This window comes from Salvia hispanica, chromosome 1, assembly GCF_029641045.1.
Source record: "Salvia hispanica isolate PSC_SH4W2 chromosome 1, Shi_PSC_v1, whole genome shotgun sequence".
NCBI classification, from domain to species: domain Eukaryota; kingdom Viridiplantae; phylum Streptophyta; class Magnoliopsida; order Lamiales; family Lamiaceae; genus Salvia; species Salvia hispanica.
This window is the reverse complement of record NC_142692.1, coordinates 53,403,766-53,509,354: the sequence shown is the minus strand read 5'-3', so window position 1 is coordinate 53,509,354 and position 105,589 is coordinate 53,403,766. Positions and strand designations below refer to the sequence as shown.

At 38.2% G+C, this 105,589-nt stretch overlaps 5 protein-coding genes, 1 long non-coding RNA gene, 2 other non-coding genes and 2 pseudogenes across 14 annotated transcripts; 3 read left to right on the top strand and 7 right to left on the bottom strand.

Moving 5' to 3' along the window:
* Positions 1 to 1,888: 1,888 nt before the first annotated feature.
* LOC148934139 (small nucleolar RNA R71) lies at positions 1,889 to 1,995 on the bottom strand. Its single transcript, XR_016134796.1, has one exon. It is a non-coding gene; the product is annotated as a small nucleolar RNA R71 (small nucleolar RNA).
* Positions 1,996 to 12,602: 10,607 nt separating this feature from the next.
* On the top strand, positions 12,603 to 14,300 carry LOC125218560 (Ankyrin repeat family protein). Its single transcript, XM_048120248.2, has 2 exons — positions 12,603 to 12,849; positions 13,461 to 14,300. The coding sequence occupies exons 1-2, from the start codon at positions 12,701 to 12,703 to the stop codon at positions 14,071 to 14,073; spliced, it is 762 nt and encodes a 253-aa protein (XP_047976205.1). The 5' UTR covers positions 12,603 to 12,700; the 3' UTR covers positions 14,074 to 14,300.
* A 31,992-nt stretch (positions 14,301 to 46,292) lies between these two features.
* LOC125185803 (small nucleolar RNA snoR143) lies at positions 46,293 to 46,466 on the bottom strand. The gene has a single exon (XR_007170300.1). It is a non-coding gene; the product is annotated as a small nucleolar RNA snoR143 (small nucleolar RNA).
* A 2,164-nt stretch (positions 46,467 to 48,630) lies between these two features.
* LOC125222848 (uncharacterized) lies at positions 48,631 to 53,394 on the top strand. Its single transcript, XM_048125687.2, has 5 exons — positions 48,631 to 49,045; positions 49,666 to 49,796; positions 50,732 to 50,854; positions 51,024 to 51,151; positions 52,595 to 53,394. The coding sequence occupies exons 1-5, from the start codon at positions 48,817 to 48,819 to the stop codon at positions 52,881 to 52,883; spliced, it is 900 nt and encodes a 299-aa protein (XP_047981644.1). The 5' UTR covers positions 48,631 to 48,816; the 3' UTR covers positions 52,884 to 53,394.
* A 495-nt stretch (positions 53,395 to 53,889) lies between these two features.
* Positions 53,890 to 56,968, bottom strand: LOC125222847 (protein CYCLOPS-like). The gene is made up of 10 exons (XM_048125685.2): positions 56,508 to 56,968; positions 56,371 to 56,426; positions 56,104 to 56,272; positions 55,969 to 56,021; positions 55,258 to 55,883; positions 55,136 to 55,179; positions 54,988 to 55,033; positions 54,572 to 54,620; positions 54,241 to 54,369; positions 53,890 to 54,100 (listed from the first exon to the last, which is right to left on the bottom strand). The coding sequence occupies exons 1-10, from the start codon at positions 56,697 to 56,699 to the stop codon at positions 53,977 to 53,979; spliced, it is 1,488 nt and encodes a 495-aa protein (XP_047981642.1). The 5' UTR covers positions 56,700 to 56,968; the 3' UTR covers positions 53,890 to 53,976.
* Positions 56,969 to 61,536: 4,568 nt separating this feature from the next.
* LOC125224154 (G-type lectin S-receptor-like serine/threonine-protein kinase At1g11410) lies at positions 61,537 to 63,520 on the bottom strand (annotated as a pseudogene). The gene is made up of 5 exons (XR_016137330.1): positions 62,904 to 63,520; positions 62,622 to 62,832; positions 62,314 to 62,542; positions 62,090 to 62,237; positions 61,537 to 62,002 (listed from the first exon to the last, which is right to left on the bottom strand). The product of XR_016137330.1 is annotated as a G-type lectin S-receptor-like serine/threonine-protein kinase At1g11410 (transcript).
* A 19,029-nt stretch (positions 63,521 to 82,549) lies between these two features.
* On the bottom strand, positions 82,550 to 85,804 carry LOC125222014 (growth-regulating factor 4-like; annotated as a pseudogene). The gene is made up of 5 exons (XR_016135832.1): positions 85,624 to 85,804; positions 84,879 to 85,140; positions 84,191 to 84,539; positions 82,847 to 83,264; positions 82,550 to 82,764 (listed from the first exon to the last, which is right to left on the bottom strand). The product of XR_016135832.1 is annotated as a growth-regulating factor 4-like (transcript).
* Positions 85,805 to 92,190: 6,386 nt separating this feature from the next.
* On the bottom strand, positions 92,191 to 94,882 carry LOC125222015 (growth-regulating factor 4-like). Of its 5 annotated transcripts, XM_048124393.2 has the most exons (6): positions 94,729 to 94,867; positions 94,517 to 94,639; positions 93,979 to 94,259; positions 93,127 to 93,466; positions 92,562 to 92,938; positions 92,191 to 92,488 (listed from the first exon to the last, which is right to left on the bottom strand). In XM_048124393.2, the coding sequence occupies exons 3-6, from the start codon at positions 94,190 to 94,192 to the stop codon at positions 92,481 to 92,483; spliced, it is 939 nt and encodes a 312-aa protein (XP_047980350.1). In that variant the 5' UTR covers positions 94,193 to 94,259; positions 94,517 to 94,639; positions 94,729 to 94,867; the 3' UTR covers positions 92,191 to 92,480. The 5 variants fall into 5 exon arrangements, with proteins under 5 accessions (XP_047980350.1, XP_047980349.1, XP_047980352.1 ...); XM_048124392.2 differs by lacking the exon at positions 94,517 to 94,639 and having other exon boundaries at positions 94,729 to 94,882; XM_048124395.2 differs by lacking the exon at positions 94,517 to 94,639 and having other exon boundaries at positions 93,979 to 94,222; positions 94,729 to 94,869.
* A 3,603-nt stretch (positions 94,883 to 98,485) lies between these two features.
* On the bottom strand, positions 98,486 to 101,701 carry LOC125218821 (uncharacterized). Its single transcript, XM_048120597.2, has 10 exons — positions 101,361 to 101,701; positions 101,042 to 101,107; positions 100,627 to 100,807; positions 100,249 to 100,445; positions 100,074 to 100,124; positions 99,851 to 99,942; positions 99,616 to 99,674; positions 99,142 to 99,230; positions 98,947 to 99,051; positions 98,486 to 98,862 (listed from the first exon to the last, which is right to left on the bottom strand). Exons 1-10 carry the CDS (start codon positions 101,619 to 101,621, stop codon positions 98,725 to 98,727), a joined length of 1,239 nt encoding a protein of 412 aa, XP_047976554.1. The 5' UTR covers positions 101,622 to 101,701; the 3' UTR covers positions 98,486 to 98,724.
* Positions 101,702 to 102,980: 1,279 nt separating this feature from the next.
* Positions 102,981 to 105,226, top strand: LOC125219087 (uncharacterized). Its single transcript, XR_007176080.2, has 2 exons — positions 102,981 to 103,074; positions 104,710 to 105,226. It is a non-coding gene; the product is annotated as an uncharacterized LOC125219087 (long non-coding RNA).
* Positions 105,227 to 105,589: the final 363 nt, after the last annotated feature.

Sequence of the window (105,589 nt, the reverse complement as noted above, 5' to 3'; positions counted from 1 at the left end):
GGTCAGAGCTATGTGGCGGCCCGCCTCGGAAATTTACACTAGGAGAAGAGTCTCGCCCGGCGACCGCCGGAGGACATGTGGCGGTCCGCCACCGAAGGGTCAGAGTCTTTGGACTCCAACGCGGCGACCGCCGGCCAAGGTGCGGCGGCCCGCCGGAGAAAGGCGGCGAATCCGACCAGCCCTAGATTTGCTCCAAGATTTACCAAACTTTGAAGATCTTTTCCTTCTATGATGAGGAATAATCTTCCCCTATAAATAGGACCTCAAGCTTCATCAAAAGGAGTTTCACACAACAAGAACACATTCATAGAGAAAGAGAGTGACTACTTGCAACATTCATAGAGATCAAAAGCTAGAGTACTTCAATTGTGCAAGGAGTTGGAGAAGGATTTCAAGAACATCAAGAACGACAAGGATTCAACCTACGGGTTTTATTTGCTTTAGTTTTATGTTCAAATTGTTTTCCCTTCAATCTATGTTTTTAGTTTATTCAGTCATGTGTAACTAAACTCATAGGATTCTAGGGATGTGTTAGTAGCAACTTTGGTTATACAATTCCGTTTTCTATTTAATATCCGTTTTGTTTTTACTTTGTTTCTTCCCTAAGTTAATCATGATGCTTCATAATTGAGTGACACAATCGTGTATGATTTAATATAACTTGCTTCATAACTGTGACAGAGTTCTAGCGAGTTAGATTCACTTAGTAGACACTACAGTTAGCTTCCTTTAAAACGGCACTGTTAATTGAGAGTGAAGACTTTTCAAGGGTCTTAGGAGCTTTTTGGAGTTACGTATTAGGATTGACAACCCTAATGTTAGTAATCAACGTTTGTATCGCATGAGCATAAGCTAGGTGACTCGTCCTTTCAAAGTATTAACTGTGCTAGGGTATTGTAGTTTGGAATTTGTATAACCATAAAAGTGAAAGCACATCCCTGGAATTCCCCTTATCTCTATACTTTTCTCTCCGTGATTTGCTTGCATTTAGTTGTTTACTATTTTTAATATTTACTGTTTTCAAAAGTTTCCAAAAATTCTTGTTTCTCCAGATAGTAATTGAGTTCTAGTAGAAGATAGACACTTTGTGTACATCTTCCCCGTGTTCGATACCCGGTACTAACCTTTTGCTATACTATACCTACTCTGTATACTTGCAGGTATTTATAGTGCAAATAAAAAGTGCATCAAGTTTTTGGCGCCGTTGCCGGGGAAGACAATTCACTTTGAAGTGATATCTTCAAACGATAATTTTACTACTTTGGATTTTTATTGCTTTTTGTTTTAATTTTTTTTTGTTTTCGAGTCTTGCAGGTTTTGTATGCGAACGCGTTCTGGGAAGTACATCTTAGAGCCGCTTGATTTAGAACTTGAAAGAACTCGTAGAATAATAAGAAGTGAAAAAGGATCAGGAACAATGGGTGACCGAACAGATATTGAGAAGCTACAGGAGATGGTGAAGTTGCTGATGGATGAGAGAGATGCGGAGAGAGCAGCCCGAGAAGCCATGGAAAAGAAGAACAGAGAAACATTACCTGTGATGAACATGTTCAATCATGGGAATATGATCACTTTTCCTAACGGCCCTCGTATTGATGCTAACAATTTTGAGTTACGCATGCCCCTTATCCAAAGGGTCGAGCAAACTCCTTTTGCAGGTAGGGCGACTGAAGATGCTAACCGCCATCTCTCCAAATTCGTGGAAATCGCAAAAACTCTGAAATTAAATGGTGTCGACGACGATGCCATACGGGTAAGACTTTTTCCATTCTCATTGATTGATTCTGCTAAGGAGTGGTTTGAGTGTATGCCACCAGAAAAGGTCTCCACATGGAAGGACATCGTAGCTACCTTCCTCGACAAATACTACCCGCCAGGCACTATTTTGAAGCTCAAAAGTGAGATCTTTCAGTTCACACAAGGCCATGACGAGCCCCTCTATGAGGCATTTGCTCGTTTCAAAGCTCTTCTTCGAAAGTGCCCAAACCATGGTTTTTCCATAGACCATCAGGTAGGAATCCTCTATAATGGATTTAATGAGAAAATATGTGCTATGCTTGATTCAGGGGCAAATGGAGGATTTCTAAGAAAGACAGGAGAGGATGCCATGGCGGTGATCGAGGAGTTCGCCACCAACAGTCGGGGGTGGTCGAAGGAAAGGCATGCCACGAGAAGAGTAGCAGCCATAGAAGAGGCCGAAGAAAGTTCTTTTGCTAAGGAGTTAGCAGAACTTAGAGTCAGGATTGATCAAATGGACATCTCGAGGAAGGAAGATCCAATTCCGGCAACTTCCATAGTGGCGGTCAAGGCACCCGAAACTGCCATATCAACTGTGGAAGAAATCAACTACGTGCAAGGAGGCGGTCCCAGAAACTACAATAACAATTATCGCCCTAATCAGGGGGGGCGGTAATTTCAATAATTATAATGGGAACCGTCCGCACCCAAATCTTTCTTATTCTAACAATAATTACTTGCAACCCCCTGCAGGATTTAATGTTAGCAAAGGAGGAGTGGTTGAGCCGATGAAGAAGGAAGACAAGTATGAACAAGGAATCACGAAGATTTTGGAGGTAATTACGCAAGATAGGAAGATTAATGACACCAAGATCGGAGTGGTCGAAGCAAGGATAAACAACCTCGAGCAAGGAATGATCACAATCTCGGCAGCTATAACCAATATTACCACTCAAATTGAGCAAATTCAGAAGAAGTTAGATGAGGATAGAGCAAAGGCAGCAGCAAGAGTGGATGATATTAACAAGAAGTGGGTGGCAAAGCAGAAATCTGGGGACTGCCCAGTCGCCGGCGGACCGCCGAACACCCCGCAGCGGCCCGCCACTGAGACGGCAGAGTCAACCACGCAGGACTGCCTAGTCGCCGGCGGACCGCCGCACACCCCGCAGCGGCCCGCCACTGAGAAGGCAGAATCGTCCACTAAGCAGGAGCTTGTGCGGCACAACGGGATTGTACTCCCTTTTCAGCCAAAGAGGAAGTTCAAGCTTGAAGAGCAGTTCAAGCAATTCCTTAACATGTTTTGCAAAGTCCATACTAACATTCCACTTGTTGAATCGTTGCAGGAGATACCAAAGTATGCGAAGCTACTAAGGGAGGCGGTAATGAGGAAAAAAAAGCCGACTAAAGCCGACCTTAAGCTACCGCATCATTGCAGCGAGATCATCCAAAAGGAAAGGGGAGTGAAGCAAAGAGATCCGGGCCAGTTCATCATTAGGTGCCGAATTGGAGAAGGGAAGGTTGACAAAGCACTGTGCGACTTAGGATCGTCCATCAATCTCATGCCACTGAAGTACTACGAAAAGCTCAACATCGGGCCACTCAAATCTTCAGATGTAACACTCAGGTTGGCCGATAACTCGTCCATCAAGACTGTAGGTATGATTGAGGATGTCTTAGTTAAAGTTGATGATTTTATTTTTCCTGCCGACTTTATTGTGCTTGACATGAAAGTAGACAAGAACGTCCCTCTAATCTTAGGGAGAGATTTTCTTGCCACTTGCAAAGCTTTGATTGATGTAGGTCGTGGCGAGATCACAATCAGTGATAATCATGGTCAATCCACCTATAAGATCGAGAGCGAGATGCTAAAGTTTGAGGAGGCAAGGCGGGCAAAAATGGAACAACAGTGCAGAGCAGTCATGGCTACCGACTTGACCAAGTCCAAAGATCCCTTTGAAGCGGAGGATCCTTCTACCTCCACTATCTACATTGTCAAAGAGGTAAGACACTCTTCTAAAAAGGGTGATGCTAATTCTTCTACATCTGCTCCACAGAAGAAGAAACAGAAGAGAAAGAAAACACCCAAAGAGGACCCCGAGATATACGTCATCAAAACGAAAGAGGGGAAGTACAAGTGGTGGAAGAAGCTAGGGACCAAAATGCTCCCTATACCAATTTTCAACACTCGAGTTATTGATCCGCCCAACTAGTGGGCCACTTCAAGTCGAGCTAACGACTTTAACAAAAGCGCTTATTGGGAGGCAACCCAATTTTCTTTTACTTTTTTTATTTTCTCGTTTTTTTTTATGTTCTGTTAAAAAAAAAAAAAAAAAAAAAATTGGTGGCGGTCGCCACACGTGTGTTAACATGTGCAGGAAGGATCGGGCCTAGGGCAGGCTTAGGGCGGGCCAGAGTAACCGCTGCACGGGCCGCGGCGGCCCGCCAGGATTGCTGTTTACGAAGGCCCGTGTGGCGGCCCGCCACGAGAGACGCGGCGGTCGCCACACGCAGTCCAGAGACGGGATTTCCACCATAAAAGGATAATGGGATCAAAAGGGAAACCGGAGAATGCAAAGAACTTTGGCATTAGCCTTGCCACGGAAGAGCAAAAGGCTATGTGGAAGAAAGTGTCGGCCCGAGAAACGGCACCTTCTAGATATCCCCACGATTTCCCTCTCCAAACTTTGGGGATCATGGAGGATTTTTGGAAGTTGTGCGACGTGGGTGATGGGAATGGCCTCGTCTACATGTTCCAAAGGAAGTGGCCATCGTTTCGAAAGTATACTCTCGAGTTCCTCAGCTCGCTAAAGGTTACTAAGGATCGCCGCCAAAATTTTCCACTTAGCATCGATTTCCGCCTAGGGAACCGTTGGCACTCGCTCACCATGGAAGAGCTTAGTGGGATCTTCCATTGCTTCGACCCCAACCCCGAAGAGGACAATGAATATGAATTTTCCGAGGTTTGGGGGGCGATGACAAATGAGCAAGAGCATGCAGCGGGCTATGCCAAGTCTTCATCAATTCGCAACCCCGTCTTGAGGTACCTCCATCGTGCTATGACTCAGCTTATGTTTGCTCGTATCGATGGGGGAAGTGTCTCCCAAACGGAGCTCAACGTGATGTGGTGCCTACTCAACAAGAAGGGAATCGATTATGGGACCCTCTTTACTTACTATGTGGATAGGATCACGAAGAAAGACGGGGGCGTCATTTGTTGTGGGGGATTGATTACGGAAATTGGCGAACATTTGGGGGTCTCTTTTGCCGGTATGACGGAGGATGGTGGAGAAAAGTTTATCACTTATGAGGTGCTATTTTCGGTGGGGCTTTTGAAGACCGATCATTGGGGTCAAGGGTATTTTATGCAAGTAGCGGGGGATCACTTTCCCGTTCCACTCCCGCAATTGACCAAGGTCGATGTTTGGGCAAACCAAGCCAATTGGAAGCTCGACACACCCGCCCACCGGAGAGCTATCGAGGCTAACCCCGTCAATGGGGAATTTAGAAAGAGGAACATTCCCTCTCGCATTCCTCAATTTGAGCCCGATGAGGATTCCGCATTTGATGCCATTGATAACTATGAAGAAGGCGCGGAGCATTCACAAGCTCAAAGGAGTGAAGCACCGCCACCACCGCAATCCCAACCACGACGAGAAGAGGAAGAAGAAGAAGAGGAAGTGGAAGGACATCGCCGCCGGACAAGAGCGAACCGCCGCCGCGGGAGGCCAAATCCGGAAGAGGAGTTTCAAGTCAACACCTCCGCCCAATTAGGAGAAATTTTCTCCTATATGCAAAACATGTCTAACGCTTGGGACAATCGATGGGCGGAGCAACAAGCGGAGAATGCCTACAACCGCCAAGGGTGGACGGCTCAAGGCGATTGGCGCACGGCGGAGCAAGAATTTTGGGAGCAACAACGTTTGGAAGACGTTCATCGACGTCAACAATATGAAGAGCTCCGAAGGATGGCCGCCGAAGCTAGAGAGGAACGAGAGACAATGAGGAGTGATATCACGTACCTCGTTGGAGCTTTCGAGGATCTTAGCGCCCGTTTCCCTCCACCTCCTCAAGATTGAAGAAGTCAAGCTCGATGACTTTAAATGAGCATTTGTACCATGTTTTTGGATATTTTTGAGACGATTTATTTCCTTGTTTTAACAATTTTTGCTTTAATTTTAAGTATTTTTGGTTTTGGTTTAATTTTGTGCTTTGCAAAAATTTTCGCAGGTTCTGACCTCTCCGTGGCGACCGCCGCAAGCTCTGCGGCGGTCCGCCACCTGAACGCTGGAAAGCATCTTTGACGTGCGGCGACCGCCGAACAGCTGCGGCGGACCGCCACCTGGGCACAATTTTCCAGCGCGATTTTTCGAAATTCTTCGAATTTTCGCCCCGCTCAACCTCTACGCGAAATTTTTCAGGGTACGTTTTTGTTTTCAGTAGTATACTCACGAACCTACCGACTCTACAAACTTATTTTACACTTTGTTGTAAATAAGTTTGGGGGGATGAAGTGGTGGACCGTGAGTTTAGGGTTTTCTTTTTGTTGTTAGTTTGTTTTTGCTTTAATTTTCCAAAAACCCGTAGGAGATTTTTGTGTTCTAAAAATGTTTTCTTGAATCCATGTCATGAACATAACATGAAGAACTTAGAAACACGCATGCTTAGGGACACATTAGACCGAGTTGCCAATGATATTATATTCCATCTATGTTTAAGTGTGGCTTAACGTTTTGATATGATGGTTGGGTGAAAAGGTGCATAATTAGTGAATTGCTTGTTCGCCTTGAATCGTGCTTTTACCTTGTGAGATTTGAGCCTTAAATTCTTTCTTGTGTGATTTATCTGTATGCATGTATATGTTTCTAGAACTTGCTCCTAGTCTGCCTAAGTTTACATAGTGTTTAAGTTGATTTAGGAGGATGTTAGGCCGTCTTTTCTTAGCTACTTTTATATCCAAAATTTTCGACCCTCTCAAATTTTTCCTTTGGAGCCAATTTTGAGCCTTTGAGCCTTTTCTTTGGAAGCCAAAATAAATGGGGGGACAATTCCTTGGGTTAGTATAGTTTTTGTTATCTTCTTTTGTAAAGGAATTGGAGAAAAAAAAAATGTGTGAAAGGTTGTGAAAAGAAAATAAAATCAAAGGATTGAAAGTAAATTGAAGGAGAAAAATAAAGTGTTAGAAGTGCCTTAAGTTTTAGAAAAGTGGAGTCATCTTAACTCTACTTGGGATATTTTTATATTTGAGTCACTTTTTAGCCAAATATTCCTCACCTACCAAAGAGCCTACGTTACAACCGAAAAGAAAGACCTTTCGGACTCTTGATGCTTAATCACATTGAGTAGAGGAGGGATTATACTTTGAGCAAGCCTATGGTAAACTTTGCATGATGCATGATTTGAGTGATTTACACTTTACCTTTATACACTTTGAGAGTGAGAGAAAGAACACTTCCCATCTTTGGAAGTTTGCCACATGTGAGTGCTTGAATTCAAGGTGTTCCACGAGTTAGTAATGAAAGTGCACTATTAAGCCTTGCTTGATTTGATTGTGTTAATCCATGCTTAATCTATTCTTTCATCTTTTGAGGCAATTATGACGTCTAGTCCTTGTGCATTCCGTGCGTCTATTCTTGTGTCTTTAGTGTTTTGTTCGAGGACAAACAAAAATGTAAGTTTGGGGGAGTTGATACACCCGGATTTTGCACTGTTTTAAGGCCATTATTTGGTCCGTTTTTGTTATCAAAATCACTCTACATGTCCATTATTTGCATATTCTATACATTTTGGTATTTTGACGTGTTTTGTGAGAAATGTGCATATTTGAGCCGAAAAGGGGAGTAAAAACGCATAGTCTGGAAATCTGGAGTCAGACGGCGACCAGCGACCGCCGCGAAGTTGTACGGCGACCGCCGGCGCCCGGCGGTCAGAGCTATGTGGCGGCCCGCCTCGGAAATTTACGCTAGGAGAAGAGTCTCGCCCGGCGACCGCCGGAGGACATGTGGCGGTCCGCCACCGAAGGGTCAGAGTCTCTGGACTCCAACGCGGCGACCGCCGGCCAAGGTGCGGCGGCCCGCCGGAGAAAGGCGGCGAATCCGACCAGCCCTAGATTTGCTCCAAGATTTACCAAACTTTGAAGATCTTTTCCTTCTATGATGAGGAATAATCTTCCCCTATAAATAGGACCTCAAGCTTCATCAAAAGGAGTTTCACACAACAAGAACACATTCATAGAGAAAGAGAGTGACTACTTGCAACATTCATAGAGATCAAAAGCTAGAGTACTTCAATTGTGCAAGGAGTTGGAGAAGGATTTCAAGAACATCAAGAACGACAAGGATTCAACCTACGGGTTTTATTTGCTTTAGTTTTATGTTCAAATTGTTTTCCCTTCAATCTATGTTTTTAGTTTATTCAGTCATGTGTAACTAAACTCATAGGATTCTAGGGATGTGTTAGTAGCAACTTTGGTTATACAATTCCGTTTTCTATTTAATATCCGTTTTGTTTTTACTTTGTTTCTTCCCTAAGTTAATCATGATGCTTCATAATTGAGTGACACAATCGTGTATGATTTAATATAACTTGCTTCATAACTGTGACAGAGTTCTAGCGAGTTAGATTCACTTAGTAGACACTACAGTTAGCTTCCTTTAAAACGGCACTGTTAATTGAGAGTGAAGACTTTTCAAGGGTCTTAGGAGCTTTTTGGAGTTACGTATTAGGATTGACAACCCTAATGTTAGTAATCAACGTTTGTATCGCATGAGCATAAGCTAGGTGACTCGTCCTTTCAAAGTATTAACTGTGCTAGGGTATTGTAGTTTGGAATTTGTATAACCATAAAAGTGAAAGCACATCCCTGGAATTCCCCTTATCTCTATACTTTTCTCTCTGTGATTTGCTTGCATTTAGTTGTTTACTATTTTTAATATTTACTGTTTTCAAAAGTTTCCAAAAATTCTTGTTTCTCCAGATAGTAATTGAGTTCTAGTAGAAGATAGACACTTTGTGTACATCTTCCCCGTGTTCGATACCCGGTACTAACCTTTTGCTATACTATACCTACTCTGTATACTTGCAGGTATTTATAGTGCAAATAAAAAGTGCATCAGTGCGCGCACACACACACTACACACATTCACACACGCGCGCACACACACACACACATTCACACACACTGCAAACATTCACACACATGCACACTGCACACATTCAATTTTTCCAATTCAATTCCATATCAATAATTTCATTTTGCTAAACAAAGAATCAATTCCTTCCAATCCAATTCCATAGAATTCCAATTCCAATTCCAATTCCAATTCCAATTTCGCGTACCAAACGGACCCTTATGGTATTTTCAAATATCACCCATACAATAAAGAGAAGACTAAAGTCCAATTTTAGTCTCTTACATTTGCCCTAAAATTCTTTTTGGTCCCATACATTAAGTTCGTGACCTTTTGGTCTATATCATATTGTTTTGCTACTTTTTGGTCCCAATCATATTGTTTTGGTCCAAAATAATCATTTTCTTGTAAAATTAATAGTCAAAATATTTGATCAAGTTAGTAACTTAATTATAATCTAGGACTAAAGTCCAATTTTATCCCATACTCTTTGCATAAAAAAATTTCGGGTCCCATACATTAAGTTTGTGACCTTATTTGGGATCAAAGTGTACCAAAACAATATGTTAGGGACCAAAAGATCACAAACTTAATATATGAGACCAAAAAGAATTTTAGGGCAAATGTAAGGTCTAAAGAGAATCAGAGACTACATTTAAGTTAACATGCTTAATTAAGAAACAAAAAAATAAAAAAAATTAAAGAAATTTGGACTAATATTTATCAAATACTATGAGACAACTAAGTAAGAAATAAGTTAAATAAATTTATAGTAATAACAGTGTCAGCCTCCCACATTATTAAAGAGTTAACAAGGCATTAATGCTTGAAAATTTTCAAAATTAAGATTTTTTAGTATCAACGATTTAATTTAAGAAATTTTTAGAGTTCAGCTGAATTGGTTTTGAGAGATTTGAACCGGTGCTGTCCGTTCCGGTTCTGATCCCGAATGAAATTATGATTTGGATTTAACTATTAACTAGAGTAAGTTACGCCCATATTTTAGGGAGATTTAGTTAGCAGCCCGGTTGAACAGTGGTCCATGGGCCGAAAATGTTGAAACCAGTAGACAGGCTAGTTGTCCATTTCGGTTTTGATTTCCAAACCAGCGTTTACTGCTCCGGCCGAGCCATCAGTTGGTTTAACGATGTTATTAATGAATTAATACCAAACATTAAACTTAATAATAGCAAAATGACTTAAAAGGAGAGCGGTGAGAGAGCACGACTTACCTTTACCTGCAACCAACGGTTGGCGGTGGCAGGTGCTGGGGCGGACGATGGCTCACTGGAGCTGTTTTTTTATATTGCTTTTCTTTGGTATAATCTTTGCGTTAGTAACATTAATTTTAAAACGGTAGTGTACTTATATAGAGATAATTAAAGTTTAAGGTTGGCGGAATGAACAAGAAATTTATAGGACAGTAGCGACCGGCAACTAAGCCATCAACATTAATTAATCAGAGCATGATTAGACCTTAATCATATTTTACTGAATTGGATTGGTACAAAAAAACAATTTTTTTTTTCATTTGATGTGTGACCATGGTTTACTTGTAATCTTGCTGGTATCAGACATATAGGTGCAGCTATTAATATTAGTATGAATTTACTATCATAGCTTCACGTCCCGCTTTAGCATCTTAAGATATATGCTGGATTATGCTGGATTATGTGTGGAAGAGCTATCATCTTAAGATAATTTAATAGAAAAACACATTTTAAGAGTCAACAATTAGGTGTGTAAGAGAAATCAGCTTGGTTGGTTGTGTTAATTACTCCCTCCGTCCCGCTTTAGCAGTCTCATTGACTTTTCTGCCATCCTTTTGTAAAAATGATAAAAAATAGTTAAAGTGGGGAAATGGTAAAGTAAGAGAAACAATAATATAGAGAAGAGTCTTATCTATATTATTGTTTCTCTTAATTTACCATTTCCCCACTTTAACTATTTTTTAATCATTTTTACAAAAAGAGGCTAGAAAAGTCAATGAGACTGCTAAAGCGGGACAGAGGGAGTACTAGATGCTCGGCGTTGACAAACCCATTGCCAAAACCTATCCAGGATTTTCTGTAGCGGGCCGGGTTATGGGCCATATGGCAGAGTTGGGCCTTCTTAGTGGGCCGTCGATAAAGCCCAATTTTTTATGGACAGCAGCAACATACTATTCTGGGCTGCCATTTTGTTGGGCTTTTAGCCTAATTTAGAGGCTACAGATACGATAGAGAGACGTGTGATGATGATATCTGGGTGAGCTCGCTGGGAAGCAAGTGGTAAGCTGCGATTCGCGATGAAGAAGAAGATGATTGGGAGGCGGCGCATAGATAATTTTAGGGTTTAGGGTTCGAAATGGCCCAACTCGATTCGAGATGAAGGAATAAAGACGATTGGGGTACACTTCATGCATTTATAAGTTTAAGACCGTTGGACGTTGGTCATAATAATTTTAATTAGGATGGGGATTACCGGCCTTATTTGAGCATTGAATTATGGCCCATCAACTACACCATTCTAAATTGGACTATGCTAACTCCACTTTAATTAGGGGTTGTTGAAATTCAAATGTGCGTGTATGTCCCTAATTGTTCGACAATGCCCAAAAGAAATTGTTTTTAATAAATTTATTTGCCTTCTGTCCATTAACCGAAATGCCTTTCTGATTTATGGACAATGAACATGTATTTGCGTTGTGTGTATATTTTTGACTTGACATTATAGTATCGAACTAGGTAAACAATTTTTATATTCGTTTTGTCTATAGTCATGATTATTTGTGTCTATTTTTAGGCCAGTGGTTGTCAGTGTTAATAGATGGCTGGCGACGTGGTGGCAAGGAACCATCAACATTGGCGGTTGTTTTCTGAAAAATCGAAACCCTACAGACGCCAGGGGTCGGGTTTTCTATAGCGGGTCTGGGTTAGTGAACTGGCCTGTTGTCAAGTTGGGCCATCTTGGTGGGCCATAGATTAAGCCTATTTATGATAATAGATAAATGGGCCAATAATTATGCCACCTTTGGGCTACTCATATACTTCAGGTTTGGGCCGATATTTTTGTGGGGCTTCAGTTTTTAGATTCAAATTTGCATAACTTTAGCTTTACAAAATAGCCTAGTGAAAGTGTTTAATTATTACAAAAACTTAAGATATATATATTCATTATGTCCTAATCTGATTCCATTTCATCATGACTTAGTTACAATCAACTATTGGTTCACCTATTTATCTCAATTTTAAGTAATTGCATCCGTTTTCTCTCATTTTGTTCAACTTAGGTTAGCAGTTGAGTTTAGTATAATTTCATTTTCGTTTGAAAAAAAATATGAACTAAAAATATTATTATTTCATTTTTATTGTACAATCTTAAATAGCGATGTCAAAAATAGTAGAGTAGTCTAAATAAAATTAATACCACTACCTCGTCTTATAATAAAAGTCATATTTAGCACAAATTTTTAGAAATACATAAAAAAGTGGTTTGAATAGATTAGTATAATTTCAGTTATATATATTAATTTTATTACTAATTTCAGTTATACATATTAATTTAATTTTATAATAAAATGTAAATGGAATAAGTTGGTATAATGTAATAACTACTTATTATTTATGATAAAAGTAAAATAAAATTTCTATTAATAACAAAATATTACTCTTGCTTGGGATGGAAGTAACAGTAACTAAAAACGTATGGAAAAAAAGTGGAGTAATTGAAAAGGGTTGGATTAGAATATACTCGTACAAAATAAAATGGCGATTCAAACTACAAATTCGCTCCTCATTTCACTTGAAACCCACAAACCAGACCTCTGAATAATCTCCAATTGGAAAGGGGAAATCATGGGGAAAAAGCCTTCGGCGGCGATTGCTGGTTCCATTGATGAAGAGCTGCACGCGGCTGCGCGATCGGGGGACCTCAAGGCGGTGCAGGCGATATGCAGCACCAATCCTCTCGCTGTCAACTCGCGCGATAGGCACTCCCGTACGCCGTATCCTCATCTATTTTCACTCCTATTTCTCTTCATTTTGTTTTCCCCCAATTTTTCACCGCCATTATTAATGCTACTTAGCTTTAATTTCACATTGGAGCTGGAAAGAGTTTTCCTCAGGGTTTAGGGTTTAGGTTAGATGGATTCACGTTAGTATACTGTATTTAAATTTTATGGTAGTGGTGCAAATTGACTGCAATTGGAACATGAAATTGTGAAAAAAATCTGTGTTTGGTGTAGATTGCGTAAGTGGACAGGACAGCTGAAGCCTGAAACTAACATGAATGCAAGATTATTTTGTTCTCGTATCTGGAATTAGGCATCTTCATGTTACTGCATTCTGCAATTCTTGTGTTGATTGGACACGGGTTCTTCAAAAAGTTTATGGATAGCATCATGCAAAACTTACATATAAGCTTCTGATGTTACATCAAGAGTTAAAAAGAAATCAATATTGCGTCATTCTAAGAGCATGAGTAATATAGAATCTATACATACAGCAGCATATAAGATCTTGTCCCCATTTAGTTCATGGAGTATGTGTCAAGGTACTTTATAGTTGATGCTGCTTTCTTTTGATCTTCTGTTTCCTTAAATGCCATTGAACCTAGACTACACCTAGCGGCATGGGCTGGGCATTCTGAAGTTGTGAACTATCTCTGTAAGAACAAGGCCGATGTGGGTGCTGCTGCGATGGATGACATGGGTGCAATTCACTTTGCCGCACAGAAGGGTCATCTCGACGTTGTCAAGATTCTGCTGGCATCGGGAGTATCTGTCAAGTCTTGTAACCGGAAGGGCATGACCGCTCTTCACTATGCTGCTCAGGGCTCCAACACAGAATTTGTTAATTACTTGCTGAAGAAAGGTGCAAACAAGAATAATAAGAACAAGGCTGGAAAAACTGCTGTTGATCTTGCAAGCAGTGAAGAAATCCGCAAATTGTTACTTGAATATGAGCCTTCTTCTCAAAGACTGGTCAGCAGTGGTAATGAAAAGGATGAAACGAAAACTGCTTCTGTTGCGGAGGGGTCTGATGGTGGGACTGCTGCTGTGCAAGGAGATGAAGGTAATGAAGAGGAGAAAGATGAGAGTCTGAAGAGGAAAAATGGAGACAGTAATGAGGAAAACCGACAGGGAACTAAGAAGACTAAAGTAGCTCTGGGCCATCTTCTAGCTGAGGATGATATGCTGGAAGAGGAGGAAGAAGAAGAAGAAGATTAATGAACCTTTTGGGGAGGGAAAATCTTTTCTTATAGTTTCTCCACATCAGGTAGTGTTTATGATTGAATTTTAGTGTTATAGATAGATAGTTGTGTGAGGACAATTGTTGTTGCTGTAGAAGCTCAATGGTGTATTACTCTCCCCTTTTTAGCACTTAATTTGGAAATGATGGAATTGATTAAAGATGATGGAAATCTTATAATTTCACCATTTTTCCTTTTTAATAATCGTACTGTAGGGTGGCTATATTCTTTCATTTTCATTACAGTTCATAATATTATTATACTATTGATGTGAAACATTTACTCCCACCCAATATGGGATAAAAAAATGTGGACACTATTAAAATGTGTTTCATTTTTTCTTTTTCTTGTCTTAGTTTGGTAGCTATGATAATTATAGATTAGATTATTTAATCTACTGATCATTTGATAGCATAGATTATTTATTTCTAAAGCCTATGATTAATGACGGCATGATATAATAAACTTTCACGTTATAGATAACCTATTTGGTCTCCATGGCCTGATTATTTATCTGCATCAATTTTAAAAGTTGACAAATCTTTTTTACACAGATACCCTTATATCAAACTTTTTTTTACACAAATATCGTTTCTTTTTATTTCTCTATGTCCGTTCCATCATTCACAAAAAGAACTAAATCTATGAGATCTCCTAATAAGATAATTACCGATTTTAATTCTAAGAAAATAATAATCTCAAATCTAACTAAATTCTAACAAATACCTAATCCTAAACTATAATAATAATACATCTGCAATCAAAATGAGATAACAACTCGGCACTCTCTCCATATCTCCATTCTTCACAAACTTATATTCTCTTTTCTCTTTTATTTCATGTGTATCTTCTCATTTGCAATTACACTGCAGCAATACAACCCAATGAAGAATGGAGAAATTAAACAGAAATAAACTGAATTGAAAATACAATCATCAAAAATTATAAACCGTAGATGTAATTTGTTAGCCGAGTCGAGGAGTCCTCTTTCTGCAAGACGAGATACATCCCCGGTAGTGCTCTCGGATTGGTGTGTCGTCCCCAAAGATAAAACGGCTCCTTCTTGTTCATTGCAACATCGCAAACAGAACAAGCTCTGGCAAACTAGATGATGGCGAGAGCAGATCTTCGACGGAAGACTATGCAGAGAGAGGGAGAGAGCTTGCAATGCTATGCTTGGTGTAGAGTGTGGTATGCAATGTATGGAGTGACTGCCTATTTATAGGCCAAGTCCACTCATTGGGCATTGATGAAGTCAACGGTCATTATGTGTGCCATGATGGCTTGACTATAACCGCCGGGGGTTACTAGCCATTACGGGAGCTGGAGAGACATGATGCATTCTGGACACATTACACGACGAGATTCATCATGGACCTTTTGGCACACGATGCGTCGGGGATCGAGGACCTTTTGTCACCTGCTATGCGTCGGGGTCCATTGTGGACCATTTGGGACCCACTATATGCCAGGGTCCGTCGTGGACCTTTTAGCACCCGCTATGCGTCGGGTCCATCGTGCACTTTTGACACATGGGACCCGGCAGACGGGTCACGCGTCACGGGTCACGGGACATGGTGCACTGAGCACAGGTCACAACATGGTGCACGGAGTGTGCCTCACGGCTCGCGGCTCATCTTAGTCCACAATAATTATTACAAGTAATAGTTCATCTTATTAAATATATGTTTAATAAGGTTCTCTCCACCAATGTAGGATAATTAACACTTTTAATTAATCCATTGGTTTTATCTCATTGCTCCTTTATAGCTTACAACTGTGACAAACTTTAATTCATAATTCTCACTCACCAGGAATTGATTTAGTGAAAATGAATATACCACGATCATCTACTCCAAAAGTAGATCGTCGCTATTGCATTTAATTTTGTTAAATTATGTCTCATCACATTTATTATTGGTCAAAGCCCATTAACCAAACACGATTCCAACAATCCCCCACATGAGTGAAAATTGTCAAATGCATATGTATGCAGACACAAACTCAACCCTCAATAGGTATATAAGCATAAGGATAGGTAGTTGTTGGCTTTGAACCATCCATAGTCAACACCATCGGATACACAGACGACCTAGTAGCGCGATGCTTTGAACTATTCCTCCACAGCGTGCACCGAGACAATAATGTTAACACTTAAACACCTAAAGTTTATCCGTTCTCACGTTTTGTGTCCATTACGGCCTTGGACACCACTTTGGATTCATAAGTGTGTTATATGAAGTGGTTACAATTCACACTTACATAAGTGATTCCTTGTCGAGTATCTTGTCATACTCGGTCTCATTTGAGAACTCAATCTCCTCGAGATCCTTTAGGAATCATTAAAAGTCATACACTTAACCTCACCACTAGACTAGTTTTTCAACACTCAATTGCTCTCTAGGGAATAGATGTGGATGAGTGTTTCACACGAACTCTCATAGCTTAGTTTTCTCATTGATCCAAGTTCTTGGGATCTCCAGTAGACCTGCCCACGGTTCATGAACCGGCGGTTTCGGTTCGGAACCGCCGGTTCCGGTTTTGGAAAATATGGAACCGGAACCGAACCGTGAGGCTATTTCACGGTTTCGGTTTCGGTTCGAAAACCGGCGGTTTCGGTTTCGGTTCCAAACCGTCGGTTTTTGGACGGTTCGTAGCGGTTTAGGTTCGGTTTCGCGGTTTATTTTCCTTTTTTTTTTGCCATGTAGTTTGAAATTATAAAATAAATTGAAACAAGAAAATAGATAGTTTAAATAGAAACAAATGAGAAATATGAGGCAAATAGAGAGAATTGAGAGATTGAAGAGAGAAATTCTTGAACAAGAATGGGGTGAATGTGAGTGAGAATAGAGGGGAGTATTTATAGATAAAAATGGAGGGAAATGAGATCCAGTTTGAATTTAAAATCAGCATTTAAATAATAAATAAATAAAATTAAAAAAATAGTGTTTTGTGCAATCATTTTTGAAGAGTGCAACCATCACCCACCACCAACCAATGAACCTATCAATTTTAAAGAATGCATATTCATATTTTGAAAACTACATAATCATACGTTAAAAAATGGTGAGATTGCATTAACTAAATTAATTGAATTTAATTGATCTTTATGAACTAAAACTAAATCATGTATGATCAACAATGCCAATGAACCAATCAATTTTGAAGAATGTATATTCATATTTTGAATACTACATAATCATACTTAAAAAACGGCGAGATTGCATATATAATGCTTTTATATACGAAAATAGTGCAACATTAATGCTACTTTTGATAATTACAAATTTTGATCTCATTTTGGTTTCTGCGACATTTTGTGCATTATTGCAACAAAGCACCCCTTTTCAATTTTTAGCAAAATAGATGTGGAATAACTATCAAAATGTATTAAAATGTGATTAATTATTTTGAATGATTTTAGTCATTTTGAATCCATTCCAATGAATAGTTATTCCTATATGTAATTAAATTATAATTGTGAGAGAGAAAAGTAATATGATATACAGAAACAACTATAAATATTCACACAAGTCTAATATTCACATTTAAAAGTTCAAATATAAACCATGTTCCCTTCTTAATTTTGGTAGAAATCAAATCAATATTAATTCATGTTGGAACCGTGAAACCGCTGGTTAACTGACGGTTCGGAACCATTCGGAACCGACGGTTCGGTCGCGGTTTCGGTTCAAAAAATTTGGAACCTGAACCGAACCACGGGTCTAAAATTCACGGTTTCGGTTCGGAATATTTCTCGCGGTTTCGGTTCGGAACCGTAACCGGCAGTTACGGTTTCGGTTTTAACCGCCGGTTCGATAAACCTTGGGCAGCTCTAATCTCCAACATCATGGTTGGGTTGCCACTATGACAATTCTTTAGTTTGTGGATTTTAAACTCATTCCCTCTAGCAATTTATTCATTTTTTCACGGTTTAACCCTTTGGTTAGCGGATCCGCTAGATAATCTATTGACTTCTCATAGTTAAATGTTATCACCTCTATTGTGATCAAATGTCTCACGGTATTATGTCGTTGACGAGTCTGTCGAGACTTAACGTAGTACGAGCCATTGTTTGTCAATCCTAGAGCAGCTTAGCTATCACAGTGAATTAACGCTGGAGGCACTGGCTTAGACTAACATGGAATATCTTCAAGGAAGATCTTAAGCCACTCTCGGCTTCTTCACTAGCTTTATCTAAAGCTATGAATTTTGATTCCATGGTTGAACGGGCTATACATGTTTGTTTCATGGATTTCCACGAGACAACACCACCCCCAATAGTAAAGACATTTCCACTTGTTTAAAGTGAGTCTTTGTTATCGGATATCCAGTTCGCATTACATTACCCTTCAAGTATCGGGGGGTATCTCGAAAATTGTAGCCCATGATTTTGATTATACTTCAAGCACCTCAAAACTCTTACAAGAGCTTTCCAATGCTCCTTGCTTGGATTGCTCGTGTAACCCAAGCAAAATTGAACAGTTTCCCTTTGAACAATTTCTCCTCAATGCAGCCTGTCTGGGCCAGCAAAGACTACTTTTGTTGATGATACGCTCAGATTTGGGCCAGCAAAGACGGCGACCGGCGACCGCCGCGGATGTGTGCGGCGCCCGGCGGCGGGCAGATCAACGCAGCGGTCCGCCGGCCAAGGTGCGGCGGCCGCCGAAGAAAGGCGGCGAATCCGAGAAGCCCTAGATTTGCGCCCAGATTTACCATATTTTGGAGATATTTTCCTTCTACAACAAGGAATGGCTTTCCCCTATAAATAAGACCTCAAGCTTCATCAAAAAAATGAGAGAACTTCTACTTGCAAAATACTTCATAGAGATCAAGACCTATAGTACTTCATTGGTGCAAGGAGTTGGAGAAGGATTTCAAGAACATCAAGAACGACAAGGATTCAACCCACGGGTTTTATTTGCTTTAGTTTTATGTTCAAATTGTCTTCCCTTCAATCTATGTCTTTAGCTTATTCAATTATGTGTAACTAAACTCATAGGATTCTAGGGATGTGTTAGTAACGACTTTGGTTTACAAATTCCTTTTTCTATCTAATATCCGTTTTGTTTTTACTTTGTTTCTTCCCTAAGTAGTTTTGATGCTGCATGATTGAGTGACACAATCGTGTATGATTTAATATAACTTGCTTCATAACTGTGACAGAGTTCTAGCGAGTTAGATTCACTTAGTAGACACTACAGTTAGCTTCCCTTAAAACGACACTATTAATTGAGAGTGAGGACTTTTCAAGGGTCTTAGGAGCTTTTTGGAGTTACGTGTTAGGATTGACAACCCTAATCTTGTAATCAATATTTGTATCGCATGAGCAAAAGCTAGGTGACTCGTCCTTTCAAAGTATAAACTGTGCTAGGGTATTATAGTTGGAATTTTGTGTAACCATAACTGTGAACACACATCCCTGGGATTCCCTTATCTCTATCGTCTTTCTCTGTGTTTTATTCGCTTTTTAGTTGGTCTATGCTTTCTTTTGTTTTTAGTTTTTCAAAAGTTTTCAAAACCCAAATGTATTTCCAGATAGTATTTGAGTCTTAGTAGAGGATAGACACTTTGTGTTCGTCTTCCCCGTGTTCGATATCCGGTACTAACCTTTAGCTATACTATATGTACTCTGTATACTTGTAGGTTTATTTAGTGCTAATAAAAAGTGCATCAAGTTTTTGGCGCCGTTGCCGGGGAAGACAATTCACTTCGGAGTGATATCTTCAAACGGATAATTTTGCTACTTTGGACTTTAATTTCCTTCAGTTTTTAATTTTAGTTTTTAATTCGTTTTTGTTTTTGGATCTTGCAGGTTTTGTATGCGAACGCGCTCTGGGAAGGACAGCCTAGAACTGCTCGATTTAGAACTTGAGAGAAATCGTAGGAAAATAAGAAGTGAAAAAGGATCAGGAACAATGGGTGACCGAACGGACATCGAGAAACTGCAGGAAATGGTGAAGCTACTGATGGATGAGAGAGATGCGGAAAGGGCGGCCCGAGTGGCTCTGGAAAAAAAGAATCAGGAGATACAACCCGCGATGAACATGTTCAATCATGGGAATATGATTACCTTTCCCGAAGGACCTTGTATTGACGCTAATAATTTTGAGTTACGCATGCCCCTTATTCAAAGGGTCGAGCAAACTCCTTTTGCTGGTAGGGCTACAGAGGATGCTAACCGCCATCTCTCCAAATTTGTGGAGATCGCAAACACTCTCAAACTGTTTTGAATGTATGCCCAGAGAAAAGGTCTCCACATGGAAGGACATTGTAGCTGCCTTCCTCGACAAGTATTATCCGCCGGGAATAATTTTGAAGCTCAAAAGCGAGATCTTCCAATTCATCCAAGGCCAGGACGAACCCCTCTATGAGGCGTTTGCTCGTTTCAAAGCCCTTCTCCGAAAGTTCCCTAACCATGGTTTCACCGTGGACCACCAGGTATGGATTCTCTATAATGGGTTTAACGAGAAAATTTGTGCTATGCTTGATTCAGGTGCAAATGGAGGGTTCTTAAGGAAGTCAGGTGAGGAAGCCATGGCAGTGATAGAGGAATTCGCCACCAACAGCAGGGGGTGGTCGAAAGAAAGGCATAGCCTAAAAAGGATAGTTGCAGTTGAAGAAGCCGAGGAAAGCTCCTTTGCAAAGGAATTGGCCGAGCTTCGAGTTAGGGTGGACCAAATGGATTCATCAAGAAAGGAGGACCCGATTCCACCAACCTCCATTATAGCAGTCTCTAAGCCTGAAACTCCTACCCCGACAGTGGAAGAAATCAACTACATGCAAGGAGGCGGCCCCAATAGAAATTACAACAACAACTATCGCCCTAACCAAGGGGGCGGTAATTTCAATAATTATAATGGAAACCGACCTCACTCTAATCTCTCTTATTCCTAACAATAATTACTTGCAACCTCCAGTAGGATTTAATATTAGCAAGGGAGGAGTAGTTGAGACACTCAAGAAGAAGGAAAAGTATGAACAAGGGATCACAAGGATCTTGGAGGTAATCGTGCAAGACAGGAAGATTAATGACACCAAGATCGGAGTGGTTGAAGCCAGAATAAACAACCTCGAGCAGGGAATGAACACGATCTCGACTGCCATAACCAACATCAACACGCAGATGGAGCAAATCCAAAAGAAGTTAGATGAGGACAGGGCAAAGGCAGCCGCACTAGTGGACGACGTCAACAAAAAGTGGGTGGCAAAGCAGAAAACTGGGGACTGCCCAGACACCCGCGAACCTCCGCACACCACGCGGCGGACCACCACTGAAGCCCAGAATGGAGTCTGCCCAGCCGCCGGCGGACCGCCGCACACTATGCGGCGGGCCGCCACAGAGAAGGCAGAAGCACCCGCTCAGCAGGGACTCGTGCGACATAATGGGGTTGTGCTACCTTTCCAGCCAAAGAGGAAGTTTAAGCTCGAAGAGCAGTTCAAACACTTTTTGAACATGTTTTGTAAAGTTCATACTAACATTCCTCTAGTTGAATCATTGCAAGAAATACCTAAATATGCGAAGCTACTAAGGGAGGCAGTGATGAGAAAGAGAAAGCCGACAAAAGCCGACCTTAAGCTACCACATCATTGCAGCGAGATCATCCAAAAGGAGAAGGCAGTGAAGCAGAGAGATCCGGGCCAATTCATTATCCGATGCCGGATTGGAGAGGGAAAGGTTGACAAGGCCCTATGCGATCTAGGATCTTCCATCAATCTCATGCCGCTGAAGTACTACGAAAAGCTCAACATTGGGCCACTCAAAACTTCAGACATAACACTCACGTTGGCCGATAACTCGACCATAAAAACTTTTGGTATGATTGAGGATGTCTTAGTGAAAATAGATGATTTCATTTTTCCCGCCGATTTTATTGTGCTTGACATGAAAGTAGACAAGAATGTCCCTCTAATCTTAGGGAGAGATTTTCTCGCTACTTGCAATGCTTTGATTGATGTAGGTCGTGGCGAGATCACAATTAGCGATAACCATAGTCAATCCACCTATAAGATCGAAAGCGAGATGCTCAAGTTTAAGGAAGCAAAGCAAACAAAGATAGATAGGAAGTGTAGGGCAATCATGGTCACGGATTTGACCAAACCTCAAGACCCCTTTGAAGTGAAGAATCCTACTACCTCCACTATCTACATTGTCAACGAGGTAAGACGTTCTCCCAAAAAGGACGATACTAACCCCTCCACCTCTATCCCGCAGAAAAAGAAGCAAAAGAGGAAGAAGGCAACCAAGGAGGACCCTTAGATTTATGTTATCAAAACAAATAAGGGGAAATACAAGTGGTAGAAGAAGCTAGGGACCAAGTTGCTCCCTATGCCCATTTTCAACACTAGGGTCGCTGATCCGCCCAATTAGTGGGCCACTTCAAGTCGAGCTAACGACTAAAAACAAAAGCGCTTGTTGGGAGGCAACCCAATTTTTCGTTGATTTGGTTTTTTTCTTTTTTTCTTTTTCATTTTCGTTTAAAAAAATATAAAAAAATAAAAATAAATAAAAAAAATTAATTCAACGCGTGGCGGTCGCCACACTTAACACGGCGGTCGCCACACGTATTTTCACATGTGCAGGATAGGACGGGCTTAGGGCGGGCCGGATGAACCGCTGAATGGGCCGCGGCGGCCCGCCAGAAATCGCTGTTTTAGAACGCCCATGCGGCGGCCCGCCGCGCAGCATGCGGCGACTGCCGCGCGCAGTCCAAAAGACGGGAATGCAGTTTAAAAGGTAAGTTTTCCATTCTTTTTCTCATTCCTTCTCAAATTCCTTCCTTGCACACAACCCCCACCTTTATAAATCACCAATTTCACACACCCACACCATAATTCTCTCAATTCTCTTCAAGTTTAGAGTTCCTCATCTCCAATTCTCAATCAACACAAGGTATGCATCCTAACTAAATTTCTGAGTTTTGTTCTACTTCTTCCATAGATTTAAGCATGTTTTGGATGAATTGTTCGGTGAAAACTCTTATTTTATGATGGAGGATGATTGTGTATGCTTATTTATGGATTTCCATGGTGATATTGTGTTTTGGTGATAAGTTTTGAAGCTTTGTGAATAGTGATTCCTTCTTGTTTCTACTTGTTTTTATGTTGCAATCATGTTCATAGCATTATGAGGCTATTATTACTTCCATAAATTGCAATACTTTAGTATCCTATAGAGATTGTTGATACGTATTGATCTACTGTTGATACGTCTCTGCATGGGGGATGGATTTGTGTTTCCTAGTTTGGATGATTTTGTGCTATATGTTTCCACGATACCATCTAAGAAGTTTTATACACCTAAGCTTGCACTTACATATCTTACATGTTGATCCATTGGTATTGATTGAAAAAAAAAAGTGCAAGTTTGGGGGAACCGTTGAATTTCCAATTATTGATATATTTTCTAATTGTTGTACTTCTCATTTGTAGAAATATGGGATCAAAGGGAAAACCCGAGAACGCGAAGAATACGGCGTTAGCCTTGCCTCGGACGAGCAAAAGGCTATGTGGAAGAAGTTGTCGGCGCGAGAGACGACGCCTTCGCGGTACCCCCACGATTTCCCTCTTCAAACTTGGGGGATCGCGGAGGACTTTTGGGCATTATGTGATGTAGGTGACGGGAACGGCCTCCGGTACATGTTTGAGAGGAAGTGGCCGTCGTTTAGGAAGTATACTCTCGAGTTCTTAAGCTCGTTGAAGGTCACAAAGGATCGCTGGCAATACATCCCGCTTAGCATCGATTTCCGCCTAGGCAACTGATGGCACTCGCTCACCATGGAGGATCTTTGCGGAATCTTCCATTGCTTCGACCCCTACCCCGAGACCGATAATGACTACGACTTTGATGAGGTTTGGGGTGCGATGACGAATGAGCACGAGCATGCCGCGGGCTACGCCAAGTCTTCCTCAATCCGCAACCCGGTTTTGCGGTACCTCCACCGAGCCATGACCCAACTTATGTTTGCTAGGGACGACGGGGGAAGTGTCTCCCAAACGGAGTTAAATGTGATTTGGTGCCTCCTCAACAAGAAGGGATTCGACTATGGAACCCTTTTTAATATCTATGTGGATCGGATCACGAAGAAAGATGGCGGTGTCATATGTTGTGGTGGTTTGATCACGGCAATCGCCGAGCATTTGGAGGTGTCTTTTGCGGGTTTGACGGAAGATGGCGGGTAGCGCTTCATCACTTATGAGGTGCTATTTTCAGTGGGGCTCTTAAAGACCGATTATTGGGGGCAAGGATTTTTTCTACAAATGGCGGGGGATCACTTCCCCGTTCCCATCCCGCAATTGACTAAGGTCGACGTTTGGGCGAACCAAACCAATTGGAAGCTCAACACCCCGGCGCACCGGAGAGACATTGAGGCTAACCCCGTCAATGGGGAATTTAGGAAGAGGAACATCCCGGCTCGCATCCCCATCTTCGAGGCCGATGAGAACTCCGCATTCGATGCTATCGATCATTACACCGAAGAAGGGGAGCACTCGCACGCCCAAGAGAATCAAGTGCCGCCGCCATCGCCGCCAAGAAGAAGAAGAAGAGGAGGAAGTCGAGGGACATCGCCGCCGCGGAAGGCCGAACCCCGATGAGGAGTTTCAAGCAAACACCTCCGCCCAACTAGGAGATATCTACTCCTACATGCAAAACGTGTCCAACACTTGGGACACCCGATGGGCGGAGCAACAAAGGGAGAACGCCTACAACCGCCAAGGATGGACTGCTCAAGGCGATTGGCGCACGGTGGAACACCAATTTTGGGAGCAACAAAGGCTAGAAGACGTGCATCGCCGTCAACAAATCGAAGAGCTTCAAAGGATGGCCGCCGAGGCTCGACAAGAATGCCAAACAATGAGAGGTGATATCGCCTATCTTATTGGCGCATTTGACGACCTCAATGCCCGTTTCCCCCCTCCTCCTCAAGATTGAAGAAGTCAAGCTCAATGACTATAAAGGAGCATTTGTATCATACTTTTGGATGTTTCAAGACAATTTCTTTTCTTGTTTTTGACAATTTTTGCTTTAAGTTAAGTGTTTTTGGTGTTAGTTCTGATTTTTGTGCGTTGAAATTTTTTCGCAGGTTCTGACCTCTCTGCGGCGACCGCCGCATGTGCTGCGGCGGTCCGCCACATACTCGCTGGAACATTCTGTTGTCGCGTGGCGACCGCCAGACAGTCTGCGGCGGGCCGCCCCCTGGGCGTATTTTTCCAGCATGATTTTTCCGAAGTTTCTCAACTTTCGCCCGGTCAAGCCTCAACGCGAGAATTTTCAAGGTACGCTTTTTTCAGTAGTTCACTCACGTCCCTACCAACTCTGCAAACTTATTTTACACTTTATTGTAGATAAGTTTGGGGGGATGAAGTAGTGGACCATGAGTTTAGTTTTTCCTTTTATTTTCAAAAAAACCCCGTAGGTGAATTTTGTGTTCTAAAAATGTTTTCTTGAATCCATGTCGTGAACTCAACATGAAGAACTTAGAAACACGCATGCTTAGGGACATACTTTAGATCGAGTTGCCGATGATATTACATTCCATCTAATGTTTAAGTGTGGCTTAACGTTTTGATTTGATGGTTCGGTAAAAAGGTGCATAATTAGTGAATTGCTTGTTCGCCTTGAATCATGCTTATACCTTGTGAGGATTTGAGCCAAAAATTTATTCTTGTGTGATTTATCTGCATGCATGTATATTTTTCTAGAACTTGCTCCTAGTCTTGCCTAAGTTTACATAGTGTTTAAGTCGATTTAGGAGGATGATTGGCCATCTTTTCTTAGCCTACTTTTATCTAAAAACCATGACCCTCTAAAAAATTTTATATTCAAAATTTTTCCCTTCGGAGCCAAGTTTGAGCCTTTAAGCCCTTTCTTTTGAAGCCAAAATTATGGGGACAAGTCCTTGGGTTAGTTAGTAATTACTATCTTATTTTGTAAAGGAATTGGAGAGATAAGGGGGAAATATAAAAGTAGTGTGCTTAATGTAAAGAAAGTAGAAGTTGTGAAGTTGAGAAAAATTCCAAGTATGTGCTTGATCTTAGAAAAGAAAAGAAATGATGTGTAAGAAAGAAAAAGAAAAAAAAAAGAAAAAGTGTGAAAGGTTGTGAAAAGAAGAAGAAAATCAAAGGATTGGAAATTGAGTTGAAGGAGAAAAATAAATGAAGTGTTAAAAGTGTCTTGGGTTTAGAAAAGTGGAGTTATCTTTACTCTACTTGGGATATTTTTATTTTTAGTCACTTTTGAGCCAAATATTCCTCACCTACCAAAGAGCCTACATTACAACCAAAGATAAAGACCTTTCGGACTTTTGAAGCTTAATCACATTTAGTAGAGGAGGGAGTAGACTTTGAGCAAGCCTATGGTAAATTTTGCATGATGCATGATTTGAGTGTTTATGTACACATTACCCTTATACACTTTGAGAGTGAGAGAACACTTCCCATCTTTGGAAGTTTGCCACATGTGAGGGCTTGAATTCAAGGTGTTCCACGAGTTAGTAATGAAAGTGCACTAATAAGTCATGCTTGATTTGATTGCGTTAATACATGTTTAAATTGTTCTTCCATCTTTTGAGGCAATTATAACGTCTAGTCCTTGTGCATTCCGTGCGTCTATTTGGCATCTTTATTGTTTTGTTTGAGGAAAAACAAAAATGTAAGTTTGGGGGAGTTGATACGCTCAGATTTGGCACTGTTTTAAGGCCATTATTTGGTCCGTTTTTGATGTCAAAGTCACTCTACACGTCCATTATTTGCATATATTGTCTATTTTGGTATTTTGACGTGTTTTGTGAAAAATGTGCATAATTGAGCCAAAAAAGGGAGCCAAAATGCCAAGTTTGGAAATCTGGAGTCATACGGCGACTGGCGACCGTCGCGGATGTGTGCGGCGACCGCCGGCGCCCGGTGGGCAGATCAACGCAGCGGTCCGCCTCGGAAAAATGTGCTTGGAAGAGAAGTCTCGTCCGGCGACCGCCGGAAGATGTGCGGCGGTCCGCCGCCGAGGGAACAGACTCTCTGGAATCCAACGCGGCGACCCGCCGGAGAAAGGCGGCGAATCCGAGAAGCCCTAGATTTGCGCCCAGATTTACCATATTTTGGAGATCTTTTCCTTCTACAACAAGGAATGGCTTTCCCCTATAAATAAGACCTCAAGCTTCATCAAAAAAAGGAGAGAACTTCTACTTGCAAAATACTTCATAGAGATCAAGACCTAGAGTACTTTATTGGTGCAAGGAGTTGGAGAAGGATTTCAAGAACATCAAGAACGACCAGGATTCAACCCACGGGTTTTATTTGCTTTAGTTTTATGTTCAAATTGTCTTCCCTTCAATCTATGTTTTTAGCTTATTCAATTATGTGTAACTAAACTCATAGGATTCTAGGGATGTGTTAGTAACGACTTTGGTTGTACAAATCCTTTTTCTATCTAATATCCGTTTTGTTTTTACTTTGTTTCTTCCCTAAGTAGTTTTGATGCTGCATGATTGAGTGACACAATCGTGTATGATTTAATATAACTTGCTTCATAACTGTGACAGAGTTCTAGCGAGTTAGATTCACTTAGTAGACACTACAGTTAGCTTCCCTTAAAACGACACTATTAATTGAGAGTGAGGACTTTTCAAGGGTCTTAGGAGCTTTTTGGAGTTACGTGTTAGGATTGACAACCCTAATCTTGTAATCAACATTTGTATCGCATGAGTATAAGCTAGGTGACTCGTCCTTTCAAAGTATAAACTGTGCTAGGGTATTGTAGTTGGAATTTTGTGTAACCATAACTGTGAACACACATCCCTGGGATTCCCTTATCTCTATCGTCTTTCTCTGTGTTTTATTCGCTTTTTAGTTGGTCTATGCTTTCTATTGTTTTTAGTTTTTCAAAAGTTTTCAAAACCCAATTGTTTTTCCAGATAGTATTTGAGTCTTAGTAGAGGATAAACACTTTGTGTTCGTCTTTCCCGTGTTCGATATCCGGTACTAAACTTTAGCTATACTATATATACTCTGTATACTTGCAGGTTATTTAGTGCTAATAAAAGTGCATCAGTCGACATTGGTTCTTCATCCAACATAAAAGCAATGTAGTCATGACCAGAAGGCTTTGCTGTTCTGACCCTACTACCACGTCTTAGTACTGTATCCTTTGGATCGGGCCTTTTTCGCTTGAGCGATTTTGGCTCTTCATCCATTGATTTAAAACTAGTGGTTTCATTCTCAATTCTCTTCTCAGAATTAGATACAATATTTTATTTTCTTTGCGAGGAAATATATTTTCAAGAAATATGTCATTCCTTGACTCGATTGTTGTTCCTATGGCCACAGTCGGTATTTCAGACTTGTAGACAACATATCGATATGCACCACTATTAAGTGCATACCCAATAAAGATGCAATCAACCATTTCAGGACTGATTGTAACTTCTTTCGGAGGAGGAACCATCACCTTAGCCAAATATCCCTCACACTTTGAGGTATTTGTATGATGACTTCCTTCCCTTCCATAACTCATAAGGAGTGACATCCTTATTTTTAGTGGAATTTTGTTTAGGATGTAGTTGGCTGTATAGCCAGTTTCCCCCACATGTTTTAGGGCATCCTAGAACTTATCAGCAACGCATTCATCATTTCTTTAAAAGTTCGATTTTTTCGCGTTTTGCAACACCATTAGATTGTGGTGAATATTGAGCAGTCGTTTGATTAATTATATCACTTTCGTTGCATAAAGAGGCTATGTATTCTCCTTCTCTAACACTTGGAATCATTTTGATTTTACATCTTGATTCTTGACTTCGTTCATTTTGAACGCTTCAATTGCTTCATCTTTACTTCTTAAAAGATAGCAATATCTTTTGCAATCATCTATAAACGTGATAAAGTACTTTTTATCACCTCTGGTCTGCAAAAACTTTAAATCACATACATTGGTGTGAATTAATTCAAGGGATTTCGTGTTCCGTTCAACAAAATGAAACGGTAAATTAGTCATTTTTGGCTCAAGAAAAATCTCACATTTGTTTGGGTATTGACTTCATTTATCTTTAGCAAATCCAAGTTTACTAACTATTTTATATCATTAGGACTCACGTGTCCTAATCTATAATGCCACAAATTTGAACACTCAGTCAAATAGGAGGAAGTAGTAACATTTTCATTACTAACCAATGGCTTTTCAACACTGCGAATAGCCGATACACTTAGTTTAAAAAGACCCTTGGTTACGTAATATTTCCCGATGGGTTTTCCAAACTTATACACAAAGAACTAATTAGACTCAAATACAAGTTTACTTATTTACAAGTACTAATCCAAAAACTAGTTTCTTGTGTATGTCCGGGACATGTAGCACTTCCTTCAAAGTAATTGTCACGTCGGATGTTATCTTGAGGACCACATCTCCAACGTCGACAACTTCCGACGAGGCTTTGTTCCCCATGTTGAGCTTCCTCCCCTCAACAGTCTTGTGAGTATAAAACTTACTTCCATCGGCACACACGTGGGCAGTGACGCTCCTGTCGATATACCAACCATCTTTGTTCTCGACATGGTTGACTTTCTCAGTTACCACGAAGGCTATGTTGCCTATGGCATGTTTGATAAAGTTGTCTCCACCAAGCTTTTTGGTTGATGGCTTCATCTTTGACTCATCTTTCTCTCGACATATGGACGTGTGCCAAATGTCTCCTGCATCTACCAGGAGACGGACGTGTGTAGAATATCTCCCGATATCTCCCATGGAATGGGCGGGTACCAAATGTCTCCCGACATTTCCCAAGACACAATGAGTGTCAAATGTCTCCCGACATTTTTCCAAGACACGAACGGGAGCCAAATGTCTCCTAATGAACGGGAGACCGACGTGTGCCAAATGTTTCCGGCTCATTTCCGTTTTCTTCGATGAATTTTGGGGCTAATTTTTCGATGAATTGATTCTTCTTCTCATTTTGAATTAGACATTTTTATATTGCTTTTAAGAATATGTCGTTTTGAATTAGACATGCTTCTTGATTTGCCTACATCAGTTTTCTTGGTGGTGATCAAGATAATTCAAAGAATTGGATATGTCGATTTACAAATTACGTATGCGACACTATGTCTAGTTAGTAGCTAAGAGGTTTGGAGTTTGATGATGCTTCTTGTTTCAGCGGGTACGAAAACTGTTGTGGATATAGAGGTGATAATGGACTCCTTTACAATGGACATACAAGTGGAGAGGTGTTCGGCCCGACTTTCACAACTAGTGACACTGTTGGTGCTGGCATCAATTACGGAACAAATCATTTCTTTTTCACGTAAGATTTTACGTTGGAAGTTTTCAATTCATGATTAAATAGATGTTTATTTTCTCCATTTGATTTGTTTTGCATTTTCTTGCCTTGTACCAAGCTTAATGGAGTCATGGTAGGCTTATTCAACAAGAATTTGAAGGGTCCACTATTCCATATTGTATCCGCCCATAGCCAATATGAGGAGTATGTACCATATTAAATTATTAGTTTGTATTCATTTTACTTGTTATTCAATGTGGTTTGTTTTGTTTTTCAGAGTTTATGTGAACTTTGGACAAAACAAATTTATCTTTGATCTTGAAGTAAGTTAGCTTTAACATAACATAGTAATATACCTACTATATATTTTCTTATTCATTCTGTTTCATTTTCTCTTGGTTTGTTCATCTTTCAAAGCAATCTGTTGCACATACCATGTCAAAAGACAAGGATAAGGAGACGAAGGTCGTCGAGGATCTCAATCCAAAGTTCAATATAGAATTCATGTGAGAGGAGATTGGTCGCATTGTGCGCGAGGAACTACAAAAGGCCAATAAAGAAACTCCAATTACTCGTGATGGAGCAGCCGGGTGTCCCGCATGGCGAGACCCGGTACGCGAGAAAAGAGACGGCGACAGAGACGGCCGAGAGGGTCGTGGAGTCAGCCGAGGGGGATGGCATATTCAGCAAGTTCAGAATTACGACGAGTTTTCCCAGCCTAGAGAAGGCTCGTTTCGGGTCCGTTGACCGTATCCTGGGCACGTGAATCTCATTCTGTAACGAGGCTCACATCAAGTGGCCTGATGTGAGCTCCGGTGGTCTTGGAGTTTCATGTTCCAAGATATGGTCTGTTGCTCGTTGGAAATTTGACTCGCCGAGGATGTTGGAACGCGACATGACTGTCAAATGTCCGAGGCGCCTATGCGGACTAAGTTCAGCAGCTTCTATACCTTCGAGAGCTGATCGTTCGAAGCGTTGGCGTGATGGAAGTTGGCAGGGAGTAACCATATGAGTCAAGCAATTCATCAAAAATTTGGCAGCTTCAATCATGAATTATGTATAATTCAATTTACAGACTTTGTGGTGGAATTGAGAGGTCGTAATTTGTGGACAATGGTGGAACGAATGACGCCACAATCGAATATGAACGCTTAGATTGATAAGTCGATAACTATTCGAAAATGAACACTTTGCTACAAGAATTCGAATAGGAAAAATCAAGAGATAAACTCCAGAAACTGAATTTTCAATACTCAAAATCAAATGTGTTCCATCACTTCAATGCAGCCTTATATAGTCGATAGAATAACTACAAAGGAGAAAATTTAGCTAATCATAATCTAAACCTATCTTTAATCACAAGAAACTAATATAATATTGCTAACCAAAAATAATATATTAACACAAATCTGAGTCCATCCCTTTTGCAACTGGCGGGGAATATACTCCTTCAATTCTTGTTCCAAAAATCTCAGTTAATCACACAACAAACGGGTTGCAAGCTTTCCTCATATTCACGTGTGTTACACATCCTATACAGGAGCCCTTGTACAACTTCTCGAAATAGCTGGGCTTGTCGACGTGTAATGGGCCCCTCGGCCATTTGGAGCTCACCCGACTCTAAAGTTGTATCTTCACCGCTTTGATTCACATCAACTAACGAAGATAGACATTGACATGCTGCACTATTCTGTTGCTTGAATAAGAATTGAAGACATTGGAATAACTTATGCGTAAATGGGTTCTTTCTCATAGAAGTACGCACCCACAAAGGAGTTCATCTGCATGCAATAATAAGTTGAAGCCTTGGGTATGAGGGGTAAGTTTAGACCTTTTAACAACTACAAAGGATATAATACTCCTTCAGCATATTATCCCATGATTCATCCGGTGCCACGACCGATTTCGTTGGGTGGTCCCAGTACGCACCTTAGATGCAGAGAACTGCTTAGAACATGTAGTACCGCTTTCGCAAAAGGTCTACCCGATCTTTAAGCTCAAGCTCAAAAAATATGACACTTGCTTTGTTCTTGATCCAATCCGCGGCCGCAAGTAGGAACCATGAAAGGAAGATGGTCTTCAACCAATGCGTCTCCTTGATAAGGCTCGTTTCATGGATTGGTTATTGGAGTGAATTTACGTGCTTATAGGAGAGATAATGCACAAATTTTGAGTTTAAGTGTGCAGGCTACTGCTAGGTCCAGTAGATCGTGTAGATTGACCGAGCAGACGCAGATTGAGCAGAAATGGAGTGAAAATGCTGAAAAGCCACCTAATTGACCAAGGGGAATTATCAGAAGGATCAGGTAGTGCAAGGAGTGGGACAGAGGAGAGAGAACTCGAAGACACCCTTATTTTAAGGGAACAAATGTCAAATGATGGAGGACATACCCTAGGGATTGTAGCCTCAAGCCTCACCATTTCAAAGAGTAGTTCTTAGAGAGAGTTCTTAGCTAAAATCCCACTTAACTCCAGTTTCCAGCTCTCTTCCTCCTAGTTCATAAGGGAGAGAACCTCAGTTCCGGCCGTTTCAATCGTGTCATCATAGTTCCACCGCTCTACGGAGCGAAGAATCAATCATTTACATTCTGTTTTGCATCTTTTTACTTCTGTTTTCGCAAGTATGTTAGTGCTTTGACATCTTAGCTTGAGAATCTCATTGTTATTTCGTTGTTGAAGTTGAATCTCGTTTTGAAAGTTGGATTTGATCTTATTTATGAAGTTATGAAGTTTTCTTTGATGTTTTTGTGGGATCTTGTCTTGTTGAGCTTTGTTTATGTTTTTGTTGGGTGCTTTTCGCAAATGATAGTTGTTTAGGACCTCTAGATGTAGTTTATGTTGAAGTTTTTGGTTGGATTTTGAGATGTTGAGTTCATTTACGTACATGTTGGATGCTTTTCGCAATTGGTAGTTGTAGGATGTTTAGATCTAGCTTGTTAACGTTTGATTTCGTTGATCCATGCTTGTTGATGTCTAATTTAAGTAGATCCATGTTAGATTAGTGTTTAATTTCGTAGATTTAGTTTGCACTGTTTTAAATCTGCATGATTATGGTCTATTTCCGTTCGTTGGTCGTTCTGGTTGGTCAGTTAGCTTAGATCCAGTCGTTCGTAGCTTAAATTCTCGTTTACATCTTGTTCGAAGCATGCTCTATTTTTCTATGTGTTGATTCATCATATTCTCTGTTTTTACTCTGTTTTTAGTTGATTACATGAAGAAGATGAAGTAGAGGTAGTTAGAAACTCAGATATGCAATTTACTTTTACTTTTGCTTTTGCTTTTCATAGCTTTTTCTGCCGACCCACCAGTTTAGGAAATATGGTCCCCACTCTCTTTTGCAAATTGTCTGCCTATTTTAAGAATGTTTTCGGCATGCTCTTTTAGTTGCAGGTGTTTTTAGTTGTTTTAGTTTAAATTTAAATGTTTGCTTTATGTTTAGTCGTTCATGCATGTTTATGTACAACACTGTCAAGTTGATCAGTTAGGTAGAGTACCTTGTTAGTCTTCCGAGTCCAGTAGATACTTAACCCACTTAGCTGCATGGCAATAGCCCAAACCTCCCAAAATATCTAGAACACATGTTTTTCGCCTCCATCCTTATGGGATTTTACCCTTACTTACCTATACTAATTAATAGTATTTGTGGGTTAAGGGTTTGAAAGTAGCCTCGTACGCGTCCGACGATACGCCAATAGGTCTAGCGAATCTGCCTGACCAGTTTGGTCCAGTCAGTCTACTTGATCAGTTTGCTATTTTACGTGTTTATCTTACAGCACGCGTAAAGAGCTAGTTGCACTCCTCCTTCGGCATGATGAGGCAGTTCAATAACCCACCGTCGCATGCCAGAGACCATTTGCCTTTATAGAAGAAATCTGACTGTGAAGGGATGACCATCTTTGTGTTTAGACTCCATGTTGGACTAGAACATATTTTAAGAAACCCAACATGCCGAACTATCCCCTGATGAGTTTTAGTCTAGGGTTCATTATCTATGTTAGCTCTGTACTCCAAGTTAAAGAGACATTGAAGTTAAGGCCATTACCGAATTAAGTTTCCTAGAAAAACTAAATACGGATTTAAAAGCACATAGACAAGAACCAAAACATGGACATCAATCAAAACACAATCATGGATTCATATTTACAAGCTTCCCTAACTAACTAGGAGTAATCCCTAAAATATAGCCACTCATAGTGGGCAACAATACAAGAAAACAAGTAAATGCTACCATATAGACAAGATTAGGGAAGAATTAGCCTCAAGCTTCTTCTTCTTCTTCTTCTTCTTCTTCTTCTTCTTCTTCTTCTTCTTCTTCCCAAAAATGGACTCCAAGCCTCTTTCTCTCTCTAAAAATTACCTGCAGTGCCAAAAGATCTATTGGAAGTCGTGCCCTAGCTATTGAAATAGTTAGGGCTGAAAAAACAGGCCCAATAACATTTGCCCGGTCAGGCGATCTGCGTAGTGCAAAACGCCCGGTCGGGCGTTTTGTCTGACTCTCGACACAGTCGCGCATTTAAACACATGCGATCAGATACAATCATATATCTACATCATCATTATTGATTAGTGAAGGACTAGTTTTTCATAGAGTAACCATCATATGATACAATCAGTAGCAAATATTGTGCGGCCAGATACAAATAGTTCGATTAAAAATAGTTTAATATGTCTTCCAAGTCACTTCTTTCCCAAGATGTAAGTCATTCATCTATTATTCCACGTGTTGAGTGCTAGACTATCTCTGAACCGAGTCCATTCGGAAGATGGCTTGACACAATCAACATACTCCCCACCAACGCTATCCTCCTCTATGTTGGTCGTGTTCATATTTGTGTCTAGTTCAGCTTCCACCGGATCCACCTCCATTTCACGTCGAATGAAATTATGGAGTAAGAAACATGTCATGATTAGACGGATTTGCATTTTTATAGGATAAAATGAAGCGCTCCTTAGAATCCCCCACCACATTTTTAAAACTCTAAAGGCACATTCGATCACATTACGAGCTTTGGTATGCCGCATGTTGAATATTTCCTTCGGGTTTTGGGGAGTCTCAGTGTCGGGACCCCACTCTTTGAGATGATAGCGCACTCCCTTAAATGGCGTGAGGAACCCATTGCAATTTGCATAAGCATTATCTTAAAGGTAATAACAACCTATAAACCATAAGATGGAAAGTGGTTTAAGTTACAAATATGAAGAGATAAACTAAATATATGAAAAATGGTTGAAATATAAATGCTACCTTGAGGTACTTTGATCCAACCGACATGTGAAACTGCGTCTCGGAGTACGTGGGAGTCTCTTGCAGAGCCTTCCCAACCAGGGAGCAAGTGCACGAGCTGCATCTGAAGGTCACACACAACAAGAACATTAGTTGCTATATGGCCTTTCCTCGTTCTATAACGTGGTTTGTCATCGTTGCGGATTAAGACATTATATGGGTGTCGTCTAGCGCACCGAGACAGCGCTGAGTTCAACAAATCAAACAATTTATACATGTGCATTTGGAAAGCAAAAATCATATAACCAAACTGGATATTACATCAAAATAGGCACTTGTATTTGTAATACCTTAAACCATTTCCAGCGGTGATCGGTGCAATCATCCGGAACAGGTACCGGCTTGGAAAGGAGAAGAGGATACACGCAAAAGTACAGCAGCAAGTACTTTGTTCACATAATACGATACAGTTCCACCCAAACGCCAAAAATTAGTCCCAACAACTTGATTCTTTGTATGGTGTGCCAATACAGACACAAATATAGTCGTATGCTCCTCGACACCGATGCACTTTCCTACTATCAGCCCAACCTTCTCAAAAAGTAAACGACACAATCTACCAAACGTGTTATGATCCATGCGCTGATTGGATACACAGGCAGAATTTGTCAAGTGCAATAGCCGGTCTAAGTACTTCAACTGGACTAGGATTTTTGCCCGCACGCTGTGCCGCCGACCTTGCTCAACAATCTGGCACCTCTGACGTCTAGATCGGGCACTGATGTAACGATGTAATAGTGTTGTGGTTTCTATACGATAGAGGAGCATAATGTCCTCGAGCAACAAGCATAGTCGCGTATATTTTGTAGACAAATGACTCATCGACGGATTTGGCTATTGGTTCTAATCTATATAACAAGTTAAGAGCAAAATGTATGTATGTCAACGCATTAACATAATACAATGGCACCCAAAATAAAGATAATCGGGATTCATGGAAGAATCGACATACACATTCTGAAATTTTACATATACTAGTATTAACACCTGTGTATAGCACAGGACATAAGAATTTCAAATAATGAATACAATATATAATAAATTTATAGAAAATATAAATTCAAATCAATATGAAGATTTAAAAGAATTTATCTTGTTTAACTCTAAATGAAGAATTTACTACTTCATAATGAATGGAATATCAATATAATTTTTATTTATAATCTAAGTGAAATAAAAATAATAAAAATTAATAACAAAAAAAAGATGTGTAATAGTTTAACTATATTAAAAAAGTATGACTTAATTAGAATAAGATATACAAATATTATTTCTATGTAACAGTATTACTATTACTATTACTAATATGTCAAAGTTGACTTTTATGTTTTCATTTTCTATTATTTTCTTAATATTCTCAATCCTTAACGTCTAAAATTTTAGAAAAACTGATATGAATATTATTCAATGATTTTTCCTTTTTCAAAACATATATTAATTACGCAACACTAAATAATTGTTCATTTTTATTCAGAAAATAAAAACAGTTATCATGTTTTCTTATAGAAAATATTCAAACCAAAGGAAAAATATTTATACAGGGAATAAAATGATAAAACAAAACAATTTTGTCATGATAAAAGAAAACTCTAAACTCTAAACTATTATTATCTTTTATTTTTAAAAAAGAAATTTTTTTATCACGAAGCTAATGAATTCAGAATTTTATAAAATTTCTTACAAAAGAAAAATTTATAATTTTTTCAATAATTAGTTACTAAATAAAATTAATATTACATCCCCAGGGCCTGAATTAGGTTTTACAAAATGGGCTTGACCCAATTCTTTAAAAAAGTACAAATGCAAAATCCGCCTCCCTCTCCTCCCGTCTTCTCCTTCACGCCGCCGCCGCCATCCCTGCCCGGCCTACACCACCTCGTCGCTGCCGTGTAGGATAGCTGCGAGGCTGCACTGCTCGTCTGCCTCCCTCTCTCCTATCTTCTTTTTATGCCCAGCACTGTCCTCTCTCACGTCCACCTCCCTCGCTCTTCTCTCTTCACGCCCGTCGTCACCCTCCTGCAAAGCTGCATCGCCGCCTCCTACTCCTCATCTCCGGCATCTCTCTCGCCGTCTCACCCAGCGCACCATTGTCCTGTCCCGGCTGTGCCGTACAGCCGCGATTCTCTCTTTCTCCTTCTCACCTTTCTCTCTCATTATCACACCACAGCCGCTGCCGCCGCCCGCCGCCGCTCCGGCGATGCTTGGGGGTCTTCCTCGATGCACACTTTCTCCTTCCTCTTTCTTCTTCTCCCCCTTATCTTTTCATTTTGCAGATTCAATGTTAGGAGTAGTTTATAATTGTTCTAAATATTGATTGGGAAGCTATCATTTGATTGAACCAATTTTCTATCCAATAGTTGTCATTTCTCAAAATGACTAAAAGGGTAAACAAAATAGCTTCATATTTTCCCTCCAAAAAGGATAAAATTGTCTTTTCACCAAACTGTCACTTTAGATTAGTAAGATGTGGCAAAAAGAAGATAATAACCGAGCAAATAGAGTACTATAGTTGTTGGTATACAACTCATGAAATGTATAAAAACCTCCGTACCTAGGGTTACAGGGAATGAGATGCACGATGACGATGTTGAGCCCTACAGTTTGTACCTTTTTCGATTCTTGTTCCTGAGCTATGTCCCAAAAAAAACACAAAATATGTGGTTGGTGTTCAACTCAATTCGAGCAAATTATCCGGGTGCATAGTGTCAAAGGAATAGCTAGAACCAACTCAAATTCAATTCAGTCCATTACAATGGGCTTACTTACGCAAATCTTAGTTGGAGAACACTCGCCGACCGCACCTCCGGTATACCCGTGGTGATGGGGGTAAGTAAAATGACGACAACGAAAATTTCAGTAGACTCGGGAAATTAGACCTGGGCCTCGCGGATGAATTGATGGTCTAAATCAAGGAACAAATCTAGGGTTTGGTAGACATTTTTTTTATCGGAGAAAATGAGGATAGCCCTCTCCATTTTGGGGGTGATTCAAAAATCACAGGGGAAAAATGGTAATCTTCACTTCATTTTATGGATCCGAAATTCAAGGCAGGAAATGAAAAGTACCTCATGCAACCGCTTTGAATTAGGCGTATTTCACACTCAAACAGTGTGGGCCCATATTTATCCTCGGGCTTTACTGAGTTAAATGTTGTAACTTAAATTACACCCATATCTACTCATATCATGTAACTTGAATTGATATGGGCATAATTCAAGTTACAACATTTAACTCAGTCAAACCCATATTTATCATCGGGTGTTAAGAACACAACAGAATTGAAGAGAAAACAAATGTAGAATTTCTTTTATTCAATCAGCAGTGCCGCCCAAGCCCCCAGGCTTTTCCTTTCATACAATCAGTTATCCCCTTCAATAATTATCTCCTAAACTATTAATAGGGAAATAGTACTAATAATAATAACTGACCTCCCCCCCAACAGGCGCATCATAACCGCCCTTTATTCTATTTACAAGATACACACTTCTATTTACAAGATACACACTATTTACAATATTTACACTAATTACACAGCCCACGAATGTAGACTCAATCCCGATCCTCACGCTTCTTCCTCCTTTGATACACGATCAAGGGCTTTCCCTGGTTGTCACCCTTTCGCTTCATATCAATTCCATCCCCCTTAGAATCGACCTTGTCCTCAAGGTCAAAATCTGGAAATTGCCCCATAAAATGTTGCAAGTCGATCCAAGTAGCACCATCTTCACCCTCGCCTTTCCATTTCACCAATAGTTCCTCAACTTCACGTTCCCCCATTGGAATCACCCGCAATGCCAAGATTTGTTCTGGCTCGAGCATTGGCAAGACCGGCAATTCTATAGATTCAGGAAATTCAGTTGTAACTTCATGATTCCCCACCACCTTCTTTAGTTGAGAGATATGAAACACCGGATGTACATTGCTGCCTTCCGGAAGATGCAGCTTGTATGCTCTTTTCCCCACCCGAGCAAGAACTTCGAAAGGCCCATAAAACTTAGCCGACAGCTTATGATCCTTACCATCCCGCAACGAGGCGCGCCGAAACGGTCGAACCTTCAGAAACACCTTATCACCAACCATAAACTCTACGTCTCGACGGTGCTTGTTGGCCTGAATGCTCATCTCCTGCTGCGCCTGCATTAGATTTCCCCGAAGCCGTTGCAAAACTTCATCTCGGCTGGCCAAGGTTTCGACCACTGCCGGTATATTACACTCCCCTGGCAGAAAACGGCGAAGAGTTGGAGCCGGGCGACCGTATACCACCTCGAAGGGAGTCATTCGCGCCGCGGTTTGATATGAAGTATTGTACCAGAATTCTGCCCATGCCAACCATCTCACCCATTGCTTGGGCTGCTCGCTAGTGAAACAACGGAGGTACGTCTCCAACACCCGATTCGTCACCTCCATTTGACCATCCGTTTCAGGATGGTAGGCTGTGGAGAACTTGAGGCGAGTACCGGACTGCTCGAATAATTCTCTCCAAAAAGCACTTACGAACATGGAATCACGATCGCTAACAATGGAGTTGGGAATTCCATGCAAGCGGACCACTTCTTTCATGAAGATTTCCGCCACCGAGCGAGCAGTGATCGGAGGCTTTAATGGTAAGAAATGAGCATACTTAGATAGCCTATCAACCACCACCAATATCACAGAAAATCCCTTCGACTTAGGCAAGCATGTGATGAAATCCATAGAAATATCTTCCCAAACTTGTTGCGGAATAGGCAACGGCTGTAGTAGCCCGGCCGGCGACATTGCCTCGTATTTCATCTTTTGACAAATCAAACATTTAGCAACATATTCTTTAACAGTACGGAACATACCTTTCCAATAAACGTTGGCTGCGATCCGTCGATATGTTCGCAATACCCCTGCGTGTCCCCCAGACGGGGTATCATGGAACTCATGAAGAAGTTCGGGAATCCATCGCGATGCTACCGGTAGCGTGATGCGATCGTGAAAGAATAATTTCGTTCCCACAAGCCGAAAACACGGCCTACTGTCCGGCTGCCGCTGAATTGATTCGATGATGGCTTTGAGATACTTGTCACTCTGTTGCTCGCTCTCGATCCCCTCGAAGCCCAGCCACTCCGCCTTACTTAACACTGACAACTCGGCATCACCGTCCCGTCGTGAGAGAGCGTCTGCCGCAGCATTAGAAATTCCGGTTTTATACTCAATATCAAAGTCATATCCCATCAACTTAGCAATCCAAACTTGCTGCGCGGGAGTAACAATCTTTTGATATAGTAAATGCTTCAAGCTCCGGTGATCGGTTCGCACCACAAACTTCCTTCCCAGCAGATAAGGTCGCCAATGTTGAACGGCTAAAGCGAGGCCCATCATTTCCCGTTCATACGCTGATTTTGTCAAGGTACGATCAACCAAAGATTTGCTGAAATAGGCAATCGGCCGACGCTCCTGCATTAGTACTGCCCCTATGCCCGTTCCGGAAGCATCGCATTCGATAACAAAGGGTCGATCAAATTGGGGCAATGCCAGCACCGGCGCCTCCGTAAGAGCCCTCTTCAAGTGACAGAAGGCCTCTTCCACTTTAGCAGTCCACTCAAAGCCTTTGGGAGCGTCTTTCTTTAATAACATCGTTAATGGCCTCGCAATCAAGCCATACTCCCGGACAAAACGGCGGTAGTACCCAGTCAAACCCAAGAATCCACGTACCTCGCGTATATTCGAAGGTCTCGGCCACTCTAGCACAGCCTTAATTTTATCCGGATCCATTGCTACTCCATCCTTCGAAATTATGTGACCCAAGTATTCAACTTGCCGGCAACCAAATGTACACTTCTTGTGATTTGCCAAAAACTGATTTTCTTGTAAAATCCGAAGCACTGTTTCCAAATGCACTCGATGCTGCTCCCACGAACGGCTGTAGACGAGTATGTCGTCGAAGAATACTAACACAAACTTCCGCAAATAGGGCCTGAACATGTCATTCATAGTGGATTGGAAAGTCGCCGGTGCATTCGTGAGGCCGAAAGGCATGACCAAGAATTCATAGTGACCACTGTGAGTTCGGAATGCAGTTTTGGGTACGTCTGCGGCTGCCACTCGGATTTGGTGATATCCGGATCGAAGATCAATTTTGGAGAAAACGACCGCCCCAGCCAGCTCGTCGAGCATCTCTTGAATCACCGGAATGGGGTATTTATCCGGTACCGTCACCTTATTTAATTCTCGATAATCGACACAAAATCGCCAACTCCCGTCTTTCTTTTTAACCAACAATACTGGGCATGAGAAGGCGCTAGAACTCGGTCTTATAATCCCTGCCAATAACATGTCCTTCACCAATCGTTCAATCTCGTCCTTCTGGTGATGCCCATAACGATATGGTCGCACAGAAACTGGTCGAGTACCATCTTCCAAGGTAATGCGATGGTCTGTCACTCGCTCAGGTGGTAAGGATTTCGGGTCCCCAAATACTTCGTGAAATTGTTGCAGCACTTCTTGTACCCCTTCTTGCTCGTGTATCTCAGCGTCGCCCTTTTCTTCTAGTACTATCGCCCACACTTGTGCATCGCGAGAGTTTATTAATGATTTCAACACGATAGGTCCCCGGCACAATTGAGGATCGCCCCGCAGCTCGACGCAACGACCGCCCTTTTCGAACTTCATTAACATTTTGTCGTAATAGTGCTTCACTTCTCCCAAGGTCGAAAGCCATGTCATACCCAAGATCATATCTACACCACCCAGCGGAAACACAAAAAAATCCAATAGGAACTGACATCCTGCCAATGTTATCTCAATTTTCCGGCATGCACCCTCCACTTCTTGGCGTAAACCGTTTCCCAAGAGAACGCTGAATCGCTCCTCTCGATCGGGTTGTAGTTGCAGCCGGTCCACGAGCACCCTCGATATAAAATTGTGGCTTGCTCCACTATCTATAAGAACTATGATAGTGTGTTCTCCCAACCTTGCGTGCAGGCGCATAGTCCGAGCGGTATCAATGCCCGCCATTGAATATAATGGCAATTCAACGTCTCCTTCGCCAGACTCTTCATGCTCCTCGTTCACCTCCTCGAGTCCCGTTGGCTGATAAAATTCATACTGCTGCAGGTCCACCTTCTCTCCTTCTTCGGCGATCATCACTCGCAACTGTTTGAGGCGACACTCATGCCCCGGAGAATAAGGCTTTCGACACCGGAAGCACAGCCCTTTAGCCTTTAATTCCGCCAATTCTTGCGAAGAGATCCTCGTAAAACGAGGCCGTTGTGGAGGCTGCATCGCTTCGCTGGCCCTTGACATAAAAGATTTCTCACCCGGACGTGAGTTACTACTAGTGAAATTCTGACTTGGCGTTGAATTATTCCAATTCAAATTTGTACGTCCTCCTCCCTGGATAGCCAAATTATCTTCTACATCACGTGCTAATTCCATCGCCGATTCCAGTTCAGTCGGCCTGAATAGGCGTAGAAATCCTCGTATTGGGTCCTTAAGACCCTTCATGAAGTAGCCAAGATAATGAGCGTCGGTTAAGCCCGGTACTTGACTTGAGAGTTGAACAAACAAATTGACGTAATCCTCGACTCCCTTAGTTTGTTTAATATCAGCCAATCTCTCAAATGCGTCCCCTTGGAAACGAGTATCGAACCGAGATACCAATGCTTCCGAAAATTCCTTCCATGTGAGGGAGGGCTTACGAGAACGCAGCCAGGTCATCCAATACAAAGCTGGTCCCTCCATTGCCACCACCGCCGCTACCACTCGGGATTCCGTCGCAGTTCCGGCTATCTCGAACTGTTGGTTGGCACGGGCTAGCCAACCGATGGGGTCCGTTCCGTCGAACGACGGCAGCTGCAGAGCCCCTTTGTTCTTTCCCTGGTCGGGGTTCTCGCCCGTGTCGCTACCTTCCTCTGATTTATTACCTTCGTCGTTGTTGGACCCTCCTCCGCCGGAGTGAGATTCCGACTTAGTTTTGATGGCGACCGATAATTCGGTGAGGGTAGCAGTAATTGTCTCCAAACTTTCTTTCATCGCTCTCTGATCCTCTCGAATCTCTTGCTGCTCTTTTTCCAGCGCTTCCATCCTTTCCGTTTGCGATCTCGTCATCTTCACGTGAGGACGGGATCCGGCAGGTAACACAACAGAATTGAAGAGAAAACAAATGTAGAATTTCTTTTATTCAATCAGCAGTGCCGCCCAAGCCCCCAGGCTTTTCCTTTCATACAATCAGTTATCCCCTTCAATAATTATCTCCTAAACTATTAATAGGGAAATAGTACTAATAATAATAACTGACCTCCCCCCCAACAGGCGCATCATAACCGCCCTTTATTCTATTTACAAGATACACACTTCTATTTACAAGATACACACTATTTACAATATTTACACTAATTACACAGCCCACGAATGTAGACTCAATCCCGATCCTCACGCTTCTTCCTCCTTTGATACACGATCAAGGGCTTTCCCTGGTTGTCACCCTTTCGCTTCATATCATCGGGCTTGACTAACTTAATTGGCATGAATTAGAACTCATTTTAATACATTTTTTAGATAAACAATGGACTCATTTTGATATATTGTATGACAAAACACCGAACAGAAAGAGCGGATAAAGGAAAAAATATCTAAACCCTAAATTTGAACAGCAATCAACCCTCTAAGATTAATTCAAATGCTTACTATGCGTCTTGTAGGGGTGATAGGTTAGTGAGTATAGCCTAGGAGACGTGATCAGCCTATCCTAGGTGTACAATTCCTTGATCAGTGATCGGCTGCAAGCAAGTGTAAATCAACACGATTCCTAAAAGCATTGGAAAAATAATTAAGAAATACAAGTTATCTGAAAAAGCAACCCGAACCAAAGTAGTGTTTTTAAGAAGGGAAAAACTATGTGGCCACATTATGGCCAGCCATAAACTGGTTTACTAGAAAAAAAAAACCGGCTAGTATATAAGTTTTGGTTCAACCCAAATTATTCTTACTTTGATGCCCTTATAATATTTGGCTGGATAAAATGCACTCTCAATTTATAAGTTCTGGTTCAACTCAAAGTATTACTACGTACTACTATAATACGCCTTCTTAAAAGACTGTCCAGTACTTGTATAATCATACTAGTGAATTGGGCATTTAATATAAAACTCATTAATTGTGGTCTGCTTTGATTCAAATTCCAACTTGAGACTACTAAATACGTGCATCTTTAATTCAAAATTTGAAACATATCAATTCTCTCCTTCACCGGCGAAACAAGATAAAGGGAATTAGAAAAACAAAATATAATCAAGGATGTATTTGTAATTTTCATATATCCACTAACTCTAACTAATTTTTTATTTGATAACTAACATTTAAATTTACTAATTTAGCCTTATATTATGTGGCAGACATATTGGCCATTTAGAATCACTCTTTAGGAAATTAAAACTTATTTTGTGATCTTTAATCAATTATTTATGAATTTAGTACTCCCTCCGCCCACTGAAGATGAATCACTTTCCTTTTTGATTTGTCCCAACCAAGATGACTCATTACTAAAAATTGAAACACATTTCTCTATAATTTATTCCATCTCTCTTACTTTACTTTCTCCACTTCACACACAAAATAAAGTTGCATAAATTCTCATGTCGTTCAAGGAAGGGGTCATCTTCCTTGGGACGGAGGGTGTACGCTTGTAACCTTACCTAATCATATATTCTTTGTCACATCCTTGGTTTGACTTACAAGATTGTTGGATATTTTTTAATAGTCGCTTCGCACATTTTTTTTTCGCCTTGAGGAGACACAGGCCTTTGACATGATAGAGTCCAACAATCACAATTTGCAATCATATCCGTTCACACACCGGACTACGACGACAATTTAGAGGAAAAAGATGTATTAAGCCTTCTACAAATAAACCAGATGCACATGCACTTGTTAAGTAGTCAATCCGTCCAAGACATTTTTCTTTTTGAGTGTCCAGGCATAATAAAATCAAGTGCCAAGCATTTGCACGGATTATCAAGGAAACTCGTTTTTTAATTGACATAGAAAAATTAGAAGAGAATTTGAGATGGATTTAAAGCATCCACTATAGGAGGGCCGCGGCCCCCTATATGGAATTCCGGCCGGGGGGGGGGAGAGGGTGCCCAGGAGGGAGCTACACCGGCGGGCTCGGTCGCGGCGCTTGGGCAAGGGCCGCAGCGCCTGCCTGGTTGGATTTTTTTTTTTTCAATTTTGTGCCGGCCCCTGCCTGGTTGGAATTTATTTTTTTTTCCAATGGGTGGAGAGAGAGAGAGAGAGAGAGGGTTTTCAAAAAATAATTAATTTGACATTAATTTAGGAACTAAATTATCTCTAAATCTCAAATAAAATTGGTCAACTTTTTAATTAAGGATGGTGATTTCAATTCACACCCTAATTACGAAAATAATTAAAATTCAAATTTTCAATAAATATATTTACTTGTAATTGTCAATTTTTTTTAATTAATTCATATTTTTGTTTATAATTATTATAGTCCGATAATTTTCATTCTTGTTAAATTAAAATATAAAAAAATGAAAAAAATAATTAATTTGGTGACTTAGCCTGTCCACTATAGTGTGAACAAGTTTTTTGGTAGCCCGGCCAAGTTTTGTGGCATAGGCCAAGTTTTGTGGTTTGGCTCAGGGCCACGGGCTTAATTATTGTGGATGCTCTTAGTAGACAAGCGCGGTGGACACGGCGGCACTCATCTGTTGATCCATCTCAACGGTCGTCTGGCCGCCGCCGAGCTCGATTTAACATTTCATTTTTGCACACTTGCTCCAAGACTGCACCATTTGTCATTCTTTTGGAAGCCTTTCAAGCGGAGTGCAATTCCTAATTAAAATACAAAATTCCATAAAAGAAAGTTAATACGGCGCTATGTTGGTGGAAAATGAATATGAAGAGTTGAAAGGTATGGTTGGGTTTAAATTAATACGGCACATTTCATTAGAGCTAGATTTTCTTATTTTATTTTAATGCTATAATCAAATCACTTTAATTGCTCATCATTTTAAACTATAGTAAAAAATATTACTACTCCTTTCCTATAGACCTGGTGGCCAAAAATTTGGCGTTGGAGATTGTTAAAAATTAAATATAAACAATATCATATAAACTAAAACAAAATATGGAGTACTACTGTAAAAGATAAAAGGTTAAATAAAATTACATCATAATATTCTCCTTCTACTTTCATTTTTTTAAATCATTGGATAAAAATTTCATTAATAACATTCCCAAACACATCCATTTTTAAAATAAGGACTTGCAATTATTTAATCATTGATCTCCCGTCCTTTTGCTTAGAGCACTTTTTTATTGCTGAAAAATTTTCTATAGGCAGTGACAACCGATAATATCGTTGATACAATTTAACCAATAAAACACCAATGGAAAAACTTCATGTTTTCTTGTAAAAACTATATTTTATAAGCAATTCCTCCAATCCCTAATATTTGAGATAAATATTTCATCTATGTGAACATTGAAAATAAAGGTCTTAAATTGACTTTCAAGTACCAAACAACTTAAAATTCTGATTGATAATACCTTGAAACGTAAATCAGCTTTTTCAGTTCAAATGCTAAAAACAAATTCTGGTATCGAGACATGCCATGAATGGAAGTAAACCTATATTGACTTCATAATAACATTGATTCAACTCTTGATCTTCGATGTAAATCACATAACCAAAAATTGAATTCGATAATGGTGGTTATTCTTCATTTTCTCAGTTCTACATTTTCTTCTTCCTCGAGCTACAAACTCATATTTCATGTCAAATAAAATTATTCCAGATTCTGCAAATGTATGTATGTCAACTTAACAATGACTAGATCGTATTTTTAGCATTTGAAAAAGTTCGTAATATTTGCTTCCACAAAATATAAACTCAAAATAATTATAATTTCTTTTGTCAAAAACCAATACGACTTTATCTTTGTAATCTTGAATCGGTCTAATATGCTTGATGAAATGTGATAATGAAATGAATTATGAAATGAGAATGTTCCAACGTGTATTGATATAATAAAATTTGAGAAAAGAATGATCCATTGACTGGAGATCCGAGTCGCTCTTCTTGCATCCCGGCTACCTTTTCGAAAGAGAAAGGGAATCATGTTTGTCATAAAAAATATTTTAGTTTGCTAATTTGACTGTCAATATAAATATGCATATTGTACCTATTTTTAAGATGTTTAGGTGTGGATGTGGTCAAAGAAAGCCAACTAGAAAGAACACCATGTTTGACGTTGATTTCTGTTACTCATTTTCAATAATCGGTATGCAATCATAGATGCGGAGTACTCCCTCCGTCCAATTAAAGATGATTCATTTTTCTTTTTAGCTTCTCTCAACTAAGATGATTCATTATTTAAAATGGAAACACCTTTATCTCGACTTTATTTTCTCTCTCTTACTTTACTCTCTCCTCTCAACACACAAAATAAATTTGCATAAAATCTCGTGCCGCCCAAGAAAGGAGTCATCTTCCTTAAGACGACGGAGGAAGTACTAAATAGAGAAACTAAATTACTTTTATATATTTATCTATGTTGTTTGTCTCCACTTTAGCATTTGTGTGATGATACTATGATAGTATGAGTCCGATAGAATGGAAATATAGAAAAAAATCCGACTTAATAAATAAATAAATCTCTTGCCAAACTTGCAAACTAAATCAATACTGGAGTACTTTTTTTTGTAGCATATGATATGACCACTATTATGGATTCCAAATGCTCCCCGTATAAGGATTTTTAACATGACATGAGTTTCAGTGTTAAAATATAAGAGAAATAGAAAAATAATTGAAATAGTATTAATAAATAATGAAATTTACTTTATTAATAATGTACAGTAAAAATATTTTAAAATATAAAATACACTAATTTTATAGATCGAACTAAAATAATAAAACAGCTAAATTTATTTTCAAACTATGATTCTTTAATCCATTGAAATGACAAAATGACATTTTAGAATTCAAATAGAGAGTATTTTATTGAAATGCGAGGCGTTTGGATTTGGATGAAACAAAGCATTTTTTGCGCTCTCAAAATAAATAACGGAGCACAACTACCTTCTACTGAAACTCCGATCACCGGATGAATTCCCGGTGACCGGAAATCCGCCTTAGCGACAAACGCGAAACTTATTTGGACATATTCGAACCCCCATGGGTTCTCCGGAGAATAGCGAGGAAGAGCTGAGGGATTGCGACGACGACGACGACGGCGGCACCACTCTCCGTCGCTCGTTTCTCCGTTCCTGCTTCGCCGTCGCTTTCGCTTTCCTAATCATTCTTCTGCTTTCATTTTCGGTTCTGTACTTTGCTGTTTTGATCGCGAATTTATCAATTTGGAGCCCGATTTCGGTTCAGTCTCGCTGCAGAATAGTTTCCAGCAGTAAGCGCTAAGTGATCCGTTTTTGAATGGATGGATTGTAGTATGTTTTTTTTTATCATGCGCTGCTGCTATTTCTGTGTGGAATGAATTTGAGCGTATGCAGCTCCGGCTTAGTTAATGATGATTTACCGTCTTACCGAGAAGTTAGGGGAATCAGAATAGTTTCTTTTTTTCAGAGTGTTGAATGCTTTCACGGCTTCGTTTTCTCGCGTGTGGTTGTTGGACATTTTTGTCAGGAATCTATTTAGCTTTTTTGCTAATTTGCATCGTAGTCAATGGCCTGCTTTCCAAATTGTTATGATTATTAAGATTTGGAGGCAGATCATGATGTTATCGAGTTCATAAAATTAGATAACTGCAAAATACGTGTGTGTGATGTAGTGGGTTAATTTGAGGAATTTGACATTTTGTAAGTTCATTGTATAATAATTCTGTTTACATTCATTATTAAGTTACCTGGAATGTTTATATCGTTTCTGATGTTAATGTGAATCGTAAGTCTTATTTCGGTAGTAAATTTTGTTTCTGAGTTCGATGTGCAACGCTGGGTTTTTGTTGTTTGTGCACGGTCGTATCTATCTTTTATCTATCTCAAATCAGTAGTGTTGATATCTATGCAGGTGTGGATCTGAGGTCATCAAAGGTCTGTGAATTAGGTCTTTTTAACTATAAAGCTAAACATGTTTTTTACCCTTTTGAACGGAAAAAGTACCGGTGCCATTATGACTACTACTGGGCTTCTGTTTTTGAGGTAATTGTTTCTTGAATGTTGAAACAATTTCTCTTGCTATTTTTGAAAAATACTTCCTGTTAGATTGCTCATATCTGTGTTATTTATGTATATAATGTTTACAGCATAAGGCTACTCTCAAGAACATCTATAATGCTCTAGGATGTAACCTTTTTAGGTCATTGTGGCTTGCTTACTTGCAAAAACTTGGTCCTAGTGAAATATGAAAGATATTTGAGGATATAAAGCTACTTAATATTTGAAGTTCGAGAACTCCTACCACTTAACATCATATATAACTAGTTCTGCTGGACACTGTATATTCTTACATGGAATACTTTTTCTGGTCCTTGATAGCTCAAATAGCCAATCCAGCAGTTTTAATGCTGCGAGCTTCTGAGACCACCTTTTCATGCTGATAAAGTTCAGTATCAGCTAGTATAACTTTAACGGTGGTGATATGCCTATGCATGTCACCACTAACAGTGTCCCATTACCTGGATAGCTATTACAAAATTACAGAAAAATAGGGAGCCACTGACGTTGTTTCTATTTGATACCAAGATGTATCTTACATACCCACTTGATAGTATTTGCATGGAAACAAGTATCTAGTTCTGATCTCTGCCACATAAGAAGATCAATAAATACTTTCTGGTACTTGTTTTAGCATGTTTGATAATACTAATATGAGGTAACATAAACACTTGGGCCCGGTTTCCATATCAGTGACATGGGTAAGCTTCCTAATAATTTCTCTGTAGTGTTTTTGTATAAATGATCCCTTATACAAGTATGCATTCCATTTATTGAATATCCCAGCATGCGAGTATGCTTTATGGAGAAATTCAATTGATTTAAAAGAGTACAATTTCTGGTGTGCCTCTTTTGTCATTTGTTTCCTAATGCATCTCTCTAGTTCTTTAATTTTCAATACATTCTGTTATGTATCACAGGTTGAATACATAGATCATTCAGGACAAGCAAGGTTTGCCTCTGCAGAAGCCCCAAAAGAAGCTCTTCCATACAAGTGTAGACCCAATTTTGGTGCTGCCTGGTTGACCAAGGATAAATTTAAGGTGAACATTTGAGACCCAGCCTTTGGAATGATGTTCTAAATTTGAAGGATCTCTAGCTTTTGAGAGTTTGATCCCTTCATCTCCTGGATTCCAAGAGGCATGTAGTTACCTCATTATAAATTAAAATTTCATTGGTATGTGATTACATACTGTCACATTGATTTTTCAGGTAAATGAAACATATGAGTGCTGGTATACTCTGGGTGTTTCTAAGGTTAATATAAATAATGAAGGTTTATTCAATTGCCAAGCTGAGGATCTTTCTACTGTCGAGATGCTTAAACGATATTCTATACTGTAAGTAAATATTATGCCCATGAATAGTTTTGGAGTTGTAGGTTTCTCATCTAGATCTTTTACATTTACATGATACTCATATTTTCACTTGAAGATTCTGTATATCATAGATAACTTAAAACATCATAAGGAAATTCTCTATTTGTCATTAGGGGTGGCAAATCGTGCGTGTTGTGTCGTTATCGTGTCGACACGATAACGACACGACACGATAACAACAAACACGAACACGACCTGTTAAGAAAACTCCAAACATGAACACGAACACGACCCGCTATCCTTAGACACGAACACGACACGAACCACTTCGGGTCAACACGACACGATAACAACACATATATGACACGACACAATAACGACACTATAATAATGATATTATAATATATAAATATTATTTCTAATATTAAATATTAAATTTTAATTTTAAAATTTTAAAATTTTAAAATAAATAAATTAATAATATTATTATAATATTAATATTATTTCTTAACGTGTAACACGAACACGACACGAAGTTTTCGTGTCCTTATCGTGTCGACACGATAAGGACATGAACCCAATAAGCTTTGACGCATGCCCATTAATTTCGTGCGGGTTCGTGTCGTGTTATCGTGTCGTGTCAAAAATTGCCAGTCCTATTTGTCATACTAATTAGTCATGAGAGCAGTCTTATATTGATTGGATCAGTTGCAATTAAGAAGGTAGGTTTTAAGCTGAGCTTCTCTGTCTGCTGATCGTTTCTGCAAGTGTGTTTTATGTAAAATACATGGCTCCACATGCTGCTTCAGAGCTTTGAGATTTAGCAATTTAAACACTTTAATCTATCCACTTTTGCATACCCATACCCCATTCAATTAGCTTAGGCAGCCGTTTCTTAAAGTCTGATAGCTAGAGTTCCATTGAGAAGATTTATTTTGGTGGAGGTCCTTAGGTTTGTATCCAGTTTTCAGGAACCAAAATTGGAATGTGGCTCAGTTACTTGTTAATTTGAATTGATTTCGAAAAAATAGCTGCCAGTTTGCTGCAGATATTTATGCCAATTATGTTTTCTCTAGATAAATGAATGTAACTTGAAACAAGGCACTTGTTAGTCAGCTAATGTTCATATTAAGGAAGTGAAGTTTGCTTTAAATTACGTGTATGCATCTGGTTGATCTTTCCGGATGCTTTTGATATCTATGATCCCAGTTGAAATAATTTTATGCAAATGCCCGAGTGATGATTTAGTATCCTATTATATTCTTTATTGGCTCAAGAACCATGTTTTCAATTCTTTGTTTCTACCAGCATGTCATATTCTGTCTTATATTGGTCTTATGCATTGAAGATTCTTGGATGCTTATGTGATTGTAAATATGTCTATAAAAGTTAGTACCTTTTTCTGTAACTTCATATCATCCCTTTGTCATTTTTGGTCCATATAAGTTGCTCATATCATCTCAGGTTTACAAGGTTACTGAAGTCATGGGTTTCTGGTGTGGGATCAATACACCTATGGAGATGGGATCTAATAGCTGGAGCTATTTCCGGCTTTATAATGTCCTTGCTATCCGTTACCTTGATTGGAGTTCTCTACCCTTTGCTAGCCATCATTCGCCGACTATTTGCATCATGGACGTTCACACGTCACCCAAGTACTATTTTATTAAAGCGAGTTTGTTTCTTTGCAGTGTATTTTTCCTTCATGAGTTGGGTCACCGTTCAATACGTGCAAAGGCTCAGCCTGTCATAGACGTATATATGCTTACATTAGAAAGGCACTCAATTTTCCAGTAGTGCTGTTGACAAGTCTGAAACCTGCATCTCTAAGGCATGAAATATTTTAACAGTTTTGTAACAGAGACAAAAATAGCAATTTCAGCAGTTAGTCCTCTAGTTCTGCTGTAGACAGGGGCGGAGCCAGAAATTTATAGGGAGAGGGGCAAATTTATCTATGAAGAAATATTAAGAATTTGAGGAGGGGCATTTTAGTGAGAGATTGCAAGAAATAAAATTTATATTGTATAATATATATATATATATATATGTGTGTGTGTGTGTGTGTGTGTGTGTGTAGAACAATATGAGGAGGGGCAAATGCCCCACCATCCCATAAGGTAGATCCGCCACTGGCTGTAGATAGTAGTACACTTGCCTATATACCAGGACCATGAATGTATAGTTTTTTTTTTCTTGTAAAATTGTTGTATCATATTAATCATGAAAATTTCAAAAAAAGAAAGTTCAGCCTTTCCCTATTTCTATTACGAATTTTCTATGCTATCTCGGTGTTTATGATTCGTATAGGTTTTATGCTCTTACATATTTGTGGTTTTGGTGGTTGAATAGTTTGTTATTGATTTGTTATCTTCTAATTTTACATACTATGGTTATAATATTATCTCCATTACGATTACGATTGGATCTTATTTCTCATGTGATCTGTATAGTTTTTATGCTTTTACAAATTTGTATTTGTTAGTTGCGTAGTTTGTTAGTGATTTGTTAGTTATTAAGGTTGTGAATGTTATTGTACCTTTTTAGAGTTTCAACTCACACATGTCTGAACGAGGCGACTCAAACCTCTGACCGATTGATTAGAAGGATCCGTACTAGCTAAGTTGAGTTTCTTTGTCATTTGATTAGAACGGTGGTATTTTACATGCAATATTCAGAATTTTGGTATACATGTGCGCGTATCATATACTAGCATACACAGGAAGTATTGTGAATCTTTGTCCGCATTCTTGGAAAGCCAATAGCATAAATTGAAGATTTATAAAGATAGGAACATTTAGATAGTTGTTGTGAAAAAATAGAAAAGTTTAGGTTGGTAGTAAAAATAGTTAGATATTGGCAGTTTCTGAAATGATCCTCTCAATCTCTTCAAGTAGTCTCTCCTTTTCATCTCCCAGATCTTGATTCTGTTTCTGAAGCTCTTCAATTTGTTTAGTCTGCTCTGAATCCTTTCTGCCAAATAATTTTTTTGTTAGGGAAAAAGCTAGTTGAATTTTGTCAGCATTTACTTTTCATGATACACAATTGAATAATTTTATCTTCTACTACTACTGTTTGATGTATGAATCACGCAAGTATATATGTAAGTTCACCTGTTCATAAAGGCCAAGTTGAGTTTAAGTGAACGCACTTCCTTCTCAAGATTCTCACATCGTTTCAAGATGGATTGCATGTCCGATGGCACGGGTGGCGTCGAACTTTTCTCCTTCGCCTCCGCCATCCTTCAAAACACATAAACAATCACTTTTCAAGTTGATATAATTTCATGTGATAAAATTGATAAGTTTCAAAGAATTGCTAGGATAACTAAAGATTCAGATATAATTGATAACACTACAAGATTATGATAGAATAGATAAAAAAAAAAAAATCATTAATAATCGAAATAAATTTTGTCACCAGCCTCATAAAGTAAGTACGTACTTGCGTGACCGCTCCACCCTGCGTTTTTTTGTGGGATCTCCTTTGTCAACTGCATAACATACAAAATTGATATCTTAATATCAATGTTAAATTTAGTTTGATCAATGTTCTAAATATCTGATCAATGAGTGAACTGATGAAGCTATTGGTTTACGGTTTAGCCAATCGATTTAACCACTGATGAAGCTGGATACTGTAGCATATATGCATATAGAGAATTGATGTGTTGAGCGACATTTGTGTGCACACACTATTTCATAGTTTAGAGATTAGAGACATGATTAGATGACTCGACTCGGATATAATCTCCCCATTACTACTATTTATTTCAAAATCAATTTGGACACCCCTATATATTCCCCAACAAAATGTAAATACTTTTGCAAGAATGCTTATAAAAAGTACTCAGTTCTTACCTGAACCAGTTGATTTTATAGATCCATATCGAACTAAACCTTCTTGCTGCAAATTGACAGAAAAAAAAAAAGGCAAGAAAAAGTTGGGATCAGTTTTTTGTTTATATCAGGAAACACCATTCTTATACAAGATTTATGCAGTAAGTACCTTTTGATCTTCTCTTGAGCTATCATATACACGTTCTCTAAAATCTACAGCTCAAGAAGTGCAAATCAACATTAAAAAGAGGCCTAAATGTTAAAAAAATCAAGTGAAAAAGTTATGAATACCTCTGTTCCTTGAGCAATCTTCAGGGCTTCTTCGCATCCCCATTTGATGCCTTGAGCTCTCACAAACACTAGGAGCTTGTGCGGAGATGCAAGGATCTTCGTAGACGTCGACACCACTTGAAGCCATGGGTGCAGCAGCAGAGGACTCACTCTGAGATGGCTCCCTTGACAGTGTGCTCATCTGGTTGAGGGGTCCCAAAATGCCCTCCATCAACGACTCCTCTATTGTATGCAGCGCCCTCGTCTCATCAGCTCCGAGCACAGAAATATCCCCGAAAGTCCCTTGATTCTCAAACGTGTCGCCTAAACCTTGTCCACCATTATTATCATAGTAGGTGGCAGTGGCATCAACGGCTCCTCTCTCGATTTTCTTGCGCTCTAGAGTGCCCTTGAGCATGCTGACAACAGACGAGATCTTGTCCTCGTATCCCATTTGAGGGTTGTTGAACGTGGATGAGGATGAATTGGATGGGGACATGAATGATGTTGCGTTGAAATGAGTTGGATTCTCATAGATTGTTGACATGTTGTTGTTCAAGTGTGTGTGTTGCTGCTGTTGTTGTTGTTGAATCATGGCCTCAATGCCTATTGGTGTTTGTGAGTTTTGCATTGCAACATATCTCCGCCTTGAAGAAATTACATAATCGATTAGGCCTCTGCTCGGTTTTTGAGTGAGTTCGTTAGCTGCAGAAGATGTACGTATGTACGTACCTCAGTTCAGATGATCTACTCCTAGTCATAGGCTGAGAACTGTGGAACCACGCCTGCGTTACACAGCACAGCAACGGCTGAGATTGAAACCCCGAGATTTATATCTTGAATGAGTTTTTTTGGGAAGTTTAGTACCTTCGCCAGAAACAGATTGCTAGCCTGCTGCACCCCTTTGAACTCTTCTGACCTCGTTGATTCAAGATCAGCAGCAGCCACGTAACTGGTTTGTGGAAACGTATCTTCGTTGTTTACCTTGTTCTGCCTCGCGTTTTGATTGCTCAAACCAGCTAGTTCTGTGGAGATCCTGCTTTTTATTACTTGAGAAACGTCATCAACATACATGGTTGAATTGAACGAATATTTGTTTCTGAACCGTATATAGATAGGTATGACAAAACTGACCTTCTTGATGCCTGTCGAGGGCGATGCCCAACGCCTGCTGAATGGCAGCCACCGTTCTGCTAATAGAAAACGACACCAGACTTCAGTATTTTTCAGTCCAAACACAAGTAGAGAATAGTCATAAAATAGGTGCTTGCCTCTCCATTTGTGAGCCAGCTCTTGAAGAGCTCCTCGCTGTCTGTTCGAAAACTCTGCGTGAGGTTCTTGAATCCCAGCATCTCCATTGTCGGAGCTGGTAGTCCAACGGGGCTCTCCATCATCGTCTTGATGAACATCTCTTCGCTCGTGTTCCTGTAAAACTCTGAGTAGCCTCTCCCTTCCATCTCCATGAAACTATTCTATTCTATAATCAATAAAACACCTTGTTTTGATCAAGTTTTGCATATCACTAACTCTCCATTTTTTGCACCTTTTGAACTAAGGAAAAAATCATCACAACTTCATATTTTCCCTCCCACATACACTTGCTACATGTACAGCCTTGTTCTCTTGCCAAAAATCCTACTTCAAATCTCAAGAAAAGATAATGTGACTTCTATATATGATCAAGAAAAACTATTCAGAGAGCCCTTATTATTGAACTATACTAAATCGATTTTTAATCATCTCAATTCTTTCACTATCAGGAATAGGATGTCATATTTTCCCACAAGTTGAACAATAAACAAACATATAGGATGAGATCAACTTCAATTATAAAATGTGTGTTTTAGGAATCAAGCAGCATAATCTTGTGAATTATTCCAGTCAACTAAATTCGTCCTTTTCTGCTCATTTTAAGTGAAAGTGTGAAACAGTGGTGAAAAAGAATAAATCCATCCTAAATTGCTTGTAGCCTATTCATTTAAATTTGGACAAATTGCTTATAAAGTCGTGAACTGTTAAAATAGTTTGGTTTTTCCCGTGAACTTTAAATGTTGCATGAAAAGTCATGAACTTTATCGGAATGTGTAAATTTTCCATGCGACCCAACCCGACATATTTCCTACACAATTACTTATCCTATGTGGCCCGTTGGAGGCGTGACTTGGCAAAATTCCTCTAATTTTGATTGTTTATCTTCTATCTTTGCAATCTCTGACTCTGGACTTATCACAAACATACAAGTAGCACAAATGAAAACATAAAAATCGAATTCAGTATACAAATCGACATAAACGTACAAATCGAATTCAGCATAAGAGTAGCATTAATGCCCCAAGTCACTCCTTCGGCGCGCCACGTAGGATAAGTTTGTGTCAGAAATTTATCGGGTCGGGTCGGATGAGAAATTTAACATTCCAGTAAAGTTCATGACTTTTCATGCAACATTTAAAGTTCACGGGAAAAACCTGTAAAAGTTCATGACTTTATAGACAATTTGCCCTTTTAAATAGTACTCACTCCGTCTGCCATTAGAAGCCCCATTCATGGGCGGTACGGGTTTTAAGAAATGTTAAGAAAAGTGGATGGAAAAAAGTTAGTGAAAAAGAGGTCTCACTTATATATATTAGTTTTAAATGAAATGTGAGTGAATGAGTTAGTAGAAGGTGAGACTCTATTACCATTTATGGTAAAAGTGAACCAGGACTCTTATTCGCGGACGGACTAAAATGGAAAAACGGAACTCCTATTCGCGGACGGAGGGAGTAATTACTATTTAATGTGGTATTGGCAGCTTATAGCTTGATTTTCTTAACAAAGACGATGGCTTGCTTAATACAACCTAATCCATCATCTAAATTCAAAATATGAAGTCTACCTAATCCATCACTAAACTAAATGCTAAAAAATTTCACAACGATAGTCACTAGGATAATAATTTATTGTAGAGAATAGTCACATTCTCTGACGGTGTGTAACATTTACTTTTGTAGGTCGAAAATGTAATTACATGTATTTTCTGAGTACTAAAATGTTAAAACATGTGACATTTTCTGATAAATTTCTCAAACATCAATGTCACATAATCTTTTCCATTTTCTCTTTGCCTTCCTCTATGTGTTTATCGTGCCAGCTACGTTTTTCGAGAGGAATACAAACACAAATAACGGATTTTGATTTGATTTAGTGAGATTTAATTCTATATTTTAGAATTGACTTTAATTTGATTGCAAATTTAGATGCATATACAGGCAGAGCGGCAAGACTATTTCTTTAACATAATTCCTCATGTCTACATCAATTACTTTTTGCAATAAAACTAGGACAACGACTTAGAGTTATTTAATTTGTATTCTTTTTGTTTATTTCGAATCATCGATCTACTATTTGAAGGAAAAACGTTGCTTCTAGCAAAACCTCTTCTCCTAGTAAACATGAAAATTTAATATAAAACCAAAATCCAACACTTCATCAGTATTCAGTAGTATAGTTTATTTTCAAAATTATTTTCAAGCACACATAATGATATGAGATTCTTTACATCTATAAATTGACGAAGAAAATATACAATTAAATTTAATTAAATACATTAGACATAAGACATGAAAGACTCTTTATTATTTTGTGTTTAAAAAACCAGAGCCGGCGGCTTTCAAACTCGAAATTTTGGCCGGTTGATTTTCAATGGCAAGTCGCATTCAATACAAAATTCATGTTGACTATATTAATGTATTTTAGTCATATTTTTATACAGAGGTGATTCATCCCAAAAGTGCATTCTCGACTTCTTGTGGGGAATTTCTACTTTAAAGTATCTCAATGTACAATTATTGGCTATATTGTATTAGCAACACAATAGTTACATTTGACCATCTTAAAATATTTTTTCAGAGAAAATATAGTAGTTTCTCATATGAGGCAGATTTGGGCATTAAGTAATGGAGGTGGTTGTTATACATCAATCAATCTATTCAAAAAAAATATTGCCATTAAACCCTTACCATTCAACATAATCACAAATGAGATTTTTTGGTCTAAAATACCCCTAGTTTTGCCATCTTCTGCATAATATTGTCAAATTTAAACGCGTACTTCGTATGTTATTTCAAATTTACATGGATACTTCGTATGTGATTTCGTAATAAGATTTGGTACTTCACATGAGATTAAAGTTTTATTATGTACAACAATAATGATGTGTGGGATATTAACGACGACAACTTCCAGCTTCGATCCAAACTCGCATCTTCCCATCAACTAGCATCAATAAATACACTCGCTTTATATAGACGACAACTTCCATCTTCAAACCAAACTCTCATCCTCCAAATCTTCAATTTCAAATATTCAATGCAAAATAATTGATGGAATGTTCTATGCATAAACGATTTTGAGAATTTCCAGTTTTCATTGTTCACGTAACTGCCCTCCAAATGACAACCACACATCCCATTCGAAAAATGACATCCACCCATCTTGCCCTTATTTTCATACACAAAGTAAAACATTTCATACGTTTTACGTCGTGGATCTGCCACTATTTTAATTGATGTTCTTTCTTGACACCAGCAAAAATATTTGTACACGAACTTTAATCACCAACAACCTTTGCAACCATTCGAACCTCATGTAGTAGAAGAAGTGGCCGACATTTTTATGGATTTGCAGATACAAGTAAAACATGGAATACAAAAGAAGTGGAATACTTATAGATAATTTAATAAACCAAGCCAGAACTATTCGGATTCAACAGTCATTGGCTCGCATTGTAACTTTATAAATGAAAGGGAAAAAAAAAATACTCAATGAAATGTAGGTAGTATTTTTATATATTGATTTTTATACCCCATTGGTCTCTAAAAAGTAACTATTTTCTTTTTAGTCAGGCCCTGAAAAGTACTCCCTACGTTTGCCATTATAAATTCCGGTTTATCATTTTAGTCTGTCCGCCATTAGAAATTTTGGTTCATTATAACTATAAATGGTAGGTATAGATCTCACTTTTCACTAACTCATTTCACTCATATTCTATTATACTCCCTCCGTATTCAAAAAATAGAAACATTTGAAACGGCACGAATTTTAATGCACAATTAGTAAAGTAAGTGAGAAGAATTGGTAAAGTAAGAGAGAAAAAGAAAAATGAGTAAAGTCCGAGAGAAGAAGAGAAAAAATAGTGAAAGTAAAGTTAGTGGATTGTGGAGTCCATGTTCTAAAATAGAAAGATTCTAAAGTTTCTATTTTTAAGGAACGGCCAAAAATAGAAATAGTTGCTATTTTTAAAAACAAAGGGAGTATAAAATTGAACCACACATTCCACTATCTTTTCCACTCATTTTCTTTTACATTTTTTAAAACCAGTGCCGAACTCAAATACGATTTCTAATGGCAGACAGAGGGAGTAATAAAATGGAGCAAAATCAAAAGTCGTGACATTTACTGTATGTATATATATAGAGTTGTGATATAGCACAACTCAATCTTATTGCAGAACCATAAAACCATACCACTAGGTCATTTTTAGACAATATGAAGGTCATTCTTAGTCTGTTTTAGGTGATGATAGTAAGCATGACATAAAATGATCTAAAAATGGCATCCGTACTTTATAAAATGACCTAAAATAAACTAGAAATGTATTATAATGACCTAAAACAAGCTAACAATGACGGGTTCAGCAGTTCGACAATAAAAATTAGTTCGACATTGATTATAACCCTAATTGACCATATATACTCTCTCCATCCTACTATAAGTAAGGAGTTTATTTTGGGTATGTTTTTAAGAAAATGATATTTATTGAATTAACTGGAGAGAAAAAAGTATGAGAAAAGAAAAATGAGGAGAGATGAGGGAATAAAGTAAGAAAAAGAGAATAAAGTACTCCATCCGTCCCATTCAAGATGTTCATCTTTCCCTTTTAGTTTGTCTCACACAAGATGTCCACTTTCCATATTTGGAAACAAATTTCTGTCTCGTCTATCCTCATTAATATATTCTATCACTTTTTTCACTCTAGTTTTTCATACTCCCTCCGTCCCAAGGTAGATGTCACACTTTGGAGATGACCCAGGATTTTAGGAGATGTTATTTTGTATGTTAAGTGGCGAGAGAAAATATAATTTTATAATTGATGTGAGGGAGAACTTTTTTCAAAAGATGAAATGTGACATCTTTTGTTGAACAAACTAAAAATGAAAATGTGACATCTACTATGGGACGGAGGGAGTACTTAACTACTCTACCTAAAATCCTGTGTCATTGAGAATGTAGACATCTTGAATGGGATAAAGGAGTAAGAGATTGAAAAAGTGTAGCTTTTTGCCATAAAAGTAAATCAGTCCACTATAGTGGGACAACCTAAAATGGAAAGTTGATCTACGGGGTGTCGGAGGGATTATATCACTTGAATACAAATATTATCAAGGGTTAAGGGATAGTCTAAAGTTCCAACTGATAGTAAACAACATATGAATGTATGGTCATCTTGGCTCAATAGTTGAAACAGTTAAGCCATTAATAGAATGATTTACCTCTAATGAGGTAGTGGAAGTTTTTGCACTTGCAGCAGAAAATGCAGGTTTGTTAGGTGGTGGAAGAGCTGCACTCTCACTGCTAAGCATGGACACCACACTAGCCATGTTTGGCCTATCATTAGGATTTTCTTGCACACACAACAGTCCCATATTGATATACCTCAATGCCACCACCGCCGCCGGAGATCCATCCACCACTTCCACTCCTCTGCCTGAGTCCACAGATCCCATGTCTGCAACACATTCAATCACCCAACCACATTTATCACAGAGTTTCCAAGAAGATATAGGAAATTAAATATGTTCTGTTTCTTGCTTACATGTCCAAGAAGATTGAGAGAGTGAGTTTGGTAGAAGCCAGTGTTCTTCTTGCCACTTATAATCTCAAGAACCAACACTCCAAAGCTGAAAACATCAGACTTTATGGAGAATAGGCCTTCCAATGCATACTCAGGAGCCATGTAGCCACTAACATTTCCAGACAACCAAATCCACATCAGTTTTCTTGCAATGGCTACATATATAGTTGTAAGAGTTTTCTTACTATGTTCCCACAATCTTATTTGTTTGAGTCCGCGAATCATTCCCTCCAAATATACGGGCCAGGCCAAAATCCGCAATCTTGGGGACCATCTCACCATCTAGGAGAATGTTACTCGCCTTCAAATCTCTATGGATGACATGAACCCTTGAGTGCTCATGGAGATAGAGTAGCCCTTGAGCAATCCCTTCGATAATGCCAACGCGTGTTTCCCAATCTAGTTTTATTAATCCTGTTAACATTGGATTACTAGCCATTATAGTGGAGTAGTAAGATGTGTATTAATGAAGTGGTATATACTATATACTAACCAAAAAGGAACAAGTCTAGGCTTTTATTAGGCATGTACTCATAGATGAGTATGCTCTCATCTGGGGCAATGCAGCAGCCTAAGAGGCGAACGAGGTTTCTATGCTGGAGTTTTGCGATTAGCAAGATCTCATTTCTGAATTCCTCGAAGCCTTGTCCGGATGTCTTTGAGAGCCTCTTTAGGGCCACTTCTAGTCCATTCAGTAATTTGCCCTGTTTGAAAATAATTGGACAGTTACATGTAAGTTTAGGCTCTAAAGTGTATTGAGTAATCAAAGATGAACCTTGTAAACTGGTCCAAATCCTCCCTCTCCAAGCTCTTTTTCTGGTGAGAAGTTATTAGTTGATGCAGAAACACTTGAATAAGTAAACATGGGCAGATCAAATTGTGTGTTGTTTTCCCTTGTTGCACCATAGGATGGCTGGTGCTCCATATTTAGGTCGAAATCGTATGACAAAAGATCATCTCCATGTTCATTGCTTTCTGTTCAATAAGCCCAACATTGCAAAAGTGACAAAAAAAAAACACTATCAAGAGTCTTCACTACCACAAGCAAATCCATGCGCCGCCAAATACACCCGTCCCTGCGCCGCCTCGATTTTTCTGAAACTGACCTCGGCCCTTCGGCTGGAGAGGCTTCGGTTGGTCTTCTTCTTCTTCTTCTTCATGGATTTGACTCTGACTTAGCCGATGCAGGTAACTTTGGGGGAGGAGGGCTCGGGGTTGTCGAGGCGTTTCTTGAGGAGGAAAGGGGAGGCCTTGTTAGGGCTAAGGCGGTGGTCGGGGCTGAGGATTGATTTGGAGAGTTCCATGGAGGAGGAAGAGGAGGGGAAGATGAAGAGCTCGCTGCTATTTTTGCGGAAATGGGCTCTCTCTCTCTCCATTTCCTACTACTAATTCTTGTTTGTTACTGTGTTGATTTTGGCTCTTACTATCCGACACCGTATGGCGGCGGAGGAGAGGGGACCGGCTCCAGCAGTGTAACTTTTAACTTGATATTAACTTAATTATTAATTTAATCCGATCAAAATTCAATTAATATTCGTTGACTGTTAAATTTAACATTTCCGTCCAATTCGGACTAAATATGACCCGATTTTATTTATGAAGGACCAAATAATTCAAAAAAAAATGTTTTGGACCAAAATCATAAAATATACATATTTAGAACAAAAAAGGGCCTTTAGTCTTGATTTTATTTAGTAAGCTAAAACAATTCGGTAGGTGCAAGCAAGATCGGATGTTGTTTAATTCAAATTTGTGTTGGACTAAACTACCGAGTCAACCTCTGTTACTTTCAGGTTGACCGAGTCAACTCGACTTTAGATTTGATCTGACAGCCAGCCCCCTTACATGTCCCGTGACAAAAATAGTGACAAGGAGAAGGATGGAAACGTCTTACGAGTGCTCCCTCCGTCCATCATTAGACTATGTTTATCAGCAACCACCCAACCCAACCCAACCAACCACTTTTTCAATATTTAATTCATCTATATCTCCTCCACATCATCAATATTCATCCAACCCAACCACCCACATTTTCATGGTTTATCAATGACCGCCCCAACCACCCAACCACACTATTATATATTTATTTTTATATTATTTTTTAATAATATTATTAATACATGAAATACTTATTATTGTAAATTTATAGAAAAACTTAATAAATGACAAACTAAAAATTATAAAAAAAAACAAAAAATATACATTACAGTAATTGAAATATGAAATTTAAAATACATAATTGGTGCTCATACATAAGATGAAAACTAGACATTCAATTGCAATTGCCGAATTTTGCCCATATATGCTCAACCAAATCGTCTCGCAGAGCTTTGTGAGCTTCTCTGTTTTGAAGTTGGGCTTTGTTTTTCATGTAAGAAGCTAGACTCGCAATCCTATTCGTAGAATATATGAAATCATTATTCGCATCTCTATCTTCATTCTCACGACTACTTTGTCCAAGTCGATCTTGAATAAATTCTGCTGGATCACAATAGTTCGAATATGTGCTTCTTTCATCTTCCACTATCATATTGTGCAAGATTATGCAAGCAATCATTATTTTCCCCATAATATCACGATCCCAAATAAGACATGGACATTTGATAAAAGCAAAACGAGCTTGCAAAACACCAAAAGCTCGCTCAACATCTTTTCGCGTAGACTCTTGATGTGGAGCAAACAACTTGTGCCTCATCGTTTGTGGACCTGGTATAGATTTGACAAATGCCGCCCATTGAGGATATATGCCGTCAGTGAGATAATATCCCATATTTTTTTCATGGCCATTTACTATGTAATTGACCTTCGGTGCTCGACCTTCCAAAATATCATCAAAAACAGGAGATTGATCAAGCACATTAATATCATTTCTCGAACCTGGAGTTCCAAAAAAAGCATGCCATATCCACAAATCTTGAGATGCTACTGCTTCCAAGATGATTGTCGGATTCCCGCTTCTTCCGGCATATTGTCCAGCCCATGTAGTGGGACAATTCTTCCATTCTCAATGCATGCAGTCAATACTACCCAACATGCCTGGAAACCCACGTTGTTCTCCAATATGCAGAAGTCTTGCCAAGTCTTCTTCGTTGGGCTTTCGCAAGTACTCATCGCCGAAGTTAGAGATTACACCTTCAACGAACTTGATGAGAGATTTGCGAATGAGTTGTGCGCTCATTCTCAAATATTCGTCGTGCAAGTCGGCCGCCGCCCCGTAGCCCAACATCCTCATCGCTGCTGTACATTTCTGAATTGCAGACATACCAAGTCAACCGGTAGCATCACGCTTCTGCACAAAAAGTTGTCGGTGTCGACGAGCTTGTTCATTATTTTTTCGAACAAAGGTTTTCGCATGCGATACCTTGTTCGAAAAATATCTGGAGGATAGATTGGATCTTCAGCAAAGTACTGCTCGAAAATAGTATCATGACCCTCTTCGCGTTTCCTTTCAATGTATCTCCTTTTAGCTCTAGCCGTCTGGGTTGTAGGTTGTGAAGGCAAGGTTGTTGGCCAAATAGCTATATCCTCGATTAGTTGATCGAGTTGCTGATTTTGTTCAACAATTTTTTCTTCCCATTCATTGTCTTCAAGAAGATTGAAAGCTTCAAAATTAGAACTTGATGACATTTTTTAGGGAGAGTTGGCTCAATAATCGTAAGAGGATTTGTGTATAATTTTCTTAAAGCATATAAGTAAATATATAGAAGTAATTTGTTGAGCATAGGATTCCACTACTATCATTTGTGATCACATGGGATATCCTTGGATTCCACCACCACTTGTGATAGAAAATGACTTGTCATGTAGTCATACTTTGATTTTCGTGATCACATGGGTTGTCATTGGATTCCACCACCACTTGACAGAAAATGACTTGTCATATAGTCATACTTTGATTTTCGTGATCACATGGGTTATCATTGGATTCCACCACCACTTGTGATAGAAATGACTTGTCATGTAATCATACTTTGATTTTATTGATCACATGGGATGTCATTGGATTCCACCCCCACTTGTGATGTCATGTAGTCATACTTTGATTGAAGGCCTTATCACATAAACTGGAAGTTACATAAGCAACAGAAATTAAAGATTACATACTAAGCAACAGAAATTGAAGATTACACACTAAGCAACAGAAGTTGAAATTTGCATAATAAGAAACATACATTGAAAACAGATAAACTATGATCAATTCCCAAAAAGTATACGGATCGATTTGAGCATGGCCACTGGGGAGAAGGTCTCATCGTAATCGATGCCTTCCTTTTGGGTATACCCCTTAGCCACTAGTCTTGCCTTAAAGACTTTAACTCGTCCATCGGGTCCACGTTTACGTTTGTATATCCATTTACTCCCAATGGCAGTACAGCCTTCGGGTAGGACAGACAAATCGTAGACGTCTTTGTCTACCATTGATTGTAGTTCCGAATCCATTGCTTTCACCCATTCGCAATGATCGACATCTGCCTGCGCTTCTGCAAAGTTCCAGGGATCAAGTACATTGTTGTCCGAGGAGTGATCCATGCACTCACCCAAACCAATGTATCTATCGGGCTCATGAGAGACCCTCCCACTGCAGCGCGGCACTACAATATCTGGTGTATTAGTTGAAATTTCTGGAGTTGTTGTTACACTAGGTAATTGTTCTTGGTTAATGGAAGTTGTAACTTGAGTGAGCTCATCAAGAGCTATCTCACTGCTGGGCTTATGATTCATTACATAGTCTTCCTCTAAGAATGTGGCATGAGTGCTCACAATCACTTTCTGATCTCTGAGACTATAGAATTCATAAGCTTTCGTTCCTCTAGGGTATCCTATAAACACACAAACCTCCGTCCTAGATTCCAGCTTAGTTGGATCCTTTTCCAATACATGAGCCGGACACCCCCATACTCTGAGATGCTCTAGATTGGGCTTTCGCCCATTCCACAACTCATATGGGGTAGTAGGAACTGATTTAGAAGGTAAGTGGTCTAAGAGATAGGTTGCGGAAAGCAACGCATGCCCCCAAAACGAAGTAGGTAACCGTGCATAACTCATCATCGATCGGACCATGTTTAATAAGGTCTTATTCCTTCTTTCAGCTACGCCATTCTGCTGGGGTGTGCCCGGCGCAGTCGTTTGGGATTGTATTCCCGCCACTGATAAGTAGTCCAAAAACTCGGCACTTAGGTATTCGCCTCCGCGATCAGATCGCAGGCATTTGATAGTCTTACCATGACGCGTCTCTACTTTAGCCTTAAACTCTTTGAACTTGTCAAAAGTTTCAGACTTGTAGCGCATCAAATAGACATATCCAACTTTCGAGAAGTCATCTATAAAGGTGACGAAGTATCGATAGCCACCCCTTGCCTCGGTTGACATTGGTCCACACACATCAGTATGAATGAGCTCAAGTACTTCCTTGGCCCTATTTCCCTTTGACCTAAAAGGTCTCTTAGTCATCTTGCCTTCGAGACAGGATTCACACTTCGAAAATGGTTCCTTCTCAAGACCTTTGATGAGATCTTGATCAACCATCGCATGAATCCTTCTTTCGTTGGCATGACCAAGTCTAAGGTGCCATAAGTACGTGTCATTCATTGAACTTGAAGGTTCTTTTCTTTTCTTAGAAATTTTCGATGTATTATTGAGTTCTGATTTACGTTGATTAAATTGTGTAGAAGTGATTGTGTACAGATTGCTTTCCATGATACCACGACAGATATAAGAACCATCTTTCTTAATAACGCAATTGTCATTAAAAGAAATCGAATATCCATCAAAAGACAATTTGGAAACTGAAATTAAATTTCTTCTAAAAGAAGGTATCAACAAAACATTCTTCAAAATCAAAAATCTATCACTAGAAAAACGTAAATAAACGTCTCCCACTGCAACGGCCGCCACTTTCGTAGCGTCGCCCAGCTGGACTTCGATCTCACGATCATGTAGCCGTCTTGTCACCTGCATTAAGTCAGGATCAAAACATATATGATCAGTTGCTCCAGTATCAATAACCCAAGTATGAGTAGATGTCGAAGCCAAACATGACTCGACTACTAGAGCATGGTGCATACCTGTAGCCTTGCCTTTTTAGGACAGTCTGGCTTCCAATGACCTTTCTCTCCACATTTGAAGCACTTTCCAGTTTGCTTCTTGTCACCCCGCTGTTTCTTCTTTCCCTTAGCATTCTTAGCTGCCACTGGGTTCGGTGCCTTTTTCTTTCCTTTTCTAGGCTTAGAGCCAGAGGAATTAGGCACCAAACTCAACATGGCCACCTTAGCTTGAACCATAAGGTCCTCCGCCGACTGAAGTTCAGTCAGCAGCTCTGCCAAAGTGTAATTCCGCTTGTTCATCTCGAAGTTGAGCTTGAACTGCTGGAAGCTAGGGGGAAGACTCTGAAGGATTATAGTAACCTGGGACTCGGGATCTATTGTCCCTCCCAACACCTCAATCTGGTTGAGGTGACTCATCATCTCGAGGACGTGTTGCCTCACTGACGAGCCTTCCTTCATAGACTTCGTCATGATACTCCGAAAGGCTTGAGACTTAGCCGTTCGATTCTGAGTACCAAAAAGATTTGCGAGATTTGTCATGATCTCGGCGGCAGTTTCCATGGCTGAATGTTGATGCTTGAGTACTGATGACATAGAAGCCAACATATAGCACTTAGCCATCTCATTCGCCTTATGCCACCGTCTATGCGCATCTCGCAATGCTTGCGCAGCATTAGCTGCCGGCACAGCTGGGCGTGGAGTAGTGAGCACGAACTTGTACTCTTCGGCTGTGAGAACGATATCCAAGTTTTGTTTCCATTCGATGTAATTTTGGCCTTCGAGTTTGTTTTCTTTGAGAATGGCAGAAAGAGGATTAAAAGACATCTTGACGGATTTTATTGCACTGCAAACAGAAGATTTTACTATTTGTCATAAACTTATGTAAGGAAATTGAGTAGATTAACCATAGAACTTTTCAAAATCTTACAACAGCAAAATTAATAAATTGTATCCTCCTTTGGAGGTTAATACGCATCAAAAACTTTACAATTTTACTGGTCACAACACCGACGCATCAATATCTTCCTCCTTTGGAGGTCAACACGCCTAATGTTGCCTAAGCACGACCATCAGATTTAGCATTACAGAATTTTATTTCTACAATACTCCCATAACAATGTTCATGTGCTGATAACAAAATCAAGCTATCTCATAAATTCTGATTGAACCCTGAAACTTGCAGTTCCTTAGGATTATTGTCCCCACTTTGCAGATGGCAATAATATTGGGAACCACTTTCTAGTTCATTCTATTTATTATGTGAGAAGTCCGCCCTTATGAACTTACCGTTTTCGTAGGATTATTGTCCCTACTTTGTAGGTGGCGATAATATTAGAAAATCAGCTTCACAAAGTTTGGCAGTCCAACCGATGGAGACCATATATAAACCTTAAGTTCATAATTATCGCTTAGACATTTTAGTTATGGTTTTTCATTAATTATCCTTTAGCCTTAAGGCAGATTAAGACTAATTAAATTCTGTTGGTATTTAATTGACTGGATAATTAAATCTTTTATAATCTTTAAAGTCTTAGTTTTAGGAATTATAAATCTAGAAATTAATTCTTATTCATGTCATACTATAAGATATATCTAAAATAAAATACATTATTTATAATCTTAATTAGACATGAAAAATTAAATTCATATAATATCCAAGTTCAAGATTTAGGAAGAATATTAAATTATATTATTTAATGTAATCTTATATATCTATCTTATTATAGATTCTAGATATATTATATTTAGGAAACTATTAAATTATTCTCATCTATATCATCTAGGATATAAAATATTCATAGATATAGAAAATAATCCAAATATTCCTAAAATCTAGGGAAATCTTCCCAAAATATTTTATTTCATTAAATAATATTATTTTTAATGATTTCTATTAATTAAGGAATTAAATAATCATCAAAATAATCTTTCGTAAATATCTTGCGATTCGAGGTTGGCACGAATCTACACGACGAAGATTTGAAGACATCCTCCGGAGACGCTCGCCGGGGCGACGAATTCGCCGCCCGACCGTCGCCGGTAGGCCGCGCCCGAAGGCGCGCGCTTCCTCCTCACTCCTTCCCGGCGTATGACCGCCGCGATATCCCTCCGTCGCACGTCAGCCAGAAACGCGGCCGAAGCCGCGCCTTTTCAGGCGATCTCCCACTGCCCCGGCGACTCACGCGAGAACCAGCAGCTGCCTCGAGAGGCATGGCTGCTCTCGGTCCGGCGATGTCAGGGCTAGGCGACTAGGGTTAGGGTTAGGGTTTGCTATTTTCGGTGACCTCTCGGCACCTCGGCAGCTCTCGGACGAGCCGCCGCACCTGGTCTCCTCCGCGCGACTTGCAGCAGACTCCGGCTCGGGGTCGCGGTCTCGACCGGCGGCGCGCACGAGCCCATGCTCGTCGCCGCGTCGCCGCGAGATCATCGCCCCTCGGCTCCCACTTTTACGTCGGCGATAGTCGAGCTTTGATCGGGGCCGGCTAGGGTTTGGCGGGTTCGGCCGGTAGCGCGCGCGAATCCAATCTCGCCGGCGCGTCGCCCCTTGCCCGTGACCCTCGGCTCCCACTCAATTCGACAACCCTACTCCGATCGCATGTAGTGCGATTCATCCCGGCGTAAACGCCGACGAATCGCACATCTCGTGCGTTCTAATAATTCAAGTTCTATGATTCGAATGTTCTTGAGTTCAACATGCATAAACAAAAATAACAAAAACACAAGAACATGCTTCGTAATCAAATAAGACATGCATACATGAATTTCGCGAAATTTAAATCCAAATAATCAGAGCCAAAGACTGGCTCTGATACCAATTGAAGGTGCTGGCAGCGGAAGCGTGCGAGAATAAATCAATCACATAATAATCAGATCTATTTAGCAGATTATTTAGACAAAAGCTATTCGCGTAATTATCACATGTATCATGCTCATAACTTGAATCAATCATGCTTTAAGAATATTGAAACCTAAAACATGTTTTTCTACGGAGCAGAAAAATACCTAATTAATTCTCCAAAGAATTGAAGATGGCTAGCTTCTTCTCCACGTGATGCTTTGAGTACTAAACCACAAATCTTCTCTCTGGTTCCCGAACTGTATCCCAATATCAGTGTGGGCTGATCTTACTAGAATACTAGGACTTAAATAAAGAAGACAGAAGAAATCCTTTTCGGAATAGGAGAGGAATTCGAAAATCTCCTCAACTGGAGAAGGGATTTTCGAAAATTACAATGATGAGAAAATTGTTGTTTTCTGTCCCCTTTATTCTCCTATTTATATTAAGTTCCTTTTGGGCCCAGACAGGGATCTATGGAAGGTTTTGGATATGGGCTCATCCAATTTACTTTTTACTAATTAAATTGAACCCACAATTTAATATAAGTTATAATTGGAATATTACGAGCAGCCACTACAGAAGTAATATTGAACTCTCCCCATCCAAATCCGAAATTACAAGTAATCCGGGTTTCCGTTTAACTTTCATTTCCCGTGCTTAAGATTAAAATGTCCATTAATTAATTAATGTCTGCTATTGACTTAATTAATTAACTTCTTATTAATTCCAAGAGTGGACTTAGCATGAAACGCTTATTTATTATTCATAGAGTAATCACACTCCAACTAGCTAGGTTCCGAATAATAAAACCTCGTTTCGCGCTCCTCTTGAGGACATTATCAAGCGAGACTCAGCTCGCGCACGATTCAATATAATAGCAATCCTAGCACCGCTAGATATCGATCACCACTGCCCAATATATCAGGATAATTGGGTTACAAAAACCCGCACCATTTGATAAGTCAAAGCAGTGCATAATCAATACCGTATGCTCAATGCTAACCTACATTGATTAAGAAATAAATATTTATCAAGACCTCGCCTTTCAGTAGATAGCCTAAGGCAAGTCTTGCTGTTAGATCCCTTCAGTGCTATACCACACCAATGTCATCTTATTTCAGTAAGGCTTAGAAATATGCGGACTGACATTGCAACCTTTCTCGATGGGTAGTCAAATTCCATCTAGGTTGTGAAATTCATCTTTTTCTTTGTTTAGAACTGACCGTGTTACCTTAAAGTGGACGACGCCCACAACCGGTCTACTAAAACAAAGACTTAGACTTTGTTAAGTTAACTTATATATTTAAACATGCATTAACATCCATTAAATGTAAAACATAACAACATTATGACAAAAATAATCTGTTTTATTTATTGGAAAATAAAATAAGAGTTTTACAGTATTCAATCACTCGAAACGTGATTTCTAGTATACAAACTCTAACACCAATCCACTTTGTGACATTTGTGTTGAGTTGTTTGTAGCGTTGTCTCAATGACTCTAAACTTCTTTGTTGGCACATTGAAAGTACGTTGTGTGTGTTCACGGTGCGCACAGAAGGAAATAAACAGGTTCCCTTGGTCCAGCAAATCCACTAGATCACGCGGTCTAGGAACTCGTTGGTCGTAGGAAATCCTGGTCGTCGGACACACAGAGTACTTCTTTCAAAAACCCTCAACCACTTTACTAAACCTAGTATAGGGAAGTAGGGATCGATCCCACAGAGAAGGATGTGTAATAATCATGTTCAAGGATTTGGACTTGTTTTTGGTGTTGGCTGCTGCCACGCATTTTTCTTGGGTTGAGGAAACAAATTAAACTTGACTTGGGAATCTTAAAACTCCTATGCTAATAGCTATACTTAGGCGAAATAACAAGAGAACGTTGCAAGAAAATTAACTGCTCAATCACCATATCTAAGAAAACTACTCTAATTACGTAGACCTAGGAAACAAAATGACTGTGGGGACCATGACTGAAAAAGCAGGGTACGGACGAAAAGCTGGCAGAATAACTAACTCGGGTTCTAACTAACAGCGACATCATCTTGTTCAACCAAATTGCGTAAAAAAAACTCATAAGAAAAACAACATGAACGAAATCAGAGCAGAGCAAACTAAATCTAAATCAAATTGATGCATAACAATGAAGAACTGAACGGATCTACAGATGCTAGACGAAGTAAAACAGGAAACAAGCAGAAAACTCAAATCTATCTAACAACTTCCTTTTCTCACTTCGGATCCAACCTCAGACGCTAAATCCACTCCGGATCCAAGCGTCCGACACAAACTCCTCCCAACAGAAACACTTCATCACTTCAGATTTAAACAACAACCTCCAATCAGTCAATAAACACAGATCTATCACCAAATTCCCAGATCGAGGACCACAACATCAAAATAAAACAGAGATCGACATAATACTTGTTAAAATAAACTCTCAGCAGCAAGATCTACGTAAATCAACTCAAAATATCACAACTAAACGCAAACCAACAGAAGCGAAAAGATAACAAGTAACATTAACAGCCAAATCGACTCCCGAAAGTGAAGTTCGACCGCAAAAATACAAAACAACTGAAATTAAAAGAGATTGTATCTTCGTCCACACGCGGACGGTGTTGCAACTGAGACTTTCTAAAGAAATGAACCCTTCGTAACCCCGAACTACCCCAGATCTCCCATTCCCAAGTGTGTGTTATGTGTGTGAGCTAAAAGAGAGTGAAAAAGTGATATCGTTGTGCGTTGCATGCTCTTCTATTTATAGGCGTTGGAGCGGGGCCCAGCGAGGCATAGATAGACTTTGTTGCCCTCAGCTACTGACTTCCTCCGTCACGCCTTCTTTCCTTTGAATTCTGCTCACTTCACTTCATTCCTTTGCTAGACCCTTTCCTTCAGCATTTCCTCGATCTAGCGATTTTTTTCACACACCTGGCTTAGGAAACGTGTTAGACCCAGAAAATTATAACGCTTTTCACCATATATCCGATGCATGAAATTAGCCTTATCACCCATTCCTAGATTTTCTTTTCTTGCTTCCTCATATTGATCAAGAACCTTTTGCCATAGATGGGCATTAGTTTGGTTGGTGCCAACAACTGCATCCCTGCTCACGAAACAATAAGCAGACATTAATGACATGTCTTCTTGCTCACTCCAATCATGTGGAGTGTTTGAAGCACTCGAGTTGGTTGGTGATATGACTTGGCTTGAATGTTGGTTTTGAAATGAATTTTGAAATTGATCAGAATTTGGAAAATCATCAAAACTAGGGAAATAATCTTAAGAAGGATTAAAATTTTGGGAAGGGTTGTAGTTTTGGGAAGGATAGAAATTTGGGGAATCGGAGAATATATTATTCTCATCATCCTCCATAGTTAGCAACAAAGTAAACTAAAAAATATGAAATTTTATCAAACAAGAAGGATTATAGGAAGAGGAAAGAGATATTTTTTTTTGTATGCAAACTATAGCAAATGTGGTCCTATTTATAGAGGAAGAAAAATTATGAATTTTGATATAATTTTTATAATTTTATAATATTTTATATTAAAGATATATTAATTTAAAAGTATATATATCAATCAATGAGATTGTGCCATTTGGCACAATCTCATTGGATGATGGAATGGAGACCGCCTGGTTGGTGTTTGTGTGGAGAGAGACCGCGGTCTACTTGGGATTGAGGCAATTTAATTCATTTTTTTTTTTAAACGTGGGGTGAGGTGGCGGTCGACCCACCCCACCGATAAACATAGTCTTAATTCAAATTTGTGTTGGACTAAACTACCGAGTCAACCTCTGTTACTTTCAGGTTGACCGAGTCAACTCGACTTTAGATTTGATCTGACAGCCAGTCCCCTTACATGTCCCGTGACCAAAATAGTGACAAGGAGAAGGATGAAAACGTCTTACGAGTGCTCCCTCCGTCCATTATTAGGAATTTTAATTCTTTGTGGTACGAGTTTTAAGAAAAATAGATAGAAAAAGATAAAAAGTTAGTGAAAAATGAGTCTTATTTGTATATGTTGGTGTTAAATAAAATGTGAGTAGAATATATTTATTCAATGTGAGACTATATTACTATTTATAATTAAACTGAATTCGGACTCCTATTCGCGGGTGGTGAGAGTATATATTAATAAAACAAATAAAATAATCCAAATGTAACTTTCACTAAAATAAAATTTAATGGGTCTATTAAACTAGCAAACAAACCTATTGACCTTAGTTTGCAAAAAATCAAAAGGAATTTTGATAAATTTTCAAAGATAGAGATGGGTGTTCAATATTTGAGACTTGGTAATATTCAAAATGAGTCCAAAATTGCATTCTCACATACTAGAGGCTAAAAACAACCCAAAAAAGATGAAAATGCATTCATAAATGGTTTTTACTCGTTAGCGAGTCGCTGGTTTCAAACCTATCGACTCAATCGGACTATTTAGGAGCCATGTCTGAGCCAGCGGGTCACTGGGTGCGCACCGCTGGTTTGGCACTGCTCTGTGCAGTCTCTATAAAACGGCCATATCTCTCTCACTTGGACTCCAATTGGGATGTGCAGTGGCGGAGGCAGGTGGGGTCGGCCGACCCCACCGTCGACCCGGAGAACCGCCGGAAAATGCCTTCCTTCAGCTGCCGACCACACGACGTTAGAGCTTCTGCCCCATCCCCATCTACTTTCACAACAGACGAAACTTTGGAAGAGAAAAGAAATGGGAGAGAGTCGCACGACGGCAGCGGACGCTGTCGAAGGAGATGACTGTGTTTTCTTTTCGCACTAGGAGGGACTATGCTTTACATAAAGATAAGGAAGAGGAGCCGGGAAGAGGCGTGTCCAACTAGATCATACTTAATTCTTGGAAATAGGAGCAGAATATAAATTTACCCTCTACTTTGACCTATTGAATTACCCATTCTCAAGCTAAATCAAAATAATTTAAAATTTTAATTTATCTCTAATTATTTTAAATGTTTATCTATTAAAAAGGTTTAGTCATAATTTATTATAATCTTAGTAATTTAAAAAACTAGCTTAGTTTTTAAAAAAAGGTTAAATCTTGTTATTATATACTAAATTCTCAATTTTTCTTAAACTAAACGTTACATAATATTTTTCCCATCTAATGAACAAAAATGCCCATATGATCTTTTAAATGATTTAGTCTTGCATAATTATTTTTTCAAGGAAACCTATATTTGACATAGTCTTGTAATTAGTGAAAATTAATGGACAAAATTAGAAAAACAAATGAAATATTAAGGATGACTGGTTGAATTATATTTTGATAGTATACAGTGAGAGAAATTTACTTCCTCTGTCTCTAGGAGATAACCCCTTCTTTGGACGATATAAAATTTTATGATCTTATTTTATGGAGTATGTTAAGTAGAGAAAGTAAAGTATGAGAGAAGCAATAAAGTAGAGATGTTTCTAATTTTAGTATGAGTCATCTTGATTGACTCGAGTAAAAAAGGAAAGTGTGTCATCTTTGATGAGACCGGTGGAGTATTATATTATTTCAAATAAAAAAATTTGAGTCGTTTTCATCGCGCGCAACAAAAGATTGTAGTAAATTCCTTATCTCGTCCGGCCCCACGTTGATCAGTTCCTGGATCCGCCATTGGGGACGTGAAAGATACTCACCCGAAGTTTTTCAAAAATGAAGACAATGGTAGTCTTCGTAAAGAATTTGGACATCATCTTAATAGACAGATTACTTTGAATCAGTTTCTAGCTTGACTTCTTGTTATGTTTTCACTTTCTTATTGGACCTCCATCAACCTTTGACCCTTGATGATATTGTATTATAAAATGTTGAACATCTAGATTCGCATTAAAATTTCTGTTAAAATTTGACATGTGAATTCTAAGTGATTTCTTTAAGTATTGTTTTCTTTCTTATGAGGTTCTATTAGATGTTTATTTGTTCTGTATTAGAGGTTCGATTTCAAACATATTCTAGTCTATAATATATAAATATATAAAGTCACTGCATTTTCCCGCCCATGTTGATGATATTTTTCACCAAATCATGTTATAATATAAAGAACCAAGTGAAGCCAATATTATTCAGCTTTAGCCAAGCTTTGTGGTAATAAATCTGTGATTGACAAGCCTCAAAAGTTTGACTGACGGCTGAAAAGCCTGTGGAATGATGGAAATGTAAAGCTACTAAAAAGCTGATTTTAATCTTGGCTAATTAAAAGACAGATTTTAATCTTGGCTAATTAAATGAAATCGAACGTGCATAGCACGTTCCCTATACTATATGTATGTCTATACTTTTTAATTAAATACATAAATAAATTACTTTTTTTCTTAAATAAATCAATTTTTGGTTGTACAAGATTTGGTTGCATAGACTTATTGTAATTAAAATGGCCATCTTTAAACAATAAATCTATGTGACCAAATTTTGTACAACCAAATTCTTATTTATTTGACAAAAAAATAAGTTTATTTATGAATTTAATTAAAATATTAGATACATATATAGTACATGGAAAGTGCATAATATTGTGGTTATATATTTATGATTTTTTATAATTTTTTTATTTTTTTAGAATTATATATGTCACTAGTGCCTACTTTAATTCAAATTTTAAAAATAATAGAAAGAAAATTCAAATATAAATATAAAAAATGAGATTAAAGGCTAATAAGTCTTTTTAACTTATCCACTTACTATATTTATAATTTTAATATATAACTAATACATCAAATTATTAATATAACTTTATTTTGGTCGTACAAAATTTGATTGTTTATCATTGCTCATCTCTGAAACCAACAAAGCTTCGTGGTAATAAATCTGTGATTGACAAGCCTCAAAAGTTTGACTGACGGCTGAAAAGCCTGTGGAATGATGGAAATGTAAAGCTAGTAAAAAACTGATTTTAATCTTGGTTAATTAAAATGGCCATCTTTAAAACCAACAGTCAATCAATAGCATTTGATTACTAAAGTTTATTTTATCAAACAATCCCCTCTGGGATAGGTTACGCCAACTTGCAATTTGTTTTAGGTTGCAGAATTTCCGTCATCTTGAGAGAGGGTTTTTAGTTCTTTTTATTTTTATTTTGGGGTTATTCTAATTGATTAAAGTTGTCAAGCTTGATTGCAATTGTTGCCAACATATTTACCCAAGAAGTATTTGTGGAAATCAATCTTATCATATTTTTTTATAGTACTTCCTTTTCATTAAAAGTTGATTAGGACAATTTTTTTTAAGGCATGAAATTTTAAAAATTGTATATTAAATGTTAAAAAAGAAAGAGTAAAAGAATGAGAAAGGAAAATAGAGTAAAGTACTCCTATAAAAGAAGATAAAATATTTGCCACAAAAGAATAGACTAAACTATCTTGAGACAACTCAAAATGAAATACGATTCGACTATCTTGGAGTGGAGAGAGTATAATTTATAAAGTTTATTGAAATTAAAGCCGAGTAAAATATGAGATTGTCCAATAAATATCCTCTAAATTAATTTTTTCCTATATATCAATATGCAAAGGATGTAAACATAAATACATTCTTAAATTAAGCTAAAAAAACGAATAGAAAATATACACACAAATATTAATGGACATTCTATCTCAAATCAATATAGCTTTGAAAAGATGTGAGAAAATTATTATATTCTTAAATGAGTATAGAAAAATAGAAAATATTAGGAAATACAAAAATTATTACTCCAAATTTCACAACCAAATTCCCTACCGTCAAATCCCCATTCAATTTTAACTATTTCCTCCTATTTCCATTCATTCATTAAATGTCTAATATTTGCAAGTTTTAAGAAATTGTTTAACTTATAAAGGAAACTAAGTAAAAAAAATAGTGGAATATGAAACCCATGTTTATATGCTTCCTCCATTCCAGTTAAGTTGAGTCAAAACTTCTCGGCACGGAGATTAAGAAATTGTGTTGAAAAAAGAATAAAGTAGGAAAAAATTAAGGGAGAGGGAGTTTTATAATAGTTGTTAGTAGAATGAGTCAGTGGAATATAAAGTTCACTTATTAGAAGTAGTGAAAAAATTTAAGATATTTATTTGAGACGGTCTAAATAAAAAAATATCTGGCATTTAATCAAAACCGAAGTGGGTATGTTTTTAATTTTTATTTTAGAAATCCCCCATCCCAAACTCAACTCCAATTTGACAATTTTTATACAGCTTTATATACCAATTTCAGTGGCAAAATTTTAGTTGGCTCCAATATGAGTATGCACTATATTTGTGTTAATAAAAAAAAAAGTTACTAATTTAGTTGAATCAATCTTATCCTGTTCAAAAGTAGCTGCAGGCAAAACAGAGGAATACATAAATTTAGGTAATGCTTCTCTCTGTAATTTTTATATTTCTCTACTTTTCATGTATGGTTAGAATTCATCTTTATTCATAAATATTTCTTTTTTGTTTGGTATACATATATTCACTTTACTATAAATCAAACTTTTTTTATTGATTTCTTTTGCAGAAAGTGGAGGTGGAGGAGGAAGAGGAGGTTCCAGATTCTGGCAATCTACAGAGACAAGCAAATAAAATCATGAAGACATTCAAGAGATGAAGAGAACGAAACAATAGACAAATCGAGAAGCTGATATTGAAATTCTAAAATTAAAAGTGAATCGACAAATCAACATGCAATAATGTTGTTGTAATGGATCAATTTCATTTTTGCCGTGGTTAAGGTCATCTCCAATCATTTATACCATATTTAAAATTTACATCATTTTTAGATATTTGTCTCATAAAAATTTTGTAGTAACTCTATATTTGGTGTTAATCCATTGAAAAGTCCAAAAATGGGTTTGAATTTAGTGCATGATTGGAGAAATTGTCTACATCAAAAATGAGTTTTGGTGTATGATTGGAGATGGTCTAATTACTCTATAGCCTTTTATGTACAATTGTTATATTTGTATAAATATATTGTTAAAATATCAAGAAACTATCTATATTAAAGAAAAATAAAGCTCATTGGTTATGGATCTACATTTTGTTTATCATTATGTGTCAATAAGAAAAAAAATTGCGAATACAAAGTAAAAATTAAATCGTTTTTGTATGCCATATACATATTACTCACAAATTGTGATATTTTTTTTTATATTTTAAAATTTATCTACGTATTTATATTTTCATAATTTCAATTAAATCATTTAAACAAAATATATTACTCATAAATTCATTTTCAGATTAGATAAATTACAACTGGTCAACATATCATCATATTATAAAAGGAAAAACAATATTCTATAAATTAGTACTCCGTATTAAACAATTATTTGAAGTCCGTGCCACACCAAATGTGACTTCTATTGTGAGACGAAGAGAGTACTATGTACTCCATCCGTTCTAATTAACACATTTGCTAAAATGAAAATATCAAATGTCATTACTTCCATTTTATATTCTCCCTTTATTTTTTTTTTCTCAACTCATAAAATAAAAATATAGTACGTAAAAAATTTCGTGGCGAATAGACTATGCTCCATTTAAGGTTCGGTGGAATAATTACATATTTTTTAAAGTGTACATAATGATATTAGTTCCTTTTTTTTAATTATTTAGAATTCGTAGTATTTATATTAAGTGAATATTATATGGCCTGTGCATAGCACGGGTGATGATACTAGTATCATATCAAAGGGGAAACTAAATTTGAGGAATTAGGAAATGACTCAGATTTTGATGCTGCATCGAACTCAATGATGGATGCTTCTAGGCGGGAATGGATCCCCTGCTGTGCTCCCACCACAGTAGGGTGTGTTGTGCACTCACAACATAATATTAAAATGTAATATACTTAGTATTTTAATATTTGATTTTATAAATATAATAATGAGCTGTGAGTGCACAGCACACCCTGCTGTGGTGGGAGCACAGCAGGGGATCCATTCCCCTTCTAGGCCATAGGCATATTTGAGGCCTAGCTAGTGCTAGCTGAAATTCTCTTTTTATATACCACTTCCATTAAAAGTGAATCGTATTCCTTCGTAGATTATCCTATTAAAAATAAAATATTTCCTAAAATATAAATAAAATCATCTCTATTTTTTCTTTTCTCTTACTTTATTCTCTTTATTAACTAACAATACAACCCTACATAAAATCTCGCGCCAAAAAATAAATATTTCATATTTAATGGGACGAATAGAGTAAAGATTCTTAGAGCATTCACAACCGTGCTCTTATTTAAGGCATACCACCCCCAACCATGATATTCTCCAAGTGCATGTTCTTCACTATTTATGGGTCTCACTATTCTATTATTCAATTTAAAAACTATATTTACTAAAAACATTTCATTAATAATAAAATTTAATTAAAAAATCTGAAAGTGACATCGCAAATTCCTAAATGATTAAAAATTGTTAATTTAAATCCTAAAAATTTAAGAGTACATAATTTAAATCCTAAAAATTGAAAATCACATTAAAAAGTACATACTTGCAAATCATTGTAAAATACATAAAAATTACTCTTTCGGCGGCAATGGTGAGGAGTGCAATTGTTTGTTGATGTGTCGCTCATTCTGACAGCGACATACAGGAAGTGTCGGAAGTTGTAGCGACGTGCAACATTCCAAATAAAATAGTAGTAGAAGAATCAGGGGTCGTTTGGTTTGGCTCGTCTCGTCCCTCTTCCTCTAGACATACTTGAATTAAGAAAAATGTTTGAGAGATAATTTGGTTTGAAGTAAAATATTGGGTGATGAATGAAGGTATTTTATAGATGATTTGGATGAGTTTGTATAAAAAAAGTAAAAAAATAAAAAGGGTCATAAACGGTTCTATTTTGAGAAGTGGGGAAAAAAATTTAAAAAATTTTGAATTCGAACTTTTTTATGATTTTTTTTTTTTAAATGAAATAATATTAAATCGACGCCCAACCCACGTCGCGTGGACTGGCGCATGGTCCTCCGCAGAGAGCGCGCAAGAGCACGTCCGTGCCGTCGGCAAGAACACAATGGTGAGCAGTCGCTCTACTAGCAGGTGAGCAGTCGCTCTACTGTGCTAGCGGCACGGCCGTGCTCTTGTGCTATTGTGCAAGGCAGCGTTGTGGATGCTCTTAGTCGTTACGTAATTTATTTATGATTATATCCATACTTTTGTTGATCTTAATCATGTTATTATGTTATCCTGATGATTTAAATTGAAGCTTAATCCATTGAGTAATAAAGGCGAACAAAACCAAATCGAAATTGAGTAAACTGAATTTAACCATTGACTAATAGTGAACAAAACCAAATCGAAATTGAGTTGATCAAATTTAACCATTGAAATTCAATCTTGTTTTTTTACCATTGATTATGGGTAAAAATATAAACTATATACTTATTAGTATCTCCCCGTAATGCATAAACTTTCCAATTTCAAAATATTTAAACAATACATTACTCTACACGTCATTTTATTTTCAACTTATTACATTACGCTACTAATGATATGGAGCTCACTCTGTACTAACACTATTACACTACCATTTTTCTTTCTCTTACTTTACCAATTATACATTAAAATCCATGTCGAACCAAATATTCATACTTTTCAGGAGGGATAACTCAAAATTTGGCAGGTGTATGGCAGCAAAAAGCATTATGAGTACAATACGAACAATACAACCAGTCAACTTGAAGCTGAATCAGATGATACAGAGTGTACTTGAGATACAGCACGAGCAAGTAGAAGCAGCACAAATGATTTGCCTCTCGTATCTCTCGTCATCAACCTTCACGCATCTGCCAGCAACAAAACCGAAAGTTAAGTAATCTTCACTAATTGTTAGGAAAAAACAAACAAAGAAAAGAACTCAGGGCTCACCATTTGTAGTGTAAGCAGTTCCTAAAGCAAAATCAGAGGATGCCCTAGGGATTGACATCGACAGCTGAGTAGAGGTGAAGGTGCTTTGGCTGGAACCGTCGTTATCGAGATTGGACCACGATTCCTTAGTTGTGGGCCACTCACTGAAGAAGAGATGCTCCTGCTTCAATGTTGACGGTGAACTGAAATCACTCCCAAATAAGCCGTGCTGCTGCTGTTTTGGCAAGCTAGCATTATGGGCTCGAAGGCATGAGTCATATATTGTTGAGCAGAAGAAGTGGCTAGATATCGAGAATCGGATCCTTGTTTGAACAAGGAGCTAGAAGAAACATGAGAAGGCGTGAGAGCCCACGTGCCGCTGCCTGCACTAGGACCTAAATCCACACCTCCCGCCCTTCCAGAAGCTTCATGTGAGAAACTATGCTCACCGACATCATCACAAGAGGCATACGAGAGATTAGAAAGAGTATACTTTCCCAAATTGATTATCAATACTCTTATCAATTTTATGGAAAATAATAAGTGTGAATTTTTCATCATATAACAGCACAAAGTGCATGTAAAACCTAACACACCAATCTCATTGATTTTACATGTTTCTTTTAACATAAGTCATAACATAAGATCCTTTCTGTCAACAACTTTCACACCGTCCGAACCCAATCCCAGCTAGCCCCATGAAAAGAAAACACCCCACCAAGCAAATCAGTGAAGCCCAACTAGCAGAAATATTAGCTTCCTCAACACAAGAAGAATATCAAATGAGTTGCATTGATCAACACAGGCAATTGTGTGTGACGAGGCAACTCTTGAATAATCCCATTGCATGCGAATTAGAAGGAACTTGGTTACTGTTCACCTTAGAGAACTGTGTATCCCATTATTCCCATTCATATTGTAATCCCAGTAGCTTCTACTAACTTAACTACAGTACCTAAAGTTGATGGCTACAGAGTTCACCAGATTATATCATATTCCCTCCATCCGTCGTTACTTGTCCCAATTTGTCATTTCCCGTGAATATAATCTCATTTGTTTTTCCTACTTTTGGTAATGGACTCCACATTCCACTAATTTTATCTCACTCACATTTTATTATAAAACTAAAGGACCCATCTTCCACTAATTTTTTCCACCCACTTTCCATTGAGCCAAGTCAAAGTAGGAATCTTATTGGCGGACGGAGGGAGTATAGGAAACCATAGGACAGACTTTGCTATGATTAGATTAACAATTCACTTCAGGCAGTAGGATGAGATGAGTGCAATGATGTTACTTCATCATACGAACAAAATTTACTTATAGCAGCAAGATCAAACTAAACTATCAAGCATCAATAAGTACCTGAATTCCCTGCCACTAATCCCATATGGTCCCATATGCAGCTTTGATGCATTGCTCCCAACAAACAATCCTTTGGAATTAGCACCAGAGTACAATGGCACCTGTTGAGAGCTTCCACGGTCGGTACCTCCCCCATTAGATGAGCGGGGTACTGCAGTCAACAAGGACTGTGATGTTGGTTGAGATTCCACATGCTTTCTTGAACGGTTGCGACCACGGTGCATGTGTCGCTCACAATACTTCGAGTCTGGATGTGCATCTTTAGAGCACCTCCACTTCTTCCCATCTGTTCTCCGGCATCTCCCCGGCTCGGGATCAAACTTCTTGCCATAGTAGGAACAATAGTTCACTGCCATGAAAATGACTAAAAAAGTTAGATGGCATAACAAATTGAAGCATATCAGCCTTAATTTCAATCCATTTAGCATCCTCAATAATATCATGGCCTATAATCCAAAATTGCATCTTACAACCAGCAAACAAATCCAATTCTCAATGAATGATACAATAAAGTTGTAAATAGTTAGTTGCATTTCTTGTCCAAACAAGAAAACATTTACTCGGATTTTTGCAACAAAAAGCTCACTAACTTTACAGAAGCCTGCACAGATACTCCTAATTACCATCTCTTTTTTGCAAAGGTGCATATAAGAAAGCTCAATGTACAGACATCAAAAAGGCATATTACAGGGGGGATGGTTGAAGACATGGGCGGGCAGTCCATCGAAGCTGTGGCGGAACAGCCTAACGAGGTCTGGTGGCAGCGGCAGGCCAGCCACCAAGTACTTGTACACTATGGCTTGCTGCTCCAGCTCCTTGAGCTGCACTTGAGTGAATGGTGGGGTCCTATAACCACCATACCCCAGCTCTGCCGTCGTCATCGCTTTCTCGCTCATCACACACCTATAAAATCTCTCTATTCACCCCACAACACGAGTGAATACAGGAATCTGCAAAAGTAGTTGACAAGATTGCATTAAGCAAGGAGTACATAATAACCAAACACTGCACACAATCAAGGGAATGCTTCCTAGTTTTCATGCTCTTCATTTTCCAACTTTCAATTTTATCCCCTTTTTTAGGGTTGAAATTAGGGTTGAAATTTTTTTCGATTTTCATAAAAGCTGCTACCTTTTGCAGCAGAAACACACGCGTGCAGAAATTATTGGCAAGATGCACCGGAAAATGAAGAGCAGGGACAAAAACAAGGTGTCGATCTAGGGTTTGGGGAAAACATGGAAGAACAATCAGAGAGCAGAAATTGGGCATTAAAAGGTGAGATAATAAGTGAAGATGTTGGGGAGGAAGGAGAAATTGATGATGATTTGCAGTTTATGGATTAAAGTGGGGCAAATTCCTGGTTGAAAAGGATAGATCGAGAGAATTTAATGAGGAAGGTAGAAGGGGGTGAGAATAGAGGGGGCAAGTGCAACCTCAAACCTACGATTGGGTGAGAGTGGGGGTGGCCGTCGAAGTGCAATTAAGGTGGGTGGCGGTGGAGATGGAGATTGAGCTGCGGTGGTCCACTGTCGTTTAACTTGTTGCTTGATTGCTTCTCTTTGATAGTAACATTGCATCAACTCCCAATCTTTGTCGTTTTCTGCCTACATTTAACCGCTCCGATCACATAATGTATTCCCTAATTCATCTCTTACTCCACTCTTCACATGAGAGTGGACCCCGCTATGTTTATGAGGGGTGAGGTAGGAGATGAATTAGAAAATGGATTAGGTGATCCGGATTGACATTTAACACAGTTTTCATTTTGCCTTTCTTCAAAACATAGACTAAAATACCTTTAGTTATAAAATTTACATTTTTAATTTATTCAAATTAATACATGTGAATTCATGATTCGCAATTTTATAATTTAACTAAAATTTACATTTTTAATTTATTCGAATTAATACATGTGAATTCATGATTCGCAATTTTATAATTTAAAACAAACTTATAGCATTATTCTTCAAGAGTCAATAGTATATAGGAAACAGATCAAATGACAATGTTGACAATCCATTCACATATTATCTTCAAAAAAATAGGTTACTTTTATTGTTCTGAAATTATGTGGAACATAAGTATTAGTAATAGGAAATATTTTAAAAAACATATAAAAAGATCTAGAAGATTTGATTAAAATTGGATAATGAGTTTCACAATTTTATTTCATTATTCTCTAGGATCATATAAAATTAGAATTTTATTATATGATATTTATTTTCATAGTATGATTATTAGGATTTGATTTGATAATATTTACTCCTATTTTATACTATTATCTAATTTTTAATAATAAATCTAGAAGATTTTGTTTAAAATTATTTTTATTTATAATTTTTATTGTTAGAATTTGACTTATTTTTCTTAAGATATCTTTTGTCGTTATATTGTTTGGTCACAATAATAAAGAAATAAAATTGTAAAATTTGTACTCTAATATTAAAAAATTCTTCTAATTTTTTTTTATATTCCCTCCGTCGAGAAAAAAATAATTACATCTTTCAATTTTTTATTCACCAAAATTAGTCTTATAAAATAAAAAAATTACTCTCAATTTATTACTCAGTTTACCTTTATCCATATTTTTCTCTCTCATATTTTACCGACTTGATCTCTTTCTCTTTCATGTTATACTATCAATTTTGCATTAAAACTCATGTTATTTACCCATAGTCTATTTTTTTGGCTACGGGTAGTATCTTTACATATTTCCTACAAAGCAATATCATATTCTAAGAAATATAAAATTTCACAATTCTACTCCTAAACTTTTTTTTCATATACTCTATTATTTTATCTTATTAAATATTTCATCCAAACTAATACTCTCTCCATCTCAACGAAGATTACCCGATTTCCTTCTTGGTTTGTCTCAATCAAGATGACTCATTTCTAAAAATATAAACAACTTTATCTCTACTTTATTCTCCATGTTACTTTATTCTCTCTTCATTTAACACACAAAATAATGCTCCCTTCATCCCACTCTAAATTGAGCATTTCTAATTTGGCACGAGATTTACGTAGTGTTGTTTTGTGAGTTAATTGGAGAGAGGATAAAGTAAGAGAAAGAGAAGAGAGAGTGACAACCCAAAAAATGTATCACTTAGAATGGGATGGAGGGAGTACGGCATAAACTCTCGTGATATTCTCAATGCTGACATGATATGCATGTTGGCCCAGTCGGGGGTTGTAGATGTTGCCATAAAGAACATAGATGGAGCCTATGAATATGAGGTGATAGTGACCACCTCTTTCGCGTGTTGCTACGCTCCAATTATGGCGAAGTAGGGGTTTCCCGGGCCTCTTAGACGACATCACCTTCGAATATAGATGTCCTCTTGTCCAAAGAGTGGAAGTGTTTGACGAGGTAGTGTAAGGCATCACCTTTGAAGAGAGATGTCTTCTAAACTGTAGTATTTTCATGAGTTACGATTAAATTCCTTGTTCGTGCAATATGTGCGTTCTTGTATGCAATTAATTGTGTAACATGTGAATCAATTAATCTCATAATCAGTCGAATATATCAGTTCATCTTATTTATTCGTTTTTGCAAGTGTTCCATTGTGCATGGGTCATCATAACCGCAACACTTAGAGCATCTCCAACGGCGGATGTCGCGGTAGGACGTCGCGGAAGTCTGACCGGACGTCCGCCGTAGTGAGCAAAATGGTAGGACACGGACGTCCCGTGCTCCCGTCGGATGGGCTCGGATATCCGACCCACGGGCGGGCGGACGTCCGACAAAAAATTATTTTTTGTTTTTTTTTAAACTATATAAATAGGGCTTCTTGAACTTCATTTCATTCACACCACTTGTGTTGACAAGTTTCTCTTTCTAAACCTACAAGTTTCATTTCTACTAAAATGGAGTACAATAGGAACTCCCCCACCACGAGCGGAGGAAACACACCCACGCTTCCCACCGGAACGGAAGGAAACTTTGCGAGGATGAATCCCCAAATGGCAGGGATGAATCCCCAAATGGGGGGGATGAATCCCCAAATGGCAGGGATGGCGGGGATTACTCCCCAAATGTTCTACAATATGTACAATTGGATGAGTCAGATGGATGGGATGATGCCCGGGGCAGCGGGGATGGGGAGTATGCCGCCAAATATGGCGGGGATGGGGAGTATGACTCCGGGGATGAGTGGGACGATGCAGCACAGGAGCCCGAGGACGCCTAGAGAATCTGTCTATCGCTCATATATAGATTTGTTGTCCGACGATTCCCCTAGTACTGTTCCGGAGACTCCGTACGCCGGCATCGAGACTTTCTCTTTTGAGGAGTTGGGGCTATCGTCGATACGTGAGACTCCCGATGAGGCGGAGCCTGCTGCAAGGGGTAGGGGCAAAGGCAAGGGCAAGGCCAGGGCGGGCGGGGTAGGGGCACGGGCAAACCCCCGGGCTCTTCCTCGCAAACGGGGGCAGAGGAAGAGGAGGGTGAGGAGGAGCGGGGGAAGAGATCGATCTGGACCGTGTGGGAAAATGCCGCGCTTGCGAAGGCCTGGGTCGGTGTAGTCAAGGATCCCTATGTCGGGGCGAACCAGTATATTGACCGATTGTGGCATCGCATTAGTCAGGCCTACCTCACACTCAAACCGGCTGGGGCGAAGCCTCGCACTCCCGAGCAATGCCGGAAATAGTGGGATCGGTTGAGGCCTAAGCTCAGTCGTTTTGCCGGCCTCTACCAAAACAACCTGCGCATGGCAACCAACGGCATGTCTGAGGAGGATGTGAAGAACCGGGCCTTGTCCCAGTACCCCGACAACGAATTGAAGTTCAAAGAGTTTGACCAATGGGAGGCCATTCTCGTGGTCAGGAGTTCGCACAAGTTTTGTGCGGGTGTCGACTCGGGCTGGAAGCGGACGAAGATCAACTCTTCCGGTGAGTACAGCAGCAGTGCTGGTTCGCACGAGCTCCTCGAAGCCGAGGATGTGTCCCCGCTACCACGATCAGACTCTCGTCGTCGTCGTTGCCCGATGGGGCAAAAGGCTGCGCAATGGATGGCGAGGGGAAGCGGCGGCCGCAACGGGTCCTTCGAGGTCCAATCGGAGGCCCCTGAAGCCCCAGATGAGTACGACCGTCTCACCCGCGCGCAGCTAACGAAGACCCCGAGTCAGAATATGCATAGTTGGTTTAGCACGCACGATCCTGTGTACAAAAGGATGTGCAAGGATGTGATCGACGCATGTCGGCGCGATTTAGAAATGCCACCCGTTGATGATTATGGCGTCGAGATTGGGGGCGGGGACGTCGGAGGCGGCAGCGGCACGGGCGACGGGGACGAGGACGAGGAGGAGTGAGAGCCGAGGGTTGTATTTCTCGAGTTTTTATGATTATGTAATTTTTAAGTATTATGTAATCTTTTTTAAAGTATTATGTAATTTTTTTTTAAGTATTATGTAATTTTTTTTAAAGAAGTATTCGAATTTTCCCGTATTCCGTGTCGACATTTTAATTCCGTAAATTGAATAATTGTGAATTTAATTTTATTGCGGGAAGTCCTAGTGAAGTCTTAGTGCAGCGGAAGTCCTAGTGATGTGACAGTGAAATGGGAAGTCCTAGTGATGATGTGGCAGGAAGTTTTTGTGGGAAATCCTAGTGGGAAGGGCGCCACCGGAGATGCTTTTAAGTTTGCATGTCGTAGAGGGGGTGGGGATTAATCCACCCTTGTCTTCGTCAAATGCCAAAATAACCTCGGATTTGTAGATCGTAGTCGGATAGATAATCCACCCTAAGGGCTTCCCGCGGATTAAAGTTAGTTAGTACTCCTATTTGATAATAATCAATGCAAAGAAATGAATGGGGTTTAGACACTTAAATTAGAATATAAATTAAATGAGGTCAGATATGTAAAGCGGAAATTGGATTATAAAATTATGTAAATCTCAACAACATTCCATTTTGTTACTGTATTAAATTGTAAGTTGTAACTGGTTTGAAGTTACTCCGTCACTGGAAGTTGTTGAAGGCTAGGGATGAAATTAATTGTTGGGGTAATTTAAGTTGTTGGAGGCTAGGGCTGAAACTAATTATCGGGGTAGATTAAGTAATTGCGCACACCCACTTTTTATCCAAAATATATAATGGGAAATTATGCACAACTAAGACAAGTTTGATTGGTTGTTATGGAGCATTTAAACCTCTCAAATTAATTACACTCATCGATTATTTTTATGAACTTGGTATGGAATAATTTTTATAGGATAAACATGGAATGTTATATGATAGGATGGCAACTACATTTGTCCTCCACTATAATTGGATGGAAATAAAAGGATGTATTATACATTGGATTATAAAATTAAGGCATAAAACTATCCATTCGTGATTATTAATACAAGACCCGTTAAATATCAATTAGTAATGTCAATTGATTAAAAATTAGTTATAATTGACTTTCAAAAATTATCCAAAAATTTTAAATGATTATAACTATCTTAATTTAAATTATTTTTTTATACAATTTATATCAAATTAAAAATAATTTTATAAGGATTCTAACGAGATCTTAATTGCACATGTTCCGATGTCAAAATTAGAAGAAGAAAAATTTCTTTAATTTTCGTAGCTTTCATAATGTGTCAATATAATACATATAAAATGTCAATGCTTAATTGTGTTGACATATTCAATGAATCATATTGACATGTTTAATGCGCTTTATTGAGATTTTGATCCAAAATTCTAATTTTGATAGTTTTCTTATCTTTTTAAATTTAAATAATACTCTCTACGTCCCACAAAAGATGTCACACTTGTGGGATAACAAGAGATTTTAGGAGGTTTTGTTTTATGTGTTAGATGGAGAGAGAAAATGTAATTTTTATATTAATGTGAGATATAACTATTTCCAAAAATGGAAATGTGACATCTTTTATGGGACAAACTAAAAAGGAAAGTGCGACATCTTTTGTGAGACGGAAGAAGTAATAAAACAAAATTACACATGGCGATTTATAGACAACTAGATCTCTACAAATTTTATGGTTCTAAATTAGTTGTAGTTAGCAATTAAAAGTTGAGTTAGTAATTGATCACTCCGCATAAAACATAATCATAACTAAAATAAAATGTTGTAAAAGAATATGAAACATAAACTACTACGCCCTCCGTCCCATAGTAGATGCCACACTTTCCTTTTTAGTTTGTCCCACAAAAGATGTCACATTTCTTTTTTTTTATAGAAAAAACTCTCTCTCACATTAATACAAATATATTATTTTCTCTCTTCATCTAACACACAAAATAACACCTTCTAAAATCTCGTGCCAATTCCCTAGTGTGATATCTACTTTGGGGCGGAGGGAGTACTACTATAAATATTGAATTTTTATATTTATGCAACTTGTCTATAAAAACTTAGGGCAAATTGCCCATAAAGTTATGAACTTTTAAAATAGTTTGGTTTCTCGTGAACTTTAAATATTGCATAAAAGTCATGAATTTTTCTGGACTGTGTAAATTCCTCCTACGACCCGATAAATTTCCGACACAATTACTTATCCTACGTGGCGCGGTGGAGGCGTGACTTGCCAAAACTCCACTAATTCTGATTGCTTCTCTTCTATATTTACAATCTCTGACCCTGGAATTATCACAAACATGCAAGTAGCACAAATGGAAACATACAAATCAAATTCCATCCAATCGAAGTCAACATAAAAATAACATTAATTCCACAATTCAAAAATTGAACCCTAAATTTGTCATTTTCCAAGTCACACCTCTGGCGCCACATGATAAGTTTGTACCGAAAATCTATCGAGTCAGGTCGGATAGGAAATTTACACAGTCCGATAAAATTCATGACTTTCCATGCAATATTTAAAATTCACGGAAAAAATCAAATTATTTTGAAAATTCATGACTTTACGTACAATTTGCCCCAAAACATATAACAAAATATAAACCTAAATTGACAAGCTTAGTCAGCTATCTACTGCCAAAATTGAGATCCAAGCCACAATTCAAAAAATGATTATTCAAGATTTTTAAAAAACTAAGAATGTTGAGGACTTGATAAAAGCAATATTCCAGATTATAGTATACATAACATACTACTAATCCTCAAATGTATGTTAATCTCACACAATCATACACAGCTTTGAATAATTCAGGGTAAAACACTAGTCATCAAATTACATTTATTCGAATAATACAAGCAATCGATTAAAGGAATGCTGAATACCGATTGTGACAAATCCAATGGTTGGGGTGATATGTTATTATGGTACAACACAAGCAAGCAAAGAAAGTAGCTCACATTCATCATCCAACTTCAAGCATCTGCAATCAACAAAACCCAAAATTATAGTGAACTCTTATATAAATAAATTACTACTATACTAAATTGGCTCACCATTTGGAGAGTAAGCAGTTCCTGAAGTAAAATCAGAAGGAGTGGACATGGACAGCTGGGTCGAGGAGAAGGTGTTTTCGTTTGTTCCATTATTATCGAGATTGGACCATGATTCCTTGGTTGAAGGCCACTTGCTGAAGAAAAGATGTTCATGCTTCAGTGTTGTAGGTGAACTGATATCACTCCCGAATAGGCCGTGTTGCTGTTTTGAAGAGACAGGCTCATAGGCATGAGGCGTGTATTGCTGAGCTGAAGAACAGCCAAGCATTCGGGAATCAGAGCTTTGTTTGAACAATGAGCTGGAAGAAACTTGACCAGGCATGAGACCCCATGTGCCAGTGCCGCTGCCTGCCTTTCCAGAAGCTTCTTGTGAGAAACTACACCCGTCACCAACATAAGAGAGAAAAACATGAGGGAGATTAGAAAAGTGTAGCTTCTCATTAACTGAGATTCGGATGCCCAGCCACCAAAAATCATAACCAACCAGAGTACCAATTCATTGAAGGCCGTAGAATGAGCATCAAGTTGTTATTTAACTAAACAATCAAGCATCACTAATGAGTACCTGAATTCCCTGCCATACGGTCCCATCTGCAGCTTTGTTGCATTGCTCCCAACAGATGATCCTTCAGAATTAGCACCAGAGTACAGCGGCATCTGTTGAGAGCTTCCACGGTTTATACTGCCCCCTATAGAGGAGTGGGGTACTGCAGTCAACAAGGACTGCGAAGTAGATTGAGATTCCACAGGCTTTCTTGAACGGTTGCGACCACGATGCATGTGCCGCTCACAATACTTTGAGTCCGGATGTGCATCTTTTGAGCACCTCCACTTCTTTCCATCAGTTCTCCGGCATCTCCCTGGCTCAGGATCAAACTTCTTGCCATAGTAGGAACAATAGCCCACTGCATGATGAATGAAATTTGATTTCCAAAAAAAGTGACTATGCATTTTAGTATGCTAGAAGAAGTAAATTAAAATTTTAGCGTTTCATTATTGCTCAACCGCATACTGGATTTCTTCTCTATACACTTAATATCCAAATTAAGCCATGCACACAACCAATTGGCATGGGAACGAGCAAATCATATCCCAATAAATAAAGCCCTAATCCTACTCAACATAAGCAAACTTTCTCCATAGACACACCATCCAAACTAGAACATATATTTGCTGCAAATCTCAGTTTGTGTAACAAGAAAGCTCACAAATAGATAAAGCATACAGCATTATAATATTATTAACAAATTTTAGCAGCAAAATGAATAAACAGAAGCTTACACATTCCAAAACACACCACAGATATACAAACTCAACTGGAGCTTGCTAACATGCCTAAAGCTGATTTGTTATCATCTCTTTACATGTGAGAATGCAAGTATATACTCAGATAAATAACAAGAAGTTAGGGCATTACACGCAGGATGGTTGAAAAGATGGGCGTAGAGCCCCTCGAAGCTGTGGCGAATAGGCGTAACGAGGTCCGGTGGCACCGGTAGGCCAGCCACCATATACTTGTATATCATGGCTTGCTGCTCCAGCTCCTTCCACTGCACGTCTGTGAACAGCGGTGCCCTATACCCAAGCTCCGCCCCCATTCCCATCACCGAGATTGGCGCTTTCTCGCTCATCCTACCTCCTCCAAACTACACTATTTTCCCCTATTTCAAAAGATCAAATACAGCAGCACTAAGGAATCTGCATAAAGATATTGATTGAATTAGGGAAAACATAAACACGGATACATTTCTAATTTCTGCAATGCAGACTAAAGAGATTTTATCAATTTCTACACAAAATTGATAACCTAAAATAGTCCACATTTTTTTGGCAACAGAAATACACACACATGCATAATGCAATCAGAATCCGAATAATCAAAGAGGCGGGCGAAAATTAAAAATTGGGGAAATGAAAAAGGCAAGCCCACGCAGTCAATGTGGTCGTGCGCTCACCTTCAGCGGGGACAGATCTAGGGTTAGTCAAAACATGGAGAACGATCTGAGAGCGTAAAGTGGGGGAATAAAAGCTGGTGGGTGGCAATAATGAGCGAAGATGTTCGACCACAGTGAGACGCACTGATGATTTACCGTACATACAATAATTGGGACGAAATTAATGAAATTGGGGAAATTAAATGAGAGAGGAGAGGGGGTGGGAGGGCAACCTGCGATTGGGTGGCCGTGATGTTGCTGCGGCGGTGCGGTGGCGGTGGTCCAGTGGTAGTTTAAATTCTTGGTACCGTATGATGACAAACAGTGGGCAACTGGCAATCTTTGTCGTATTGCTTTTGGGGGTTGAAGATTCATAGGTAGCAATTAGTACATTTTCGATTATATTTATTCATCATAGCATTAGGGCACCCGCAACACCGCGTTGCGAGTGGGTTGAAGATGGCTCGCGAGCTAGCGCGCAACGCCTCCCCCACCCCCACGTGGCGCGCTGTGGTGTGGGCCATGAGTGGCATCAATTTGTGACAATTTTAAGTTATTTTTTAAATTAAGATTAATAAAAAAAATTCACTTTCCCATATTATTGTTTTTTTCAATTTTTTTATCGTCTAATTTATGTAACTTAACAAATACCTCGTTAATCACATGATTTTTTTTATACAAAAAAAAACTCCCCCCTGCTCATTTTTTCTTCTAAAAATTTTACATTCTCTCATTCTCAATTTAAGTATGGCTGACCAAAGGGACTATGTATTTCACCGCTTAAAATAAATTATAATTTTAAAATTTGAATTTTGTCATTTTCAAAAAATTTAATAAAATTGTCAATATCGTAATATTAAAATTATTGAAAAAAAATTGAAATGAAATTGGTGGCATCCATGAAAATTTAAGAGAAGATATATTTAAGAGATGAAATAATATAGGTGATGTTTCTTCATTAAGAGACGTAAAAAATGGTATGAGTTTCATGAATAGTGAAGAGAAAATATGAAAAGAGACGGATAAGAGTCAGGGTTGTTGACGGCCTTAGCAACTGTAATCTCACTATTCATGGTCCAACACCACTTTTAACTATTTTTTATTGCATCTCTTAACTAACGGACAACACCTGAAACGATTCATCACGTCCATTTACTACTACTCCCTTCGTCCCAAGGTATTAGACCAACTTTCCTTTTTTGGATGTCCCAACATATTAGACTCATTTCATTTTTTAGCAAAAAACATCTATCTTATTTTATTCTCCACCTACTTTTTTTTCTCTCTCTCTCCCCTACTTTTTCCCTCCCTCATACTTTACTCTCTCCACTTTAACTATTTAAATATCAATTCCTTAAATCATGTGCCCAAAAGAAGTGAGTCTAATACTCCGGGACGGAGGGAGTACTATTTATGGATATCACTATTTCATATATTCTTTATTTTTTTGTTCTCAACCAATTTAATTCTAATTAAATATTATATTAAAATTATAATGACATTTTATAATTTATTTGTTCTCTTAACTAAAGGATATTTATATAAAAATGACATTTTATTAAATATAACACTAAAATGATAATTAAAATTCCATAATTGAAATGCTAAATTCAATTTATAAAAGCGATAAAACCCATAATTTTTGATTGAGAATGCAAATAAAATATTTTAGAGAGAAGAATGAGTGACAAATAGTTTTTTTTTATGTAAAAAAATGGATAATGAATAGGGTATTTATATACTTCCTCCATTCGAGTATACACTTTTTTCTTTTTAGTACATCCCACAAGAGCATGCACTTTCTAATTTTGTAAAGTTTTTCTCTCTAATGAGGTAAGACTCATTCTTCTTTAATAATATTTCAATTACTGTTTCTTTCTATCTCTCTTTTACTTTATTAAGTATGCATTAAAACTCGTGCCCTACCAAGAGCCCAAGAGCCCATACTCTTGTGGGACGGGGAAGTGTGATTTATAGATAAACTGGATATTAAAAAATGAAAAAAAGGAAAAAAATGATAATATTTGATGAAGGGGAAACATTTATTTTTATAATTTTCTGAAATTTTTAGTTAAAAAATCAAAATCCCCAACAGTCAAAACGACGCCCACTTACAGAGGGACAAGTGGGCGTCACCGCGCTTTTGTATCGCGCCACATGGCAGGGACGCGTGGTTCCACCAGAAGGGACTGTGATCTCCGCAAATGGTCACCCTCTTGGACGGAATGCCTACAACAGTGACCCGTCCAGCCGAATCGGGCACCGTTGCGAATGCCCCATAGCCTTTTCGTATCTTGTCTCATTTTTCTATTTCGGTCAAACCATTTTGCATATTTCATTTATTTTTTAATTATTTCGTTCATATATACAAAAATAATTTTATTTATGAATACCATGAGTTTTCAGAAATTGCAAATTATTAGAGTGAAAAAGTAAAAGTGGCAAGAAAGTTTTCATAAATAAAAATGAGACTAATTTTAATGGACAATGAGATTCTTTCGTGTAATGGTTGAAATATTTGGTAAATAGTAAGTGTGTCCCAAATTTCACTAACTTATTTTACTCATATTTTATTATAAAATTAATAATAATATAAAAATGTTATAAAATTAATAATAATATAAAATGTGACTTATATTCTATTAGCTTTTTAAATGTACATTCATTTATATTTTTTAAAATATATATCGAATCAAAGTGAGATGCACATTGTCGAATAAATATATTCCTTGTCAAGGTTCAAGTATTCTAATTTTAATAAATGACTCCATAAAACAAGTAAAATATGCTAGTGATGTTTTTTGTAATAGCACATATTTTGATTGGAATGATGTGATATTAATCAAGATTTAGCCTACTTTATTTGTTGAGCATCCAATTGTGAATGTTTCGGGCACCAATTTTGATGATCCCTTGCTTCGTGAGATTGTAAATGGTAATTATAGATTTGCATATTATGTGTTCCATACTTCCATTCATTGACCTAAATTAGAGAAAAAGATCTCTGACTTACACACGTATACACGCTCACATAAATCTATACTTATATATATAGAAAGAAAGATGGGAATTGGATTGACGACCAAAGAAAAATCATATCCTCTCTATTCACCATTAGAATATCCATAGACCACAATGATCAGACTAGTGTGAAAGATGGGAATTGAATTGACGACTAGAGAAAAATCATATTCTCTCTATCCGCCATTAGAGTATCCACAATGATTGGACTAGTGTGAAAGATGGGAATTGGATTGACGACAAGAGAAAAATCATATTCTCTCTATCCGTCATTATAGCATCCACAATGATTGGACTAGTGTCCGCCCATTGCCACATCAGGTTGTCATCAGCATTTCTTAGTCCGGCCCTTTCTTCTGCAGTGGTATCGGACTAGTGTCTGCCCTATCAATTAAAACTCACTTTTCATTTAATTTGTTATGAAAAGTGAGTGTAAAAAAAGTTGGCGGAATATAAGTCTCACTTGTATGTATTACTTTTAAATGAAATGTGATGAGTTAGTGGAATGTGGGACATGATTACCAATTATAGCAAAAATAAACCGGGACTCATATTCGCAGACGGACTAAAATGAAAAAATTAGACTCCTATTCGCATACGAAGAGAGTTCTACTCAAATACAAGGGGTGAGGGGTGGAAGAATTGTCGTGCGATAAAGGTGGAAAACTCATTGTGAGACGAACCTAGATATCTTTGTCACATGCTATGTTTTTGGTGAAAATTGGAACCGAACAACACATTAGAAGGAATTAACAGAAGTCATGGGTCATCCTACAAAACATGACCATATAAGAAGATTTTCTCTGTTTGAAAAACTAGTAGTTGTGTATTATCAATTTCATATTTCTTTAAAAGTTGAAATTTTTGTTCTTAGTGCATACTTTCAAAATTTTTGTTCTATAAATTTCCATTTTATTGTTGATACATTAAAAGTGTATTCTTTGTTTGTAAAGGGTCCACCAATCTCAATTATTAGTTGTTACGTGTATTTCATCAATCTCTATGGAACTGATCATATGTTTTAAGTATTTTATCAATCTCAACTAGTAGATGTCACGTGTATTTCATAAAGCTTGATGGAACTGCTTATACTTTTGTGCATCTCCTTCTAAAAACACCCAGCCATGAGTTACGATCAAACCTCAACGACACTTCCATCCGTGGCTTGTATATGTAAACGACGAAGCAGATGAAACGACAGCCTCTGCTCAAATTAAGCAGCCATTGAAGCCTTTTCTCAGGGCAGTTTCATCCAAGTTCCTTCCTATAAACACAATTTTGTTTGTACGTTTCTCCTCTGGCCCCCATTCCTTGCCCGGGCTTCCATCGAAAAAAGCATGGACTGCCTGTTAACAGAAGATATGGCGTATCAAAATTGTGTGATATCAAGACTTTGCCAAGGAACATCGAGAGTTGAAGAAGATGATGACCTGGAAAACATAGCGCTGCTCAGACCCACTCACTGACAATATTCCTTTCATCCTGTAAAGATCATCGCCTTTCTCTTCCACTAATGTATCGAGCCAATCATCAAACTGAGTTGAGTCACCAGCCATAGCAATGTTAACAACTTGGAATCGACTTCCAACTATAACTGATGTTAGAGTAGGAAGAGGAACCCTTACATAATCGAGGTCTAAGGTCCCTTCGGAAACAATGCTGACACTGGAGACGGAAGAGTCATGTACATGATCATTCCCTTTGTGATGATGCTCTGTAAAAGGATCTCAAGTTAAAAGAAACATACAAAATAAGTAAACCACTAAAGCTCGACTTGAAAAAAGAAAATGCAAAACACTAAAGCTCTGGAATCATAGCCAAGCCTACAATGGCAGGAAATGTATTCAATAAAGTAATATTCATGAATTGGTCCTAAAATGAAACAATAAAGGGAGAACACGATGACTGGCCTAGTTTAGACTTGCTCAACTCAGCCAACTATACCAAGAATTGATTGCTCCAATCTCGATTCATTCCCAGTTTCTCTTTTTCATATATTTCCGTGTTTGTCTCACGTATCATCAGCATAGAGTTTTGAATAGGAACATTGAACAATGTATGAAATCAAGACTAAAATAGACAAGTTATATCATACTCACCATGTCCAGTTTCATGATGATGAGAACAATGAGAATCTGATTTAACTTCAGCTTCAATCCTGCACACCAAAATGCGTTTAAATATCAATGCAATGGTCTGCTAACTATGATCATCACAAATATTTCAATTAGTGCAAAGTGAGTTTTAACACACACACAACAACAACAACGACAACAACAAAAACACCAGCCGAAATTAACGATTTCGCTTTCAAAGAAGATAAAGTTATAATACCTGTCAAGATCATAACCTCCCACTCCTAAAACAAAGTCCATGTCAACTAACCCATATTTAGCTCGTTTTATTTGTGCCATCCCATTGATATGCTGAAAAATGACCAAATATCATGCTTGTGAAACAAATAAGAGTAAACTACATAGTTAGGCCCTATAATTTTCATCTTCAGAACCTAGATGATAAATTCTTATATAAAGAACTTGAATCAGAAAATACATACCTTAACTCTTTTCATCAATAACTCCACTTCAGCCTCACTAGCTAAATCTGTCTGCCGATATTAACAGAATTAGATAAGTGCAAGATCCTAGAACTTATTGAAGCTCTCCAAGGATGTATATTAGCTATAGATGAAAAGTATTGATATGCTTCATATAATTTGAAAATATGCATACTTTATTTATAATAATACGGTCAGCAAAAGCAATTTGTTCCACGGCTTCATTCACCACAAATCTAGGCTTAACTTCATTTAAATGTTTGATTGCATTTACGGAATCCACTAAAGTAACAACCCCATCAAGTTTCACATGACGTGAGAGAAGCTCGTCGCTGTAAAAGGTTTCAATCACAGGACCAGGTTTCGCAAGACCTGAATAACAAACACCACCTCATCATATGTCAATTAGTCTGGATTAGACAGAGTCGTGAATGAAAAAAATAATCAACAATGCGTAATGACTAAATTCTACAAGTTCCTCTCCAGAAAAGTGTAAGGAAGCAAATAAAAAAATAGCACCTCCTCCATACCGAAATTCATGCATTTAACATACCAGTTGTTTCGATAACAATATGGTCAAATTTGTCTCGCCTATTCTTCACCAACTCCAAAAGCATTTTGACAAGATCTCCACGCACCGTACAACATAGACAACCATTATTTACCATGATAATCTCCTCGTTAGATGAAGAATGGCTAGCAACTAGCGAGCTATCGATATCTACTTCACCAAACTGCAATCAGCACATATCATAAGATTAACCTCAATATAGATAGTGTGACATCAAATATCATAATTTTTTCAAACAGTTCCTCTTCATTGATTTGTCCTTCTCTCTTCAAAGTTGATAAACATCTAACTATATGATTTTGACAGCATTAAAACTTTCAGCATCTTACATATGTTTAACCTCGTCTTCGGGATAGAGACAATTATTATACAATATAAACGAGCAACAAAGCCATACCTCATTCTCTATGACAGCAATCCGCTTTCCATGTTGAGATGTCAATATATGATTCAAAAGCGTGGTCTGCATTTATCAAAATTACGAAAAAGTTCAACAAACAAAAGAGCAGTATCCTCATACATTCAGCAATGGAATTTAAAGAGATCGGTACTAGGATAATCCAAAACCATTCACGACTTCGATCAAAATCCAAGGTTTAGCTATAATTCCAAAAACTTCAATAGAAAAACATTTCTCCTTTCAAACGGAATTACACTAAGAGAGAGAGAGAGAGATCGCATCGGAAATACGCACGCCTAAAGAGTTGATAACGCACCTTTCCGGAGCCAAGGAAACCGGTGATGACGGTGGCGGGGACACGGTTGTCGAAATTGAGAGCGGCGGCGGAAGAGTTCAAGTTCTGAGTGATCGATTCGGTTGCGTCGGTGGAGAAGCTTCTGGAAGGGAAATTGCTTCCCTGAGAAAGGAAAGAATTGAAAATTACGGGGAGATAATTAGCTAAGCGACATGGTGCGGGAGAGTTGATGAGGGAGCGAGGTGTCGTTTTGGCTAGCAGGAATGCGACAGCAGCTGCCATTGGAGATTTTGAGATTGAGCTTACAGTTGCACAGGAAGTTTAAACCCTAAACCCCAAAGGTTTTCGTTTTCTCTTTTTCTTTTGTTTTTAGCGTAATTGACAAATGTAAATAAGAACAAAGTAGTACAACAAATTTTAGCACTGTGGTATCATCGTTTTTTTTTTTTTTTAACAATGAAGGTCAAAACTGCTCTTAATATATGCCAATTTTATGATTTTGGTCATATATTTTATTTTTTGAATTTTTGTATCCTGAAATTCACCTCGAATTACAATTGATCCTACACTAACATCGATTTTTAAACGATTTTAATCCGATTTTTAAACGATTTTAACCCGAATGAGACTGTTAAAATCATCAAAATCGGATTAAAACCGTTTAAAAATTGACGGAATTGTTAGTGTATGACCAATTATAATCTGAGTTGAAATGTTCAGATGAAAAATTCAAAAGATAAAATATAAGATCAAAATCATAAAATAGGCATATGTTCAGGACTAATTTTGGCATTTATTTTTTTTTCTTTTTTTTTCAACTCTTGGAATTATTTTTTTCCTAATAATTGGGCTTGTAGTTGAAACTGATAGTACTACTTATTAATTTATTAATTTATCATTGGTAAAGGAAGTTGCAAATGGGGAGTCACTCTGCAATTTTTGAGTTGATGAAAGATAAACCGATTTATTTAGAGTCACTCAACAATTTTTTTTGTTGAATTAAATTATAAGAGTGAACTATAAAAAAAAAGTCTATGAACGATTAATGGTTTCTGATAAAGACTTAATTAATAACATTTGAAGTAATTTTTCACTATTTCTAACTATTTTTGCCCTTTCTTCACTTTTTAATTTTAAAAATATTTTAGCATTTTTGTTTAATATTTCTATCGTATGCATTCTCTTTCTTCTTCTATTTCTTTATTATTGTTTTATCCTCCATTTATTTTTAATTTAATCAGGTTTAACAATAAATATCCAATACACATCAAACTACAGATATTAACAAAAGCTTTAATTTTAAAATAAAAAATTATACAAACTAATTTGTACATGAGCGTTTTGGCAAGATTTATGGTTATGTACTACACAAAATATATTTTCGTTATATTTTTAATAGGAAGAGTAAGTATGAACATTGTTTTTAGGTTGTGTCTTACATAAAATTTAAGCACATCGGCTATAATTTTGTCCAAAAACATATTCATATAGAGAAAATTTAAATTATTAATAGTACTTTTTACAGGTAAATGTAAAAAACATTATTAGACTTTGTATATTTATTTTGGTAGCAGTTAGCAGTCTAAAAATAGCATGTTAATAACATTTGAGTGCATAATAAAGCTAAGGGGAAACATAACACACAAATCTTTTCCTTTTAATTTGTTCTATAAAATCTACATCTTCCCCTCTACTTTTGAAACCCCGTTGTTCTTTCCTCTTCGAGAAAAAGGAGGTATGCATTTTGTTTCTATTATGTGTGGACATTTGTTTATATGCATTAAATTCCAGAATATTACAAGAAAAAATAAATTTAACTGAAATTCATATATTTTGAATCTAGGTTTTCGTTCTGACAAAATTGAATTGGTCAATTTCATTTGTATAATATTCACATTTTACATCTTATTTTGCATCCATACGCTATGCATGTCAGAATTGCAAGACTCCAACATGCTCAACCAAACTTTTTATATTTGTTTAATTTTTATGGTATTCGATATTAGATGAACGTTTTACCAGATATAATCCTCTCATTCAATCCTACAACATCGGGGAAACATCAAATTGGGTTAAGTTGCTTTTTGCGCGATTTAATCATTGTGAAATCTAATTCAACACTACAACCAGGGGAGGACAAAGAAATAATATTGATAGGAACTATATTTCTTAAATTTTATTTAAAAGTATATATTTTTGTACGATTTTAGATTATTAATAAGGCTTATATATATAATAACTTATGCTAAATTTGGACAAATCTAAAAATTAGAAGAAAAACACTAAAAGAGCTTGAGCCCCTAGTGACCACTATATAGATCCGCCCATAACTACAACAATAAATTGGACTCGTGCATTTACAGTATACATAGATATGTACTCTCACCGTCCGCCATTAGGAGTCTCAATTTTTGGTGGTACGGGTTTTAAGAAATATTAAAAAAAGTAGATGGAAAAAAAGTTAGTGGAATACTGGTCCCACTTATATATATTAGGAGTAGTTTTAAATGAAATGTGAAAGGGATGAGTTAGTGGAATGTGAGACCCTATCACTATTTATAGTAAAAAGTGAACTGACACTCCTATTCGCGAACGGACTAAAGTGAAAAAATGGAACTCCTATTCGTGGACAGAGAGAGTAGTTGTTATCAAAGAAAATAAATAGTATATATAACATTCCTCTGTGAGAAATAGTTTTATTTTTTCCAATTTGATTTTTATCTATAAAAATTATTTCATTTTTGGTAATATGACACACCACTTTTCTTCATTATCTATCTTATTTAATTTATCTTTAACTAATAGTAATAATCTAAGTATGTTTTATATATCTCCTATAATTTACTAATTTTACATTAAAAGATATGGCGTTCACTATGAATGATGCAGGTACCAAAAGCTATTCTAATTACTGCATAAATTTTATTATTAAGATATGATGGAATGAAATGAGGGTGAAATGGAATGGAGGTTGGAATGGAATGAAGATAGGAATGAAATGTCAATTTCCTTGGATTTCATCTGCATTTTTATCCATTCACTCATTCATTTCATCACACCAAGCAAATGAATAGAATGAAAGTAAGAATCACATTCCATTCCACCATTCCATTCCATCGTACTAAGAAGCCCCTAAGAGTAATATCGTTTCAGTTTAAATTTAAACAAAACGTCCGGTATAGTACTCTTCTGTCTTACTTCATACTATAGTATTTTTCTCTCAAATTGAATATATTAAAATTTAGTTACTACTATATCATTAGGGATCCTTATCAATATTTATATAAAGTTCAAATTTTATGATAGCATAAATTTTTTTTTAGAGAATGAAGTACTAAATTCTAATTATAGTCCTTTGTTAATTAAAAAGCGGGAAGAGAAGAGAGAGCAACGACATGAAATCCACAAGCACCATCACCTCCATCTTCCTCGTGACGGCCATGCTCGTCCTCGTCCTCGTCCTTTTTCTCCTGCCCACAACTCACGCAACCCTAAAATCTAATGTCAAGTATGCGGAGGGGACGAACAACCACACCAACTACTTGAGTGTGCGGTGCTTCTCATTCAGTGATGATGGTGAACCACCTTGCCTCGGGGGACCAATACGAGTTGAAGATGATGAAGCGGGCGGTCTACCCTTCCTCCACCATGTACATTTGCTCCACTAACATGGGCACCTTCGTCCCCTAGAAAGACGACTAGTGACGACTATGAGACGGGCGATTTGATGAAGATAGTGCATATAGATGGGAACCAAACCTCAATCTTTGTATGTATTGAGGCTATTTTGCAAACTAGTGTTGTTTTTTGTACAAACATTAATGTTGGATGGCATGACTAGATCTTTATTTAATCTAATACAATTTGAACTTGTGATTGATATTTTATGTTTGGATTTGGACTTACAATTGGTGGTATGTTTGTGATTTTGTGTCAGTTTATCCCCTACATGCAGAAGCAGAAGTACTATATATCGTAACGGGAAAGAATAACGCAGTAAAATTATACTTGGCTGGGCAAACTCAAAAGGAAACTTCCATGCTGCCAGATTTCCATCCCCAATCTGAGCAATTTTCGTTGAATTCTCTGTTCCATTTTAGAGGAAGTCGGCCCATTTTTGTTGGATTTTTTGTGTTCCATCTTCGACGATTTCAGATGAATTTTTGGGTTTCGCAATTGCTGTAAATTCAATGATTTCATTAGAATTATTTTATTCCTTGTTAATTAATGAAATTAATGGGATTGCCATA

What these genes read in the sequence shown, in the direction of transcription:
- LOC125218560 (XM_048120248.2), top strand. Translation starts at nt 12,701, where the DNA reads ATGGGGAAAAAGCCTTCGGCGGCGATTGCTGGTTCCATTGATGAAGAG. An exon ending in GATAGGCACTCCCGTACGCC is followed by an intron (nt 12,850 to 13,460) that starts GTATCCTCATCT and finishes CATTGAACCTAG; the next exon opens with ACTACACCTAGCGGCATGGG.
- LOC125222848 (XM_048125687.2), top strand. Translation starts at nt 48,817, where the DNA reads ATGGGTTCTCCGGAGAATAGCGAGGAAGAGCTGAGGGATTGCGACGAC. An exon ending in ACTGGGCTTCTGTTTTTGAG is followed by an intron (nt 49,797 to 50,731) that starts GTAATTGTTTCT and finishes TATGTATCACAG; the next exon opens with GTTGAATACATAGATCATTC. An exon ending in CTTAAACGATATTCTATACT is followed by an intron (nt 51,152 to 52,594) that starts GTAAGTAAATAT and finishes ATATCATCTCAG; the next exon opens with GTTTACAAGGTTACTGAAGT.
- LOC125222847 (XM_048125685.2), bottom strand. Translation starts at nt 56,699, where the DNA reads ATGGAGATGGAAGGGAGAGGCTACTCAGAGTTTTACAGGAACACGAGC. An exon ending in GCTGGCTCACAAATGGAGAG is followed by an intron (nt 56,427 to 56,507) that starts GCAAGCACCTAT and finishes TTCTATTAGCAG; the next exon opens with AACGGTGGCTGCCATTCAGC. An exon ending in AGATTGCTCAAGGAACAGAG is followed by an intron (nt 55,180 to 55,257) that starts GTATTCATAACT and finishes CTTGAGCTGTAG; the next exon opens with ATTTTAGAGAACGTGTATAT.
- LOC125222015 (XM_048124392.2), bottom strand. Translation starts at nt 94,192, where the DNA reads ATGAGCGAGAAAGCGCCAATCTCGGTGATGGGAATGGGGGCGGAGCTT. An exon ending in TCTTTTCAACCATCCTGCGT is followed by an intron (nt 93,467 to 93,978) that starts GTAATGCCCTAA and finishes TTCATCATGCAG; the next exon opens with TGGGCTATTGTTCCTACTAT. An exon ending in CCGTATGGCAGGGAATTCAG is followed by an intron (nt 92,939 to 93,126) that starts GTACTCATTAGT and finishes TGACGGGTGTAG; the next exon opens with TTTCTCACAAGAAGCTTCTG.
- LOC125218821 (XM_048120597.2), bottom strand. Translation starts at nt 101,621, where the DNA reads ATGGCAGCTGCTGTCGCATTCCTGCTAGCCAAAACGACACCTCGCTCC. An exon ending in TTGCTGTCATAGAGAATGAG is followed by an intron (nt 100,808 to 101,041) that starts GTATGGCTTTGT and finishes TGCTGATTGCAG; the next exon opens with TTTGGTGAAGTAGATATCGA. An exon ending in GGAGGTTATGATCTTGACAG is followed by an intron (nt 99,675 to 99,850) that starts GTATTATAACTT and finishes TTTGGTGTGCAG; the next exon opens with GATTGAAGCTGAAGTTAAAT.